This window comes from Pinus tabuliformis, chromosome 9, assembly GCF_031772625.1.
Source record: "Pinus tabuliformis cultivar Carrire ecotype Pingquan chromosome 9, CPIR1, whole genome shotgun sequence".
Taxonomy (NCBI): domain Eukaryota; kingdom Viridiplantae; phylum Streptophyta; class Pinopsida; order Pinales; family Pinaceae; genus Pinus; species Pinus tabuliformis.
In genome coordinates this window covers 1,525,964,272-1,526,108,450 of record NC_142307.1, presented here as the reverse complement: position 1 = coordinate 1,526,108,450, position 144,179 = coordinate 1,525,964,272, and the positions used below count along the sequence as shown (strand labels likewise).

Below are 144,179 nucleotides of genomic sequence, written 5' to 3'. Positions count from 1 at the left end.
TGGTGGTTCCTTTTGGTCTTACAAATGCCCCAACCACCTTCATGTGCATGATGAACAATGTGATGTGCCCTTACCTTGTTAAGTTTGTGATAGTCTTTGTTGATGATATATTGGTTTATTTAAATAATGAGGAAGATCATACAAATCACCTAGAAATAGTATCGAGATTGATGAGAGAGCATAAGTTATATTCCAAGCTCAACAAGTGCATCTTCTTTCAGTCTCAGATTCATTACTTGGGGCATGTTCTTTCCAAGGAGAGGATAATAGTGGATCCAGATAATATTAAGGCTATCATGGAGTGGCCAACTCCAAGAAATGTGGACGATGTCAGATCATTCATGGGACTAGCAGGTTATTACAGGAGGTTCATCAGGAACTTCTCTAAGATTGGCTACCATATCACATCTTTGCAAAGGAAAGGAAAGAAGTTTGAATGGAAGACTGAGTCTGCAACTAGTTTTGATCAGTTGAAATAATTGCGTACCAATAATCCAGTTTTGAGGATTGCAGATCCTGATAATGACTTCATGGTTTGTACATATGCTTACAAGGAAGGACTAGGTGGAGTCATGATACAGGAAGGGAAGATGGCTTGCTATGAATCAAGGAAGTTGAATAAGCATGAGAAGAATTATGTGACTCATGATCTTGAGTTGGCAGTGATCTTTCATGCATTGAATGGAGACATTATCTCCTTGACATGAGGTTTGTTTTGATGAGTGATCATAGTGGAATAAGGTACTTGTTTGACCAACCCAATTTGAACGCAATGCAAGCAATATGGTTGGCTACTCTTAGTGAGTTTGATTTTCAAATTAGGTGCATTAAAGACAAGGATAACAAGGTTGTGAATGCTCTTAGTAAGAGAGTGTAAGTGAATAATATTTCAGTTATGAGCTCATATGGGATCGATTTGGAGCATATCTTACATGCAGGGAAACATGATGAAAGGTACCAACAACTGAAGCAAATATTAAAACAACCAGTTGATAAGAATGAGGAGTATCATCTTGCGTTCGATGGCTTCGTTAGATTTAGGAGCAAGATCTATGTTTCCGATACTAGTGAATTGAAGAAGCTTATCTTTAGAGAATTTCATGTCAAGCCATATTCAGACCACCTAGGATATCAGAAGACATTGAAAACTATCAAGAAGTTCTACTATTGGACTAATTTGAATAAAGATGTGGTTGAGCTTGTTGCTAAGTGCTTAGACTATCAATAGGTGAAAGCTAAATGAAAACATCCAGATAGTTTTTTGTCGCCTATTCTAATTTTGAAATGGAAATGGGAGGTTATTTCCATGGATTTCATTACAGGATTTATAAGGACATCAAGGCAACATGACTCCATCATAGTTGTGGTTAACAGATTGAGTAAGATAGCTCACTTCATTGCAGGAAAATCTACTAATTCAGCTATTGAAGTGGCTCAAATTTTCATTAAGGAGATAGTGAGGTTGCATGGGGTTCCTAACAGGATTATATCTGATAGAGATGTAAAGTTCACTTCCATGTTTTGGAAGGGGTTGTTTACAAGTTTGGGGACAAAGCTAGCCTTCAATATAGCTTATCATCTGCAGACATATGGGAAAATAGAGAGGGGCGAGAGGATATGTTGAGGGTACATTTCATGCATTAGTAGAGAAAGTGGGAGGAGTATCTTGTAGAAAATATTGTAGATTCACAAGCTCATGCAATTTACTAAAGCAGGGGACAATACTCTACTTCTACTTTCAACTAGTGGAAGCCAATAGATTGATGAAAACAACATGAACAAGAAGAAGATAAATCAATGGCACATAATACAAGATGTATATGGGGAAAGTCACTACTTAAAACCCTTCTATTTGTATTGCACATATCATAAATATGAGTGAAGATACAAATCTTGTTCTCACTAGAACAATTCCGCACAAGTATGCTCAACCCTCTCATCTCACAAGCTAGCTCTTGGCCAACACTTAGCCAATTTTGCAGCTCTCCAATCCCCTAATCTCTTGCATAATTCCTAGGATGGATGGCCTGTATTTAAAGGGAATTCATGTTTCCAGAACTACACAATCAAAACATAGGATCAACCTCTGATGCATGCATGATATTTACACTCCAGCAAATAATACAATTGATAGTACATCATCCCCGCACTCTAGTCTCAACTGGGTCTTTCTAATAGTCGACATGCATGAGTTTTTGATGAGGGAATCTTCATTTAACTAGAGTGACACTTGTGGATGCACTAGTGCACCAGCTCACTGTTAACTCTCTATTAGTTCCTCATACGGTTTGGATCTAATTTAACTGAACTTAACTTAAGTCAACTAAGTGATCTAATTTCCAACTCAATTTAAACTCACGTTGGACCCCTAAAACTTAGGGAGAACATATACATGATTATAGTAAGACTTCCAACTCAAAATTCCTAAGCTAATTAATTAAACTTAATTAACTATTTACAAGTTGCTATGAGAATAGAATTCGATTTTAATTCTCAATTTAATTCAAGGACAAATTAAACTGGAATCTCTTGTTGCCATTTCTCAACACTCCCTCTCAACGAGAAAGGGATTATCAACTACCCCAATCCTGTCTATGTGAAACTCGAATTTACATTTTGATAATGCCTTTGTCAAAATTTCAGCATCTTGCTCCTTCATGGGAATGTACTCTAACAACATAATCTGCCTCAATACATAATCTCTGAGATGATGATATCGGGTATCAATATGCTTGGACTGATCATGAAAAACTAGATTTTCGGAGAGGTTGATACAACTCTGATTATCGCAGTAAATCATAGTTGGATCCATCTGTTGACCAAACAAACCAACCAAGATCTTCCTCATCCAAATGGCCTCACATGCTGCCTGACTTGCAGCCATGTACTCTGCCTTTGCCGAATTGAGAGCAACTAATCTTTGTTTCCTATTGTACCAAGAAATTGTCGCTGACCCAACACTAAAGATCCCTCTTGATGTGCTCTTCTGGTCGGATGGACTCCTTGCCCAATTTGCATTGGTGAAGCCTTGAAGCTTCACTCCCTCTATCCATTTGTAGCATAATCCATACTGAGAAGTGACCTTGAGGTATCTCAACACACGCTTTTCTGCCTTCCAAAACAACTTGGTAGGCCTAACCATTGCTTGACTAAGTTGGTTAATTGCATAGCACATATCTGGTTGTGTGTCCACTAAGTACATGAGTGAACCCACAAGCTTCCTGTAAACAATAGCTTCCACTACTTCCCCTGAAGTAGCATCCTCCTTCCTCTAGTTACCTACTAGAGGAGTCTCCATGGGTTTGCTGCTCTCCATGCAGAATATACTGAGTATCTCATTGGGATACTTGCCCTGAGACACAAACAACTCCCCATCTCCCTGCCATACCTTCGTGCTAAGAAAGTAATGCATGAGCCCCATGTCCTTCATCTCAAACTCTCTTACAAGGTCCTTCTTGCAATATTTAATCAACTAATCATCACCTGCCAGTATGAGATCATCAACATAAAGTACAATGATCAACAGTTTACCTTCCACCACTATGTGGTATCGGTTCGCATCTACTTCACTCTTCGTGAAGCCCAACCCGGTGAAGTAGCTATCTATCCTGGTATACCAAGCACAGGGTGCTTGCTTCAGCCCATACAACTCTCTCTTGAGCTGGCACACATGTGACTCACGGTCAAAGGTCTCAAAACCTTCAGGCTACTCTATGTACACCTATTCCTCAATCATGCCATTAAGGAAGGTTGTATTCACATCCATCTGATGTATCTTCCAACCCATTTGTGTTGATAGTGCAAATATAGATCTGATTGACGAGTACCTTTCAACAGGAGCAAATGTCTCATCATAGTCAATCCCCTCTACCTGTGAAAATCCACGGGCCACAAATCTAGCCTTATGATTCTCCACACTACCATCTACAGCTTGCTTTATCTTGTAAAGCCAACGAGATCTCACCATTGACTTGTCCTCTGGTCTTGGGACCACATCCCAAACACTGTTACGAACTATGGAGTCATACTTCTCCACCATGGCATCAACCCAAACTGGTTGTTGCACTGCTTCCTTAAAGGAAGATGGCTCTGTCAAAACACATTTGCCCATAAGAGCCATGTATCCAGTGTACCTCTTAGGTAACCTCCTCTACCTACGCTGAGAAGTGGGTGCTCCCACATTCTCCCGTGCATCATCCAACAATATGTCAGCCTCTCCGGTGTGCTTTCTTCCCTGTTTGGAAGACTTTGCCTGAGTGGATGTCTCCACTCCCAGATCCTCTGCATGTGGCTACTCCACATCAATCTGAGGCTCTTCAACCTTAGAAGCTAAAATCTCCTCATCCGCATGTAGCTCAAGCTCCCCCTCAAGGGAAATTCGCATGGCCTTCTCCTCATCGAATCTGACATCCCTGTGAACCACTGTCATCCTACTGGTCGGAAAGTACACCCAATAGTTGTGAGGTGTATCAGTGTACCCCACAAATATTGCCAACTATGTTGTAGGCTCAAGTTTCTTCCATGTATCTTTGGTCACATGGCAATATACTCATGACCCAGAAATCCTGAAGTGACCAACATCTGGCCTCTTACCGAAATAAGCCTCCTCAGGTGTCTTCATCTAAAGTATTCTACGTGGGTTGTGGTTTTGAACATAAACCATTGTGTTACATGCCTCAACCCACAAGTGTAGTGGCAGGCCCTGATCATGCAACATCGCCCTCGTTGCCCCCATTATGCTTTCATTGTTACTCTCGTCCACCCCATTCTACTGAGGGTTATGGAGTGTCATCAACTCCCATTTAATCCTTTCCACTGCACAAAAGTTCTTAAACTCATTTGAGACATACTCACCACCGTCATCACTCTATAGATCTTTAACCTTCTTACCTCACTCTTTCTCCACCAATTCTTTAAACTCACAAAACTTGTGAAAGTTTAATCCTTTTTTTATGCGTGCAAAATGTCCATCATTTATGAGAATAGTCATCAACAAATATAACATAATACATGTATTTGCCCATGGATTTTGTCGAGAATGGTCCACACACATCTGAATGGACTCGCTCTAGAATAACCTCCACTCGACTCTCTCTGTCGTGAAAGGAAGACTTGGTGTATTTTCCTAAAGTACACCCCTTTCATGTATCAACTTGCTAAAGCGTACCTTTGGGAAGACTGGTAGAGATTTGTTGCAATATCTTCAAAACCCCATGATGCAAGTGGCCCAATCGCCTGTGCCACAACTCGCCAACGTCTCAGCTCTGCACCCTTTCTGTTTTTGTTCTCAAAGCAACACACTCCTCTACCTCCAGCTTATAAAGATTCTTCACCCGAATCCATATCATCTTTACTTGACCCATGGCTATGTGTCGAAGGAACGCCTTTCCTTTCAAGAATATCACATCATAGCCTCTATCCTCAAGAATGGATTGGATACCAAGTTATTCTTCAACCCGGGCACATACATAACATTATTCAAGGTGAGTGGAGCCCCATGCTCCCTCTGAAAAGTAATCGTGAACAAATCCAGTAAAACTATACTTCCCGTCGTCACCCAGTAACATTATACTTCCCGCCATCACTCAGAAACATTATACTTCCTTCCATCACCCATCTCGACATGCATCTAGAGATCTTTCTCTCCGTGCCACTAAATAACTCTTTGTTGCCTATCATGTGGAATGAAGCTCCACTGTCTAAGTACCATACACTTTCCATCATTGATGACACCATGCATGCAATGAGGGAAAAGTCCAATTCGAATTGAGAGGCCAAAGCCTCACATTCTTGGAATTCTTGAGTGGACAATTTGTAGCAAAATGGCCCAACTCATGATAATGAAAGCACTTAAATTTAGTTATGTCTTTCTTCTTACCTCCATGATAAGAATCCGATTTGGAATGGAAAGCTTTCCTTTTCCCCTTCTTCGCCTTAATCGCTAAGGCACAATTCTCTTCATCATCAGTCTTTAATGAAGAGTCATCCTTGGTGTTCCTCCTGATCTCCTCCTCCATCAAATATGACCACAGTCGTTCCCAATCTGGCAACTTCTCCCAACCATTGACAGAGTCCTGATAACTATGCCAACTCTTTGGGAGTCCTAGAAGAGCAAGACTCACCATATCATCCCCGCAACCGTGATTCCAACACTTCCAAGTTCATCATGACATTGAGTGAACTTGGTCAAGTATTTTGGAATCATCTCACCTTTCTCCATTTTGATTTTTCAAAGTTTGTCCTTCAGTGCCAATTTCCTTTGGTCATTGTTGTTCTGATACAAGTTCGTCAATGTTTTCCACATAGCATATGGAGTTTCCTTGCCATGGAGACTTGAGAAAATGTGGTCTCGAACTCCCTCAAGGATTATCTGCCTCACCTTCGCCACACACTTCTTCCATTCGGCCAAATTTTGTGAATCCGATGCTACTGGCTTAGGAATTTCTTGATCAATGAATTCTTTCAAGCCATTATCCTCTAGCACAGCCTCCATTTTGTCCCTCCAGGCTATAAAATTCAAGTTTCCTTCCAAGGCATACTCGAGCCACAAACCATATAACATCATCTGCCAATCCTAAAGTAAGTATTGCAAATTCGAATTCCACTTGTAACCCAAAACTCAAAACTTTGAAATCTCCTCTAGTATATTGTTCTCAGCTCCGATGCCATGTAGAAAATTCTATAGATTCACAAGCTCATGCAATTTACTAAAGCAAAGGACAAGAATCTACTTCTACTTTTAACTAGTGGAAGCCAATAGATCGATGAAAACAACATGAACAAGAAGAAGATAAATCAATGGCACATAACACAGGATGTATTTGGGGAAAACCACTGATCAAAACCCTGTTATCTATATTGCATATATCAGAAATATGAGTGAAGATACAGAGCTTGTTCTCACTAGAACAATTCCACACAAGTATGCTCAACTCTCTCAGCTCACCAGCTAGCCCTTGGCAAACACTTAGCCAATTCTGCAGCTCTCCAAACAGCTAATCTCTTGCGTAATTCCCAGGATGAATAGCCTGTATTTAAAGGGAATTCATGCTTCCAAAACTACACAATCCAAACATATGATCAATCTCTGATGCATGCATGATATTTACACTCCAGTAAATAATACAACTGATAGTACATTGTCCCTGCACTCTAGTCCCAACTGGGTCTTTCTCAGAATCGACATGCATGAGTTTCTGATGAGGGAATCGTCAGTTAACTAGAGTGACACTTATGGATGCACTAGTGCACCAACTAACCGTTAACTCTCTATTAGTTCTTCAAAAAGTTTGGAACTAATTTAACTTAAGTTAGTAAATTGAGTGATCTAATTTCCAACTTAATTTAAACTCATAATGGACCCCTAAAACTTAGGGAGAACATACACATGACTACAAAAGACTTCCAACTCAAAATTCCTAAGATAATTAAACTTAATTAACTATTTACAAGTTGCTATGAGAATAGATTTCGATTTTAATTCTCAGTTTAATTCAAGGACAAATTAAACTGGAATTTCTTGTTTCCATTTCTCAACATATCTTCCACTCGTGGAGTTTGCCTGTAATAATGGGTATCAAGAATCCTTGAAGATGAGTACATTTGAGGCTCCATATGGGAGGAGTTGTAATACTCCTATCAGTTGGAGTGATCTAGTGAGCAGGGTGTTGATTGGACATAATATGTTAAGAGAGATGGAGCAAGAGATGTAGATTATAAAAAGAATTTGAAGGTAGCGTAGGATAGGCTTAAGAGTTATGCGGATCAACATAGGGTATTCAAGGAGTTTCAGGTTGGGGAGCATGTGTACTTGTGTATCAAGCACAAGAAGAGCTCCTTGAAGATTGGATCATGTTCCAAGTTGGCACCTTGGTATTGTGGGCCTTTTGAGATCCTTGAGAGGATTGGACCAGTGGCCTACAAACTTTATTTGCCTCCATCAGTGAAAATCCATGATGTTATTCATGTTTCTCTGCTTAAAAGATATGTACGGGATGTTGATCGTCTAATTGATTAGTCTGTATTGCAAGTGGAACCAGAAGGAGAGTTCCAGTTAGAGCCTCAATGCATACTAAAATGAAAGAAGCTCATGCTCCGAAACCAAGCAATAGAACAATTTAAAGTGCAATGGAAGCACTTTGGGCCTGATGAAGCTACATGGGAGATGGCTAATCATATGCAAGCATTATATCCTTCTTCATTTGCTAGTTGAAGCAAATGTGCTTTGGTATGTGTGTGTGTGTGTGTCATTGTAAATCATATATCACATCGAGTTATGTTTATAAATCTCCATAAGCAATATGTTTTCATGTTTGTAACATCCCTGGTGATAATTCCATGTAATAAAAGTTAAAATAATAACCACAGTTGATGGGACACTTATTCCAAGCTAGATGTTGGGCAAGACATCCTAGGGGGTGTTCATTTGGTTTTTTATGGCTAAGGAACTTAACAAAGGCAATGGATAAGGCTTTGGAAAGGCAAAATGGCATTTTTGGCACATTTATTTATGAAAATAACGGAAATTAGAAGAAAAGGAGGTGAAAGGTCACATGTTGCATGTGAGGAGGAAAATGAAGGAAAATAATGGAAAATTAAGAAAATAGAGGCCTCATTCATAAAAAGGCTTCTAAGGATCAGTTGGTAACCTTTTGTCAGTTGAGTTTTGGAGCTCTCTCATTATTCTCTCTTTCTCTCTCACTCTTGGACACTTAGAGTTTCTTGGAGCACTTTGGCATTGGAGAAAGAAAGACAAAGAAGGCAAGAAGAAGCAAAGATCAAGCAGGGAAAGGCAGGATCAAACAACTATAGCATGCTTCATTGTAGGTATCGACTTGCATGTGTATTTTTCTTGCTAGATTTGGCATGCATGGTATCGCATGTGGTTCTTTTTTATCATGGCATGGCTTTGGCCAAGTGTGATAGTGTTCTTCAGCCTAGCCTTGCCATTTCCTGATAGCTTTGATGAGATGGGTTCTTAGACTTCGATTAGTGTGGGATGGTCGGATGGATTTGAAGCTCAAAGGGGTGGATCTATGAAATGAAAAACACATGGCCTAGTGGTCCCTGAACCGGAATGTGGATCATGGTAAAGCCACTGGCCTAGTAACCCCTGAGCCAGACCGTGGGTTGCAGTAAAGCCAAGATTGTGTGCCTCGGTGGGCCTAGGAATCCTTGTTAGCGAATGGAAAGATGTACGGTAAAGCCAAGAGGTGGATTTATGGGATGTACAGTAAAGCCTAGAGATTATGTATCGTTCTAGGGCCTAGTGATCCTCGGATCAGACTATGGATTACGATAAATTCTAAGAGACTAGGAGGCACTCAAATTCCTCACGGTGTAGGTGGAGAACTCTGGTGGAATCCATGCTTGTTTGGTGTTTTCTATGAGTCCCACATTCATGCCTAGAATATGGCACGAGGGTGATTGGCTGAAGAGAGACTTGGCTCATCCAATCTATGGTCGGGTGGAACCTGGTAGTCTCATCTATGGTTGGTTTATTGCATTCATTAATGAGAAATTCATTCCCTTGATTTTCATCTGTAAATGTACTGATGTATATGTGGATTTTATGGTTGATATGCTTATGATATTTTTGTCCCTATTATGTTGGTTATATGTATGTTTCATGACAATAGCTATGTATGGCTCTCAACATGTTTTCACTTGTAAATGAATGGATAATGTATCTATGGCCAAATAGATGATAATGCAGCAAATGACATGAGGGAACAATGGTTCATAGTGATTCTCATATAAGTTTGAGATTCCTACACTTAATTCTGTTGTTTACACCTATAGGTTACATGTTGATGATATGTTTGACGAAACACCTATCATGGCTAGTAGGGGTCTGTTTAAGGTCTTATTTAACTTATTGATTTTGCGTCATTGTTTCCCTGTTCTTTTACTGATCTTAAGTTATCATTCCATTATGGGCAGTGGCCTAGGCTCCGTGCCTAAAAAAGTGGCTCAAATCCCAGGGATGCTAGCACAAAACTGGTAAAATGAGTCTTTGGACACTGGCAAGCAAGCCTGTGAGAGCGACTCTGGGTTTCTGGATGCTGTCATGCCTATAGCATGAGAGTGACTCAGGCCTAAGTTGTCCAAAAAACTCAATGGGACCCAAGGGCAAGCTATCTAAAGTGTTGGATTGGTTCTTGTGGGTCCTGAAGATGATGTTGAATGTTTGTGTGTTATGTTTTCGTTGATTCCACTTCCTTAAGGTCGCATAGGAGGTTGAATCCAAACATAGTAGCCCTCGTTGTGTGTTTACCCCAGTTGACTAGTTACTTGGGTAGATGTGGGACGGGGGTATTACAGAGTGTTATTAGAGCATGGTTGACCCCTCAGACTGGATGGGTGGTATGTTTTGGTCAAACATCCATGTCAGTTGCATATGGGTCTTTCACACTTGCATTCCATGTGCTCGTTGCATTGCATAATGTTTATCATGGTTATAGTAAGGTTGTCATGAGGAACTTGATGTTGATTTTGTGGAATGCATCGTCATGAGTATATGGCTGGTTACATATTGTTATATGTCCCTTACATGTTGTTGTATGTCGCTTGATTACATCCTTGTATGTTAGGTTGAAGTCTTATGTGTTTGATTACATGTATCAGTCTTGTAGGTTGGTTACAAGTATTGATCGCTTATGCTCAACTCCATGCATTCATGTGTATGTGTAGTTGATTATGCATTGCTTATGCATGTTGATGTTTGCATGTGGCAATGTGTATAGTGGAGCAATGGTTGTTGTCATGCATGAGGTCATGGCTTGTAAAGTTGATATGGTCATGCATGATGACTGGACTCTAGCTAGAAGGATCTGTATATGTTTTTTTACTCATGTGTTATATGTCTACATGCAGTTGTTATGCATGTATGGTCTTAGTTATAGTTATGCATGAATAGTACGTCAAACATGCCTTGTGAAGTCATGGTATGAAATTTAGGTCATCATGGTCCTATTGGTATGTTATGGTGCTAATGTATTGAATGAGGTAAAGTGGGAGATGCAGATCATCAAAGTGAAGTTGCAACATTGGACCTCGAGGCAAGAGCATGTCATCATACATGTTTGTATGTTGGGCATGCAGGTATGTAGGTTAAGGATTGTTATATGCATTAGGGTTATATACATTAGGTTTATGTACATGTCTTTTGATGTTATGGTTACGTACATGATAGATGATAGTTGATTAGCATAGTCATATGCACATGAGTCAGATAGTCAAGAATGATGGTAACCTGTGGTTGTATTCATTGCTATTGTTGTTTTTTTTTAGATAACTTGATGATTAGGTTATATGTTGTTGATGAGCATGATATATAGCTTATTGTTGTTATATGCTATTAACTTGATGATTAGGGTTATTTCATTGAGATCTTGATGTTGTAATTTGGATTGGTCATATGCGTGACAATTATGTTCATTGCATTGAAGATCTTGATGTTATATGTATCATACTAAGTTGAATTGGTCTATGCAAATGGTTAGGGTTATGACATTCAGGTATGAGTTAATATGTTGTGATATTATGTCATACTAATCTAGACTGACTGTGCAGGTGTGATTATTATATATGAATGATAATTGTTTATGAGTTTTAGTGACTAATATGAATATCATGACCTTATTTATGTTTAAGTTGATGTGTTATGAATTTATATCGTGCTAACTAGCTTGATTGTGCAAACAAGATAGCCTCCCCTGAGATACATTAAGGTATGAGCTCACTTGCATGTTATATTTGATGCTTGACGGTTTGATTATGTCGTCTAGTTGATTTATTTAACATAATATGTTTGCAAGTTAGTTGAATGTCCGATGAATTGCATAATATGAGTATGTGTTCAAATGATCTTGTTTTAAGATGATTGCACTAACATGTATGTGTTGAGACAATTGATATGTACTTAAGTGTAGTAGGTGACAATTGTAGTGTTATGTCTAATGACTATGAGTTGACTATGGATTATGACATGATTTTTAGTCTTGGTAAAGGCTTATTTCAAATTGACAGATATTATTGTCTTCATAGTTGGAACATGTGGTCAACATGTGTGAGCAGTTGCAGGGAACATGCTTGGTATTAGCGTGACAAGGTAATAGTTGATGTGTTTATATAACTAATGATTAGGTGATGTGACAGTACATAGTAAGCCTCGATTGCAACAAAGTAAAAACATAAAAGAAAGGAATTGGGTAAAAATTCCTTGGGCTATGTTTGGAAACCCTAATTCCAAACGAATGAGTGCTTTGCACATAATAAATCTTCTTAACCTTGATTTTGTCTTACATTATCTGGATATGTGCTATAGTCATGGACATGGAATTGACAAGTATATTAGCTAGTTTGTCAAGGGAATTGGAGTCCCTTGAGAGAGGGCATGGACGTGTTCAACTACAAGGAAACGTGCTTGGCACAACAAGATAAGGTATCTGGTGTATGGTTATATTTATTTATGCACTGACAGTTATGTGTCTATGGCAGTATGATGCAGGAGATTGCATGGCAAAGAGACTTCCATGAAATCTTGAAGAAGACTCGGATTGAGCTTTCCTTGGAAGCATTGGGAACCATGGGGATTGAGTCATGGTGTCTTTTGTTAGTATTGTGCTTTTGGTCTTTTGTGATTTGCTTGCGCTTGATTTGCAGTTTTGTTATGTCTAGTACATGATCATGCCACTTTGTTTGTGGTGTCGTATTGTTGTTGGTTTTCCATGGTTTTCTTCTCGGCCTTTCCTTTATTGTTTTGAGAGTCTTGGGAATTGGTTGGGAAAAGAAGAAAGTTGAAGGAGCTCAGGGAGATATAAATGAAGCCCAATAGGTAATATAAGACATAGATGAAGCTCAGTGCATGAGTAAGCGCAACGGAAGGTAAGACTGTGACAGTCGGTAGGACTGGTTGGGTCCATTGTGGTAAATGGACAGTGGCAGTAAAGTCATGAGAAAGGTAACCAAAAAGGTAAAGTAAATGGATCTGAGGCGTCAGATGCCTTGACTATGTTGGGAACGACTATTCTTAATGTTGCATGTGTTGCATGAACAAAGGAAGTTCTCTAAAACCTTAACCTTGATATCTGGTAATTATGTTATGATCATGATTATGCTGATGTTTATACATGTATACATGTAGGTGTGTATGTATGTCATGTTTGTCAGGGTCGTCATGGATAATGACTATTAACGCTAACATTTATGTGTATATATATGTATGTATGCATATCGTTGTCTAACATGATCATGATTGTTTATGCTAATGTTTACGTATATGTATGCATGTATCCATGTATCTATGTCACTGTCTGACACATCATCAAGAATCATTCTTGTGGCAGAATGATTTCTTATGCAGGCGAATGTCATGAAGAAGTTCATGGCTATGAGGAATCAAGTGGGAAGAGTAGTCATGACAAATATATGAGGTCAGTGTCATGTGAATATGAATCTATATTGTATGCTTGTATTATGTCTATGCTTATGTTGTGGACATGTTATACCGAGGGATACATCAGCAAAATGAAAGCAGTGTGGTCTGCGATGTGCTAGGATAAGCATGGATAAGACACTGGAAGCAAGGTTTCTTGTAAATGTGATTTGATTTAGAATATTAGTTTGTAGTGCTAAGATCTTCCTGAGATTATTAACAAAATGCTTTCATTGTGCTTAAGGATTCATCAATTTTTGCAAGTGAAATAAAGAGTTTTTTATGTTAATTTTATGAGAAATTTAACATAAACCAAAAGTTGAACAACAGCATAAACATGTATAGAATATAATTAAAAACACATTACCACAAGAACATGATAAAGGAGTTCACCCCTCCTGGGCTACATCTCCTTGGTCCAGCTTCCACTAGCTTGGGCCTCTCTATTATGCTCAAAAGTGTAAAATTATGTATTTACAATGCTCAAATGCTTCTAAAACCTGCTCCAATGAGTCCATAATGTCCGAAAATGGCTATCTAGCCTCTTTTTGCATCTAATTTGGTGAAAACTGAAGAAGTTATGACTTCCCCTTGTTTTCACATTATTCGCTCCACAAATTGCCCCATTTTCGGCATGATTTTACAAATTAGCCCCAAAAACGCGCTAACTGAGTGAAAATTTCACCGCGCAGCGGGCCATAATCTACCAACTGACTCTCTTATAGCAAATCACAATCGGTGAGGAAACCAGCGGTCTTATGGTCTGTGATCGCAGTGGGGCAATGTGCGATTGTGATATGGGGGACCCGACGGTATAATTAACCAGAACCTATAGTCGCCTCGCATCCGATAATCGGTGGAGAAACAACGGGTAATATAATGCGAGACTCTACTTTTTATGAAGTGCGATTGTGATCTGTGATCCATCGCATCGCAACTCAGGCTGATCCATTGCATCGCAACTCTAGGGTTGATCCTCTAACACCTTCCCACATGTCTTTTGCGAAGTGTGATTGCGATTTATCACATTGCAACCCTAGCTGTTCTAGGGCCGATTTTTAACACGATCCGCCTGCGACATGCGATTTACGATATGCGTGGGTCAATGGCAGGCTGCCACTTGGCGCCTGCCCATTCGCTAAAGGGCCTTGTCACATCATCTTTCCCTGCCATCTGTCCAAGTCAAACCTGAACTTTGACTTGTTCTAACTTCTGCATATGAGCTCGGATTTGAGTGTTGATCACACTGTTGGAATCAGAGTGATGATATCTTTAACCTGAAGCTAATTTATCAATATTCTGACACTTTGATTTTTGAGTCTAATTTTGAGCACCTGATCACTCCTCCCCACTGGAAGTCTTTTGGACCCCAAAAGATCACTTTCAATTGACCAGCAGGTGAGGGTACAGTTCCCTCACCTTTCCAATCTCGATCCATTGATCACTGAATTAGAACTTGTGATCTCCACGATTCTTGTTGTGGTTTTCTGTGTACTTGCCTTTAACCTTTTCAAGTTGTTCTTGCACTGTTTGATGTACCATTTGGAGTCGTTCAATCAACTCTTTGGCCTTGTCCATGTTCTTTTATGCCAGCCTAAGCTGCATATACCCCAATGATGCAGCCTAAGCCGCATATACCCATAGTATGCAAATAAATTGCATGTCACACTATGTGTGTACATGTCCCAGGAATTTCAAATATTCCTTGTCTTAGTAAAACCTTCACAAATGGAGGTTTAAGGCTCCTTAATTAAACTCTACGTGGAAACATTCATTTAACTATCCACAGGTTATAACTTTGGGTTACTTTTCACCTCTGGCGCTTATCAACCATACCCTAGTCTTTAGACTTTGGTTAAACTCAAACTTAACCCATAAAACATTAATCTGCTTATTTCTATTATAATTTCTGTATAATAGAAATATCTCATAAACCACACTTAAACCTTACCTTTCCGTCATTCCACAAACCTCTGCACATACATCGATGCTCTCCTTAGTGCGTTAAATCTCTGTCGTCAATCTTATTCCTCAATCCGACGGTTATTACGTCACCCGATCTCTAACTAGCTTAGCCGATCTTCACCGTTGATCTGTCTCATCCGATCCAACAGCTATTGCATCATCTGCTCGCCAACAAACTTGGCTGATCACCACCGTTGATCAATCCCGCTTGATCCAATCATTATCGCGGAATCTTGCGCAAATATTTGCATGACCCATATCAGATTGGAAGCATGCGAGAAAATTGGTTTACTCTCTCCATCGTTTGCTACGTGTCAGCCGCTAAAGGTAATCGCGTGAAATTTTGAAAGACCGCTTACCATCTTTAGGGCGTGCAAGAAACTACTTACCCCTTGCGAATACCATTCCGTCCTTCTACTAACACGTGGTGTTAATCTCTGCCATTCATCTTCTTGACTTTATTTTTCACGACTTAATCTTATCCGTCTATCGCAGACAATCTCGTCCATTGATCTGATGGATCCAACAGTTCTTGAACACTGTTACGTTCTTTTGGTTCTTAATGTGTAATCGCCCATTCGGCTTTTTGTTTATGTATTTGTCTTCGCCTCACAATCTTCACTTGTTATGATCTCGATCTCCGCTTGCGCCTTTATGCTTCCTTCACCTTCACTATAACATTAAAGGCTTTCTCCAATACTGTCAGTGTGTAAAACCATAACACTCCTCTCTACACTTCTACTCTGATTCTACACACCTGCAAGCTACATTACGCAGAATTATTCAAGTTCACACACAACTTATAATTCAAATACACATCACACAAACTCAGAATCGAGTTATTTGTAATAATGAACAACCATTACACAGGAATTTCTTCCTCGGCCTGATTTTCAATATCAGTGGCTTTTCCTTTCCTGCTCGTAGGCCTAAATGACTGACTCTCTGACTCCTGATTGACTGGATTACTCTCTACCTGACTACTATGCCTTTTAGGCTTACATTTATACAAAAGGTTCTATTTAACCAATTCTGGTTCAAATCCTTAATCTGCTGAACTAAATCCTGAATATCCTCTAAGTCCACTTTTAACTCCAGTAATCCCTAAGAAACCTCTCTAGTTCCATGAATCATGACACTACTTTCTAGCCTAAGATTTATAATTGATTTCCAACTCTCTCGTCATCACTCATCATCACTTATGTTCTCCTACATTCGATAGCATTTACAAATATCATCACAATATCTCATTAATTCCTATTCTAATCACTCAAAACATTAATAATTACATGCATAGGAATCCAACTTCCTTGAAAACACAAGACCCCCTAAGTTAACTAGAACATAATGAAATTGCTGAGCTGTATGCTCCTGCATCATTACTACCAGTAGCAATATCCTTCTTACCAAGATGATACAATACATTATGATGCAAATGGTAAACAAATTCCTCCACTTGATTCCTTTGACTCAAGCTTGAATATACATCTTGAAAGTATGTATTTTTCTGAACATAACTTTCATGTAAAAAAATGATGCTTGAGGAAATTAGCTATACAAACTATAGGCCTAGAAAGTACATCAACAAACTTGTTGCTTATACTTTTCTTATGCCTTTTGACCGAGTGGAATAGTAGAAGAAAACCCGTCTAATGGAAGTGCCTTTGTCACTGCAACTTAAACACTTTATCATCGAAAAATTCTGAATGAAAAGAAATGAGCTTACCACATTGCAAAAAGATTGCTCCCATGGCATAGTCACATACAACAACCTGAAACTTAAATGATTGTCTCAAGTCTGGAAAAGCCAGTACTGGAACCGTACTGATCTTTTGTTTTAAAGCATAAAATTCCTCTTGTTGTTTTCCTCCCCACTGGAATACCTTTTGCACAACTGCCAACGAATGCAAATGAACTACAATAGAAGAAAAATTAACAAAATTTATCCTCCAACATTGGGCTGCTCCCAAAAAACCTCTTATCCAAATGACTATCTTGAGCCTGCCTGCATAAATTGCGAGCACAACAAAGGCATCTACAACTTCATGGGGATGTATGATTCTTTCACTTGTGTCTGCAGGAATGGAGTCAATACCACCATAGGCTGTTACGACATCAATCTTGGAGAGGTCTAACTTCAGCTCACCTTCTCCACGTCCCACACAAACTGCCAAAAATCCTTTGGGAACCTAAACACGCTTGGAAGAACCAATTTCACAACTCAAGTACATCAAAGAAGTTTTATCCAACATATACTTTGACATCTTCATAAACAAATGTTCTTGACATACGACATAAAGTATTTTTTTCTCACACATGTCATGTTCATAATGAAATTTTATGAAAATGGAAATGTCATCCAAATAGACTATCTTGTCTAGAAATGGCTTCAACACATCTTTCTTCATATGCATAAAAGTAGTAGGAGTATGGCAAAGACCGAAAAGCATAACAAGCCATTCAAACAAACCTTGCATGGTTTTGAATGTCGTCTTCCATATATCTCCTTCAACAACTCTACTTTGATGAAAACCACTTCTTGAATCCCATTCAAGGAAATTCTTACAATTCTTCTCGAGCGCCAAAACAAGAGGTGCACCACACGGTAAAGGAGTAGGCCGAATGATCCTTTTATTCAAAAATCCCTGGATTTGCATCTTAATTTCTACGCTTTCCATCATTGACATATTGTACATGCCAATGTTAGGAAAAAGACACTTTTACTACAACTGTAACTCAGGTTGGATTCCCCTCTTGGGAAGTAATCCCTTTGATTCCTGAAACATTTCATCAGATTGGTTAACAACGTCAACCAAATCAATTTTCAAATTTGAATTACAACCATTAAACGCTTCATAATCAATATCATTCTTGGGTTTTCTCACGAGAAGCACAAAATTATTGCTTGAATTCACCAGTACTTTCATCTTCCCTGCATTAACAATCAAAAAATTTGTTTTCTTGCTGTGAGTGCTCACAATATATTCTACTCCATTTTTGAATAAATGATATTTATTTTCATGTTGATGGAAGATAGCTTTTTTGTCATAAAGGTTCAGGCTACCCAAAACGATGCCACAAATATGTAACGGCACAACGTCAATCTCCACTTCATTTATGAATTTTGCAGTGATAGTGAATTTCAGTTTACACTTTCATGTAACCTGCAATTGCGCATTGTCACATACCCATCCAAGTGGATACGGTTTATAATGTGGAATAGTTTCCAGATTTAAAATCTTGACAACGTTTTCTGAGATAAGATTGGCTTGAGAGCCGCTATCAAACATCATATCAATACTGTTATGTTTTGAGATCACCCTTATGTGAAATAGTTCTATTCTCCTCTTTTCATTTGGAGTTTCATATTGCGATCCTAAAGAACTAGTGTTGGCAATGGATTCCTTTCCTTGAAACCCCATGGCTGTGATTTTTATTTCATCACTTGATTCGGATCCCAAATCCTCTTCTTTAGTGATTGTAGTTGTCTTTTATTTTCCTGTGTTGTTGAATTTCTTTGGTTTCATTTCAGGATGAAGCTTCCAACAGTGAGCTTCATCTTGACCCTCTTTGGAACAATGTTTACAGATTGTTTTCTCTCCTTCCTTTTTAATGGATGTAATTTTCTTTCCCTTTAAACCATTTTCTTTCTCTTTACCCTTAAACGGATTTTTACTACCTTCTTTTGGGGTGTTTTTCCCTCTTGCCTCAAGATGAGTGGCTTGCACACACACATCATCTAGATTACCGGGATTAAACATTAAGATAGTATGCCTAAATTAACTGTGTAAACCCCCTATGTAATTCAACAATGTGCCCTATGATTACAAATCTACACCTAACATCAAAGATATTTTTCTGAATTCTTGGGTATAATCTTGCACATTTTGACCTTTTAGCTGTCTAGAGTTCTGCCAATTCATGATGCCTTTCTACATATAAGCTAGAGGGTAGAATTGTCTTTTGATTGCAGCAATGAAATCATTCCAATAAAGAGAGATCTTACCATGTTTTTTAATCTCCTCTTGAATATTTGATTCCACCCTACTAATGTTACACTCTCCATTCACAAGGAAGCTAATTGAATCTTTATGTCATCATCTTGAAGGTTTTGAATCCTGCAATAGACCTCCAACTGACGAATCCAATTAGAAAGCTTCTCTGCATTCACTTCACCATTATATATGGGCAGCTCAAATTTAACATCAATTTTTAAAAAAGGTGATTTACCGGTTCCTTTTGAAGAATGATGATGAGTATGAGTAAGGGTAGTGCTAGTGGAAGAAGGTGAAGATGCTTCTGAAGAAGAAGATGAAGAAGATGGTGAAGCAGGTGGAGGTTTATCTCCATTCCCATTACCTCCTTTTCCATTACCTCCTCCTGAAGATCCTTTGCCTTTGGGAGGTTTGGAACTTTCCCCTTGCAACCTGGTATTAGAGGACCTTCACCATCTCTGTCATATCAAAGAAAGCCTTTCTGAAGGTCTTCTCATCTTCTATCACGATTGTATGTTCTCCTTCATGAGACATGATCTCTGGAGTCTCAACTGCAACTTGAGGTTGAATTGGTGTTGGAGATTGTGGCAACCTTGCTCTTCTTCCCCTTGACCCAACTTCAGGGCTTCTAACCAGCTTTCTGTCACCTCTTTTGAGTTTTAACCTTGCAAGCATGACATAAACTTGCAAACAATTAAATCCTTCTTTCACAAAACAAAAACTAGTGATCTGATACCAAATTTGATTTGATTTAGAATATTAGTTTGTAATGCTAAGATCTTCCTCAGATTATTAACAAAATGCTTTCATTGTGCTTAAGGAGTCATGAATTTTTGCAAGTGAAATGAAGAGTTTTTTATGTTAATTTTATGAGAAATTTAACATAAATCAAAAATTGAACAACGACATAAACATATACAGAACATCATCAAAAACAAATTACAACAAGCACATGATAAAGGAGTTCACCCCTCCTGGGCTATGTCTCCTTGGTCCAGCTTCCAATGGCTTAGGCCTCTCTATTATGCTCAAAAGTGTAAAAATCTATGTTTACAATGCTCAAATGCTTCTGAAACATGCTCCAATCAGTTCAGAATGTCCAAAAATGGCTATCTAGCCTCTTTTTGCATCCAATTTGGTGAAAAACTAAAGACGTTATGACTTCCCCTTGTTTTCCCATTATTCGCTCCACAAATTGCCCCATTTCCGGCATGATCCTACAAATTAGCCCCAAAAACGTGCTAACTGGGTGAAAATTTCACCGTGCAACGGGCCATAATCTGTTGGTCAACTGCCTTATCTCAAACCGTAATTGGCAAGGAAACCAACGGTCTTATGGTATGTGATCGTAACGGGGCGATGTGCGATTGCGATCTGGCAGACCCGACGGAACAATTAACCGAAACCTATAGTCACATCGCATCCGGGAACCTATCGCATTTCATAATCAGCGAAGAACCGACAGGTAATATAATGCGGGACTCTGCGCTCAGTGAAGTACGATTGCAATCTGCGATCCATCACATTGCAACTCTAGGGTTGATCCTTTAACACCTTTCCACCTGTCTTTTGCGAAGTGCGATTGCGATTTATCGCATCACAACCCTGGCTGTTCTGGGGCCAATTTTTAACATGATCCGCCTGCAACATGAAATTTGCGATATGCGGGGGCTAATGGCAGCCTGCCACTTGGCGCCTGCCCATTCGCTGAAGGGCCTTGACACATCATCTTTTCCTGCCATATGTCCAATTCAAACCTGAACTTTGAGTTGCTTTAACTTCTGCATATGAGCTCGGATTTGAGTGTCATTCGCACCATTTGAATCAGAATGACGAGCTCTTCGATCTGAAGCTAATTTTATCAAGATTATGACACTTTGATTTTTGAGCCTAATTTTAAGCACCTAATCAAAAGGTCACAATTTTCATGTGAGAAGGAAAATGAAGAAAATAAAGACCTCATTTATGAAAAGGCTTCTAAGGATCAGTTGGTAACCTTTTTTCAGTTGAGTTTTCGAGCTCCCTCACCATTCTCTCTCTCACACACTCTTGGACACTTAGAGTTTCTTGGAGCACTTTGGCATTGGAGAAAGAAAAACAAAGAAGGCAAGAGGAATCAAAGATCAAGCAGGGAAAGGCAGGATCAAAAAGCTACAATAGGCTTCATTACAGGTATCGACTTGCATGTGTATTTTCCTTACTAGATTTGGCATGCATGGTATTGCATGCGGTTCTTTTTATCATGGCATGGGTTTTGCCAGGTGTGACAGTGTTCTTCAACCTAGCCTTTCCATTTCATGATAGCTTTGATGAGATGGGTTCTCAGACTTTGGTTAATGTGGGATGGCCGGATGAACTCGAAACTCAGTGGGGTGGATCTCCCAAATGACAAACACATGGCCTAATGGTCCCTGAACCAAACTGTGGATCACAATAAAGCCACTGGCCTAGTAACCCTTGAGCCAGACTATGGGTTGCGGTAAAGCCAATATTGTGTGCCTCGGTGGGCCTAGGAATTCTTGCAGGTGAATGGAAAGATATATGGTAAAGCCAAGAGTTGGATTTCTCTCCATTGGGCCTAGTGGTCCTGGGATGGGATGTATAGTAACGCCCGGAGATTGTGTCTCGATGTAGTACCTAGTGTTCCCTGGATCGGACTGTGGATTATGGCAAAGCCTAAGAGACTAGTAGGAGTTGAAAATAATTAATATTATTTTGTATTAATGGAGAAATGGTTACATAGTTGTAACGTATCTCCTTAGTTTAGGATTTGTTCCTAGAGTTTAGGAGTGTGGTTGCAACTTCCTGATTTCCAGAGTTGTATTTAATGATGTAATCTTTTCATTGATGATAATAGAGTGTACGAGAGTGATCTCTCTGTTTTGTGAGTGTAGTCTCCAGGTGCAGGCCACACCTATGAGCTACATCTCCTTCTTTTCAATTTTGTTCACATTTGATCTTCGTATCAGAGCTTAGATTGGGTGAGCCTGATCTTTTGTCACCTTTGTGGTTGAAGTGCCTTTTTTTTTGTTGAGTAGAAGGGAATTGGCGCGCTGACAGTAGCGCCAGGAGGAATTGGCGCGACTGTTTGGGGATTAATCGCGCTAGAGCGCTAGAACACCCGATTGGCGCGGAATTTCACGGATTAATCGCGCCAGCAAATTTTACTCTAAGCGATTTTTCCTTGGCGTGGTTTTTTAGCTCGGGAACGCGCCAATACGCACGGGGACGCGCCAATCTACCTTCAAGGGGATTTGCGGGAAGCCTCATCTTCGTTTGGCGATTTGCGAGGGGTGCAGATCGGCGAAGTTGCAGATCTATCCGGGAGAGGCAGATCAGATCAATTTTGATCAAATCAATTCTTTGGCTGTATTGAAAACACCGAATTTGCTCATTGGAGCGGGATTGCCAAACACTGTAGATCGGTGGCAGAGGTGACAGATCGATCTGACAGGTATCGTTTTTTGTTGTTGGGTAGATTCATTTTGTAGATCTGATCAGAATGAGTAATACGATGGAATCTTACCTTCACGAGTCTGGTAAACTTGATGGATCTAACTTCACGAATTGGAAGTTTAAGATCCAGACCTTGCTTGAGGGTGCGAATGCTTGGTCCATAGTTACAGGCGATGAGCAGAAGCCGAACGCAGGGCCACAGGAGCAAGATTGGGAAAAACGAGAGATCAAGGCCAAAGTCTTGTTGAAGATGTCCGTGAAGGACAGTGTTATCCCCCACATCAGAGACTGTAAAACGTCCGCGGAGATCTGGACGACCATCAAAAGCCTGTATCAGACCCAGAACACCAGTCGAATTATGGCGCTTAAAAGCAAGCTATTTTCAATGAGGATGGACGAAAGGGAGACTGCTACTGCATTTGTTGCGCGAATTAAAGATGTGAAAGACGGATTGGGGGCCATCGGAGAGACAGTGTCTGACTCTGATCTCGTCTCAATCACACTGAGCGGGATGCGTGATGAATTTCAAATGTTTGTTACTGGATTGGCGGCAAGGGAGAAAGCACCCACATTTGAAGATCTGACAGGGATCTTGCTGCAAGAGGAGGAGCGGCGGCAGAACCAGAACCCCCAGAATGATGATCTTGCGCTGATGGCGAAACGACGATCATTCAAAGGAAAGCAGTCACAGCAGCAATCAAAGCAGAAAGGAGGAACATCACATAAGAATTCACATTCACATAAAGGTATGCTTGCAAATCATTCTGAAAAGAAATGTTATTATTGTGGAAAGAAGGGTCATATACAGAGTGAATGTTATAAGAAGCAGGCTGATGATGCAAAGAGGAAGCAGGCAAATGCAAAGCACAGAGGATACTTTGTTGAAGAAGAAGATAAAGACTTCAGTCATGAATTTCGATTGTTCACAGTCGACTGTGCCCTTTCAGCATCTAATGAGGACGATATTTGGTATGTCGATTCCGGAGCATCCTCTCACATGACAGGTAAAAAGGAATTTTTTGATAGTCTTGAAGAAAGTATAAATGGATCAAAAATATACCTAGGAGATGATAGTGGATACGAGATTAAAGGTTATGGGGTGATTTCAGTCAAGTTACCAAATGGAAAAATTAGTCACCTTACAAATGTTTTATATGTACCTGGAATTAAGAAAAACCTGATATCTGTATCCATGATGGCTGATCAAGATATGCAAGTCGAGTTCTTTAAGACTCATTGTGTGATAAAGGATTGCAGGAATGAAATAGTTGCAACAGGCATGTGAGTTGGAAGCCTATACAGACTGGATGTAAAAAGTATACCAAAGCAAGCCATGGTTGCAGGAGGATCGACAGCCGAACAACTCTGGCATCAGAGGTTCGGTCACTTGAATTTGCAAGACCTCATGTTATTGCAGAAGAAAGGTATGGTTGAGGGGCTCCCTATCTTTCGTAATATTCAGTTAAATTGTGATGGTTGTGCCCTAGGAAAAATGCATAGAGAACAGTTCCCTGTGCATGATAGGAGGAAGGAAACAAATATTTTAGAACTAGTGCACACTGATGTATGCGGACCTATGCAGACAAGGTCGCTAGGAGGAGCATATTATTTTCTATTATTTACTGATGACTGCACTAGATATTCATGGGTTTATTTTTTGAATAAGAAAAGTCAGACTTTCCAGTGCTTTATAGAATTTAAAACCTTGGTGGAAAAACAGTTTGGTAAGAGTATAAAAATTCTCCGATCTGATCAAGGGGGAGAATACAAGCTAAGGGAATTCATGAAATTCTGCAAATCTCACAAGATTATTCAACAGTATACAGTGCCACACACACCACAGCAGAATGGAGTTGCAGAGCGCAAAAACAGAACCTTGGTGGAGTGCGCAAGGAGCATGTTACAAGGTAAGGGTCTGCCTAATAGTTTTCGGCAGAGGCTATTAACACTGCTGTATATTTGAAGAACAGAATTCCTACCAGGTATCTTGGCTTCAAAACCCCTTTTGAAGCTCTATATGGATTTAAACCAGCAGTAAACCATCTAAGAGTATTTCGGTCAAAAGCATTTGCCCATATACCCAAAGCTGATAGGAAGAAATTAGACCCTAAAGCAGTTAGATGCATCTTTGTTGGTTATGGCACATAATTTAAAGCATATAAATTATTCAATCCTGAGTCTCGTAAGACATTTGCAAGCAGGGATGTAGTGTTTCATGAACAGGTATAGGAAGGGAAAGATGATGTTGGTGATGATTGGCACATTCCATTGTTGTTGGAGGAAAGCAACGAGGATGAAAGAGAGCAGGAGCAGAAAGAAGAGCAAAAAGAAGAACAGCAAGAAGGTGATAATGCAAGCCCAGTTACAGCAGAAGAAAACAAATTTGGGGTAAGTCCCCTACCAAGGAGATCAGGTAGGAAGACTCAAAAGCCATTAAAATTGAGAGACTATGCTTTGATGTCAAATGTTTTGAACATTGTAGAGCCCTCTAATTACAAAGAAGCTAGTCAATTTAAGGAGTGGAGGGCTGCAATGAATGAAGAGATGGAATCAATTCTTAGAAATGATACTTGGGATTTAGTTGAGTTGCCTAAGAATAAAACACCCATAGGATGTAAATGGTTGTTTAAACCAAAAATGAATGTAGACAGAAGTATAGAGAAATTAAAAGCTAGGCTCGTTGCAAAAGGATATTCACAGGAGGAAGGTATAAATTTTGATGATACTTTTGCACCTGTAGCAAAGTTAAATACAATCAGAATGCTTATTGCTTTAGCTACTAAATGTAATTGGGAATTACACCAGCTTGATGTTAAATCTGCATTTTTAAATGGTGATTTAAAAGAGGAAATTTACTTAGTACAGCCAGAAGGATTTGTAAAGCAAGGGCAGGAACATCTTGTTTGCACATTGAAAAAGGCTTTATGTGGTTTAAAGCAAGCACCCAGGTCTTGGTACGAAAAGGTTGATTCTTTCTTTTTAGAGCATGGCTTTCATAGAAGTTTAAATGACCCAAATTTGTATACCAAGTACAATAATCAGGGGCAGATTATTTTGATTTCTTTGTATGTGGATGACATGATTATAACAGGAGATGCAGATGATTTAATCAGAGGAATCAAAAGGCTTATGGCACAAGTTTTTGAGATGAAAGATCTCAGAAGCCTTCATTACTGTCTGGGACTAGAAGTATGTAGAGATACTGGGCAAACTTTTCTTACCCAAGGGAAGTATGCCAGAAATCTGTTGGAAAAGTTTGGTATGGATCAGTGTAGATCAGCAGTGACACCTTTGCAGCAGAATCTAAAGTTGAGCAGTGAAGATGGCACTAAAGAGGTTGATGCTACAATATATAGACAACTGGTTGGAAGCTTGATATATCTTACAACAACCAGACCTGACTTAGCATACTCTGTTAGTGTGTTGAGCCAATTCATGTCGAAACCACTTGAAAGTCACTGGGTAGCAGCAAAAAGCGTGTTGAGGTATCTTGTGGTACTGTTAATTATGGCATTTTATACACTGACGCATCTGATGTTATTCTAGTAGGTTTTTCAGACTCAGACTGGGCAGGTAACTTGGATGATCGGAGGTCCATCACAGGTTACGCATTCAACATAGGATCCGGGGTCATAGCATGGAGCAGTAAGAAGCAAAGTACTGTAGCCTTGTCATCGTGTGAAGCTGAGTATCAAGCATTGTGTGCAGCGACGTGTGAAGCGATCTGGTTGAGAAGGCTTCTTAATGATGCAGGAAAAGAACAGAAGAATTCTACTTCCATCAAAAGCGACAACCAGAGCACCATTAAATTGGCACACAATCCAGTGTTCCATAAAAACACCAAACATATAGACACTCAGCTCCATTTTATCAGAGAGAAAGTACAGTCAAAAGAAATTGTTATTGAATATTGTAAAACTTGTGACAATATGGCTGATATTTTTACAAAGCCTCTTGCACGAGTGAAATTTGAATTGTTTAGAGGGATGTTAGGAGTTCAGGAGAACCCTTTCTCCATTAAGGGGGGGAGTTGAAAATAATTAATATTATTTTGTATTAATGGAGAAATGGTTACATAGTTGTAACGTATCTCCTTAGTTTAGGATTTGTTCCTAGAGTTTAGGAGTGTGGTTGCAACTTCCTGATTTCCAGAGTTGTATTTAATGATGTAATCTTTTCATTGATGATAATAGAGTGTACGAGAGTGATCTCTCTGTTTTGTGAGTGTAGTCTCCAGGTGCAGGCCACACCTGTGAGCTACATCTCCTTCTTTTCAATTCTGTTCACATTTTATCTGTAGGAACTCAAATTCCCCATGGTGTAGGTGGAGAACTCTGGTGGCATCCATGATTGTTTGGTGTTTTTTTGGTGTGTTCTATGAGTCCCACATTCATGCTTGGAATATGGCATGGGGGTGATTGGCTGAAGAGATACTTGGCTCAACCAATCTATGGTCGGGTGGAATGTGGTAGTCCCATCTCCGATTGGTTTATTGCATTCATTAATGAGAAATTCATTCCCTTAATTTTCATGTGTAAATGTACTGATGTATATGTGGATTTTATGGTTGATATGCTTATGATATTTTTGTCCCTATTATGTTGGTTATATGTATGTTTTATGACAACAAATATGTATGGCTCTCAGCATGTTTTTACTTGTAAATGAATGGATAATGTATCTATGGCCTAATAGATGATAATGCAACGAATGACATGAGGGAACAATGGTTCATAGCGATTCTTAGATAACTATGAGATCCCTAAATTTAATTTTATTGTTTATACTTGTACTTTACAAGTTGATGATATGTTTCACAAAAAGCCTGTCATGGCTAGTAGGGGTTTGGATAAGGTCTTGTTTAACTTATTGCTTTTGCATAATTGTTTCCCTGTTCTTTTACTAATCTTAATTTATCATTCCATTCTAGGCAGTGACCTGGTCTCTGGGCTTGCAAAAAGTGGCTCAAATCCCGGGGATGCTGGCACAGAACTAGCAAAATGAGTCTCTGGACGTTGGCAGGCAAGCGTGTGAGAGCGACTTTGTGTTTCTAGACGTTGTCATGCCTATAGCGTGAGAGCGACTGAGGCCTAAGTTGTCCAAAAAACTCAGTGGGACCCAAGGGCAAGCTGTCTAAAGTGTTGGATTGGTTCCTGTGAGTCCTAGAGTTGATGTTGAATATCTGTGTGTTATGTTTCCGTCGATTCCACTTCCTTAAGTTCACATAGGAGGTCAAATCCAAACATAGTAGCCCTCGATGCATGTTTACCCCGGTTGGCTAGTTACTTGGGTAGATGTGGGAGGAGGGTGTTACAATGTTTTCAACAATTTTGTTTACCATAAGTGCCATAGAACACCAAAGAGGGTGTTACCCCGTGGGGGAGGGGTTTTTAACAGCCACAGGTTAAGTTTCCATTTAAATAAATCAAACCAAGGTCATGGGACATGTATTCAAAGCTAAATGAGGGGAAAAACATTATATTGGGATCTATTTGTGGTTAATTATTTATTTATTGGCTATGAAAATTGGCAAGTAAAAGGCAATAAGCAACAAATTATTTATTACAAACTAGCAAGAACATATGGAAAAGTGCAAAATAAATAAAAGAAAATGAAAGAAATTCCCCTTCAACATGTGGGGAAGAGGAAGGGACAAGAAAAGGAGAAAATAGTAAAAGAATATGCATGCAAGGGAAAATGAAGAAAAAGGAAAAGGAAACGAAAATAAAATGGAGAGACATCATTCTAGCATGCTCTTAGAGGAAAAAGGAGAGAATAACACTACAACAAGGAGAGAGCACTTGGACAACATTTAAACATAAGGAGGAACATGCAAGGAAAACAAGGAGCGTAAGAGGAAGATTGGAACAACAACCAATAGGAGGATTTTTGTAGGTAACGGTGCACATGTGTGATTTATCATGCTGGGATTTGAATGCATGGTTCATGCATTGGATTACTGGTCATTTTGTATCATTGCCATGGAGATTCGCCTGGATTGATAGTGATGTACAACCTTGCCTATGTTATTTTCTGGATAGCCATGACGTAATGGGTTCCCTATTTAGTTACGCCTTGGATTGCCAATAGATTTTGGATCTTGGTTGAGGTGGTCTCCGGAAAATACCAAGGGTTGAGGGTGGAGATGGTTTTCTACAGGAAGCTCTTAACATGTGGGTGGAGACAAGAAAATTGCTCTGGATATGGTGAAGAAATTTTGAGGCATCCAAGCTTGTATTGGTTTTGGTGATTTCTAGACTTGGTATTGGGTGAAATCATTGTGGCATGAGAGTGGACGTGGTTTCCTCTAGACTCATTGTTTTGGTTATGTTTTGGTTTATCCCATGTGATCCCACATTCAGACTTGGAATATGCCACAGGGGTGATTGGCTAGAAGAAAGATTTGGTTCAGCCCAATCTATGATCGGGTGGTACATGGAAGTCCTTGACTTGGTTGGAACTGTGCATTTGTTTTTATGTGTTATTTCTTATGATATCAAGGAGCACATGTTTTGGTTTAACGTGTGATTTCATCATTGTTTTGTCATGGTAGTATTCTAGTTAAATGTTGGTTACATGCATGGTATATTTCTTATGATGTGATGTGCTCTTGTTATTGGTCTTTCTCATGGTTAGACAAGCTATTGAATAGTTATATGAATACATGAACTAATAAGTGTTTGTTGTAGCCAGGTTGAGAGGATAATAAGCCTTCTTGATGAACATCTGATGAAACTAATGAAACTTTGAACAATTATGCATTCATGACCCACAGGTACCATGTTCACCAAGTGTTAGTATAAATGGTTCATATGTGTTGGGTATGCTTGGGAAAGTGATAATCTTAAGAATAGAATATGCAGTCTTGTAGTTATCATTAACAGAGTTCTAGAAAGTTTTGGAAAAATCTGGGCAGTTGGCCTATAGGATAACCCTAAAATCTGGATATGAGTCAGTGGTTGAATACAAAAAACTGAGGAAATTTGGTTGCAACTACACGAATGATGGGTTGTGCGTGCGGTTGTAGGCCTCTGGATAAATGGATTGACCTTCATGCATGCGACTAGGCTATAAAGAAAGGTTGAAGAATGGTTACAGTTCAGAGGGAGTGATCACTTGAAAAGATAGGTTGATGCTAGTATGATCATGTGTCTCTGGGTGTTGCAAAAGGTCTTAGATGAGTGGACCCCATTTCCATAAATGGATCTTGGATTTTGGGTCATGTATAGTAACTCTCAGCTCATGTTTACCTTGGTAAGCACATAAATGTGGGGTGGGATGTTACAGGGTTACTAGATCAACCATAAACATTAATAATTATGGTAGGTCAACATTGGTGAATATGGTTAATCGTGGCCAGTGGTGGTCAACCGTGGCTAATGGGAGTGATGTGATCAATGAGAACAGAAGTTTGATAGGTTATTAGGTCAATGGGTTAGAAGGTTTGTGGATTACAAGATCATTAGGCTACATAGTTAGTAGATTAGTGGACAAGTGAGCATGACATCAATGGGAGAGGTGGGTAAGGGTCAATGGATTAATGTGGTTAATGTGGTGAATATGGTATATATAGTTAATATGGTTAACAAAGATGAACAATGGTCAACAATGGTTGATATGGATAATAATGGTTAGTTGTCAACAAGTTACTGATATTATGTGTTGGGGGATTATAATAGATTAGGTGGTTAATGGGCTAGTTGGTTGGTCAATGGTAAGTGGTTAGTTGTGATGGGTGACCAATCTTAACTAGTAATCGTCATTAGTTAACATAAATCAATATATCTGAGTGGGTTACTAGATCAATCATGGTGAACGATGTAGCTATTAGATTGGTGGATAAGTGGCCAAGTGAGCTAGCAGTTAATAAGTTAATGTGGTTGCTATGGTGAACCATGGAAAATTTGGTCTATATACTCCTTATGATCAACATGGATTAGCTTGATCAATAATTGTTGGTATGGTTAATGATGGGAGAGGGTTAGTGAGTCACTAAGACTAGCAAGTTGAGGGTTTATAATGGATTAAGCGAGTAATTGGCTAGTTGGTGGGTTGGGGGTAGGTAGCTAGTTGTGATAAGTGATTGATGTTGATTACTAGTCAACATTAAAAAAAAATATGGCAACATGAGTTAAGGGGTTATGGATGAGTGGGTTACTATATTAAACATCATCATAGATGGTCAACAATGATCAACTATTGTGCACCATGGTAAAAAAGGTCAACATTGGTAAACATTAGTCAATTTTGTGAGTGAGGGTGGAGGGTTGATGAGTCAATGGGGCTATTGTGTTAGGAGGTTTATGGGTTATGGGATTACAGCATGACTTGGGTAACCAATTAGTGGATAATTGGGCATAATGTCAATGAGCAAGTGCACTAGGTGTTAGTGGGTCAATGTGGTTAATATGGGGAAGATGATCTATATAGTCAATATGGTCAACATGAGTTAACTATGTTCGATGATGATTGATGTGGTTGGTGATGGCTAAGGATTAATGAGTCATTAAGACTAGTGGGTCGGGGAGTATAGTGGCTTAGATATTTAATGGGATAGTTGGTGGGTTAGGGGTAGGTATCTAATTTTCCCAGGTGACCAATATTGATCACATAAGTTAACATGGGTTAAGGGTTCATGGTTTAGTGGGGTTACTGAATAAACCATGGTTAACCATGATTCCCTACGGTAAACCATGATTGATTATGGTTAACCATGGTCAAATATATCATTGCTGGTTAATATTGGTCACAATAATTAGGGGTTATGATATAGTAAGGGTTAGTGTATTTGGGGTTATAAGGTGTCAGGGATGATTACATGAGGAGACAAAAGGGTCAAGGGTTAGATCATATTAGGGCGATATGGGAATTATGTGTTAGGGGTCATAGTGTATTAGGGCATTAGTATCTTCAAGTTCATTGTAACATTGTCACCTCACATTTACTCGCTTTTACAAGCCCTCCAGGTAAATGTGAAAAGGGGTGCCATTATGACATGATTTGATCTCCAACCTTCAGTTATGGAAGTGGGACCAACAACTGACAACTCAAAGGCATCCCTCAAGGCTTATAGGACACTCAGGGGCCAAAGAACCACCCCAAGTGACCAAACCCTTAGCTGAAGCTATTTTTCTTTGACTTAACACTCCAACCACATGCACAAGCCAACAAGGGTATAGGTATGACCCTCCAACCACATTCACAACACTACCTCTATGCAATTGTAGCCCAAATCCTTTAGTTCAAAGGGTGCAGTCCCGAGATCTAAGCCACTTTCCAAAGATAACCTATAAACTATTGCCTATAACTTCTCAGAGTGATAAATGACATAATGATGAAGCCATTCATATAAAACTTGAACAAGCGCTGACTAAGAACATTCCCAATCCATAGTAGACATTTCGTCAAACACATGGCTAACATAAGAGTTATAGGTCAATAATGCATATATGGTCATAAGGGCTTGTGGTCCATCTGATAATCACCCAAGCAGGTCTAATGCCCTCTCATATTAGCTACAATAACACTTGTTAGTCCATGCATTCATCAACCATTCATATACTTATCAAATCCTGCATAAGTCATAGCTAGAGAACATTACAAATCCTTGCTTATAACCAACATGTAACCAAATTATTAACCATGACAGAACAACCATCAAAGCATCATAATAACAAGTACAAGTGCTCATAGATTACAATAGGAAAATAACTCTTACTAACTTTATGCAAAAGCCAACCAATTTAGGGACTTCCACGTACCACTCGACCATAAATTGGGTTGGACCAAATCTTTCTTTTAGCCAATCACCCCCATGCCATATTCCAAGAATGAATGTGGGATCTCAAGACATAAACAACTGGGGCATACAAAAGATTAAATCGCCTCCACCCTCAAGCTACCACGATCTTGCCAAAACCAGTCAAGAGATCACAAAGCCAAAACAAGCTTGAATGCCTCAGAATTTCTTCACCATTACCTTGAGGAATTCACTTGTCTCCATGCACCTATCAAGATCTTCCTGGAGAACACCATCTCCACCCCCAACCCTTGGTAATTTTCCTAAGGCCACCTCTCCTGGTTCGAAAACCTTTCGGCAATCCAAAGCTCAACCAAGAAATGAATCCTGTCACACCTTGGCTATCCATGAAATGGAAAGGCAAAGATGAAACCACTGTCAAAATAGGCAAAACCCGTGCCAATGAAAACAAATAAACCAAGTGAACAAATGCATGTACCATGCATTCACACCTCAGTTAGGAAATCACACATGCAACCTGTTACCTGCAAAATCCTCTTGTTGAAGCTACTTGATCCAACCTTCCTTAATTTTCCTTTGCCTTCCTTGTCCTTCCTTTGCTTTCCTTGTCCCTCCTTTGCCTTCATTTCTCCAATGCTAGAGTGCTCCAAGAATTCTCTATGTGTGCAACAGTATGAGAGAATGAGAGAATAGAAGAGAGCTCCCATAACTGAGCTGAAAAAAGTTGTGAATTAATCCTCAAAAGCATTTTTATCATTGAGGCCTCTATTTTCTTCATTTTCCTCTATTTTTTCTTCAATTTTCCTTCTCTTGCAAATATGCGACCCTTCATCTCCCTTTTCTCCTATTTTCCTTTATTTTCATAAATAAATGCCAATTAATGCCTCTTTCCTTTTCCAATGTCTTTGACAGTGCCTTTGTAATTTCCTTAGCCATAATAAACAACACGTGATGTAGAGTTTTTTCCAACATTCAACTTGGAATATGTGCCCCATGACCTTCGTCTTATTTTTCCTTTATTATCCTTTATTACATGAACTTTTAACATGGGGATGTTTCAAACCCCTCCCCCTTGGGGGAACACCGTCCTCAGTGTTCTATGACACCGCTGAAAACCAAAAAATATTGCCTATAAATCTTTATAACTTAGCTCGATGCAATATTTACAATAACAACCTACTGAAAAGCCAAAACCAACATGACAAACATGACAATAATACCGCTTATTGGAGCTTTATCACATAACTCATCGTGGTGTCTACAATAACAACCATACATAGATATGTACATATACCAAAATTCCTTTGCCTCAACCGGCAAATAATGAAGGATACAAAGCCCGCATCGGATCAACCATCTCCCAAGTAGCTTCATCGAGCCCAAAGTGCTTCCTTTGCACTTTAACTTGCTTGATTGCTCTGTTCTGTAGCATGAGTTGTTTTCACTGCAATATGCACTAAGGTTCCGGCTAGGATTCTCTTTCTGGTTCCACTTGTAATACAAACAAGTCAATCACATGATCAACATCCTTCACGAGTCTTTTAAATAATGAAACATGGAAAATATCGTGTACTTTCACTATTGGCGATAATGCAATTTTCTAGGCCACAGGTCCAATCCTCTCAAGGATCTCAAAAGGCCCACAATACTGAGGTGTTAGCTTGGCACATGACCCAATCCTCAATGAGCTCCTCTTGGGCTTTATGCACACATACACATGCTCCCCAACACGAAACTCCTTAAATGCCCTATGTTGATCTGCGTAGCTCTTCTGCCTATCCTGTGTTGCCTTTAGATTCCTCTTGATAACTTGCATTTATTGTTCCATCTCAAACAACATGTCTAGTCCAATACCCACCTTGTTCACTGGATCACTCCAGCTGATGGGAGTATTACAATTCCACCCATAAAGTGCCTCAAGTGGACTCATCCTCAATGACTCCTGATACCCATTATTGTATGCAAACTCTACTAGTGGAGGATACTCCTCCCACCTCCTCTGTTGGTTCATGACATACATCTTCAACATGTACTCGAGAATCCTATTAACCCTATATGTCTGTCCATTTGTCTGAGGATGGTAGGGTGTACTAAAAGTCAAATATGTCCCCAAACCCGCAAACAACTCCTTCCAAAAACTGGAAGTGAACTTGGCATCTTTGTCTGATATGATCTTCTTAGGAACACCATGCAGTCTCACTATCCCCCTTATGAAGATTTGAACTACCTCACTAGTTGAATTAGTGGACTTCCCTAAAATGAAGTGAGCTACCTTGTTCAACTTGTCAACCACAACCATAATGGAATCATGATGTCTGTATGTCCTCGACAAACTTGTAATGAAATCTATGGTAATGACCTCCCATTTCCATTTTGGAATCGGAATTGGTTGCAATAAACCACCTGGATGCTTGCACTCTACTTTTACCTGTTGACAATCCAAACATCTAGCCATAAACTTAGCCACTTTCCTTCTCAAGTTCGACCAGTAGTAAAACTTCTTCACAGTTTTCAAAGTATTTTGATATCCTGGGTGACCTGAATATGGCTTAACATGAAATTCCCTCAAGATAAGATTATTGAGTTCATTGTTGTCCGACACATTGATCCTGTCCCTAAATCTCACCAAACCATCTTCCATGAGATGATACTCCACATCCTGATCACCTGTACTCTGCAGTTGTAACCTGTGCTTAAGCTGCTGGTACCTATCTTCCTATTGCCCTGCTTGCAAGATCCACTCCTTTAAATTTGCCCCATATGAACTCATAGTTTCAATGTGATTTACCTGCACTATCTTACTAAGAACATCTGTAACCTTGTTCTCTTTACCCTTAATGTACTTGATCACGAAGTCAGATTCACTGAGCATGGCCAACCATTTATCTTGCCTGGCATTTAGATTATGTTAGTCAAACAAGTATCTCAACCCACTGTGATCACTCATAAAAAAAAAACCTCCTGTCAAGAAGATAGTGCCTCCACATCTTCAATGCATGAATGATCGCTGCTAACTCAAGATCATGAGTCACATAATTATGCTCGTCCTCATTCAGTTTCCTTGACTCGTAGCATAACACCTGTCCCTCCTGCATCAGGACTCCACCAAGTCCTCTCTTGCAAGCATCTGCACACACCATGAACTCTTTATCCAAATCTGCAATCTTTAGAACTAGAGTGTTTGTAAGCAACTGCTTCAACTACTCAAAACTAGTTGAACATTCCTTTGTCAATTCAAATTTATTTCCTTTCCTTTGCAAAGATGTAATAGGATAAGAAATCCATGAGAAGTTCCTGATGAACCACCTGTAATAACTTTCTAATCCCATAAATGATCTGACCTCATCAACATTCCTAGGAGTTTCTCACTCCATGATAGCTCTGATATTTTTTGGGTCCATTGTTATACCTTCCTTGGAAACAACATGTCCCAAGTAATGAACTTTTGTCTGAAAGAAATTGCACTTACTAAGCTTGGCATACAATTGATGCTCTCTCGACAATCTCAATACTGTTGCGAGGTGTTCTCTATGATGTTCTTCATTCTTAGTATATGTTGGCTTAGTGGGTCCTGACCTAGGTTCAGAGTTAAGTTTGCCAAACAAATCCCAACACTACTACCCTTTCGGCATCAATCCACGAGCGCGGACTGAAGTCTCACCCGAAGTGGTATGGGGGGATGCTAGAACCAAGTTTCCGCACCTAGAGATGGTTATGATGTCGTTTTATGCCCTAAACCTGCCTTCGGGCAGATCGATAAACCCTTGAGGCTTATTGATATAACTCCTTCTTACCAGCCTCTAGGCCTTCGCGAAGGTCTATGACTGTCTTTTGCGGACCCTAAACAGGTGAATCAACTACTTATACACCTCTGTAATCACTCCTACGTTTGTTATTACCCAGATCGACTTAAGTGTCTGATATCTTTAGCATGCATTAAGATATTCTTCACATAAACGAATGTTATTACTTACATTCATATAACAATGTAAACCATGCAGAATCATGCATCAATACAATATTAAATCATAAACCCAATATTCATCATAACATAAACGCATTCATTCATAACAGAAGTAAATGGATAAAACACAGATATTTCCAGAATTATTGATACTTCAGATTTGCTTACAGACTCAAGAATACCCTGCGCACTCAGCTACAGGGATCCACGCACACAACGGCGGACTCTACTCTAGGTCTCTGTGCACACAGCTGGAGGGATCCACACACACAGTGGTGGACTTTACTCTAGGCCTCTGCGCACACAGCTGCAGAGCCTCTCTTCTACTCTAAGACTCCTCATTCTTCAACTCTAATGACCCATTACATTCGTCTCTCACTTATGACTTAACTTAGACTCTCTAAGACTCTCCTTTTTATACAACCCCATGGTCCACGGACCATGGGTAGATCTAATAAAGTTAACACAACTTACACAAAATAAGGGAAAATCCCTTTATGACACTTACTATCTACGCACTCTGCGACCACAACTTGCGGAGACTTTACACTTTACATCACAAAACTTGGGCTTTTTCCCCAAAATTGACCACAAGGGACCCTGTCCCAATAGGACCCCAACACAAATATCATGACTCGCCCCCAAGTGACTCTGTTGGTGTGGAGATCTTGCTGTGAAGACCTCCCATCTCGACTTGCGCTACTGCTACCTCGGCCGCACTCTGCATGGCTGCCTACTTGAGCTGCTCAACCAGTTGCTCAGTCATTGGTCCTGCACTGTCTTCTTTGACCTTCTGTTGTGTCCTCTATAGGCCTGCCAGCTTCTCTTCAATGGCGACAGAGATAACATATGCCTCATCCAACCAAGGCCCCAATCTAGTCTTGAGGATTACCTCTTTGTGTTGCGCTGCCTCCACCTGTTCGAGCAACTACTTTGCCTCATGCAGCTTAGCCAGTCGTTGTGATATAGTGACGGTGTGCGCTGTTGCTCTTGCTTCGTCATATTGTTGCTGCAATTCCCGGGCCTCTGTGTTCAACCTCTATAGGTTAGGATCCTCCTGCAGAGTCGTAACGACCTCCATTGACTGTTCAAAGAGCACAGTGCAATCTGCCACTGCGGCATCCACTGTCGCTACTGCATCCTTTACAGCTGCCTCGCGCTATTCTCTGACCTCTGGTGGAGTTGAAGGTTGTGACTTCAACTCAAGCTCTGTGATTTTAAGGTTCAGTTCAAACTGAACCTTGGCCATCTCTGTCCTTGCATCGCGCACACCTGCAACCAACTTCCTAATCTTGGCCTCCACCGATGCTTCTTCTGGGATATGCAGCTCCGGAACGATTTTGCATGCCTCGGCTACCACTGCTGTGGTGCACTCATTCTTCTCCTGAACCTTCTTCCAGGGTTCCAGCACAACTGTCTTCTCAAAGAATATCCGTTTGTTGTTAACTTTCTGCTCGTTGATCATGCTCAGCGCGCACTGTTCTCAGGCCTTAAGTTCTTCAATCACACCTGCTTGTAGTGTGTGAAGGAATTCACTAGGGAGCGCGACCAAGTTGAGGCCAACATTCTTCAACACGCTGACAGTAGCCTTGTCAGCTTCCGCCTCGGCACTCAAAGCTCCATCCGGCAGTGCGACTGCCCAGAGATTGAAAGATCGAACCAACTCTGCTGCTTGAGTGGTACCTAACACCAAACTAGTTGAGGTCGCACTGCTTTGCACTGCACCTGCCTGCAGTCGAGTTGTTGGATCTGTAGTTCGCAAAGACCCTTCTGTATGGCACTTAATGCCTGCTTTTGCTACTGTTCAAACTATTACAGTAGTTCCGCGGTCGTATCCCTTACCTTATCTCCAATATCGTCCAAGTCACCCTCCGTTAAGGTGATTGGATTGAGCGACGATTTGGAGGCCTTGGTCTTCTTTTGCTACCCCTCCTTTTCCTGTTTCCTATCTCGCTTTACGCAAAAAGGAGTGCTCTCCATATTTCCGCCTCCATGTTCCGACTGTTCATCATCCTCTGTTTGGCGCAAGGGACATTTCTGAATCCTATCATAGCCACGCTCTTCCTGCTTTGTGGCGCGCTATGCTTCTACACGTGCCTTGTCCTCGGTCTCCTTCTTCCTCTTGTCTTCCAACTACTGCACCTTTAGTGGGGCCGCTTCCTTTTTCTGATTTTCCGCAGACTTTCTAGTCCCAGCAGCCAAATTTGATGTTGTCTGCCAGTCTGCTAGTCGTTGCTTGAGGACCTCTGTGATGGCATCATCTATAGCCAGGTATGGTAAATTATATCATTTCCAGTATGGATCATTTCGTGCCCGGATGTAGATACGGTGGAACTCCGCTTTGAACTTCACATATTCAGACAGCTGATCAAAGACGGTTGGTGACAATCGCGGCTTTTTGTTGATGGCCATATGAAGGCTCATACCCATCAATACCTAAAAAACTTTACTTTCCCGGACGCGCTCAGCGTCCTTGGTAGCCCATAAAGACGCAATTTTGGCCGCTTCTGGCAAATCTGTCTCAATTGGGGGAAATTGGCTATCCTCCGGCAATTCCCACACTACCAGCACAATTGGAAGTAAGAGCCACGAGTAGTGAAATGTCTTGTTGTGGTCCTGTGCCTCCCTGTAGTTCGCGAGGAACTCGCTACATAGGTAGCGCGCCTAGTTGAACCATACGCCCTTCGTGCACTATGCTGCTAGTGAAACCACTAGTGTCGGCACCTCGTCCGCACGACACTTTCACATTACCTTGCCAACCAAAATTTGGGTGGCCACATTCACCGCAGGGTCCGTAATGCTAGAAATTGAATATCCGCACGGCTTTTTGATAAGTTTGAACTTGTCCTTCATCTTCTCGATGAGGTCGCGCTCGCCTGTCTTTCCGCCAAATGCCTTGGCCAGATTCATTCCAAAATGTGGTAACAATGTGATCCGATGGATCAGCATGTCGGTTATAGGAATTGGCTCACCTAGCCACAGGCACCTGTCGTGCACTAGGCACAACAATTGCTTGATGACAATCAAATTTATCAGGGTGCGGTGGTAATGTGGCACCCATAGCAGATTCAACAATCCTACCTTGTTCACCCCGCGAATCCACTCCACCGGCTCCAGCGCGGTGACACTGGATTCCTTGTAGAACACCCTTTTCATAAAAGTATCGGTAGCCAGGTGGGGAAACCGCTCAATGTCCCCCAAGTCCCAATCCTCAAGCTTCAGATGTGGGACACGCGCCAAGCACAGACCTTCAAAAGTTATAGCTTCTGGCAGCAGGGGTGTGTGAAGAAGGAACTGTCCCTCATCTGGGTCCTTTGGGACTTTTACCTTGCCCCGGCGTGGAGGGATGTACTATGGCAGTTTCGAGATAGGGTCTACCCCCTCAATATCGATGTCTTCCACGCCCTCATCAACCTCTAGGTCCACCACTTTTCCCTTTTCTTGCGCGGTTGACTTTTCTTTTCTCTGGGCCTGTGTCATTGGATGTTTCCTTGGTGACTCACGCACCGACAACGACTTCTTCTGTTTATCTTTCTTTGGCTTGGGGACCTCCCTTGTTGGCGTAGGATTTAGCCTAAGCAACCTTGGCGACTTAGACACTAGTGTGGGAACCTCCATACTCACAACCTTAAGGGTAGCTCCCTTAGAGGCAATAGACCCTCCAGTACTAGCAATCTCAGCCGGTGCAGACATGAAGCTGTTAATGAGTTGTTGGGTTTCCTCAGGTAACCCCTCACATACAGAACGAGCGACTAAGTCCACAAAGAACACACGATTCATGCACACCAAACATCACGACACATAAACTCTCGGAATGCAAAGTGTCTCTCGTTGGATGACCATCTGTAATTTATAGGCAAATTCAGATTAAAATTCGACCGTTCCCCACAAATCCTCTCATAAATGCTAGATTGGTGGCAGATTTTCAAATATCTTGCTCTTAAATTCAGCCTTAAATGTCGCACACCCCCCCCCCCTCCCCCCCGCTCCTCTTAACCGTTTTCTCACTATCAAATCATGAACTGTGACAGTAACAGTCACTTTTTGGCTACCCTGCGCAGTCTTTCGTCCTGTAGCATAACTCCCTTCACGCATCTGTTGATACTGTGACACCCTTCTATTCCACGCAGACCCCTCATCACGCAGCTCTACAACCCGGGCAGTGTAGTTTATAGTCCCGCGCCTCCTTGCAGCTGCCTAGAGCGCTAAGACTGTGCTACCATCATATAGTCATCTGGACAGATCCCCGGTGTATGGCTTCAATCGACTGCCATTTACCTTTCTAGGAAATGGATCTCCATTCAATTTCACAAGCTGAACTGCTCCACCATCAGTAATCTCCTTGATCACATATGGCCCCAGCCAATGCATCTGAAATTTTCCTGGAAATTTATCAAACTTGCTGTCATATAATAAAACTAAATCGTTTACCTTGAAGGTGCGCAATTTGATGTGTCGATCGTGCCATGCTTTTTCGCGCTCCTTCTAAACTTGTTGATGGAATCCAACCAAGAATCTATCTTCTTCCATCTCTGTCAGCTGCGTGAGCCTCTCTTCTAAGGCTCCACGATCTGCCATACTTGTGAACACCGCTATGCATAGACTAGGCACAATATATTCCATTGGTATCACTGCTTCTACGCGATAGACCAACCTAAACTGTGTTTGTCCAGTCAGCTTTTTACAAGTAGTTCTATAAGCCCATAACATCGCTAGTACACGCACATCCCAATCATTCCTCTGCGCATTGCAAACTTTTGTCAACACATTCTCTAATATCTTATTAAACGCTTCCACTGTCCCATTAGCCTGAGGATGATACGACATGCTCTTCTGATGATAAACTTGGAACTCTTCCATCAACGCGTTGATCTTTTCATTAAGGAAGTGCGTACCACGATCGCTCATCAAAATCTTCGGGCAACCGAACCTGGTCAGCACATATTCAAATAGGAACTTTGTTGTTGTTGCCCCTGTACAATCCTTTACAGGCTGCGCTCCACCCATGTGGTCAAATACTCAGTCACAGTGATGATATACCGCACACCCATCTTCTTTCCTGGAGGCTGAATCAGTCCTACAAAATCGACTGCCCACTTTTCAAATAGCTGCAACGACACTTGCAGATTCGGAGGCATCTCATCCCTCCGCGATGGCTTGACCGTCCTTTGACATGCATCGCACGCCATACAATATGCTTTTGAATCCTTATGCAATGTTGGCCACCACAACCCAGTGTGTAAAATCTTCTGCAATGTTGCTTTTCCTGCATAATGGCCTCCCGCAGCCCCTCCACAAGTTTCAACTAGGATACTACTTCGTTCAAAATCAAGCACATAGTGTCGCAGTATCTCATCCAATCCCATTTCATACAAATGACTTGCAATCACAAAGAACTCTGTCACGCACACCACTAATTCCTTCTTTTATTGACTAGTGTATCCCTTTGGTGCCATTCCCGTAGTCAGGAAGTGGATGATGTCTGCAAAATGATTGTATGCCACGCGCACCGCAAAGAGCTTTGTGTAAGGTAGTCCTTCCAACAAATTAGTGGGCTCTTCAACTGTTTCAATGTGCGATAGATGATCTGGTTCTGCATTCAATTGCCCTGGCTTCACAATGACTTCAAAATCATACTCCTAAAACAACAACAACCATCTACATATTCCCCCCCCCCCCCCCCAACACAAGCTTGTTGACCAGGTACTTTAATGCATAATGGTCTGTGTACATCTTAAAGTGTCTGCCTAACAAGTAATGCTTGAACTTTTGGAGCGCGTACACCATAGCCAACCCTTCGTGCTCCGTCGTCGAATAGTTCTTTTCAACCTTCAACAACTTCTTGCTTGTAAATGATATCAGGTGATCCAGTTCTCCTTCGCCGGCTTGTGTTAGTACTGCTCCCAGCGCAATACATGATGCATCGACATGCACATGAAATTACTTCTTCCAATCTGGGAAGACTAGGATCGGCGCGGTGACCATCTTTTCTTTTAACACATCCAGGCTTCGCTGAGATTCCTCATTCCAACAGAATGTAGCGTCCTTTTTCAACAATTTCTCCATCGGCGCAGTAATCCGAGCATAAATCTTGATGAACTTTCGGTAATAACAAGTATGACCTAGTGTTGCACGCAACTGTTTAACACTTCTTGGTGCCTCCAAATTGATTATAACCGTGATCTTAGATGGGTCCACCATTAATCCACATCTGCACACTACATGACCCAGCAAGATTTCGAAGGGGACGCAAAATAAACACTTTTTCAAGTTTAGCAAGATCTGATACCTCCGACATGTATCCAACATCAAGCGCAAACTAGCTACATGGCGTTTGACCAGTCCAAACACCATCCAAAAAGGCATTACTGTATACTGGAAGCATCCCCACTCGGTCGCGAAGATCGTCTTACTCCTATCTTCCGGCGCGATCTTGATCTGATGGTACCCCGAGAACCCATCAGTGATTGAATATGCTTTTTTTCCTCCTACATTATCCAACACTTCATTGGTGAACAAAGTTGGAAAGGGATCATGTGCGCAAGCATCATTTAGCTTCCAGAGATCTACGCATATCCTTATTTCATCCTTCTACTTCTTTTCCTGAACCACCATAGGACTTACCCAATCGGATTCCTCCACTGGTTCAATTATTCATGCTTCCAAAATTTTGTCCAATTCTAAGTAGACCTTTTCTTTGTACTTATGATTGAGGCGATATGGCCTCTGTTTCACAGGCTTCGTGTTCGGTTTCAACGTTATCTTCATCACTCCTAAATCGCCTATTATCCCTTTCAGGTATGAAAACTTTGTAGGGAACAAATCCTGGTATTCGCGGAGCAACTCAACGACCTTATCCACCATAGCATCATTTCAGTAGTCCCATATCTTCACAAACTTCGGCTCCGCCTTTGTCCCAATGTTTAGTTGTCGAGTTTTCAACGGTGCGATGATATCTAGATTTTGTATCTGCAGCCCCTCAACTTCGCAGTGACCTTCTGTCTCTGGGATATTAATTTTCCTTGGATCCACCTCTTCTTCTTCAGTAGTCACATTGTAGCACTCCAGCGCATGGCCCAATTGGGTGGTCCAATCTGGTTGAATCAAATCCAAGAGATCCTGCAGGATTCTGAAGATCGCTGCTTTGACCTCCTGTAGCGCTTCATCAATGCGCTTGAATCCATCTTCAAACCTTAATATCATCAAGAATCCCGGTCTCAAAATATCTCATTTGTTTGTGCCATGGTGGAGCTCTATTTCCAAGTACCAATTCATTGGTATTACGTCTAAAGTGTGACAAAACAAATGCACCCACTCTGGTTGCGGTTTTGCTCCATAAGCATCAGTCCATTTTGCCAAGTGGTCACGTGGATCACTCCTTCCATCGTATTTCTCTGTCAATCACACCTTTGGGCAACTAAACTGCACCCTCATCAGTCTTTTGTAGTCGTGCCATCCATCAAAATTGTCTTTATGCGTACCCCACCATCTTGCAGGCGTAGCGTGCAGTGCCAAGTCTAAGGCTTGGAAGTGATGCTTCTCTAGCACTTCCCTTTGAAATGCATCAAAAAATTTATCAACGTCAGTTAAACCATCATAATAAGGCAAACTTCTTACCTCCGACGATATGCAGCGCAACGATTTGGTCATCATGTTACATCATAGCGTAGACACTTCGTGCAACCGGTTTTGCCAGTGTTCCAATTCCTCATTTGAATTTGATGTGCAGGAGCTTTCGTGGTCCCATGCAATAGATCCATCTGTTATCAGATTCACCCAATCTTGATCTCACATCGTTATCTTCTAAATCTGGTCCAAATCATCATCACTTTCATAATCGCGGACCAGTTTAGTATAGCGCGGTCCTTCTGTAGGGTCCAAAGGTACTACTATGCAGAGCGATTTTCTTTCAAATGACATCGTCCGCTTCTTCAAATTGATCACCCCATTCATGTCAATAGCCTAGCCGATCCCAAGGAGTGCGGTAGGGATTGTTGTCATCGACACTCTCTATTACCTCGAAATCAGCCAATTCGCTCGTGCCTTCAATGTCTACTGTTACTCCCTGCAATCTTCCCATGGGGATAATCTTTTGTTGATTCGTCATCCTCAATTGAATAGGAGACCATTACAACGCAGGTCTCCCCATTCTCTCCCATGTTTGTTTTGGCAAAACATTCGCATCTAACCCAAGATCCAAAATAACTTGGTCCATTTCATATTCTCCTATTTGTGTGGTGAGCCTCATCTCACACCCTGTTCTTGCCTTATGCTTACCAATTTTCCTAACCGCGCGTAGTCCCTTAGGAACATTACCAACATATTTATTGATCAACTCCTGTAATTTACGGCCTTGCTATTACATAACAACTTCATATAGGTCACCAAAAAGGTAGTAAGCAGGATGGGTCCATCTCTTCAGATTGCTTATCCTGACTTCTTGAGGTAGAAGCCTCAACGAAGCTTTTCTTCGCTTCCATGAAGGTCTCTTTCGCGCGCTCTAGATCAAAATTGAACTCCTTCTCTAGAGCTTTGCGGACCCATTCACTTTCTTCAAGTTGCTTTCCCTTATCTTCGCCAATCGTCATTCCACTTCGCAGCACAATATTCACATTAGGATCTTCTTCACAGGGTTCAACCCTCATCATCTACAGGTTCTAGGTGGGCTGCTGAGGCTGCGTCCCCTTTTCGCGCATTTTAGCTATTAATACACTGCAGTCTTTTGTCGTGTGGTCAAACTAAGTACAGTATCGGCACGACAGGCGCGTTGGGTTCATGAATTCTCGCGCATAGTGTCCTGCCCCCCGACAATTGTAGCAAATAACTTGCCCCCGACCTCTAGCAGGCCCTCCTCAGCCTCTGCCTCATCCGTGCCCCTGATATCCTCCTCGTGCTCCCCCAATGCCTTGATCCAAAGGCAGAGTTTCTGTCTGCATTCGATACGCGAGAGTTCTCTCCGTCATTAACTCATAACTATGACAATTGCGCTCCTCATGGCCTACTGATTTGTAGAAGTTGCAGAAGAGTTGTTGTGGTGTCTATACAAATTTCTGCAGCAAGTAGTAATTATATGTCGCATGTTTTCCAACTACCTGACAGATAGCACACCACACCGTGGGCCCTGCACTTGGCCCTGCTTGAGTTTCTAGCCTCAAAGGCATCGACCCTCCTCCTGCAACATAATTCGCGAAGACAAGGCAATGATATTTATCATTTCCTTAACTCTTACATTTCACACACCAAACTTCTTCGGGTACCTCTGGCCGCGCCACTCTATCCTTCTTCAGACTTTGGAATTCTAAGCAAAGGTTCTGCAACTCCGCGTGAATCTACTGAACTCCCAAAGCAGCATCTTAAATTAGTGTCTCATGCAATCTCCAGGGCTTTCGCCTGGGTCCCGATATTTTGTTGTGATAAAGCAACCCTTAGATGAGGCAAGAGCGAAGCCAAAAACCGTTCACGGCACTACCCATCTGTAAGATTCATGTTAGCTTCACGAATCTTGCACTTCAATCTCTAATCCAGCTCCCAGGGCATCTTGCCAGGGTTCATCATGATCTCCTTTTCATATTTGGGCATACTGAATTCCTTATTCAGCGTAGTCTAAATGTCTGCCAATGCAGCTGTCGGGTTATCAGTGCAGTACTTAATCTACCACGTTAGTGCGCACTCTTGTAAAGTAGTAACTAGAGTTGATTTCTTCATCTGATCATCTATAATGCCCTGGTCTTCCCACACAGCCTTCGCGATGAACCTAAACTGGTCCAGGTCCTCATTTCCCAAGCCCTTGAAAACGGGCAACTTCACTGTATTCGCCATATTGAACGGTGGTGGAGGTGGTGGCGGTGTGGGCGAAGGTGTATGCAGTGGAAGTGAAGATGGAGGTGGTGTGGGCGGGTGGGGTATTTGTGGGAACCCTCCCCTTATTAACTAGACAACGCTGTGTGGAGAAGTCTGTGCTGCTTCTTCGTCATCACTCAGAGGAGGCTCAATCAACGGGCTATATTCAGACCTGTTTCCCTTCTTTCCCAGAATAACTTTCCACTTCGAGTAGCTCCAAACATCAAGGTAATTGCATAACTCGCTTTTCACACAAGGGCATTTTAATCCAAGTATTCAAATATCTCAAATACTTACCTCGCGGACCTTTGAAGAAGTGTCGTTCTGCTTCACTATAGCTGACCGAGATATCGACTGTGAATTCTGTCACAAATCCTCCAAGGACACAATCAAGCCAATGATAGACAACGCGCACAATCTTATCTTCAGAGGCTTCCAATCTCTGCAATAACTCCGAGGTCCAAACTATTGGACCGTTAAGCCTCCACCTTCCCTGACCGTCTGCCAATTTAACGATCTACTCGTATAATTCGACCGGGAAGGAACATAAGAAAATTTCATGTATCTCTGTGTACATATACTTGTCCAACCACTATTCTTTCGTCAATCGCGGGTTCCTATTCTTTTACGTCGTGAATTTGTGGATCTTCCTATCTAACCAATCTTCAATTTCTTTCTTCATTGGATTCTAGTGATGCGACATTACACATATCTTTATGCAGATCCCGGTCCTGACAATGAAACCATTTGTTTGCTTAGTGGGTCCTGACCCATGTTCAGAGTTAAGTTTGCCAAACAAATCCCTACACCACTGGCCATTTCGGCATCAATCTGCGGAGCGTGGACTGAAGTCTCACCCGAAGCAATATGGGGGATGTTGGAACCAAGTTTTCGCACCTAGAGATGGCTATGATGTTGTTTTATGCCCTAAACATGCCTTCATGTAGATTGATAAGCCCTTGAGGCTTATCGATATAACTCCTTCTTACCAGCCTCCAGGCCTTCACGAAGGTCTACGACTGTCTTTCGCAAACCCTAAATAGGCGAATCAATTACATACGTGCCTCTGTAATCACTCCTAAGTCTATTACTACCTAGATCGGCTTAAGCGTCTGATATCTTTAGCATGCATTAAGATATTCTTTGCATAAACAGATGTTATTACTTGCGTTCATATAACAATGTAAACCATGCAGAATCGCACATCAATACAGTATTAAATCATAAACCCAATATTAATCATAACATAAACGCATTCATTCATAACATAAGTAAATGGATAAAACACAGATATTTCCAGAATAATCTCTTTATTGATACTTCAGACTTGCTTATAGACTCAAGACTACCCTACGCACTCAGTTGTAGGGGTCCACGCACACAGTTGTGGACTCTACTCTAGGCCTCTGCGCACACAGATGTAGACCCTATATTCTACTATAAGACTCCTCGTTCTTCAACTCTAATGACCCATTACAATTGTCTCTCGCTTATGACTTAATTTAGACTCTCTAAGAATCTCCTTTTTATACAATCCCATGGTCCGCGGACCATGGGTAGATCTAATAAAGCCTTACATAAAAGAAGGGAAAATCCCTTTATGACACTTACTATCTACGTGCTCCGCGACCACAACTTGTGGAGACTTTACACTTTACATCACAAAAACTTGAGCTTTTGCCCCAAAATTGGCTGCAGGGGACCTTGTCCCAATAGTATATGTCAATATATCATCAATGAACACTATCACAAACTTGTCCAAATAAGGACACAACACATTATTCATTAAACACATGAAAGTAGCTAGAGCATTAGTCAAACCAAAAGGAACCACAAAAAAACTCATAATGCCCATAATTGGTCTGGAATGCAGTTTTGTAGATATCCTCTTCTTTGATGTATACTTGATGATATCCTGATCTCAAGTCAATCTTCGAGAACAATACTGCTTCTTTTAACTAATTGAACAAGTCATCAATCTATGGCAAAGGATACTCGTTCTTGATAGTCACCATGTTCAATTGCCTGCAATCAATGCATAATCTAATAGTACCACCCTTATTCTTCACAAAAAACATTGGTGCACCCCAAGGCGACACCTTGGTCTAATTTATCCCTTGTCAAACATTTCCTTAAGTTGCAACTTCAATTCCACCAACTCTGGACTACTCATCCTGTGAGGTGCCTTCAATGCTAGTGCTACTTCTGGTACCAACTCAAAAGAGAAATCCACTTCCCTATGAGGAGGCAACTCTGAAATATCTACAGGAAATACATCCTGAAACTACTGCAAAACTAGATACCTCTTCAAGACTTCCGCATCCTCAACACCCTTACCTTTGTCATTGGAAACATGCACTGCGAACAATACACACCCTCTTCTGCAACTGCGCTTTTCTTGCATAGATGTAACCATTCTTATTGTTGTAGGCTTCTTTTTAACTTGAAAGATTCTACTCTCTCCATCGTCATCCAAGCACTCAATAGCCTTCTTTTAAGAATCTACCTTGGTCTTATGAAGGTACAACCAATCCATACCCAAAAAGCATACTGTATGATCCCAACAGAAGCACATTTAGATGTGCTGATGTATACATATTGTTAAGCTCAAATGCACAAGCTCTCACCCAATGATGAACTCTTTTCTTAGTACATGTAGCCAACTGCACCAACCTTTGCATGCACTTCTTTTCTCAAACCACACTTATCCACCAAGTCAAGATTAACATAACTATAATTGGATCCAGGGTCAATTAAAATGGAAACAAATCGATCACAAAGCCTACCTTCCATATCAATAATGGATGCTTGGTGATCTGCTTGCTTGTTATCAAATGTTGCGTAGATACGACGAATGCTCTGGCCCACATCCCCAACTATCTGCGCTTCCTTAGCACTTTAGATATAAGGTCTGCCACCCTGATAAAACGAATAATCGTTCTTGCGATGATCTTTACCACAAATCTAACACTGCAATGGAACTCTACCACTACCCTTATTCTGTTGCTCTCTGGGATGAGGTCCATGTCCCTTCTTTACCACATTAAACTTCTTGTAAGGAGTAACATTTTCCTTCTTACATGCATCCTAATGTCTTGCTCGCTTTGGTGGCCACTTTCCTTTAGTCTTGTCATTCCATTTCAATCTTGCTTAGCCTTGGACTTACACTTCAATTGCTCATAACAGTGCTTCAACTTCCCAATGACTTCCTCCAACGACTGAGGCTCATCATTCTCAATCTGATATTGAATGTTAATGACAATCCACTGATAAATCTCCGAACCTTCATCTTCTCATCCTTGAGGTAAGGCACATACCTCAACAACTCCAAAAACTTAGTCGTGGACTCCTTGTCTATCATAGATTCCATATTCAACTCATATAACTCCTTGGCCTTACCGTAATAATATCTCTTTGACAAGTACTTCTTTTAGAAGAGTCTTTAAACTCATGCCAACTCAACTCATCTATCCTAATGCCCTTGACATGCTTCACATCTTCCCACCAAATGTTTGTCTTTCCCTTGAGACTGAAAATAGCTATACTGGATTTCATGTTCTTTGTATAATCACACAACTCAAAGAATTTCTTCATCTGAAGCAACCATGCCTCTACATCCTTCAGTTTCTTCAACTCTCCATCAAATGTAGGAAGCTTGGCCTTTTTGAACTCATCTAGTAAGTATCTCCTCTCACTCCTCCTGTAAGGATGATAGCAATGATGACCATGATACCTATATGAACCAAAACTAGAATAGAACCCATAACCACTGCCTCTCCTGTTAGGTGTATCCGAGAACCTACCATCTCTAACTGTGTCATCCTTGTCCAACTTGTGCCCTCCATGAGACTTGTTACCTTATGCCCCATTAGTCCTATTCTCTTGTCCATAACTAATCTTTGGTTGTCCCTGTCTCTGCAAACCTGATAAACTCTGAAGAATCACTGCATTGACCTCTGTTTGCTTTTCTTGTGCCCTAGCAAGTCTTTCTTGTGATTGTTGAATGATTATGTCATTATTCGCCTTACAACTTATGATTTCTACCTTTAAACTTCTCGAGGTATCTGCTATGTCAGGAAAGTACTCATCTCTGTGTTGCTTATCTGATCTATAAGAAGAGTCACGTGAACTGTAATCCACCATTTTGTTTGTAATCTTTGATCTTCTACTTCCTACAAACATACCATGTCAAATAAACTAAATATAAACATAATCAACATACCTCAGTGAAGTTTAGGGGAGGCTATCTCATCTGCAAAATCAATCAAGATTAGATGATACATATATATACATGATCATATCAATATGTCGACATCATGCACGATAATACTAACTGCATACAATGACCTCATGCATGATAACCATAACCATGGAAATGCATGCATAAAAACATACTTTTAGCCCATCCAACCCCAGTGTTTGAACCATGCTCTAAGACCAATATGTAACACTCCACCCCACATTCACTGGGTTTTACAAGCCCTTTGGGTAAATGTGAATCAAAGTGCCACTATGACATGACCCAACCTCTGACCTTCAATTATGGAAGTGGGGTCGACAACTGAAAAATCACATACATTCCTCAAGGCTTACAAGATACTCAGGGATCAAAGAACCACCCGAGGTGACCAAACCTTGAGCTGAAGCTATTTTTCTCTTACTTAACATTCCAACCGCATGTATAAGCCTACAAGGGTGCAATTATGACCCTCCAACCACATGCACAACACTGCCTCCATGTGGTTGCAGCCTAAATCCTCCAGTTCAGAGGGTGTGGTCCTGAGATCTGAGCCAAATTTCCAGGCTAGCCTTTAGATCATTGCCCAACACTATTTGTAACTTCTTAGAATGATAAATGACATAATGACAAAGCCATTCATACAAAACTTGAACAAGAACTGACTCAGAACATGCCTAATCCATAACAAACATTTCATCAAACACATGGCTAACATAAGAGTTACAGGTCATGAATGCATATATGGTTGTAAGGGTTTGTGGTCCATCTGATAATCATTAAGAAGGTCTAATGCCCTCTCATATTAGTTGAAATAACACTTGTTAATCCATGCATTCATTAACCATTCATATACTTATCAAATCCTAAACAAGTCATAGCTAGAGCACATTATAAATCCATGCTTATAACCAACATATAAGCAAATTATTAACCATGATAGAACAACCATAAAATCATCATAATAATAAGTAAAAGTTCTCATAGATTACAATAGGAAAACAACTCTTACTAACTTGTGCAAAAGCTGACTAAGTTCCAAGTACCACCCGACCATAGATTGGGTTGAACCAAACCTTTCTTTGAGCCAATCACCCCCGTGCCATATTCCAAGCATGAACATGGGACCTCAAGACATAAAAAACCAGGGCTTCTCAGAGATTAAACCACCTCAACCCTCAAGGTACCACAATCTCGCCAAAACCGGTCAAGAGATCACAAAGCCAAAACAAGCTTGGATGCCTTATAATTTCTTCACCATTACCTTGAGGATTTTTCTTGTCTCCACCTACCTGTCGAGGGCTTCTCGAAGAACACCATCTCCAGCCCCAACCCTTGGGAATTTTCTTGAGACCACCTCGCCCGGTTCCAAAACCTTCCAACAATCCAAAGCTCAACCAAGAAATGAATCCCATCACACCATGGCTATCCAGGAAATGGCAAGGAAAGGCTGAAACCACTATTAAACCAGGCAAAACCCATGCCAATGACAACAAATGAACCAAATGAACAAATGCATGTACCATGCATTCACACCTTAGTTAGGAAATCACACATGCAACTTGTTCCCTGCAAAATCCTCTTGATGAAGCTGCTTGATCCAACCTTCCTTGCTTGTCCTTTGCTTTCCTTGTCCTTTACCTTCATTTATCCAATGCTAGAGTGCTCCAAGATTTTTCTATATGTGCAAGAGTATGATAGAATGAGAGAATAGAAGAGAGCTCCCACAATTGAACTAACAAAAACTGTGAATTGATCCTCAAAAGCTTTTTTTATCATTGATGCCTCTATTTTCTTCATTTTCCTCTATTTTCTCTTAAATTTTCCTTCTCATACAAATGTGTGACCCCTCATCTCCCTATTCTCTCATTTTCCTTTATTTTCATAAATAAATGCCAATTAATGCACCTTGCCTTTGCTAATTTCCTTAGCCATAATAAACAAGTGATGCCCATTGTAGAGTTTTGCCCAACACTCAGCTTGGAACACATGTCACATGACCTTGGTCTTATTTTGCCTTTATTACCCTTTATTACATGAACTTTTAACCCAAGGCTATTACATTCACAACATGTTAGGGGGTAATTTTGGTAAGAGGTTAGTGCATCGTGACATAGTGTGTTAAATGATGATTATGTCAAAAGTCACAAGATAGGTGTTATTATTTTCATCCATAAATATGTCTATTTAAATGCCATGACAAATATTTATTTCGACATTATTTAAGGGGTTACAGTCGTAGAAGTCATTTTAAATAGGCTTTGTAATATGTAATGTCGAGACCATTGTTTGTAAAGTTCGCAGATTTAGTGGAGTGTTCAAGTAGAGAGATCTATTAAATGTTCTCTAAGTGGCAAAGCACCAAAAAAACCATTGTATGTAAAATTGACCGATTTAATGAAGTGTTCAAGTGGAAAGGTCTATTAAATGTTCTCTAAGTGGCAAAACACCCAAAAAAACTAGTGTAATGATTTTAGTTAATGCTAATTAGACCTAAAATTACGTGTCCCATAAACAACAAAGAGATAAAAGCTTTTGTTATGGAAAAGTTCCACAAGTATACTTGGGACAAGGAGTTAGGAAGAAAAAAAATTACTATATTGAAGTGTTTAATCGCACTCATAGTCATCAACCAAAAGCATACATAAAGGCCAATATCTCTTGGAGAGCCAAAACTCTTATTGCATAGTTAAGGACTAATTCTCATAAACTCCATTGTGAAATAGGGCGCTGGAAAAGGCCAAAGGAAGTGTGGGAGGAAAGAGTATGCATTTTTTGTTCTTCCGGAAAAGTGGAAACAAAAAAAATTTCATTTTAGAATTTGAGGCCTTCAAAGACAACATGGAAAATTATGCAGATATGCTGGCAGCTAGCTCTTGGGATAATCTATTTAGTGAGGGGTTTGTCGAGAAGCTGGGAGCATTTATTGCTTCATTTCGAGAAGCTGGGAGCATTTATTTTAAAGCTTCACAGAAAAAATACCGAATACATCAAGCAAATGAAGAAACACTCTGTCCTATAGGCTATGGCTATCTTTAGCCTGTGGACGTTAAAATAATTTCTTTCTTTCTTTCTTCTTAACATTAATAGTAAGCTATAAATCGCTTTTGTTACAAGATATTTAAAATAATTTTTTTCTTTCTTTCTTCTTAACATTAATAATAAGCTATAAATCGCCTTTGTTACCAGATATTTAAACGAGTAAGAAGCATTCTACGATTTCTCCTACATATATAGAAAGGAAAAATAAAAATAAAATAGATTATAGGTATACAATGAAAAATAAAAATAAAATAGATTATAGGTATACAATATCCGTGAGAAAATATGTGTTTGACAAACCACCTAACTTGGACGAAGTATAACCACCATGCCGCCGCATCACTGTGGACGCAATGATTAAATGGGAATGGCCGATCGCTAGGCATACAAGAAAGCAAACTTACCCCACTAGTAATATAGACGTTACCCCCCATGAACAAAAGAAAAGTAGGAATGAATGAAGCATATCAACGGACAGAAATTTGGAAAATTAACAAACAAGCAAGCATTCATTAAACGGTCCCTCGGCCGAATATTTGAATTATTTTTCGTCAATTTATTTATTTTAGTCCTGGCAGCGTAAATTGCACGGGGTTTATCAACGCAGTGGCAGGAAAAAGCACGAAGCCAGGGTTTGAGATACGATGAAGAAAATTCCGATCCGGCCGATGGATTGAAGGTTTGAGTCCATGGGACTCTCAAATTTCTCATCTCACCGCAGCAGCCATCGCAGCTGCAATTGGACACAGAGCAATTCTCTTGGTTTAGGGTTTCCAGCTTTGTCTAGGTCTTCAATTCGGGACAGTTTGGTACCAAATCTAGGCGGAACCGGCATTTTTATATCCCGGATCGAGCTTCAGTGCCTTACCAGGCAGGCATGATCGAATTTCGGAGGGCATTTGCAGTAATTTGAGCTCACTTTCGATCAGTTTTATCCAAAGATTGTAGTGTTTAAGCTATGCAGACTCCAGGCGGTTCCGTTCCTCAGCCGGAGGCTATATTGGAATGGTTACAGCAGGAAATGGGGTACAGACCGCACGGCCGATATTTATCTTCCAACAAACCCCTGCCATCGCCGGAAGATCTGAAGAAAATATGCAGGGGAAATATGTTACCCGTCTGGAATTTCCTACTGCAGAGAGTAAGGTCCGAGAAAACAGTGGAGAAAATTAAGAGAAACATTCTCGTGCACGGCAGCCCTAGCATCGCAGTCGGTCTGCAAGAAGGAGCCGAGGCAGCAGCAAAAAACTTAAATGTGAAGGAGGAGGAAGTTAAAGGCAAAAGCAGGAAGAGATATGACGGCAGAAGCAAAGGAAAGGTGGCCGAGGTTGCCAAATCTAAAGAGCCTCTGGAAAAAGGACACGCTTCTGAAGCCTATGAGACCCGAGAGAGGGCTCTGAGAGAACGAGATGCAGCTGAGAAAGAGGTAGAAAGACTACGCCACGTCCTTCAGCGGCAGAGGAAGGAATTGAAGGGACGGATGCTTGAAGCTTCCAGGGAAGAAGCTGAACGCAAAAGAATGCTTGATGAGAAATCAAATTACAGGTACAGATTTAAAATTTATTGTGTTGTTGATTCATTTTCTAAAATCAGACTAGGTTTCGTTACCTGGTTCTATGAGAACGTTACATTATTCAAGTTAGTTTCTTGGTTAAATTCTGTCGCTTCTGAAAAGCCTGTGTATCAAATTAGTTTTGTGGATCTTGCAGCTTGTTTACATTAAGCTATTCTGTTAAATATTAGGAATATCGTGGTTTCAAATATGCTAATTAATGCGATAGGTTCAGAAGGGGCTTGACACTGTGCTCTTTTTAAGCTCCTTAATGATAAATACGGAATAAACGAACTGATTATACCCGATCCCAGAGTTACTCATTATGCTCCAAAATTCCTGATGTAATATATCACAGGGAATGATCTATTACTCGTAAGGCAGTGTGTGGCTGAATTTCATTTTGTCAAACAGGAATAATTTCGTGCAATAACATTGAAATCAAGTTTAACTGGATAATATATACTGTGAAGAACATTAAGGAACTTCGCTCAAATTTTAAAATTATTTCTAAAGTTTTCATTGAAGTATCGCCTTTTGACTGTTATTTTTTCTTCTTCTTTTGTATCTTCTTTTGTATTAGGCATAAGCAGGTAATGCTTGAAGCTTATGACCAGCGGTGTGAAGAAACATGCAAGATTTTTGCAGAATATCAGCGACGACTTCATCGTTATGTTGATCAAGCAAGGGATGCACAGCGAGTGAGGGTTGGCGGTGGGCAAGATGCAACTCCTGACATTCTGCGTGCCCGTAACGAGCAGGATACAGTTTATGCCACAATTAAGGGCAACAAGCCGGCGGATGGTCTCATTCTTATTGAAACAGCACAGGAAAGGAGCATTAGAAAGGCATGTGAATCACTTGCAGCTCATCTCATTGAAAGAATACGGAACAGTTTCCCGGCTTATGATGGGGGTGGTGTTCAGGGACATGCACATCTAGATGCTGAGAAGCTAGTTATTGATTTGGATGGGGAAATACCAAATGATGTGAAGGATCTTGCTCTAAATTTGCTCAGGAGTCCTCCACAATTGCTACGTGCAATTACTACATATACAGCTCGAATTGTCAATCTGATAAACCGAGAGACGGAGAAAATTGATGTCAGGGCTGATGCTGAACGTCTGAGGTATTTGATTATTTCTTTGCCTTCTCCATTAGCTTTAATTTTGATTTACCAGCAATGCTATGAAGGCAGATATCTGTATTTCCATTATTTTATTATCACAATCTTGTTTTTGAAATAATAGCTGATCAATTGTCTGTTATTATATTTATAAAATGCCTTCCTTAAATTCAATAGAAGTATTGGAAGTGCCTCAAAAAGGCTGGCAACCATTAAACACAAGCACTTATGTTTGACTAAGCTGCCACAAGAGGTGAGGGGGGTACTGTTATGTCAAAGTCACCCAGGCCCTGTACCTGCCAACCGCTTATTTGTGTTTCCAGGGGAATTGAATCTTGGTGGGTGCTGACATGCTACTGTCTTCACTGCTGAACCACGGTCCAATGGACACCAATTGTTGATTATTACTTATATTAATATACTTTTTATTTTTTGGAAATATATTCTTGGTGTATTGGGGGTTTCTATGTGGTCACAATCACCCATGATCTGTACCTGGTCCCCACCACTTATTTTTTTCTCCAGGTGAATTAAACCTTGGCGGTTGTTGACATGCCACCGTCCTTACCAACGCACCATGTCCCTATTGACACCAATTGTATGCAGGGTATAATTTGGTTGCAGTAACACAGGACCTGTACCCTGCCCCCCACAAGTTATTTTTTCTCTAAGGGAATTGAATCTTTATGGATTTTGACATGCCACCGTCTTCACCACTGAACCATGACCCTTATGACACCAATTGTCTGTTGCTACTTATATACTGTTTTTTTGGTTTGAAATATATACATTGCCCTCACAATAAGAACAATAATATGAATATTCAACATTTAGCTGTTCAAATTTATCTTGTAAATTCTTAATTGCTCATTCCTATCAGATTTACTTTGGCTAAATATCGTAAGTTAACACCCCATCTTTTGTGTCATATGAAGTTGAAGTTGAATCTTTAGAGTAACAATATTCTCCAAGCTTGTTTCTTTTGTTCAGCAAAATAGATTTTTAAGTTTATTGTTCTTTGTGTCACTGGCCCATAGTAAGGTTGCTTATTTAAATAATTTATTCAAATTATCATTTCTGTTACTAAACAAAAAATATCTTATAGCCCAGAATTGGGCCCACTGGAGTTCATTCCCCTGTTAGGTCAACATAAAAACTTTGTTGCATAGATCAATGGGCCATGCAACATTGTAACTTGGAAAGTAAACAACTGGGCTCCCAATGCCATTTAGCGGCCAGCCAGGCATGAAACAAACAACGCAACCTTGCAGGTAGTACATTCCCACAGTGCAAGTTGTTTATGAATAGCAAAAGGAAGCACTGCAAAACTGGTTTATGTAGACCTTCTGTGTTCAGTCCTCCTGTCTATCTGTTTTATACAATTTGACAGCAGTATTAACTGATACTCACATGGGGACCAACATGAGAAGCCATAAAAATTCAAAATGATTAAGCACTGAGAGAACTCTTTCTGCTCATACAGACCTGTAAAATGTCATCAAGATTAGAAAAGGAATGGCATATATCAGGAAGATCATAGATCACAAATTTCACCCTAATCTACACTGTTTGTTGTTTCTGAAGTGAGGTTGTTTTGCTTTCCAGTGAGAAGATATACTTGAATTCTGAAAGGATATGTTATAATGCTGATACTACTTGTGACTGCACAGAGAGGCCCTGAGTCACTGAACAGCCACCATTCTTCTGTGGAAAACTGGCTTCTGTATGAAGGGGTGTTACCTGCAACAATGCCTATGGACAATCCTGCAGAAAAATGGGCTCTGCTTGAAAGGTGTGTGATCCCTTCAACATGCCGATAGCTGATGGTTATAATTTTGAAACATAACCCAGAGGAGAAAGAAAGGAAACTTCTTCCTAATCGCGCACAGGGCAGCCCTTTCATATTGATTAAGCCAGATGCAACTACAGTTCCGTGGGAACAAGACCAAAGCCATCATCAAAACACAGTGTTCCATGACACTAGGAAATAGACCTTGAGTCAATCTGGTAAATGCATTATCTGTAACAGTAAGAATAGATGAACCGTATTCCTCAGTAACTGTTATTCCTCACATCTAGAATTTTGCACCCCTTGGTATCCTTAGTGAGTCTTTTCCTTCTTTCCAGAATGGAATTTTGAGTGTAGGTGCTTTTGTGATTGTTTCATTGCCTTCTTGTATATTATTGGTCTCTCACGTGCATTCATGGACAGGCATAGCCCACTAGATATCTGAGAGTCTGAAACAGGCTTGACAATTCTCAAAATTTTGTAAACTTTTCTTGTCATTTTAGTATCTAGAGTCTTGTCTGCTATGGTTTGGAACTTCTTGAAAAAAATGTTGGCATTGGGGGTACACATGCTAGTTTTACATTTTTACCCAATATGGTGGTGTGTAGGGTATCACAAGATAATGTTTTGTTGGAAACACATCAGGATGGTTTTCCTGCTATTGATGTGAATGACTACTTCTGTTAAGCATATTTTGCTCTATGCCATGTTGTAGGAGGATGCATACCTGGGATTGAGGAACACATCCTATGGTCTGAGGGATTTGTCCAAATTTTGGGGACATGTCTTCTGGCAACATATCATAGTTAAAATTAGGCTTAACAGCAATAGCCATTTGTATCAACAGCAGGAAAACCATCCTGTTCTATTGTCAACAAATTTTACCTCAAGATACACTTGGATTTGCCGAGTATTCATTGCAAGCAGGTTAAAGTTAAAACTAGCATTAGTACCCATTGCTAACATTTTTTTTCAAGAAGCTCCATACTTTATTTGTGGGGGGGGGGTGGAGGTACAGAAATGTCCTGAACAGCTCGAGATGCTCCTTGGCTTGCTACCTGATGTCTGCATGATGCAAAATTTAAAGTTGGGGGACATCCCATGTTATGGTCATATGCCCTATAAAAACTCAATACAGGAATGGCTAACAGGAGCAGATAATTGACATTTAGCAGCAGCAGCAGCAGCAGCCTGTGTTCTGATTTTTTGTTTGTTTGTTTCCGAATTTCTATTCCATTTTCAACATCATGTCAACCTGTCCTTTCACTCTCGAGTCTTAAAAGATCACTAGTTAATGAAACATAGTATGTTCTGCTTTAAGTTTTATTGTTTTAGATAAATTTGGTTGGTGTTGTGGGCCTGGCAGTGGCACCTATCCTTACCCCCGTCTCCGCATCCTTCGTATCTTGATAACTCAGGACCTATGTGTTCCACACATTCCAATATTTCCAGTATTGGCAATTTTATTGCCGACAGTCATCTTCACATTTATATCATGGGTTTTCACTCACAAAATACAAAGCAGTTATACAGCTACATTGATGTGTTTGTTATCAGTGACTTATATTGATCTTGTAGTGTTGCAACTGCTGTTCTTGCATTCGCATTGTTTTTCATGTACTTAATTATTTCATATATCTTGACTTTTTTGTGTAGATACTTCAGGTGGTTCTTGGATCATTTAAGTTGTTTTAAATTGTTTCTATGTAGTTAAAGTCGCTGTGCCTTTTTGTGTGGTCCAGTCATGAGCTGAGTTTTACGACCTTCTGAAAACTTTTATCTTTGATTTAGTAGAAATGCAAAATAGTCTGCGCTCTCTTGTGGCCCTACGTTGAGCTGAGTCAGGACCTCAAAACATTCAGGGTTAGTAGATTTTGTTCTTATTTAATCTCCCTTGTTGGGCCAGCATCCTTGAAATTTGTTTTGACTCTTAGCCATCATTGTTGGAGCTGAATATTTTGTTCCTTTTCTGTTAACCTTGAAATGTGATTCTTAGATGGGAATGGATTCATTGATGTGCATCAGAACAGGCTCTTTGCCATAAGCAGAGCATGTTACTATTTGAATTTAAAATATATAGTTCAGGCTCAACGAAAAACAAGCTAAAAATCGCTAAATGTCAGCAGTCACAACAACTAAAGTCTAGCGGATAGGGCCTGCAGGTCATCTTCAGTCGACTGATTGTTGGAATCAATTTCTTCTTGCATTGTCATTCTTGTGGTCTTTTGACCAGCTTTTCCTTTGCTGGCGACTTTATAGTTGACCCCACTTGGAGCACAGAGGGTATGGCATATGCTGCTGCTCCCCACTCTTCTTCAGGTTTTCCCTTCTGAGAGGCATAACTATCTTGGAGGTAGTATGCCTAGACATTTTTGGGAATAGCAGTTAAAGTATTCGTTTGTCTCAAAAATTCCTCAAAAATATCCTTGATTGAAGTACTAAGTATATAGTAGTCGAGCTCTTTGGGCTCTCCACCTACTTGGGCATGCCAAACTCTGGTGAAATCCAGCCCTGGCTGAATATGCATCATTGGAGGCAAGGCTCTTTTTATACTTTGTGGTACTCTCTAATAATTATTTATTTGAAGGTATACAAATAATTTAATAATTTGTCTTTGGGACTATAACATCCGACATTACTATAATGCACCACAAAGAAAGCTAATATGTTATCATGTGATGTGAAAATATTTAGAACAAGATTTCATTAAACAAGTTGAAAACTACTGTTGAGAACTTGAGATCACAAACAAAATGGGAGATTGAATAGAACCAAAATTGCCAACCCAAAAGTCTTCAATAAAGAGAAAAGCCAGCACTAAATGTGTTCTGAAGCTGTCCATTAGTGCACTCGAGAGAGAAAGATCAAGTGCACAAGTGAGAAAAGCCATATAAGGAACAAAACACAAGAGGTCTGAATGCTTGTAGGTTTAAGCACTTCATATCAGAAAAATATTGCCGCAAAGAATGAGTAAGAAGATAGTGCTGGGATTTGAAGAGAGGAAAAAAAACATACCAAAGGAAGTGTTGGTCATGTAAATAAAGGTCCAAGGAACTCTAGAAGAGAAACACAACCCTTGTATATGGATAAATCCTATAAGAATAGATAGGAACTTGCAGTGCTTTTGGTGATGGGGAAATTTTTTTGGACCATATGCTGAAATGGCCCAATGGGCCTTGAAAATAGATGTTCCAAGCAGACTTCTGGAGTAGCTGATGTAGTGAACCCTTGAAGGTGGGTTAAAACCCTAGGAAATGCTAAACAAGAGATGTTCCAAGAAATCCTAGATCTACAGCACTTAGGCCAAAAATCTCAAGATCACTATAGAAGAAGAATCAGATCTGGAAACCCTAGTTCCATAACACTCGGGGCATTATCACCAGCCAAAATATCCAACTACTGTAGGAAGAAAATGAGATATGGAAACCCTAGTTTCACAATTACAAAAAAGTGATGCCATCAGCTGAAAGTCCAAATGGTTGCTGAAAAAGCAGGGCCGAAATCCTGGTTCTGCAGTAAAAAAAAATAAACCAGCCCATAGTTGCTGAACAATGGCTGAAAAGATCTTGAAATAAACTAATAATGTGAACCCTAATGCTGCGAGAACTGATCTTAGTCGACAAGAACTCTATAATAGTGCAAACAGCCCTAATAAATATCTTTCTAGCTAGGAAAAACAAATGAAAAAACCTTGATATTCCTCTGGTTACCTTTTTTTCTGCATGCCAAGTCTGATCACTGAAATATCAGCATGAATGGGCCGAGGAACTTAAAAAACAGCAGTGAGTGAGTAGGGAAGGGCAGTCTACAGATCGAAGTTGGTTAGGTCAGCCTTGGCCCTTAGCCACACCTAGTGACACAATTAAAGAATAAAGCATGGCTTTAGCCATGATTACAGTAGTACACTAGTGATACATATGAATTGGCTGTGGTCACGTGTATAGATTACACCAATGATTCCAATAACTACTAATTATCAACTGTCACAGCAACAAAAGTTTTAGTATTGATCACCCATAATAGTTAACATAATCCCAGGGGTGTGTAACTAACAGTCTGATTTGGAACTGTAATAACTATTAATATTAGACCATAGTTTGTAAGGATATTAATAAATAATATGACATGTTCTCATCAGAAGCAGTTCTTCCAGTTCAGAGGAAGGTTTTTTCTACTAAACAATTCATCTACTGCATTACCTACACTTGTTATTTTCTTCTCACTGATGGATGAGTTCATTTTGACTTTGTTTTCGGGCTTAACACAGGTCTTTTTGTGACCTATGGATTTCTGTTTTGTTGTTTATCTTGTTCTCTTTTCTTATATGTTTCTAAATTTTTTTCATAAGTTTTAACCTGCTTTGGATGCTCTTTTGGGTAGTGCCTTTGGCAGGAAGACCAATTGAGTTCTTCACAAATTTGTACAATTTTCAGTCAAAATGCCATAAGACAGATATCAAGAGCATTTGTGATGTGACTTAGTGGGGACAAGTTCTTGAGCACAATTAATTCTCAGTGGTCACTGTTGATCTAAATGAACAGTGTGATACCACAAGAGTTAGTGCATGTAGGAGATCAAAGTGCAAATCCTTGTTGAGGATACTGATTTAGTGTAGATGTGCTGATTGTATATATGAATTCAGATTCAGCATTATGTGGATAGACGTGTTAAATTATTGTCATGTCAACTTATTTACTGTGAGTTAGGAAGGAGGCTTTGTGACAGTTGCGCTGCAATAATATCTGCTGATGTATGACAGTGTGCGTGGTTTAAGTGATCAATTAAATTATTCCAAGTACATTGTCCATGTTCAAAATACAGAAAACTAAATACAGAGATAGAAACTGTAACATAAAAAATATGTATATTAATTTCACTGACTGAAATGGCTTCAATTTCAGAGTCACATTGGCAAATTCTCGCTTTTGGGACAAGAAATAAATTAGGATAATTAGTCATTTTGGCTTTGGTGTAGTAAGTTGGAGTGCTCATCACAATGATGACCTAGGTTTGAAACTTGTGTTTCCACACCCAGTACCAAATATGAAGTTACTTATGTACCCTCTCTCTGTACTGGGTATGGAGTTATATGCAACTCCAGCCTCACCCAAAACAACAAAATATAGACAATTAGAATGTATTAACAACTGTCTTTGATCAGTTTGAAAGCCTGACTTTTAAAGTTCATAGCTTGCTTTTCTGACGTGATTGATGCTTGTATTACAATCTAGGCCTCAAGATAATGAAGTTCACTGTGACTACAAATCCATTAACTGTGAAACTTCCACGACTGTGACAAGTAAGGATGTCACTTGAAAGGCTGACATTTAAGGTTTACTTTTATGGTGATCTTTATAATGTCTTTGGTTCAGATTCTGTGTACAGAGGTCATTTTTCTTGATATCTGCAGAATTCAAGAAAGATTGAATCATTGAAACTTTAAGAGAGAGTCTTAAAGGATAATTCCTCTTTACATATTGAACGCAAAAGATAGATAACTACAGGGAAGAGGATTCTAAAGTGCTTCAATGAAAAGAAAATCAGGTTCCTGTTTCGAGTTCTGGAGATTTTAGGCAAGGCAGAATGTGGATAGCTTTCAAGATTTTAGGAGAGATAAAATGCTGTAAATATGTATTGGTCAATGCCCATTTTAGGTGTGATATTGACATGAGAAAATACATAGGTGCAACAAGTTGAGCATAGATGTTATGTAGTTTTCTTCATGGTGCGCCTAATTCTTCTTTGGGTTATATCAGAGTATAGTGTCAAGTATAGCACTGTAATACTTGTAATAGTTAGTCATTGGGAGTAAATGTAGCCATTATTTTCTTGGGGGTTCTTTAATGGAAGAAAACTATTCCCTTAGAAGGTTTTCAATTCTCCTCTGTTTGGAAAAATGATAGTTGAGAATTAACTCAAGGAACATTTCATTCGATATCCATTTTTCATCACCATTGATATTTTAGGCTGCCTTTTTTATTTATCGTTTTTTGATGAGTTGGGATTTACTATGTCGCATCCATTGTTTATTTTATTATTTATTAGATTGTGTTGATTATTTACTCTGTTTAACAAGATTCCCTTATGCAGATATAAATATGAAAACAACAGAATTATGGATGCTTCCTCTCCAGATGGTAGTTCATATGCTCAAGGCAGAAGCAATGGCAACAATAAATTAGGGACAGATCCATCGAACAAAGGAACATATAAACAGCTTCGGGAGAGACAGGTATTTTCAATTTTATCAAGATTCCACTTTCTGACACATATACTATTATATTCAGCAATTGCCTATGATTTTTGTTTGTTAATTCCTCACTTTGTACTTGTCCTACTCCTGGCCACTTCTTACATTTTTTAAAAGGGTCCCTATTTATTCTTCCTGTTATCTTGGGTGCTGATAAACTATTTTCCTATTTATTTTCTTCATTTTCTGATTTCCAAATCTTCTGATTTTCCCCACTGCTTGCTGATTTTTTGCAGAGTCATTGTGATTTTTTCTTATTTGCTGATCCCTGCCAAGTTATTCTTGAGGCTATATGTTATCCTTCGGTTTGCTCGCTTGCACTAGTTGCTTCAAGTTATCTCTGAATAAATTTCCTTTTCTTTTCAAAATCTAGTTAGTAAACTTGCGTATGCTCTGTTTGCATGACCCTACTTTTTCTCCTGTTCACCTATACACCTGGATTTCATGTATGACGACTTCTGCAGCAAAACATCTCTTACTTTGCTGCTTCTTTGTCTGCATGGCACATGAACATAGCAGCTAGTTCTGAGTGTCAATATTGTTGAGTCTACTACTGCATTTTAGTCATTGAGCCTATTACTAAAATTAAGTCTATTTTTACAGTTCTGTATTAAAAGCTACAACCGATTCATTGCAGAACAAAGAAAAGATATGATAATTATAAAATTGAAGAGTAAAAGCTAGAACTAGAGGCCTTTACACCCTTAATAACATTATAATTACTTTCCCTAGCATAACCTTCGAAGTCTTTTTGTCTTATTAGAGGAAGTCAAACAGTAGGTTTTAATTTTAGTTTCCAAGGTGATGGAGGTAATGCTTAATACAAGGAATGCATTGGGGATTCACTTGATAACCTGTGTTAGTTCATAGCCCACAGCTTAGATTTGATCTAAGACACCATGTGGGCAAAATCGAAGAAACATGCCCCTTTACAACCCTAGCAACATTCTTGCTACATCGCTTAGCATGGCCTTCGAATTTTTTTGTCTTAGACAAAGTCAAACATTAGAATTAAATTTTGGTTCTAAAGTGTTGGATGCTATATCCTATGTCACAAGGTTCTCCGAAGTTCCACCTTGAGGCTCGAAATTTGGCAAACCTTTTTTTTTTTTGACCAAGTTTATGTTTTGAAACTCATAAACTCATGTCACAACTCAAGTTTATGATTAATCCTTGCAGTTTTGAAGGCTATGATAGCATTTTTTATGTTTATTGATGTTTTTTCTTACTAACAGATGCTATATATATTTGAGAGAGAGAGAGAGAGAGAGAGAGTGAACCTTATGGTGAACCTCGTCCGAACTTCATCAAAAAATTTGAATTCGAACCGAACCTAATCATTGCTGAAACCAAACTTAAACCCAAACCATGTGACTTAGGATGGAGGTAATGCTTAATACAAGGGATGCATTAGGGATTTACCAGATAAACTCTAGGAGTTCCTAGCCCCCACCATAGACTTGATCTAAGAGACAATGTGAGCAAAAACCCTGAATCATGTCACTGGCTAAAGTATATCTGGCGTGGATAGTGGAGAAAAATCATACTTGGTAGTACTACCCATTAGTCACCTTTTCTGGAAAAATAATGATAATGAAGCATAAAAGTATTTGAGTTCAAATGAGTTTGATTCTCCTTTACTGAACCTGGATTCTCCTTGGTTGTGATCTCCTGTGCCTATGGCTTCAGATGTGCAAGGTAGGGGGTATTTTCTTTTCATTTGAACTTTTTTGGAACTTTGGAAAATTGGTTACTCATACACACTTTAATGAACATAATTAATATATGTCTATATAATAGATAATAGATATAATAGGCCCCAACGGTTAGCTCAATATTAATTATATCAGCCTCCAGTATTAGCTCAATCGGTTGAAGCATCTGCCCAAGGAATTTCATTGGGGAGGCCATAGGTCCCAGGTTCAAATTTGGTTGAATCCGTTTAGGGTTACCAGCTGCTATTGTATCATTCATCATTTATTAATGTATTTTCTATCCTAAATGAATATCTTTATTCTATCCTATTTATATTGGGTATTTTTAATTATCAGACATTATTGTTGTACCACACTTTCTTCATAAGTATTATCTCCCTGCTGATATGGTAGCGAAACTGGGCAATCATAACACTTGCTTCAGAAGTATATATTTCTTTTTTAATGTTTGATATAATATTTGTAGCTCATATTTCCTCTTATTTTATGACTCAAATTCAAACTCTCAAAATATAAGAGTGGATTCCTAGTCATAGCATTTACTGTTGTCAAAGTTGACTGGTTTTTAAATCAATTCAAGTGCTCACAGAATCTGGAGGACTTATGAGCAAAGTATAAAACATTAGGAATATTCTTTGATATTCTCTATTTAAATTATGTGTGCTTTTGTGACAATGTTTTATATATCGCATTGAGAATGAAGATACACATACATCAAGCTTATTACATCCAGGGGTGGAGTAGGCAGATAAGAGACTATAGCTGATGTGCTTTTGGTCTGTCTACATCTTTCAATGAGAATGGAGCATTTCTTCCAAGCTCATGAAATCATATTCAGACAGATTAGAATTTAGATCCCTATAGCCTGATAACTTTATAATATGGTAGACAATTTATGTTCTGTTACATTATTACAAGACTTCTTTTTATGCGCTTCTTTGCTGATTTCAGTGGTGCTGTTCTATCCTAGATAATGTTGAGTAGAATTGTTAATACTCATGGCTCCACTTCTAAAACAGAATCTGCCCAATAGTAAATTTGGTCTATGTTTTATATATGTAGTGAATCAATGTTATGAGATTGAGATTGTATGCAATCTCATAAGACTTTTCGTCTGAGGCCATTCAAGTGTGTCTTTCTGTTGTCATCTTTTACTGAACAATTTGATTACCATTTTGGTACAGATGTTGAAATTTATTGTTGATAGTGACTGTTGGAACAATGCTGAAACATTTTGTCCCTATTCTTTTTTTTGGCAGAAAGCTCATGTGCAACAGTTTATGGCAACTGAAGATGCTTTGAATAAAGCTGCAGAGGCAAGAAAGGCCAGTGAGAAACTGATAAAACGAATGCACGGTAGTGATGATGGCGATGCGGGCTATGCACTTACTGCAGGGGACAATGTTCAGAGTGCAGGAGGCCTGAGACAGTTTGAGGTGCACAATTGATACTCGTAGTTTTAAGCAGTGGAACTTTCAAGGCTCTGTTATGCATGCTTGATTAAAAGTTTCATTTGATACATATTCCTCCATATAAATCAGTCTCATAAATAAATAGGTTCTTAACTCCTTGTTCTCCATATGATGTGAAACCTGATGCTACTTAAATTAAATTTGATTCTTTGGATTGTATCTTGTGTTGTATTGGGACATTTGGATGATTTAATTCTCAAATAGGATACATTTCAAGTCTGTGTTGTGCATGCTTGATTAATATTTCATTCGATACATATTTCTCCACATAAATCATATTCTAATAAATGAATAGGTTCGGACTGTCTACTTATTAATTCGTACTCTTGTTCTCCATATGATATGAAACCTGCTGTTGCTTGAATTAAATGTGATTCTTTAGATTGTATCTTGTGTTGGAATGGGACATTTGGATGATTTAATTCTGATCTGAGAAGGCTTGGGACATTTGGAGTCAATGAAGAAAACATGAGTTTACACAAACTTCTTTGGAACTAATGAAGCAAATATGAGTTTAAAAGAGCATATGCATTGATTCCCACATTGTTGTCAAATAATTGTCTTGAAGTAATGACAAAGTTGATGGCCAAAACATATTGAAGTTGGAAGTGATATGACAATGATGATACTAGTGCAAGAGTGTTGAAGATCAGTGAGAATTTCTTCAAGCAGACAATCCAAAATGCCCGACTCTACACTAACTAGACCACATACTAATGGGGTGAAATGCGAAAAAAGTGCTTACCACAATGTGACAATATGGTTTTCCCACTATAAATCATCTCCCTCCACACGAATCTATAAAAGAGATCAACAAAAAGTGGTTGTCATTGAAAGCTTATCAAGAAGCGATTGCTATAATAGATAATCAATTATTAGGGCGTGTGGTGAGAACTAAATGATTGTACAATTGATGAAACTTGTTGATACAATGTTCTCAAAAAGAGCTTAGATGTCTCAATGAGCAAACAAGATGCTTAAGTATTGATAGTGGTGCTTTGAGCAAACAAGTCAAAATACTCAACCACACTCTAATGGGGTCAAATGCAAGAAAATGCTTCAAATACCACATGTGACAAGATGGTTTCCCCATCAGAAAAGAATCCTTTGACACCTACATGCAAGAGAGGGCAAATAGAAAGGCTGTCATCCAAAACTTGTCAAGAAGAGATTGCTACAATGGTTAATCAATATCAAAAAGTGCAATGGGTAGTGTATGATTGTATAATTGATGTGACCTATCAATCCACTGTTCTTAAGAAAGAGGGAAAATAAAAGGGCTGTCATCCAAAATTTGTCAAGAAGAGATTGCTACAATGGTTAATCAATATCAAAAAGTGAAATGGGTAGTGTATGATTGTATAATTGATATGACCTATCAATCCATTGTTCTTAAGAATGAGCTCAAATTTTGCCATTACCAATTATATATGTGTGGCCTAGATGTAAGTGATGAAGTATCAGATTATGGTTGATTAGATGGTGCTGAATGTAGATGATGGAGTATTTGGTTATGATTGATATGCTAATAGGCAAGATATTTAACTATGTTCCACTGGTTTTGGGGATGGGGAATCGCGGGGACAGGGGGATGCATTCCTGGAACAGCTAGAGCACACCTCGAAATTTTTCAGGGGATGGCGTGACACACACACATATATTTAGAATTCACTATTAACATTTGTAGTTGTTTCAAGCTTGTAAGCATAACAAGTTATACTTTATAGTATCATGGACAACACTTACACTTGCTAATTATAAAAAAATATCGAGCAATTTAAAAAAGGTTGAGTGACATTCCATTATTGGCCACTAGACATGAGCTTTAGCTTTAGAAAACTTAACGCCCTTCAATTTGTAGTAAAGTCCTTGAAGGATCTATCAGAAAGAGAACTGTCTTTATAGCAATTTTTTTGTCCTCATATTCCTTGTTAATGATGGCTATATGTTTAACATAAAAGACATTCCATTTTCAATAGGTTTTAGAAACATTTAGAGTTGTGTTGAAAGCCACTACAAAATACTTTGGTTTTGTAAAGAGATTAAATTCGTATTTCAAGTTAAGAAGGGGATTGAATAGGAATTTATTTAAACATTAGCACCCAATCCAAGTCACTGTTATCTGGTTATTTTCACAATTTTTGATGTTGGGATTGGGATGGTGGAAGCACCGAACTTGAATGACTCCTCGAAACTCATGTGCAATATGTAAAAGCTAAGATGATCCCAAAAATGAGAAAGAACAAGAGCAATAACCACAAGGATTAGCATTTTAAAATGTTTCTTTTTTTTGTTTTCTTGACATGGAAGCTGCTTCTTGTAAGTTTACCATTGTTAATGATGACTATGTTTAACATAAAAGGCATTCCCTTCTCAATAGGTTTCAAAAACATTTAGAGTTGTGTTGAAAGCCACTACAAAATACTTTGGTTTTGTAAAGAGATTAAATTCCTATTTCAAGTTAAGAAGGGGATTGAATAGGAATTTATTTAAACATTAGTACCCAATCCGAGTCACTGCTATCTGATTATTTTCACAACGCTTGATGTTGGGATTGGGATGGTGGAAGCATCGAACTTGAATGACTCGAAACTCATGTGCAATATGTAAAAGCTAAGATGATCTCGAAAATGAGAAAGAACAAGAGCAATAACCACAAGGATTAGTCTTTTAAAATGTTGCTTTTTTTATTTTCTTGACATGGAAGCTGCTTCTTGTAATTGTACAATTGAAAATACAATATCTAAATCACTAGAAGTCCAAATTGAAACCCATCATACAAAACCCATGTTTTGAGCTATAACTTGTACACAAAATTTAGATTCAATGCATTGCAAAGATAATGGATAGGAAAAAGATCATATTATTCAATCATCAATGTCCATGATTGTCAAAATTGAAGTTATATACTTGGGTTATCACTGAAATCTGCCCAGAAAATATTTGAAATCTGCCAAAAACATCCTTGAGAATATATCCGGAATGTCCTTGAAATCTATTTGAAACGTCTTGGGAGCGACCGACAAGTCCCAGAGTCCCTGATGAAGTCCCCAACAATTTGAGGACATTTCCTAAGGGTTCAGATGTCCCTGGAACGTGGGGTTGCAAGGTACGTGTAATTTTTTTGAGGGGGAGGGTCCCTGTGCAACGTAGATATTTAATAAGCTTAGTGTTTTGTGATACAATACAATATGTGATATAATAACCGTTGTATAAATTGTGAAGTATAAAGGTTGTGACCTTTTGTCACAACTAAATCTATATTTTTAATGTATCATGTCTTGATTTTGTGACAGATATCTGCCGAAAATCAACCTACACGCTTTGATTTTGGGCTGATTTTCCTCACTTGTGTTTTCTGTTTTAGAGCTGTAAGAGTGTGTGGATGACCAATAAAGGAGGAAGACTAGTTTTAGAGGAGATTCAAGATGTAAGCAAGTGGATTTCCCTTCCAAAATTTTAGGTTTGCTATATTAGTTTGCCAGTCCATTTTGTTTACATACACAACCTTACAATAATCCATTTTTCTTTATATTCACAACAATCATTGCTCAATCAAGGGCAATAGGAAAGGCGCAAAAGAAGGGGAGGAATGCCCCCCCTTTCAATTTCATCAGGGTTTGCTAGTATTCCAACTGTTGGAAGTGGGGCTGCAACAAAAACTTCAAATATTGAAAGAAACATCCTTTTAGCAAGACAACAGGCTAAAGCACATTTTGATATTGATGACCTAATGAGAAAACTGCACTTTATGGTTAATTTCGTGTGTTTGTCAATTTATCGTCATTAATGTAGTAGCAAGTACTAGACTACTAGTTGTATCATTGATGAATTGTAATTGTATGTATAATGTATGATTGAATTTGTATCATCATCATGTGGATGTTTTAGTTTCTAGATAGAATGAGTATATATATATATATATATATATATATATATATCATTTTCTAGGGGGTTGCCGTGTCACGTGTCAGATACTCATCTCATGTCATGTGACTTAGATTCCACTCCATGTCTTAACACATCTTTACACTATATTACTGTACATCATCATTGGATACACTATCACTCTGTGTCCTCATGTCATGTGACTTAGATTCCACTCCATGTCTTAACACATCTTTACACTATATTATTGTACATCATCATTGGATACACTATCACTGAGTGGTGGGACAAGGAAAAGACCACACATGGATCTAGGGGTTTAAAACGAATATAAGATGGTATTAGCCAAATTGTTCATTAGTGCGGCCACGTATGATCTTATATGACAACGATTGAGCATGTGAATTAAAGATTGAGATATGATGTTTCATGCATTTTTTCTTCATAGTTATAATGTTTGGCAGTGCAGGTTTTTCACAGTTTGTGAACGCTTCCGTTATAGAGAGGATGTTTGGGCACCTATGAGAGAAAAAGTGCACATGGTACAATAAAGTGACTTTTATGTTTTAAAAGTGCCTTTATGAGAGAAAAAGTGCACATGGTACAAAATATTAAAAAGTTACTAGAATGCTCATTAATTGAGGGGGACCCACATGAGGGAGATCTTCATCCTTGATCTAATGAACGAAGATTTAATCTCAACCATTAGATCTAAGGGTTAGGGTTCTTTTTTATTGAGACGACAACAAGGAAAAAAGAGGAGGAGGAGGCTCATTATTCTCATGAGACTTGAGGAGAGGAGAGCAAGGAGTAGAGATGAGGTTGAAATTGCTGAGATAAGGGAGTTTGAACAACTAGAGAGGAAAACTGAACCAAGTTCAGCTCAAACATTTGGCACACATCCCGAGATTTTCCCACGAGGTTTCATGTCGAGTTTCTAGGGGTTTCTGGTTGAGTTTTAAGCTAGAAGTATGTGTTGATTGGTTGAGTAGCTGAGTGTGAGACTCGATGTTTTTCTGTTGTGAAAAAGGAGTAGCTCGAAGCTCTGTTTCCTTTGCCACAGTATAGTCAACATGGCCGAGAATCTCTGAGATTGTCAGCACAAATTTCGGGTCTCTAGCAGCGTGTTTTTCGAGGTAGCTCAGGTTAGATTAGAGGTGTGAAATTCTAGGCAAAATTTCTCCTCAGTCTGGCACTATATTCAAGGCATTGTTAGTGATTGTATGCATATAAATCAAAGCAAATCACAATTATGTTTATGACTGTGTTGGGGCTCGAATTTCTATGTAAATTTGGCAGTGACTTTAGCAAGCAAAAATGGATATAAGTTGTCTTTATCTCAGCTATGTAAAAATTTCCTTAAGAGCAATTAAAATCCTCCTTTAGAAGTGGTTTTCCGCTTGTGGGTCATTAGACCAAATCACCGTGTATATTTCTGAGTGTGTTTGCTTGCATTTAATCTCTTGTATCAATTGTGAATTGTCAAAAGAGGAGAGTAGTCTTATGTTTCAAGTTGAATGCATGTCTAACATTTATATCAACTATATGTCATGAAGGGGTTTGGGCATTAAACCTTATGAAAAAACTTGAAAATAGGTTGGGGCTACAATAAACAAATTTTATACACAGAATGCATTGATGATTTCTCTCTCTCTCTCTCTACACACACTTGTATGAAGATTTCTCTCTCTATACACACTTGTATGCAGATCTCTTTCTCTCTCTCTACACACACTTGTTGAAGATCTCTCTCGTGCTATACACACGTATGAAGATCAACTGTGGGACTTGAAATCAGATCACAAGCCAATTTATTTATGTTTCTCTTGGATTGGAAAGAAACAATTAGAGTAAAAAATTCAGCATGCCCAACAAAATCTCCCACAGGGCAGAATTCTTTTGACCCCAGAAAATTGTAATACCTTCAAAATGACGCTAGAGAGGCTCTTCGAGAAGGAGAAAATTACAATTCACAACCTTCATAGTCACGAATTAACACATTTATTTCAATGCGCACTTGCAAAGTGTAAAAGAGCAAAAATTAAAAAGTCTGAAACAAATTGCTTTTTGGTTAATGCTTGGTTTGATGAGGAATGCAAAAAAGCAAGGAGAATGTGGAAAGAGTCAAACAAGGATAACATAAAGCTCAAAGCTTACAAGCAGTTATTAAGTAAGAAAAAGGCTGTTTTCATGGTTTTCAAGGAGGGAAGAACTAATCTTCCTTGTGAAAAATAATCCCAAATTATTTTGGAAGGAGCTCCAACCGAAAAAGATACAAATTGGAAATAATATTACAACTTCTAAATGGTTTGTCTATGCAAGACAACTCTATGAGTAGGTTCCCAAGGTTGACCCTCCCCCCTTGGTCAACACTGATACTAAACTCTTCACGATACAAGAGGTAGAGATGGGTATCAAGAAGTTGGGTGTTGGAAAAGCAAAAGACTTGGCTGAACTCCAAGCAGAATATCTAAAGTGGGGCTCAAAGATTCTTGCACCTCACATTACAAAAATCTTCAACAACATCATACACTAAGGGCTCCCCACAGATTGGACAACTAGTTTGGCAATACCTCTTTTCAAGAGCGATGATGTAATTAATCCCTCCAATTATAGGACCATCATGATAAACCCTTTATTTGCAAAGCTATTTGGAAGCATGCTAGAAAACAAAATTAGCAAGTGGGAAAAAGAAAGAGATAAGCGTGCTAAAGGGCAAGCAGGTTTTAGACCTAAACTTTCCACAATTGATCATTGTATAACTTTAAGGCACATCATTGAAAAAGTTTGGGAGAAAAAGGAAAAAGTCTTTTGTTGCTTTGTTGATTTCAGAAAGCGTTTGACTCGGTTCCTAGGGATAAGCTTTGGCACAGAATGGAGGAACTTGGGGTTCCTAAACATTTGAGAGCCGCTGTGCATACGCTGTATGAAGAGTGAAAGTCAAAATTAGAACTTTAGTAGGAATTTCTGAAAGTTTTAGAAGTGATATCAGGGTCAAGCAAGGTTGCCCATTGTCTCCTACCCTTTTTGGTTTATATATCGACAAGCTTGAGGAGTGGTTAAATTTGCAAGGGGGTGATGGTATCTATTTGGGCAAGTTTGTTATAAGGCTTCTTTTGTATGCAGATGACCTTATTCTGATTGCTAAATTAGCGCTTGGTTTGCAAGAGCACTTACTATCCCTTGAGCATTTTTGTAGAAGTGTGGGGATGCAAGTCAATATCAGCAAAATGAAAGTAGTGGTTTTCTCTAAGAAAAGAAAACATAACCAACATAAGTTCTACTTTGAAGGCAACATTCTGGAAGAGTTGCGGATTACAAATACCTCGAAATTGACTTCAACAAAAATCTAAGCTGAAATGGTTGTAGAAAGAAAAGAACTTTGGGGGGTTGGAAAGCATTTTATGCTTTTCAAAATAGGTGTAGAGAGGCAGAGTTATGGGTCTGGAAAACCACTCAAACTGTTTTTGGGCTGTTAGTGATTTTGGTGATTCTCTATGGTTGTGAACTATGGGCCAGTAGTACATCCAACATGCAGTGGAGACAAATTGAGAAAATTTAGAAGCGTTTGATTACAAACAAATTTAAGATAAAAAATGCTGTTCCTTATGCTATCTTGTTAAGTGAAACAGGGACTGCTCATATTGAAGCATCTGCTATGGTGCAATTCATAAGTTATTTAAAAAAAATTGAGCAAATGGAAGAGGGTAGATGGCCTAAGGTTGTCTTTAATGATAGATTGTGCAAGAGCAAAAAAACTTGGATGCAACAAAATAACAAATGGTTTAGTAAATGGGGTATTTGCTTGAACGCGTGTCCCATAAACAACAAAGAGATAAAATCTTTTGTTATGGAAAAGTTCCACAAGCGTACTTGGGATAAGGAGCTAGGAAGAAAGAAAAAATACTATATTGAAGTGTTTAATCCCACTCATAGTCATCAACCAAAAGCATACATAGAGGCCAATGTCTCTTGGAGAGCCAAAATTCTTATTGCCTAGTTAGGGACTAATTCTCATAAACTTCGTTGTGAAATAGGGCGCTGGAAAAGGCCAAAGGAAGTGTGGGAGGAAAGAGTATGCATTTTTTGTTCTTCCGGAAAAGTGGAAACAGAAAAACATTTCATTTTAGAATGTGAGGCCTTCAAAGACAAGAAGGAAAATTATGCAGATACGTTGGTAGCTAACTCTTGGGATAATCTATTTAGCGAGGGGTTTGTCGAGAAGTTGAGAGCATTTATTTTGAAGCTTCACAGAAAAAGGGCCGAATACATCAAACAGATGAAGAAGTAATTTGTCCCATAGGCTATCTTTAGCCTCGTGGACGTTAAAATAATTTCTTTCTTCTTTCTCCCTCTCTCTCTCTCTATACATACACACACATTTGTATGAAATGCATTGATAATTGATTTTGGTCCTAAGATTTCTTTGGTAAGGGCCACTTGTTGGTCCCTCTCAGGCCATTAAGAGATTGTTCTCCCTCCTTAGCAGAATATATCTATATGAGGATATTACTAAATCCCAAGTCACAAAGATAAAATACTTTAGGTAGCTGGTTGTAGTGACAAGACATGTAAAGAAGTGAGTGGTGTTTAGAGACTTAAAGGCCATCATTCGAGAATCTCCTCCTTTGAGGTACTCTTAGTATGGGTTTGCTAAATGATTGGCTTGTTGGACAAGCCAACAAGTCTCGAGTATCTCAATAGGTTACTAGAATGATAATGGATTGCTTGGCAATTGTCAGGCATGATTTATAATGCTCTCAGCTCATCATATATCCTCTTTATTATTGAGACCCATGTGAGCCCTATTTGGTCACTCACATACTTCGTATCTTATTAGTGGTTCTTAGCTTGTAGACAAGAGACTACATCTTCAGGTGGTGTTAGAGGGTTAGGTTGAGTTGCTTGCCTAGCTAAAGACTCCCTTTGGGGTAGGATATCTTAGATGTCCTTAGATGAGTTTATTAGGTTCATAGGGATTCAGTTTAACGATGTAGCCCCTCTTCCTTATCTCAGTTTGCTATTCATAGTGGTTGGGGATCGATAATGTATTTATATGTTGGTAGCATTTAATGCTAAACAATTGGGGAGATCCTCCTCTTGTGTGATTTTAATGCTTGCATTAGATCTCCCTAGATTCCTCTCTCACATGATTAGAGTATGTGTATTACATTTATGAGATAGATCCAAAGTCATTGGGGCTTCATGGGATGTTCAAGGATGCTTAGGGGTCTATTACCAATCCACATGCGTGGGTAACCACATGAGAAATTTTCTCCTATTATGCAGATTTTTAGCAAGCAACTGTATATATTCTTTACATTCCATAGTGCATATGATTGATGATGCTTTTGATGCCTTGCTCAGCTTTCATTCAGGTCAGATTTTTATGGTGTCAAATATTTACAAGGGACACTATTTCCATTCTTCATAGTGGGTGCTATTTTCATATATGGGGGTGATCGAATGATCATTGGGAGACTTGTTTGATGGATCAAGACACTCTTTATGTGTGCTTTTTACCTTTTATTAGTTCATTTGGGGGTCATCACTCTCTTCTAGTAAAGTGTGGCACTTCTTAGGGTTGGTTGTAATATTGGGCAATGCTTGAAAAAGGGTATTGTGTCCATATCCCTACCATACATAACGTTTCTTATCTCTCCCTTGTCCTCTTGGGAATGATTGAATTGTATATGTCACTATTAAAGGTCCACCTTTTATTAGTCTCATGAGAAGAAGGGGCCAGTAAGCCCAAGGCTGATGCTAATGAAGAAGAAAGGTAAGAGCATTTATGAGAGGTCAAAATGTAAAATAATAATAAAATGGATCATAATGCCATAAATCCTCCCTCACATGAGGCCATCGCCCCTAGGCTTATGCATTGAATGCATCTACCAAAAAAGGTCTAATTAATTATCTCAGTGTCTCATGTGATAAATTGCATATGAACCATCAACTTGGTAAACATGACTATAAATGTGTATTTATATACAATCAATGAAATGAAAAGCAAAATTCGTGAATCAAATATTGAGGAAGGGCAAAGAAATTTAAAAGGCAGAATAAAGGAGTGGAAAACCTAATTTAAAACATTAGGGAAATCCTCTGCAAAGGTGCCTGTGGGATGAATATTCATCGACCTTACATGACTGTGCAAGACAACCAATGGGCACCCCCTTTTTCCCCTTTACCATACTCATCTTACACTTCACATATCTGTTGATGGTCTTTCTGGTACCTATTTCCTTCCTTGGATTTTGCTGTATGTGATAGGGGTAGGTAATAGCTATACTGTATCTAGAATTGGTATATTGTATTGAATATTGAGTTATTGTGAAGTTTGATAATGATTCTTGGTATGGTTTAACCTAATGATCCTTGTATATGATATGCCACACTTATTATGTTGCTTTGGAAGTATGTGCCATGGATCTTTGATGATAGAAAAACACACAGAATATGACACATCATGAAGGAGAGGACTTTCTTACCTTGATGATGATGACTATGCTCTCCCTCCATGATGATTCTTGAGGACATTCTCCTATTTTGATGATGATTTGGACCATTCTTGAGGACTTTAGGCCTTCTTGGTGACCTTGTGCCTCTTGGAGAGGGCATGACAACCTCATGATGGCATTGTACCTTCTTGATGGATGTTGTGCCTTCTCTTGATGATGATGGATGTGATGATGATAGCACACCCCTTTGGAGGGTCATGACATCTTCTTTCTTGATGATGTCATCCCTAGCTTGAGAGCATTACACTTATGATGGGATGTTTACTTTATGATGATGCATGACTAAATTGGAGCCAACCTAGTATGTTGAGGACACACTTGACACATTTTGATGATAAGGTGTGAGTTCTGGATGAGGATACATGACCTTTGTTGAGATATTGCACCCTTTCATGGACAAACATGACTTTTGGAGCATTATTAGCCTTCTTTGGAGATGGCGCCTGAGTTATCTCACTCTCTCACACGTGAGACTCTTATAAAGTGTTTATGATGGATGTCTTGCATTTACGACATCTTTTACTCATTGATGAGGCATTTTTTGGGGGTCTTTCTTGACTTATCCATCTTGTGTCATGGATATTATGCATTTAGTAGCTTTTAGATGATATTAGCCTATTGTTTTGATATCTATCCTTCATTTTGTTGACAATGTGGTCCTCTCGACCTCATCTCTAGAGGGGCTGTAGAGATAGTTAGATACCTTAGCCCTTTTTTGTTACCTCTTTCATTTGAGAGTTAGCCTAGGTAGAAGGTTATGATCTTTAATGGGACAAAGAAGACCTTCTTGGATCTTCATTTCTTCTTTAGAGGAGAGAAGATTGAGATCACCAATTCCTATACATGCTTGGGGGTGTAATTATCAAGAACCAATTTTAGTGTGAGATTCCTTTCAACCACATGTTAGCAAGGGTTGCAAATCTTTAGCCTTTATTGGGAGACAATTCTTTTGGCCCCTTTTTCAAGACATTTTGTCCAAGATGTACCTCATGGACAACCTTATTCGGTCCATAGTTCTCAATTGTTTAGAGGTTGGGGGCCTTGTTGGCTAGGTTTTGATATGGCTTTAGTTGAGAGAGCTCATACCCCCTTCTCCTTTTGGCCCCATTTTTTGTGCATCATTAGACGAAAATAGGTGGTCCCTCTACACATCATTGTGGCAATGTTTGGTGCCAAATCCTTAACTTGAGACGATGTTCAATCTAGTCTCTATTCTACATCACATCAAGAATTTTGCCAAACTTGACGAAGGGGGAAGGTCTTTATTTGTACTTGGGTTTTTGTTCTTTGAAGACAATTGCCCTTGCTAGACCTCTAAGCTATGTTCGAGGTCGGTTTACAGAATCTTGGATATTTTGGAGTTCGTGAGCATTTAGATGGAAAGATTTCCTTTAATAAGATATTCCTTGGATGCACTTGGCAACCTCCTACTATTAGAAAGGAATTGAACAAGATCACCTAAGATGACATATACAAGTAATTTATCCAACTCACTTGGATTAACAAATAAGGTGGTTTACGTTTGAACATGCCCTTGAATATTGAGCACTTGTTGTAGTTGAGGGATGGATTCATTGCTCAACCTTTGTATATGCTTCCTTGTTGGATGCATGCTCTTTGCATTCCACTAGGCCAATTTTGAGTGGGTTCAACAAATTGATTGATATGAGAGGATTTGCTAGTTGCACCATCTTATGAGGTTAAGACTAAGGATCACTTCATCTTCCATTGCCCCATCTATTACAATATTAGAGGGTGGTTCCATTCTCTATTCATATATCTCTAGACTCCCCAATTTGTTATGTTTCCCCGATTAGAGATATTTGATCTTATACATGAAAGAGGGTCTCAGGCTTCGCTCTCACTTGCGAGGGTCACTAAGAGACAGATTCCACATCAGTGTAGACTTGAAGGATGACTCACACTTCATAGAGACGTCAAGGACATTGCCAATTTAGATACCATGCTAGTAGTCAAAGGAGATCATCTAGATGCCAACGGTTGACTACCTCCTAGGTAGCAACACAACATGTATAGTCCGACTCTCCTTTAACTCCTATATACATGCCTCATCTTGAGCTTCCTCCATTTAGCCTCGAATGTTAGGACTTAGGAGAGATAGATCTACTCGACCATGTCATGCTTATTTTATTACTTGTATTTTAGATATTGGATTTGTCCATATTGTATATCTTTCTTCCCAATTGAGTTTTTGTTTGTGGAGCTAGCAAATTGATTTCTCATGGTTTAGATTAGGTCCACACTTTACATTTTGCATTTTTCCATTTATAGGAGCTACTTTAGCTTTGTGTTGACATCATTGTACCTAGTAGTCCCTTTGACCTACTCGTACCTAGTCGTCATTTTTTGGATATTATCCACATTTTATGCATTTTTCCTTTTATATGAGCTGCTTTAGCTTTGTATTGACATCATTGTACCTAGTAGTCCTTTTGACCTACTTTAGTGGTCATTAGATTGACGTTAATAAAATTATCTTATCTTATGTTATAGCTTTGAATTTCTTCCTATTCATTTCCTTTCATAAGTTCTTGCATATAAATTTCCTTTGACATCATTTGTTTGACATCAATAAAATTATCTTATTTTATAGCTTTGAATCTCTTCTATTCCTTTCCTTTCATAAGCTCTACCCCATATCATTGTATTTTTGATTCATAGATGGATTTCTTATAGTATGGGTCAGATATTAATCAATATTTTAAGGTTCCTTGATATGTTTGTACCTACTTGAATATTGTCCATTCCTACTTGAATATAGTGGGTAAAATATAATTGATCACGATTCTTCTAATCTTGTAGGCAATTGACTCATCTAGATTGACTTTTCTAATAGCAATTCTATGTTTTCTTTTTGTAAGCTTGACAAGACTACATCTTCATTATGTCCAAGGAATTGAACCAATGACTTCACATCAAGGATTGCCTTAACAGAGCACCCAATCACCATCTATCCAAGACCCCTTGGACAATAGCAATTTAATGTTTGGTTAATATATGTTAAATCTAGTAATGATCCATTAAATGTCATTATCAACCACTAAGGGTTGACTAAGTCAAAACTAACCACAATAACATTAATATCCCCCCCGTGTTGAGATCACAAACATAAAGAGGGGATCAAAATTGAAGCAAACAAGTAACCCAAAAAATTGCCAATAAAAGAGAAAAACACTAAACTTAGTTCAGTGTAGTGCTTTGTTAGTGCGCTAGAAGGAAAAGGTCAAGTGCACAAGTGAGAGAAAAACTAATAAAGAATAAGAGTGCATGAACACTAGATATCGATGTTATAGTCTTAAACATTTTATATTTATAGCACTCAAGTACGCAGGACATCATCCCAAGAGGTCTATTGCTTCACATAAGTAGGGGCACATTCTCCAATAGGGTTGTAGAGCCTACCTATCAAAGATGATTAGGTTGGTCTATTTTTTAAAACAATAATAGGAAATTATATTAGCAACTTGTGTGCGAGTGCACAACAGAAGTACGTCCAATGCGAGAAGTATCAATATTAAGCAAAATTATCCGAGACAAATCTAAATTTGAGAGCTTTGTACCACTGTTTGATTATAGGAATGCAAAATAGTCTATATGGATATTATGTGTAAAAAATGCCTAATATTTGACAACATTTTGTTAGCATATACATAGAACAAAAGAAACAGCTATTTAATCATCTAAAATTATGATAATCTCCATTCAAGTTGGGAAATCTTGTTGGTGTTACATGTGCTGAGTTGGTGTAGGAGAGATTAGTGTCACATTGTCATGATGCCTTTCTCGTTGCATTGTTTGGGCAATAATGGGTTGATGTTGAAGTCCTTGTATCTCCACTCCGATTTCCTAATTCTGTTGGTAATGCGAGGAAAGGATTTCTGTTAGAGACTTGATATGAGCTGTTAACCTGTCCACCTTCCTACTATGAAGAGCGACTTACATTTTTTTTTCTGACCTCGACTTGTCAACTGCTTTCCTTAACTTCCTCTTGTCCCTGTGCTTGCTTGCCATGTCCACGATTGGGAATGCCTTTCATGTTTCATTCCAGTACCTTATTTGATTTCTAATTGACATGTGTTCACAAACTGGTTTTGTTGTCTTTCTTGTTTTGGTTGGGAATGCCTTCCATGTTTCTTTCCAGTTCCTTATTTGATTTCTAATTGACCTATGCTCCTAAACTAGTCTTGTTGCCTTTCTTGCTTTACATGATCTTGAGGAGTTGCAATTTGTTATTCGATTCTAGGGACGGAAAGTCATTAAGACCAATTCCCAATTTACAATGTCCAATTGAATCGAATTTGCCTTGGTACCTTCACCTCTTGATTGACATGGTGGTGAAATGATTGTATAATTAATGGACCTGTCCATCCACACCCAAAGCGCCGCATACCCAGGTTGATTCAATGTTTTCCCATCATTCTTTCGCACGAAGGGTCGTATGCTAATTGTTTTCCATCTAAATCCTCCCCCATGTCCTTTTCACAGGCTCCTTATACGCTTCACTTGGTTTGTCATCAATATTTCCTTTGTATTGTCCTCCATTGATTTGTTTCTGAATACATGGGGAGATTAACACTATGCCACACACCTTCATTTTTCCATAGTTTCTCGTGTGCCTCTTTGAAATTCCCATATGCTAAGTTAATGCCAAGTTTCGAACATGTAGGTTTTGCCTTTATTTTAATATGGTTGTCAATGTTCATTGCTATGATTAAGGAATCAAAGCTTCTCTCGCAGCTCCATTGGCTCTCATAGTGCCAAAAGCAAAGGATATAGCTGGGTTGTCTAGATTATTTGTCATGGTATTTAATTCCTTGAACACATGTTTGGCTTGGTTTCTTGTAAAGGAGGATATGCTTGCCATTATTCTCTTCTGAAGGAAGTTTAATTTGGAGTTCATGGGAGTAGTTCCTAAAGCAAGGTGTCAAAGTGTAGTGTTAGGGTCTCCTATGGTAATAAGAGAGTTGATTGGAAAAAATGAGGTTAGATTGATTCATTGAAGAAGGGCATACATTTTAGCCTGGTTGTTGGAAGCTTTTGCTAGGCGGCAAGAATAATATAATTTTACTTGACCTTCGTTTTCATAGAGCACTGTAGAAAATCCATGAAATTCTGATCTGCTAATATGAACAATCTGAAATATAATTTCTTTTCATATAGACACAAAATTTCTCTACCAAATTTGTAGGGGAATAGAACATAAATAACAACAATCACACAATACAACCATAATGTTTTTTTTTTTTCTAGATAACCCAACTGGGAAATCCCTCTGCTTGATTATTGATAGACATTGAGCATTAGATCTCTTACAAATATAATTTATTTGGATTTGAAAACAAACTTGTTTTCCTGCCTTGAACTAGGCTTGAAACCCTTGTAAGATTGTTGATCACTTGTAATGCCAAGTTTCGAACATGTAGGTTTTGCCTTTATTTTAATATGGTTGTCAATGTTCATTGCTATGATTAAGGAATCAAAGTTTCTCTCACAGCTCCATTGGCTCTCATAGTGCCAAAAGCTAAGGATATAGTTGGGTTGGCTAGATTATTTGTCATGGTGTTTAATTCCTTGAACACATGTTTGACTTGGTTTCTTGTAAAGGAGGATATGCTTGCCATTATTCTCTTTTGAAGGAAGTTTAATTTGGAGTTCATGGGAATAGTTCCTAAAGCAAGGTATCAAAGTGTAGTGTTAGGGTCTCTTATGGTAGTAAGAGAGTTGATTGGAAAAAATGAGGTCAGATTGATTTATTGAAGAAGAAGGGCATACATTTTAGCCTGGTTGTTGGAAGCTTTTCCTAGGCTGCAAGAATAATATATTTTTACTTGACCTTTGTGGCCATAGAGGACTGTAGAAAAACCATGAAATTCTGATCTGCTAATATGAACAATGTGAAATATAATTTCTTTTCATATAGACACAAAATTTCTCTACCAAATTTGTAGGGGAATAGAACATAAATAACAAAAATCACACAATACAACCATAATGTTTTTTTTTCTAGATAACCCAATTGGGAAATTCCTCTGCTTGATTATTGATAGAAACTGAGCATTAGATCTCTTACAAATATAACTTATTTGAATTTGAAAACAAACTTGTTTCCTTGCCTTGAACTAGGCTTGAAATCCTTGTAAGATTGTTGATCCCTATCCAATCTCTATCAAACTCACACAAGCACCAACCTGTGCTCACAAGACAATGATCAAATTGTGCCTTCGTTCCTCCTTATAAGCACTTCGATTAGGCTATTACTGGCAAGTTATATTTGAGGAAAGTCGCACTGTTGATTGATTAGTTAACAAAAGCTCACTGGTTGTGTTAACTCGTCCTTCCTATAATTTAGGAGTCTGACTCAATCAAATCGTCCTTCCTATAATTTAGGAGTATGACTCAATCAAATCATCCTTTATCTAAAATAAATCGCACTAGAAGCCAATAAAATTTGCCTTCCACTAATTAGCACTAGCCAACTACTTCTTGCACTCCTAACTTTTAGGAATTTGCCCTAAATTTTAGGAATTCATCCTACTTTTTAGGAATTAGCTCCTAACTCATAGGAACTTGTGCATGCTCAAGGAAAAACTCGTTGTGGTTCCTTTGATTAAGGCACAAATCAAGGAACTCTTTCTCGCTAACATTTTCAACACTCCCCCTTAGTGAGGAAGGTGTTTCTAGAAGAACCTCGTCCACCTGGATCTGTCTCTAGCACTACCAAGTTCTCCGCTGCTGCATTTGCTCCCTCTACACTAGAAGACTTCCCTGATTTCTTCTACGGAACTTGCTTTGAAGCCCCGTTCTTTCCTACCATGATCTGTGAGTCCACCTCTTTAGTCATAAGTGCCATGTACCTTGTGTATCTCTGTGGCTGCTTCCTCTGGTTGGAAGTGATATTGGAAGATTCAACTCTCTTCTGCTCTCCCTTAACCAAATCCCCTACCCACTTGGCTCGAACTCTTCCTATATTGGAAGTCATTGACTTAGTGGATGTCTCCACTCGCCCTAGGAAATGCTTCCCATTTTTATGCCGGTCAGCCCAATTGCCAAGAATCTTAGAATGAATCTGAGATACTCGTTGAGGCTCCATCTTGAGAGCTCTATCCTGCTCTCACCTAGCCATCACTTCTCTAATTTGAGAACTTGCTACTTTGCTGCTCAAGATTGTGCCTGTCTCAAACAAATCTGCCCACTAGCTGCTCTCCTGCTCCTCTAAGATTGTTAGCTCTTAGCTTAGGGTCTTCAACAAACTGCCCACTAGCCCTGATATGTCTGCTCCATCATCACTGCTCTTAGGGATTTCTGGAATTGTCCACTTATCATCCATATGGCTCCTTTCATTAGCTAAAGGACGACTCCCATTCGAATTTGCCTCCTAACACATCCCATGACTCTTTCCATGAACACAATACTGGAGGTCTTCAACAAGGCTGGCTTCTCACAATGGATAAGTCCATCTACTCACTGCATACTCGCCCATAGGAAACACCGTTCACAACTTCATTTGTGAACAGAACTTGCCCCTAAAAGAGAAATTGAGCATACAACTGAAGTCAAATGAGGATAAAATCCCATCAACATCAAGCCGTATCGATATCCACATCATCAAAAAACCGAAATTGAAAGATTAGTCTATGATCTTTTAAAATGTGGCATTATCACAAAAAGTAGAAGTCCGTACGCTGCTCCAGTTGTATTAGTTCGAAAGAAAGATGGATCGTTCAAATTATGTGTCGATTATCGAGGACTAAACAAAATAACAATTAAAAACAAGTTTCCAATCCCTTTTATCGATGAAATGTTGGATGAACTACATGGAGCTAAATACTTCTCAAAATTGGACTTAAGGTCAGGGTATTACCAAATCAGAATAAGGTTGGAAGACATAGCAAAAACTGCATTTCGAACACATGAAGGTCATTATGAGTTTAAAGTAATGCCTTTTGTTTGACCAATTCACCGACAACATTCCAAGCTACTATGGACGAGCTATTCCGTCCATATCTAAGGAAGTTTGTGTTAGTGTTCTTTGATGACATTCTAATTTATAGTAAAACATGGAAGGAACACCTACAACATTTGGAGCAAGTCCTTGCTGTATTAGAAGAGCATCAGTTCTTTGCCAAGAAGTCCAATTGCACTTTTGGGAAAGAAGAAGTAGAGTATCTTGGACATATAACATCTAAAGGAGTTAAAGTAGATCCTAATAAGATCGAGGCTATAAGGGAATGGCCCAAACCAGTTAATAACTCCAAGCTAAGAGGATTCTTAGGATTGATCGGGTATTATCGAAGATTTATAAAAAACTATGCTCATATAACCACACCCCTAACGAACCTTCTAAAGAAGAACTCATTTCGATGGAATGATGAAGCAGAAAAGTGTTTTGAAGACTTGAAGGAAGTTATGTCTAATGCCTCTATATTGGCAACTCCAAACTTCTCAAAACTATTTGTAATTGAGTGTGATGCATCAAGTTTTGGCATAGGATCAGTACTAATGCAGGATGGCCACCCAATCGTGTTTGAAAGCATGATGCTCAATACGCAAGAACATCTCATGTCTACATACAACAAGAAAATGCTTTCTATTATGCACACATTAGCTAAATGGAGACAATATCTCTTGGGAAGTATGTTCTTAATATGAACAAATCATAATAGTCTTCAGCATCTCCTCCAACAGAAAACGCTATCTACAGAACAACAAAAATGGATTGAAAAAATTGTTGCGTTTGACATGGATATATTACATAAGAAAGGGAAAGATAATGTAGTAGTTGATGCTCTGTCTAGGAAAGACGAAGAACCATCATTACTTGTAGTTTCAGTTGTTGTTCCCAAATGGCTTAATGAGATTCGAAGTGAATATGCAAAAGATTCAGAAACAAGTGCTATAATCAATAACCTTCCTCAGAATTCAAAATTTGAATGGAAAAATGATATTCTATGGTACAAGGGAAGAATTTATCTAAGTTTAAATTCTAACTTTAAAGCTAATATTCTCAAAGAGCTGCATGATTCACTATTAACCGGACACATAGGATTCTTTAAAATCTACTATAATGCACGTTAATCATTCTTCTGGAAGGGTATGAATAATGATATTCAAAAATATGTAGCAGAATGTGATCAATGTCAGTGAAATAAAAGTGAGAACATTATGACCCCAGGGTTGCTCCACCCCTTAAATATCCCAAACCAAAAATGGGAAGAAATGTCTATGGATTTTATTGAAGGATTACCCCTGTCAGACGGGAAAGATAAAATTCTTGTAGTAGTAGACAGACTCTCAAAGTAAGCACACTTCATAGGAATGAAGAAATCAGATTCAACAAAAGAGATCGTCGAGATATTTTGCAAGAATGTCTACAAATTACATGGATTTACTAAAGCCATTGTTAGTGATAGAGATCCCAATTTAAGGGGATTTTTTGGAGGGAGCTTTTCAAACATATTGGAACATACCTCAACATGAGTTCTGCATATCATCCTCAAACAGATGGTCAAACTGAAACTGTCAATAATTGATTAGAAGCTTACCTTCATTGTTATGCAACAAACAAACAAAACAAGTGGGTTCAGTGGTTACACCTTGCTGAATGGTGGTACAATTCAACTTATCACACTTCTGCAAAGATGACCCCATTTCAAGCTCCGTACGGATATGAACCTTCCAAATGGAAGGGTTTGGCCATTTTCGAGACAAAAGTTCTAGCAGTTAAGGAGAAATTAGAAGAAACCCAAAATGTTTTTCAAACATTAAAAGAAAATTTAAGTATTGCAAGAAATCACATGAAGCAACAGGGCGACTGACATAGAACAGAGAGAGAATTTGAAGTCGGAGCATGGGCATTTGTTAAAATTCAACATTACAAGCAATTATATTTAAAACAAAAAGGAAAAAACAAATTGGCGCCAAAGTTTTATGGACCATATTAGATTAACAAAAACTTAAGCCTTTTGGACAACAGTCGAGTTCACAACGTTTTCCATATATCTTGTCTTAAAAAGGCATTGGGCAGACACGAATCTACACAAACAATGCTTCCGATATTAGATGATGAAGGTAAGTTCAACTTAGAACTAGAAGGAATTGTTAACACCAGGGAAAGGAAGTTGCGATCTTGAGTAAGTAAAGAATACCTTATCAAGTGGAAGAATATATAAGAAGAAGAAGCCTCTTGGGTGACAAAAGATTTTTGCCCAAAATACCCGTCATTACGTATGCTTTGAGGACAAAGCATCTTTTCAAGAGGGAGGCAATGTTATGTAATTAATTAAATGTGTAATTGGGGCATGATCAAAGATCATGCCCCTTCTCGAAAAGGTGCCCAATGGCTTATTTAAGCCAGGGCCCTTATCTGCTCTCTATCAAATTCACACAAGCCTCAACACATAAGCACCAACCCATGCTCTCTATTGCCTTGTCACACCAACTCATGCTCACAAGACAATGATCAAATTGTGCCTTTCTTCCTCCTTACAAGCACTTCGATTAGGCTATACTGGCAAGTTCTATTTGAGGAAAGTAGAACTGTTGATTAACTAGTTAAAAATGCTCACTGGTTGTGTTAACTCGTCCTTCCTATAATTTAGGAGCTTGACTCAATCAACTCGTCTTTTACCCAAAATAACTCGCACTAGAAGCCAATAAACTTGGCCTTCCACTAATTAGCACTAGTCAACCGCTTCTTGCGCTCCTAACTTTTAGGAATTGGCCCTAAATTTTAGGAAATTGTCCTACTTTTTAGGAATTAGCTCCTAACTCGTAGGAACTCGTGCATGCTCAAGGAAAAAATTGTTGTGGTTCCTTTGGTTAAGGCACAAATCAAGGAACTCTTTCTCGCTAACATTTTCGACAAGGACCCCCCTTATGCTTGCCACCCAAGACTAGGTCAGTCTTAGACACAACCTAGTAATATAATAAATAAATAAAATATGACTTATTCATGATTAAAAGTGCATCATTGATGCATATTAGTAGGCTTTGACCACATATACAAATTACACCAATATATCCAACACTTCTCCGTGAGCTAAATAGGTGGCCATGTAGGGAATTACTACACAAGATTTACGATACCCATTAATGTCAAGGAAGTGGGCCACACCAAGATGGTTCCACAACTTAGTGCAAGTGGCCTTCGGTAGAAGTATAATGATGTTGAGGTGGGTGAGTTAGATTATTCAAAGTGTGCATGTTTAAAGCATCCAAAGTCAACATCAAAGAGAAAGATCCACTGCAAGATGCTAATTGACTGAAGATATAAATAATTGCTAGATTGTAGATCATCTAGATTAAGCTAACACCATAAAGAAAGATCCATTGTAACATGTCCATTTGTTGAAGGTCTAAAGAGTAGCTCCAATTGTCTTTGACATTTAAGATAAATGTAGTAAATCTAATAAAGATCAATGCTAGTGTGGTAGAACAAGATTCACCAATAGAAGTTGAGAATCATCCATTGAGTCATCAGTAAGGGATAGTGGGACAGATCTCGTGGACATGTGTGTGGACAGATCACAAAAGTAAATACATACTCCCTTCGCAAGCAAGTGGTTGTGTGGTGGTAAGTGTTATTATGAACAAATTGCAGTGAATGAGAAGTATGCCTCACATTGCAAGGCATCCATTGCCATATGTGCATGTAAAACTTGTGTTAGCAAAATCATCTAGAAAATCTTTGTTGCAAATTGTTACCCTTAAATCATGTTTGCCCATGATTTAGAATCTCCTTTGATTAGGGAGAAGAACCAATTTTGGGATCATTAAGGTTAAGAGATACCTTTTATAGATCGATGATGGAGCACATGAAAGGAGGGTTTGAAATTCTAAAATTAATATGATCCATAAGCAACTATAGTCTCACCAAAAACCAACCCCTAAACTTGTATTACAGGCAATATCTTTCATTGCAAATTCTGGAAGCACTGAAGGAACAGACAAGTGGAAACCCTAAAACCTCAAATAAATGGAGAAGATAACAGCCCTAGGGTAGTGCACTCCTTAGAGAGAGAAAAAGCTCTCACAGGTGTTCTAGAGAGAGAGAGAGAGAGAGAGAGATAGAGATCTTCTGAAGATTAATAGAAATTGCCCAGCTTGAAGACAGATTGGCTGGCCGCTGAACAAGCAACATGAGGTTAACTCCTGCTCTGATACCATGTTGAGATCACAAAATTACAAACAGAAAGAAGGGGTTGAATGAAACCAAACAGCTAACCCAAAAAAGCATGACAATAAAAGAGAAAACAACAATAAACAATGGTTGTATCTCTACATTTATTTACTAGAAGGAGAAAGGTCAAGTAGGTAGGGTGTCCTTCCAAGAGGGTTATGGGCCCACATAAATAGGAGCACACTCCATAGTGGAGGGTTATTGAGCCTATGTATCAAAGTTGAATATGTTGCCCTTGGCTACAACCTAGTAACATAATAAATGAACACAATATCACCTTGATTATGTAATGCTTGAGAGCATGTTTTTCTTCGTTGGAGGTCACAACATTGAATCTAGATGGAATTAATGTATATATACCTCTGTAGACTAAGCAGTCAAATTGCTGCTCACAGGGGGTCCCTTGTCTCTAAAATACAGGGGTCTTATATGTCAATTTGGCACCTGGCAAGGTTGTGACCTTGAATGAAATTATTATTATTATGAATGAGTCATGGCCACATGTACAGATTACATTAATATATCCAACATCTTAAGCTTGACTTGGAGACGAAGAAGGAAAGCTGGAAAAAGTAAGACAACTGTTTGACACATGTTGGTCAGTAAAGGCATCTATAAATCACTCATGTATTTGGCCAAGTAAATATGCATCCTAACTTCTGTAGCTTCCATCCACAACTTTAAAAAACAAAAGATTCAATTTTGGCCTAGTTTACCCTAGGGTTTTACCGAGTTTCTTATAGAATGTGTAATCAAAGATATTAAGCAATACTGCAATTTTTATTCAAGATGTAAATTCTGTAAATTCAAATGCAACTGTAAAAAGCGATACTGGGATACTGTAAATTCTTTAGCTCGACTTGGAGACGAAGAAGGAAAGCTGGAAAAAGTAAGACAACTGTTTGACACATGTTGGTCAGTAAAGGCATCTATAAATCACTCATGTATTTGGCCAAGTAAATATGCATCCTAACTTCTGTAGCTTCCATCCACAACTTTAAAAAACAAAAGATTCAATTTTGGCCTAGTTTACCCTAGGGTTTTACCGAGTTTCTTATAGAATGTGTAATCAAAGATATTAAGCAATACTGCAATTTTTATTCAAGATGTAAATTCTGTAAATTCAAATGCAACTGTAAATAGCGATACTGTGATAACAGTGCCAAACAACGTCCACTGAATGCTTCAATACTTCAGAAACCAGTACACAATTTACAATATTCCAATCATTCGCAACCTATTATGCAGCAACGTAACTAGTGACAATGTTTAGCAGCGGCTCATAACAATCACAAGTTCCACAATTCCTTTCAAAGTTTGCTTCTACACAGATTTGGAGATCTAAGTATTCCCATTTTCTTACTGTTCCAAAACTCTTAGGATGAAACCCTTTTTGGCTCTGCATCAAACCCTGTTCAAGATGCGGCTGGGCTTAAAGATGAAATCGTGGATGTCCTAACCTCCGATTTGCTTATCAGCCAGAAATCCCACAAACCCATTCTCAGTACTTCAGTGAAGGTGTCCAAGCACTTTGGTTAAACTACTTCTGTAAATATGCATCCTAACCTCTGTAGCTTCCATCCACAACTTGTAAAAACAAAAGATTCAATTTTGGTTTCCAATTAAGCTCCCAAAACTATTATGGGGTAATAGTACTACTAGTGTAGCTGTAGTGTGACAGTAAAAAGCAATACTATGATAACAGTGCTAAACTATGTTCACTGAATACTTCAATACTTCAGAAACCTAATTATAATATGACCAGAAATCTCACAAACCCTGTCTCAGTACTTCAGTGAAGGTGTCCAAGCACTTCGGTTAAACTACTTCTGTAAATATGCATCCACAACTTGTAAAAACAAAAGATTCAATTTTGGCTTCCAATTAAGCTCCCAAAACTATTACGGGATAATAGTATTGCCAAGGTCAGTGTAGCTGTAGTGTGAATGTGAAATTTTGCTCTAGTTTACCCTAGGGTTTTAACCGAGTTTCGTATAGAATGTGTAATCAAAGATATTAAGCAATACTGCAATTTTTATTCAAGATGTAAATTCTGTAAATTCAAATGCAACTGTAAAAAGCAATACTGTGATTACAGAGCTAAACAACATCCACTGAATACTTCAATACCTCAGAAACCAGTACACAATTTACATTATTCCAATCATTCACAACCTAATTATGCAGCAACGTAACTACTGACAATGTTTAGCAGTGGCTCATAACAATCACAAGTTCCACAATTCCTTTCAAAGTTTGCTTCTACACAGATTTGGAGATCCAAGTATTCCCATTTTCTTACTGTTCCAAAACTCTTAGGATGAAACCCTTTTTGGCTCTGTGTCAAACCCTGTTCAAAATGCGGCTGAACTTAATGATGAAATCGTGGATGTCCTAACCCCCAATTTGCTTATCAACTGACCAGAAATCCCACGAACCCTGTCTCAGTACTTCAGCAAAGGTGTCCAAGCACTTCGGTTAAACTAACTGTCCTTAGGTCGACCTTGAGGGCTCATTCATACATCGGCTCCTGCATATAATCATCAGCTAGGGCTGCCATCTGACTTTGAGTCTTCATGATAGTTGCAGCCTTCCAGATGGCTTTATTTCTGCTACAGGACGTCCTGCACAAGAGCTTAGTTTTATGTCCTGCGGTCTGTCCGGGATTTCTGCTCAGTGGATGATATCAATAATTTATCTTGCGATAGTACTACGACCTTGCCACAAGATTAACCAAAGAACTAATTTGCTGCTCCTTAGATGTATGATGCCCTGGATCAGAACAAGAATTCGCTGCCCATATGGTATGCCTGGGCCGGAAAAGAATTCACTACCTTCTCAGAGATATCACTCTGCCAAACATAATTTAGTGTCCAAGAATTCACTGCCTCCTCAGAGATATCACTGTGCCAAAACAGAATTTTCTCCAAGAATTCGTTGCCTCCTCATAGATATTACTGTGCCAAAACGGAATTTAGTCTCCAAGAATTTGCTGGCTCAGATAGAACCTTTGCCCAGAACAGAGATGAATAATAAGAGGATGTAAACTAGGGTGGAATCTTTGACAAAAGAGAGAAGGGGTCTAAAACCCTCAGCGCTAATGCTCCAGAACAAACGAATTGATCCACACTTGATCCAAAATGAATTGATCCCTCTCATATTTATAGATTTCCTAGAGAGGTCTCTTCTAAAATGATTGAATAAACTTTACTCCAAGCCCCAATTTTGGTTTTCTGCACCCAGCTGCCCCAAAGCTTGCCCAACAGTGGGATTTTTGGGGTTTTCCCCCTTATAGAGGACTATAGTCTAGAGGGATGGACAGGCTATTTCATCCCATTCGTCCTCAATTCATAGAGGGTGTTACAGTAGCATTCAGAACTTGAATTCCATTAAAGCTAGATAAAAACTGTCCTCAAACAATACTATTTGTTGGACACTATGCACAGTGTTCCGTTCCTGTGGGTCCTTAGTCTTTAAAATAACGTGGTCTCATATGTCAATTTGGCATCTGGAAAAGTTGCGACCTTAGATTCAATATTAACCTCCCAAAACTATTTATGATGTAATTGTACCACAGCTCCTCAAAGTCAGTGTAGCATTCAGAACTTGAATTTTATTAATGCTAGATAAAAACTGTCTTCAAACAATATCATTTGATGTAGGCTGCACAGTGTTCTGTTCCTGCGAACAAGAAATAAAATGTTTTTAAATTTAGGTATGTTCTATGCTTAGAGCAATTTATTTCAATTTTCACAGTTAGCTCCATATCTTTTCCAGATTAGCAATCACATCAGCATTAAAGTAAACTGCAGATAGAACATAAACATAAATCGCAGAAGACAAGTTAAGACAAGAGGACACAAGATGTCGTGCTAGCCAAGGACAAACCCCACTGTGGGGAAAAACTTGATCAATTCTTCTTATATGTTCTTCAATAGTTCAGCAGAGAGAGAGAGAGAGAGAGAGAGAGAGATAGTACGTTTACAACAGAAGTCAACACTTTGACTTATCTAGATAAGAGCATAAATCATCTCTAAGAAGATGATACATGAGATCAGTTGAAGACATGCTGGTTCAACTAATTCTCCAAGATGACTCCTTCACCTATCGTTGTGTTGCATTTCGTCATCATGCTGCACCTCACTGTGCTGCACCATGCTGCACCCATCATCACTATGTTGCATCTCATCACGCTTCATCAATCATGACTGTACCCATCACTGTACTGCATTATGTGCTATTGCTGCACCATGTTGCCATCCTGACCTATGTGTTGGCTGCACCTTGCTTGCTTGTTGTCCTTAGCATGCTTGTTGTTCCATGCTAGTTGTCCCTTGCATGCTAGCTGTAACATTGCATGCTTGGTGTATTCGCTGCTAAGTACCATACAACTCTTCCAATGTTAGTTAGCTGTCCCTTGCACGCTGCTCTCCTTCAGAGACAGATGCTCTGGCTGTTTCGGTAGTTCTCGGCAGTTCCAGTAGTTCTCGGCAATTCCTGTTGTTCCCGGCTGTTCTGGCTTATCTAGCAGTTTTGCCTTTTCTAGCAGTTTCGACAGTTCCAGCCTTTTTGGAAATTCCAGCTTTTTCGGCAGTTCCGACATTTTCTGGCTTTTTTGGCAGTTTCGTCTTTTTCGGCAATTTTGGCTTTTCCGACAGTTCTGGCAGTTCCAGCTTTTCCGGCTTTTTTGGCTTTTCCGGTAGTTCCGGCGTTTCCGGCTTTTTTGGTAGTTCCAGCTTTCTGCCCCCTAGATCAGGGCAACGTTATTCCTTAGGATCTCTCCTTCTACTAAGACCCAAAGACAAGTAGAGAGAGGAAGAGATCCCAAGTGTGTTGAAATGACTTGAAGACCACCTCTATTTATACTAAAACGTTGAGCACATGTGGGGTTTATTTGGTTGCTGGCCGACCTTGACGAATTGTCTTATAATGCAAATAAATTCATAACTCCATGAATACTTATTGGAATCAGATGATCTTTAGATCAATCCTACACTTTTCGATGAGAGGGATCCAAGAAAAATATCAGCTGCCATAAATAAGATGACCCACATGGATTTTGGCCCTAGTTGCCAATTTTAACACTCCATCTCAACTAGGGAGAACTCCATCCGTTGATCCATATGTCTGACTGTACTATCTCTGCCATCAGTGCCCTGTACTGCTCTGCTCTGATTTGTTGATCTCTCTCTTCTCTGATTTGATCTGCTAAGCTCTGCTCTGCTGAACCATGAAGAAGAAAAATTGATCGAGAATGTCTCATACCATTATTTACTGACCCGAAGTCAGTTTCATCTGAAGAGAGTGTGTCACATTACTCTTCCTGACCTGAAGTCAGTTTTATTGATCCAGATCAATATCACAAGAGAGTGTCTCAAACCACTCATACTAATCCCAGATCAGTTTCATTGATTCCAAAGCAATGTCACAAGAGAGTGTCTCAAACCACTCATACTGATACTAGATTAGTTTCATTGATTCCACATCAATGGAGGTCATCCTAGCATAGGGAGTACGGTAGATACAATGATGTGTCCTTCGATAGTACTACTATGGTCCCTATCCTCATTTCCCTACTCATTGATCAGATGAGAGGTACTTCCCATGAGTCCCAGACTGTTATCATCATCAAGTGATGTGTCCTTGCCATTCGGACACTCCTTCGCATAATGGCCGAACTAGTTATTTGCCTTTCCTTCCACCCTTAGATCCAGTCTTCCAATGAAGTGATCTTTAGGTAGGCCATATTCCGCCGCGGCATTCTGATAATATTCTCTACTTCGACTTCACCCTTGGTGAATTTGAAGAGGGATGAGGAATCCACTGATCCTTTTGTCCTTTCCCAACTGTCTTCGGTGATTGCTCTTTCACTCTTGCTTGGGCATTGTCTTCACCTCAGCTTCGATACCATGTTAAATTTAGGTATGTTCTATGCTTAGAGCAATTTATTTCAATTTTCACAGTTAGCTCCATATCTTTTCTAGATTAGCAATCACATCAGCATTAAAGTAAACTGCAGATAGAACATAAGCATAAACGCATAAGACAAGTCGAGACAAGAGGACACAAGATGTGGCGCTAGCCAGGGACAAACTCCAATGTGGGGAAACCGTTGATCAATTCTTCTTATATGTTTTTCAATAGTTCAGCAGAGAGAGAGAGAGAGATATTATGTTTACAACAGAAGTCAACACTTTGACTTATCTAGATAAGAGCATAGATCATCTCTAAGAAGATGATACATGAGAGCAGTTGAAGACATGCTGCTTCAACTAATTCTCCAAGGTGACTCCTTCACCTATCGTTGTGTTCAGTGTTTTAAAAACCGTTTTCAAAAACCGGTTACTGGTCAAACCGGCCGGTTAGCAAGCTGGCCGGTCCGAACTGGCCAAAAAACCCGGTTTGGAAGGCAGTTTCTCCAATTTTTGGCCCTAACCGGTGAAAACCGGCCGGTTTAGGACGGAATCGGCCAGTTTGTATCAAACCGGCCGGTTCCGTCCTAAACCGGCCGGTTTTAGGCATGCCCACCATAACTTGCAAAAAGCGGATTTCTAACTGTGGTTTTGGGGTTTTGGGGGGGAACTAAGGGTGTTTTCCGTCCAAAAACACCCTCTCCAAGCTATAAGAGGCCCCTCTCACTCTCGTTTGTCTCACACAACTGATTTGGAGTGTTTGTGAGTGTTTGTGAGTTTGTTTGTGAGCTTGGAGAGTGTTGAGTTTTTGCTGAAGTAGTCATCTTGGAGTTGGAGTTGGAGCTATTTTGGAGATAGTGTGTAGCTATCAGTGGAGTTGCCATCTTCAAGAGGAGGCTAAGGAAGCTTGTTTGCATTTCCAGGTAAGGATTTGCACTTGAAAATTCCTTATTTGACTGTTGTCCATGAATTAATTTTTTTTTATGTGTTATAAACTTCTCACTTCTATGATCTACCATCCAGGGAGTCATCATGCCTCCAAAAGCCAGAGATACTGCATGGGCTCATTGTGATATGATTGATGGCAAAATGATCTGCAAATATTGCCAAAAATCCATTCAAGGAGGGGGTATTAACAGGTTCAAGCAACACTTGGCTGGGATAGGAGGCCATGTAAAGCCATGTGGAGCACCAAATGAAATAATAGGGCATATTAGGGCAGAATACCTTCAGAAGTTGGAGACTCAAGTCACTGAACCAATAGAGAAGTTTGTGACTGCAAATTTTGGGAGTCGAGACTCAACCAACTGAGTTTGATCATGATGACTGAGACTCATGAGAAGTTTCAACTTCAAGTGATAATGTTGATCACTATTATAGTATTTACTATTATCATATATGTAGAGTCTAGACTGAAGTCTTGTAGTAGGCCACTGGCCCCATAGTTTGTAGGCTTTGTTTTTGCACTCTAGAGGCCATTTAGAGCCTCATTGCTTATGTATTTTGTCGATGATATGTATTGCACTCGGTGCCATTTTGATATATTGACCTTTACATGGTATATAAATGAGCAATCTTTGCATATTTTGTCTCTATTGGCTTGGAATCATGGTTTTAAATCTTAAAAATAGTTTTTTTCATTAAAAAATAATTATTTAATGTATTTTTCTAAAACCGGTTTGTTTAGACCAAACCAGTCCCGGTTAGACCGGTTCCGGTCGGTAAACCGGTTCATTAGGTGGACCGGTCCGGTCACCGGTTCCGGTTTTAAAAACATTAGTTGTGTTGCATTTCGTCATCATGCTGCACCTCACCGCGATGCACCATGCTGCACCCATCATCCCATATTTTGACTACGCTGCATCTCATCACGCTTCATTAATCATGACTGTACCCATCACTGTACTGCATTATGTGCCATTGCTGCACCATGTTTCCATTCTGACCTATGTGTTGGCTGCACCTTGCTTGCTTGTTGTCCTTAGCATGCTTGTTGTCCCTTGCATGCTAGCTATAACATTGCATGCTTGGTGTATTTGCTGCTAAGTACCATACAACTGTTCCAATGTTAGTTAGCTGTCCCTTAATGTTGCTCTCCTTCAGAGACAGATGTTCTGGCTGTTTCGGCAGTTTCTTTCCGGCAATTCTGGTTGTTCCAGGCAATCCCGGCAGTTCCAGTAGTTCCGGTTTTTCCGGCAGTTTTGGATTTTCTGGCAGTTCTGGCATTTCCGGATTTTTTGGGTTTTTCGATTTTTTTCGCAGTTCCAGCTTTTTCGACATTTCCAGCTTTTCTGGCATTTCTGGATCTTCCAGCAGTTTCGTCTTTTCCAGCACTTCCGGCTTTTCTGGCAGTTTTGGAAAATCCTTCTTTTCCGGCAGTTTCGGAAAATCCTTCTTTTCCGGCATTTCCGGCAGTTTTGGCTTTTCCAGTAGTTCTGGCATTTCCGGCTTTTCTGGCAGTTCCTGCTTTTCCGGCAGTCCCAAGTGTGTTGAAATGACTTGAAGGCCACCTCTATTTGTACTAAAACGTTGAGCACATGTGGGGTTTATTTGGTTGCTGGCCGACCTTGACGAATTGTCTTATAACACAAATAAATTCATAACTCCATGAATACTTATCGGAATCGGATGATCTTTAGATCAATCCTACACCTCTCGATGAGAGGGATCCAAGAAAAATATCAGCTGCCATAAATAAGATGACCCACATGGACACATGGAGTGTGGCCCTAGTTGCCAATTTTAACAAATGTCAATAGAGAAATTGTTTTCCTTAAAGCAGCCTTATCCAGCTAAAAAGTCTGACGGTACCACCAATAGATGTAAGAATTCCATATTTTGAATTTTTGATCATCCAAAGGCTAGCCACAATGCACAATTTGTGGAAGCTAAAAATAACATATAACAAAAGGTTGGGCACACTGCACACACAAATGGATTGGAAAGGCAGATCTGAATGGTATTGATGAAGGGCACAGCCTGTTTACTGTATTGTTCGTTGAAGTGATGAGAAACAAATGAGAGCATTCAGAACTTGAATTCAATTAAAGCTTAGATAAAAGACTGTCTTCAAACAATATTATATGATGTATGCTATGCAGTCCTTTGTTCCTGCAAACAAGAACCAAATTTATACAAAACCATCAATAGATAAACAATTTTCCTATATTCATTTTTATCCAGCAAAAGAGTCTTTAACACTACAATTACTATATACAACTATTCCATATTTTGAATTTTTGATCATCCAAAGTGCTACCCACACTGCACAATTTAAGAAAGCTTGAAAGAGCATCTAGCAAAAGGTTGGGCACACTGCACATGAAACAAATGGTATATTAATTGTATAATTTGCTGTTAAGCAATAAGAGAAACAAATGAAAGAGGGGGAGACCCCTATTTATACAAAAATGGAGAGAGACCCTAACTGATAAAAGTGATCATGTCCTTGTTACATGAAAGTGGCTTTTTACAAATATTGAAATATGAGACCATAAATACCTTTAAGACTAGAACATTATTACAAAATCATGAGACTACGTGCATAGTCTAATGCAGAGAGTCTAATTCTTCAAAATTTGCACTCCTGGAAAGAAGCACTATTGCTTGCAAGGCCAAGAGTTAAGTGTTTTGCACTGTTATCAATAATCTGTTGTTTGCAAAAGTATTTCTACTTTTTCTTTTGTTACTATTGCAGATATTTACTTTTGGGTAAAAGTGACAAGATCAATATTGTGAACAGCTTATTATTTATAATACTTAGGGCAGAAAAATTAAGGAACCTATTGAAAATAAGACAGGTTGTCTTTGATTCTGTGCCAAAACTATTAGTGTAAAATACCAATAGTTTAAACGACTAGAACATTATTACAAAATCATGATACTACACACATAGTCTAATGCAGAGGGTCTAATACATAATAAAGACGAGGTAGGTGTTACACAACACATTCTTCAAAATTTGCACTCCTGGAAAGAAGAACTATTGCTTGCAAGGCCAAGAGGTTAAGTTTTTTGCACTGTTATCCATAATCTGTTGTTTGCAAAAGTATTTTTACTTTTTTCTTTTGTTACTATTGCAGACATTTACTTTTGGGTAAAAGTTACAAGATCAATATGGTGAACAGCTTATTATTTATAATACTTGGGGCCGAAAAATTAAGGAACGTATTGAAAATAAGAAATGGGTTGTTATAATGCATCTATTTGCTTTGATTCTCTGCCAAAACTGTTAGTGTAAAATACCAACACATTCTTCAAAAGTTGCTTTGATTCTCTGCCAACACATTCTTCAAAATTTGCACTCCTGGAAAGAAGCACTATTGCTTGCAAGGCCAAGAAATGGGTTGTTATGATGCATTTATTTGCTATGCTTCTCTGCCATAACTGTTAGTGTAAAATACCAACATATTCTTCAAAAATTGCTTTTGATTCTCTGCCAACACATTCTTCTTGAGAATAAGAAATGGGTTGTTATGATGCATCTATTTGCTTTGATTCTCTGCCAAAACTGTTGGTGTAAAATACGAACACATTCTTCAAAATTTGCTTTGATTCTCTGCCAACACATTCTTCAAAATTTACATTCCTGGAAAGAAGCACTATTGCTTGCAAGGCCAAGAGGTTAAGTGTTTTGCACTGTCATCAATAATCTGTTTGCAAAAGTACTTTTACTTTTTCTTTTGTTACTATTGCAGACATTTACTTTTGGGTAAAAGTTACAAGATCAATATGGTGAACAGCTTATTATTTATAATACTTAGGTCAGAAAAATTAAGGAACCTATTGAAAATAAGAAATGGGTTGTTATGATGCATCTATTTGCTTTGATTCTCTGCCAAAACTGTTAGTGTAAAATACCAGTAGTTTAAACGACATCGTCTCTCATTTGTTTGTGGTGATAACATATCTTTAGCAGAAACATTGACGGTCCCTGTTCTTTATTTTTTTGCTTATAGCTAGATGTATTATCAAAGGAAAGGGAGCTGGCAGGGTTGAGAGCAAGTGTGAACACATTGACATCAGAATTGCAGCGGCTGAAGAAAATGTGTGCGGAGTGGAAAGAAGCAGAGGATGCCTTGCGAAAGAAATGGAAAAAAATTGAAGAGTTTGATGCTCGCAGGACAGAATTAGAATCAGTGTATACTGCTCTTGTTCGTGCCAATCTGGTATGGTCTTCTTATATATATGTATGTAAATGTATGTTGCATTTTTTCAATAGATAATCTTGGTTGAGCAATTTATGAACTTTTTCCTTAGATTTTATTGCATTCTCAATTAAAAAGATAAATTTTTATTGTTTAAAAAATATATTTTAGCATCTATAATTGTTCTGAATTTTGCTTATTTGTTTCACTGTTTTCCCAATTTTATAGTGTCGGAGCTTCCGAATTAATATATAATTCAGAATTTATATTTACATTGTAGACATGCTCCTGATTTGCACTCGGTTCATGTATTCTGTGATTTGGATTTTTGTAACGTACCCTCTTCTAAAATATGTTATTATAATGTTAAATTTTCATTAAAACTCTGCAACTACTTAGATGAATAACTGATAACTGAAACTAGTTAAATTTCACCAAGATACAAAGTTTCTTAACAACTTATAAGCAGCAGAATAAAAACACAGATAAAAACACATCACACAATTGACACACTTTTCTCAGGAAACCCAACAGGGAAAACCTGCCTGCGTGATTTGGCTATTTTTTTGATTGTCTTGGAGCAATTGAATCTATTACAAAGCAATCTGTCTCTCTTGAGAAAGTGTTTTGCTTTTCACACAAATCTAAGCTAATACAATTTAACTTGGCCTGCCTTGATCTCGGATCCTGCACAAAATTGATCCTCTGCTGCCTCCTTGACTTGCTCTGCAAACCCTACTGTCTTGCTTCAATTCTGCTCCTCCTTGTGCACTTGGCCTTTTTAATCCTGGCGCAAATCTCCTATTCTCTACCACATTTTTTGTTGATTTTCTAGGGCACCTGCTAGAATTAAGTTTTTTTTCTTCCCCTGATAACTACTTCAATGATCAATATAAACATTACTTTCACATGGCATTAAATTCAATATCATTTAGGCACAAAGAGACAAAAAGAGAGACAAAAAATTAGGCACACCGCCAAGGCAAAACCCAGTCTAAGTTTTTCCCTATGAGTTTACAGATTTATCAATACGTCATAAATAACAAATAGCAGAATAATAGCCAAACCAGTTAACCAAAATCATGATCAAGTGACATCTCAAAATCAAAGTCACTGAAATTTTGGCCCTCCCTAGAATTTCGGACTCCTGAAATTTCGGCCTGATCCTCAAATTTCGGCCCACATGTAATTTCGCTAATCTGAGATGCATGAGACCAAGTTGATATGTGCAAATAAGGAGAAATGATATCCTTTATATAGCCTTCAAGTGGGGGTCGAATGGGTGTTTCTTAGGATAAATTTGGAGGCAAATTTAAAAATTGAAATTTCCATTTCTTTTTCAAGATGAAAATACCGACCATGGCTATTATATTTTCCAACACTACCTCTTAGCCAAGGAGGTACTTTTTATTTTCTCTCTCAAGATCAATCTTCCTGGCCAATCATAGGTCTCATAGCCCACAACCTAAGGAAGAGATCACAAATACAAATCTCTCACTCTGTCAAGATCAATCTCCCTGACCAATCATCGGTCTCACAACGCACAACTTAAGGGAAAGATCATCAGTCTCATCATAAGGCAAGACACATAACATCCATCTCAAATTATCTCCTCGATCATGTGGTCTCACAACACATAGCCTATGGGAGGAACCAACAATACATCTCTCGGACCATAAGGTCTCATGACACACAAACTACAGGAGGAATCAACAATACATCTCCTGGACCGCAAGGTCTCACGATACAACCTATAGAAGGAATCAATAATACATCTCCCAGACCACAAGGTCTCACGACACACAACCTATAGGAGATGGTTCGTCATATTCAAGGGGATTCTCAGTCATCCTAGTTTCTTCACATAAACATCAACAACGAGGGCATCATCAGAAATGTAGCCATGGTGGATCTCAAATATTTCAAGAAACAACATTCAGTTGTTCATCTAGCTTCAGTCGGGGCTTCTCTCAGAAGTAAACATCAATAGCTATCAATAGACAATAATAGACTTCAACAATGGTTTCTCTCCAGAGCAACCATTGGCAATCACAAAAGTGAATAACAATATCCATAGTTGAATCCAAGCTCTAGAAATTTTGGCCCTCCTGTAATTTCGCTGGATCAAAGATGCATGAGACCAAGTTGATATGTGCAAATGAGGAGAAATGATCTCCTTTATATAACCTTCAGGTGGGGGTTGAATGGGTGCCTCTTACGGGCCCAACTGACCTAATAAATTTGGAGGCAAATCTAAAAATTCTAATTTCCATTTCTTTTTCAAGATGAAAATACTGACCATGGCTACCGTGTTTTCCAACACTTTTGGTCCCATTTCTTAAATCTTAACACATTTGAGCTCCTAATTTTTAGGACACCCTAACTCCACACTTGCGTACAATCAATGCCCCTAAATTATAGCGCACTTGTGCTCCTATTCTTTAGGATACAATTCATGCGCTCCATAATTAAGGCTCTCTCTCTCGGTCTCTCTAACTTGTGAGCACTGTCTTGTCACAATCCTTCGTGCACAAAACAATTGAATTTACTTGTGTCTTTGTCCTTCCTTTATAGATTCGATCCTGCGCTCCACAATTAATGCTCTCTCTCTCTCTCTCACTAACTTGTGAGCTTTGTCTTGTCATAATCCTTCGTGCACAAAACAATTAAATTTACTTGTGCGTTCGTCCTTCCTTTATAGATTCAATCCTGCGCTCCATAATTAAGGCTCTTGCACTCTCTCTCTCTCTAACTCGTGAGCTCTGTGTTGTCTTCGTGCACAAAACAATTGAATTTACTTGTGCCTTCATCCTTCCTTTATAGATTCGATCCATGCTAAATTAGGCTAGTTCAAATTTAGAACTTGAATTGTGATAGTGAGTTAACTAAGAGTGTTACTCGCTCTCCTTCCAATTATCATTGGAGTTGTTAACTCGTGTTTTGTCCAATCAACACTGGATATCTAACTCGCTCTTCCTTCAATCAAGACTGAACACTAACTCGCTTTAAATGAATTGCTAATTGCTAACCAATCTTGTAGCCAAACTAATGAAGACTTCCACTTAACTGGACCTCCAACACTACGCATGAACTCTTGATGATTATTTCCATAAACTGGAAATAGAAGTCCAACTCATGAGGACAATTTGAGGCCTTCACTGGCTATGGCACAAGAGAGAAGACCTTGCTCTTTACATTTTCAACAACTCCCTCTTAGCGAGGAAGGTACTTCTGGAAGAACCTCATCCTCATGGATCTGTCTTCAACGCTACCACATTCTCCATTGCTGTGGTTGCTCCCTCTGAACTAGATGACTTTCCTGCTTTCTCTTGTGGAATCAGATTTGAAGCCTTGTTCTTTCTAACCATGCTCTGCGAATCTATCACCTTAGTCATAAGTGCCATGTACCCTGTGTATCTCGATGGTTGTTTACTCTGCTTGAAGGTGGTACTAGTAAACAACTCCTCTACCCACTTGGATCAAACTCTTTCTATACTGGGAGTCACTGACTGAGTGGCGGCTGCCTCCACTCGCCCTGGGCTTTGCTCCTCATCACCCTGCTCGTCGGCCCAATTGCCAACTAGCAGAGATTCAAACTGAGATACTGGCTAAGGCTCCATCTTGAGTAGCTTCTTCTCAGGTATTCTAACCTGCTCTTGCTCTAAGGACTCCCTCAGAGCTTCGCTCTCCTAAACCATCACTTCTCTACTTTGCACACTTCGTGCATTGCTGCTCAAGGCCGTGCCTGTCTCTACTTGGAACTTGTAGAGATTCTTCATCTTCACACCTATCTGCTTTTTACATCTAGAAGCTAAGTGTTGGAGGTAAGGCTTACCTCTGCTGAAGATGACATCATAACCCTTGTTCTCAAGGGTAGCTACTGGAGCAAGATTTTGCTTCAGGCCTAGAACATAGAGGGCATTTATGAGATGGAGATGACTACCCGACTCCCTCTGAAAACTAATAGTACCAACTCCTCTAGTTGTATACATTCCATTTCCTAGCTCAATCTGAAACTGTAGGTCCTTCTCTTTCATGTGGCTGAAATACATCTTGTTCTCAGTCACGTGGAAGGATGCTCCTGAATCAATATACCATACACTGTTGTCTGCTGAGTTTTCCATACAAGCTATCAATGGGAAATATTTCTTGAACTGGGCAAAAAACACATCTACCTCTGTTGATGCAGCTACATAATCCTTACTGGACTCCTCCCGATTAGGACACTTAGTGGCATAGCGTTTGAACTCATAACAATGGAAGCACTTGATCTTGCTCAGATCCTTCTTGTTCTTATCGTCCTTCTGATTGGACTCGACCTCTCCTTGGCCCTTCTTGCCTTTGGCTCTGCTACCTTTGCTTGCTAGGGCAAAGTTCTCTTCCTCCTTTGCTGGAGCTTCTCTACCAGCTCTGGTTCCTCTCTAGATTTCTTCTTGAACACAATCACTCCACAACCTTTCCAACTGGGAATATTCTCTCTACCATTTACTGCATCTTGGAAACTATACCAAGACTTATGGAGTTCTAGAAGCTCCAGACTCACTAGGTCTTTTTCTGCGATTGTCTCGCCCACAACACCTTCCTCATCACGAACCTAAGTGAACTTTGACAGCTATGTGATTATGGGCTCTCCTTTGCTCATCTAGATACTTCATAGTTTCTCTTTGAGAGCCAGCTTTCTAGCATCACTGGAACTGTGATACAAATCTAGGATGGATTTAAACATCTCATATGTTGTCTTCTTCTCATGGAGACGAGGGATAATATGGTCTTTGATTCCCTCAAGAATGATCTTCCTTGCCTTGATGTCATTCTTGTTATGCTGGGCCAACTGTTGGGCATCTATAGGTGTCACTTTTTGCTGCTTCACAAACTCTAGCACCCCATTATCTTCCAACACCACTGATATCTGCTCCTTCCATGCATAGAAATTCGAGGCTCCCTCTAAACTGTGATCTGACCTTAGTCCTAGGAACGCCATACTGTTATCCAAAGAACTACTTTGCTCTGCTCTTCAAACTCTAGCACAACGGAAGTGTGGTGGGCCCATAACCCACAGGTCACAGGATTGAACCTATCTTTGATACCATGTTAAATTTCCATGAAAACTCTACAACTGCTTAGATGAATAACTAATAACTGAAACTAGTTAACTTTCACCATGATACAAAGCCTCTTAACAACTTATAAGCAACAAAATAAAAGCAAGCACCCCATTATCTTCCAACACCACTGATATCTGCTCCTTCCATGCATAGAAATTGGAGGCTCCCTCTAAACTGTGATCTGACTTTAGTCCTAGGAATGCCATACTGTTATCCAAAGAACTACTTTGCTCTGCTCTTCAAACTCTAGCGCAACGGAAGTGTGGTGGGCCCATAACCCACAGGTCATAGGATCGAACCTATGTTTGATACCATGTTAAATTTCCATGAAAACTCTACCACTGCTTAGATGAATAACTAATAACTGAAACTAGTTAACTTTCACCATGATACAAAGCCTCTTAACAACTTATAAGCAACAAAATAAAAGCACAACACACAATTGACACACTTTTCTTAGGAAACCCAACAGGGAAAACCCGCGTGCTTGATGTCGCTATTTTATTGATTGTCTTGGAGCAATTGAATATATTACAAAGCAATCTGTCTCTCTTGAGAAAGCATTCTACTTCTCACACAAGTCTCAGCTAATGCAATTGATCTTGGCTTGCACTGGACTGTTGCCATTCTCTCTGGATCATAGCCATTCTTCAGTCCCTTCATTTGATCTCTACATTTTGCCATTGCCCTTCATATGCGTTCCATTCCCTTCTGATTAAAGGAAGGGACTGAAGAATGGTTGCCAGCCAGAGAGAATGGCCACAGCCCAGGAATCAAACTTTCTCTGGTACCTTTTGGGATGTACCTTGAGGTAGTCAAGGTATGCCAAATCAAAAGGATTATTTTAGCTAAAGGTGATACAGCTTCATTAAAAAAATTCAATAAAGTTAAAAGAGAAATATTAAAATACAAGGTGGAAACTATTGTGTATCAAAGAAAGAAGAAACTATTGTATACCAAGGACTTCAATTGAAATTTGCTGAAATAAAGAACGAAGTGGCTCCCAACGACAACAAAGGGAGGAGTATTTAGTTATAATGGTTTAAAAAGGGTCCAGTATAAAGTCTCTTGATTCCTCTATATGAGATGTTGATGTAATTTTTTGTTCGATATGGATGAAAACATCGGTTATCTTTTCTTTAAACTTGACAAAGAACTGTTTGTTGTTTTGGAATAATAAAAATATGATAATATTGTATGGTCTTATAATGAAATTGTGCTCAAAATCTACAGAATCAGGATTTATAGATGATGTATTAGTTCAGGAAGTTGTCGTAATTGATAATGATGAACTGTAACAAGAAAAGGAGCATGGGACAAGGAAAAGGTGCTTAAGGTCGATCAAAGATATGATAAAATTGAGATAAAGAAAGACACTTTACAATGAAATCTTATCTTAATCCAAATTAGCAGTGCTGTTGCTCCGATGAATCATCATACCAACATCTGCATTACTCTGGAAAAAGTGGCGCTGTTTACATTCGAAATTTCAATATGAATTCTTGTCAAAGACATACTTGGAGTCATAATAAGAAAAGTCTGATTTGAGAATCTTATTGACAGGTATTTCGATAAAAGTTGACCTAGGATGGATTGATGCTTAACAATGCATCTTTTTTGCTCCGAGCTTTGAGGATCTTTTTGCTTTGTTTGCTATTGTGCTTCAAGGCCAAAGCCTTCCCAGATGGGAGGGCATGTAATATATCTAATCACTATTGTATACTCTTATCCTTCAAGGTCAATGCCCTCCCAGATGGGAGGGTGTGTAATATACCTAATCACTATTATCATATTTAGTAGCTAGTACGTAGGCTTGTGTCCATCAGAATGGTCCTGTCTCTTAAGTCATATCCTTATATGAATAGACAGATGAATCATTATGTTCTCTTCCTCTTCTCATATTGTCTCTCCGTCTGTTCCAATTGAACCCTGATACTCTACCTATAAAAAAGTAGGATCGAGGGATTGTACCTTTTCTTATAAATATTATGATCTAAGACATAGTGTGACTATCACAAGGTACTCACGGTTCTTTACATTACGTTCCAATTTTACTTAGTAGGTGATAATATGGCCACTGCAAGACCTCTTTTAAGTCAACCTGTAGCCAATTATTCCTCAGTTATCTAGTCATAATTTGAGGTGACCTACTGTCATGTCTGCAGTGATGGACTTCTGCTGTGTCAGGCTAACCGTTAAGTTTTTGTTTAATGGTGAAGTAACCATACTGTTATACCAGGCAATATAGGAATGGGTTTATTTGTTTTTAGACATAACACGGACAGCTTAATTGGGTGAATTAAATATTCTGTGCATCTTTCTATTCAAGATGGATGAGTATATTACTCTTGGTCTATTTGTTCAGTAGCGCAGCCTATTTATTATTGATACTCTAATACATTATGTCAAAAAGTACGTTGTTTAGCTGACTGCATAGGTTCATTTTGGACGTTGGTACCTCTTGAGGCAACCGACCATCTTATTCCAATTGTTTATTGGAGTGGATTTATACTTTACAGGCCAATGAATCTAGCTATGTCAGTACAAATTTGACTTTTATGCTGATAGGCGTGTCTATTTTGTATTAGGGTTTCCAGAATTTTAATTTAATGATCAATAATTATTAGGTGAATTGCAGGGATTTAAGCTTCATATAATATTCTTAGTAGTAGTCACATATTAAAGGTTGAGATTTATCTCAAAATTAGTTATGCCCTTTCTGCCCTTATTAAATTAATTAATTAAAGAAAATATCTTATGAACATGTGTCATATTAACATGAGTTATGGTTTTTTGAGTATATTGTATTAGAAAGCCATGATATTTTTAACAAAGTCTATATTCAGTTTAGGAATCTCCATGGTAAAGTGGGGGTGAATCTCCATGGTTAAGAATCTTGTTATTTTTATTTTTAATTTTTGTAAATTTATATATGTTTAACTCATATGTTAATTCTTTTTATAATAATAATAGTAATAATATTTTAGAATAAAGTTATAATTTAGTTAATTTTTATGAGTTTTATTTTAAATTTTGGCAGAGTGAGATATATCATAAATATATCATAAGGTAAGCGTTTTGATGCCTATTGGCATTTATCAGTCATTTAATTTATATGACTGCACTAGTTTATCTTTATTTTGGGAAACATACTCCAAACTTTAAATGTTAACAGGGCTGTATCTGTTTTGCACATGCAGGCTGCTGCTGCGTCATGGGAACAGCATCCACTGGCTGCTCGTGAGTACTCATCAAATACCATCATACCTGCTTGTATAGCAGTTCAGAGCAAAGGCTCAGAGGCTCATGATATCATAGAGAAAGAAGTAGCTGCTTTTCATAGAAGTCCAGATAACAGGCTTTATATGTTACCAGCCACTCCACAGGTTGGCTTATAGCTAGAATATTACCTCTAGCTTATTGTTAAAATACATCATATATTTTGAGAAAACTTTACGGATATTTGAAAATGAAGTTTAGATTATCTACCACTAGGACAGTCTGTTTGATTATCTAGTGTATTAATCATACCTTGATGTTTCCTTTCAATCAAGCTAGGCTCTTTTGGATTCTATGGGTGTAAGTGGGTCAACGGGACCTGAAGCAGTTGCAGCTGCAGAGAAGAATGCAGAGTTGTTGACTGCAAGAGCTGGTGCAAGGGATCCTTCAGCAATTCCATCCATTTGCCGCATTTCTGCAGCATTACAGTATCATGCCGGTAATGTGTCTTTATAGTTGGATATTTTAGTGGATTTTTGAAAATAAAGAAAATCAAATGAAATCATTTTTAAGAGAACTCCAGAAAGAAGACTAGGAATGGTGATATGGGACACAAAGGACACATAAATTCGAGTATCCAACATGAGACATGCTGACCCTGGGAACCGGACAGGGAGGAAACTTTAGTGAATTACACATAAAAATGAAATATAGATGGCGATTCAATTTAGAAACTAAAATTGGAAATACACAGTGACACTGAGAAGGGGGACAAACTCAGTGGTGGCATTCATCCCTTTCTGTTGCCCTTGATGATAGAACCATGATTTCTGTGCAATGAAGAAGAAAATGGACTGTTGTAGGAAAAATCTTGAAAAATGGTGGACAAATTCACTTAGCACTTGAAATTCCTTATAACACTGCTTAATAGCCCTTAATCTTGGAGTCCAAAACCACTGAGCTCCAGAGCTGTGACTGAAATGCATTTGAATGAGGAGAAAGTTCTGTGCCTTAGGTTTGAATTGAAGGCCAATTTTTATATATGTCATAGCTTCCATATTCTTGAGATCGGTTGGTCCTTCATCTCTTCATCTAGAAGATTCACAAAAAAAGCAAGGGTTTCCTGCACCTCTTCCTCACGAGGAGGGATAAATGGGTATTTGTTGTGCAGGGTTGGGGTTTGCCTGGATTCTATGTTGTGTGGCAATCCCCTGAAATTTGTTTGCTATTATAAGGAAATAGAATCATATCTTTTTATTCACCCTAGTATAGAATTTGCATGTTTTAATTATTTAAATCTTCACTACTTTTGAATATCTGTGCATCTCAGTCATTTTATGTTTTAAATTATGATTTTATCGAAATTCCCAATTTGAGGTTGTTTCTGAATATATTCAGCATGCACTGTATTTTATTGCGTTGAACTTAAAATCCGTACAGCAAGTAAAATATAGTAGGCTATTTTTGATTCCCTACATGTTTGTGGTTGAAGGTTCTTGCTTTTGTATTGCCTATTGTTGGTACTGTGAGCGAACTCCTTGTACTACTACAAATACGAGAAAGTGAACTCCTTGTATTTGTCTTTTTAGCATAAACTAGCTTCTGAATGTGTTTTTAACTTTTTGTGGAAAAGTTGGTGAAAAATCTGTTGGTTTTCTCCAATGGAGATTTTGTTAATGAAAAATCTGTTGGTTTTCTCCAATGGAGACTTTGTGAATCTTATTTTTTTCGAAGAAAAAGACGTAATTTCATTAATACTCGTAGCAAAATTACATTCAGTGTATTTCTCATATTTTACTACTCTCTTGTCACAGATTGAGCTTTACAAGCCCATCCCAGCGAGAAAACATGACAGAAAAGAACCGTTTGTCAAGACCATACATCAAAATATACCACAAAAAACTATTCATAAGAGCAGATTTCTGATCCTTATACTGCCGCACGATAGAAAAAAACATCTGTATATGCCTGTAAAAAAACCTGACCCTCTGACTGAGAGTCACCCTAAAAAAACAGTGTCACAAGTTCCAGTGCTGTTATGAGTGCTTGCTACAGTCTGATGATATCCGGTTCAGCATAACTATCAATAAGCAAAAATGAAAACCTGTCATTACTCAGATCATATCCCAAGCCTCAAAACTTAAAAGAACTGTGCCATATCATTGTACGGTCTGTGATAGAACTCACAGTGTTCCTGTCCTTGGATCTCTGTCACCTGCCAAGTCCCTGAGTCCAGAAGAGGCACCTCCTTAGAAAGCCTGTGTGCTTCTCTGTTATGTTCTCTGTATATGTGCCTGCAAGAGAAGTGTGTAAAGTCAAGACATAATCATCTAATATCCTCCACAATGATGACCAAATATATATTTCTGCATTGCTGTACTATCACCAGCATAGAAATCACCAAATATTTGTAATTTGTCACATCCCTTCTCAAGAGCATAGGCAATCAATGACCTGCAAGCAATGGACTCTGCCCAATTATTTGTGCTGTTTCCAAGGCCAATTTTTACACAATAGAAATGTCTTTCAGATAGGTAAAGCACAAAGCCCCCTCCTGCTTGGTTTCCATCCTCTTGGGCTGCACCATCAAAGTATCCCCATGGCATTGACTTGTCTATAACCTTCTCTTTGATGATTCTGATAGGTTGATGGGATTTAGTCTGCGCGAAGTGATTAAGGATAGCTATACTCTCTGCTGCTATTATTCCCAGAAAGGAGGAAATACCCTGGAATATCTCCCTGTTTCTCACTATCCATATCCCCCAGTTGATTATAAGAGGGAGCCCATTAATGGGTTTGTTTCCTTGATCCTGCACCCAGGATTGCCAGGATTCTCCAAAGAGTGGCCTATTCTATATACACTGTGCACCCAGAATCTGCCTGCATTCCTTCCATACTTGTTGGGTGAAAGGGCATGTTACAAATAGGTGCTCTAAGGTCTCATTTGATCCCTTATATAAAACACACCACCATGGTCCCCAATCACATACTTTCGTTGCATGACCTCCCAAGTAGGGGCCCTTTTTGCCATTATGCACCATGTTAATGGTGGGCATTTTGCTTTCCACACAACACTCCACCACCATGTTGTAGCCTCCAATTGGTTCTGAGTCATTAAGTAGATGTAACCCATTTTGGGGGTATAGATACCCTGAGGCGTAGAAGCCCAAATTAGTTCTTCGTCTTGGTTGTTTAGCTTGATGTGCGCCTTGGATAAAGCTTCCAAATATTGTCTCCATTCCTCTTGGTATTCCCCTAGTATATACATTTCCTCTGTTGAGTGCCACCCCTAAGTCCATAATGTTGAGAAATCTAGGGCAACAAGTGTAGGTGATTTCTCTTACTTTGATAACTGCTTGTGATGCATTTTTACTTTACTTGATTAAATTCTTCTTTCCTTTATTATTATTAGTGTTCTCTATCATCAACCAACTACCAAATTATAAAGAACAATGAGACAATAGGACACAAGATATAGGCGATCAGCTAGGGCCAAAACCTCTCCATCTAAAAGGAAAACCCACCAGAATCCTTCTCTTTCTATATAACTTCAATTAACAAATTCCAAGACCTATGACCCTTGACTTAGGACCCTACAAGACCAAGTCATCCTTCTTTCTTGATGAGCTTTTCCTTAGACAACTTCCAGTAACAAAATTCGACCTTCCAACAACTTCTCGAGCAACTTTGACCCTAGCAACAATTTCTGCAACTTCAACCTAGCAGCTTTAGCAACTTTGACCTGGCAGCTTCACAACTTCGACCTTATGCAGCTTCAACAACTTCGACCCTGAAGCTTCACAACTTCGATCCAAAGGCAACTTCACAGCTTCGACCTTGCAGCTTCAGAACGTCAACCTTGCAGCTTCACAACTTCGACCTTGCAGCTTCATAACTTCAACCTTGCAACTTCACAACTTCTATACAGCTTCAAAATTTTGTCTAGCCTAGAAAACTGTAGAAACCCTAGAGAGAGAGAGAGAGAGAGAGAGAGAGAGAGAGAGGCCCAAAAACTTCAATCTTGATCTTCTTCTTCTTCTTTGTCTTTGTCCAGCTTCTATCTTGAGGAGAGCAAACTTGCTTGAGTGAGTGTGCAAATGAGGTTGAATTCCTTCTTATTTATAGGATTGTGAGGGGTACGAATTACTATCTTGAGGCCGATTTGTCCCTCCATGGAGGTTGACTTGATCTTTGTGCCATGATGACGTCTTGGAGGTTCTTTTGACTCTATTTTGACTTAATAGATTTTTCTTTACAAAATGTAACATGCCAAAATGGGTCTTCAATACATGACAATGACTCAATTAACTTTATGACAAACCTAGATGTTGAAGAATCTAGGGAAATTCAATATTAGTGATTCTTCATTGTCTATTGATCACTGCTTGTGATGTCTTCTCCTTAGTTTAACTTCTTTATGTTAGTGTGTTCTTCAATCATCAAATGGTTATCAAAACTAGAAGATCAATAAAAATGCAAGTACACAAGATGTAGGCTCTAAGCCAGGGCAAAACCTCTCCTCTTGAGAGGAAAACGCTTCAATCTCTTCTTATAGATGTTTAATTGACGAATACCAAGAACCTTGACAAAATTACTTGACTCAGGATGACCTCCAAGATACTTGTCACTATCCCCGACACTCTTCAGCGTTCAGATCACAGTCTTCTATCTTCATACTGTCTTCATGTCACTGTACTATTTCAGATTTCAGTCTCTTTATACCTTCGCTGTCTAGTTACAATCCTTGGCTTCTATAGTTCTTCTCTTCCTCGACTTCCATAGTTCTTCGCTTAACAATGAATGTATTACTTGACTGTTGTGACACTGCATTGTGACAGTTCTTCAATCCTTCACTGAGATGACAATGATGGGACAGACTTCACCCGAGAGCTTTAAGATATATATATGATGAGACTTACTTCACCGAGAGCTCCCTAAGATTGAGATATATGTCACTCTTTACGTTCACTGTATTGCGTCCTTACTTCTTTGTTGAATGCTCAGAGTAATCTGAAGTCTTGTTTCTTATTAGGTGAAGTCACTCCATATATATAGTGACCAACGTTTGCTTTGTAGGCCGACATGAGAACCTGCAACTATGCTGATGTTTCATTGAGGAGATCATTGTTTTCTTTTAGCTGACTGCAAGAGTGATAGTGACATTTGATTGGAGCATAGATCTTTGCCATTATGACTTCTCTATAATACTTATGTTAAGACAATAAATCCTAAAGACATCAAGAAGAAGTCTTTGACCTATGGTAAACACATCTTGCTCATGAAACCCATGATTCAAGGAATAATAATCATTTGTTTCTTGTTTACATAATATTATAATTACAAATCATAATGAAAACCGAACCTAGTTACATTTTATTCAACACTAGAAGCACTCAATGGGTGCTTGACCTAAAAAAAATTTCCCTTGAGCATTAAACCCATTCTTCAAGAACACAAATAATAAATTTATTTTTTTCTTTTCATTAAATACATAAAATCACGATTACATATGTCGTTATGAAGACCAAACCTAGTTACATATTTCAACACTCCCTCTTAACTATGGAGGTATTCATAATCCATACAAGGTACTTGGACATTCTCAATCTGAAGAATCCTCATAAGAGGAGTTGGATTGGTAACCCATCCATTTAGCATAATATCATCCAACATTGTGACATAGCAAAGCCTTGACTAATCGCTCCATCTCTCAACAACATCAGAGCACAATGTTGGCAAGATCAATGATTTATAGACATCTTCATTATTGTCTCTCTCAGAACATACCCCACCCAGGTCCTCTCAGAGTATGTTCCACTATGACTATTCTTATCTTGGATTCCCAGTCCTCAAAGAATATCGGTCCTCTACGACTACTTTTATCTTGGATGCCCTACCACATCCTCAAAGAGTATCAGATGCCAGATGCTTACCCAATCCTCCATTCTGTCTTCCCAAGTGAAGACAAGGACATGTGTCTATCTCTCCCTCTCAATTAGGGAGGATATTCCCATTCCAATGAAGGCATGTACCCATTCCTATAAAGGGAATGTACCCAAGCTCCCTCTTAACTAGGGATTTGACCAAGCTCCCTCTTGACCAGGGACTTGCTTCTAACATCTCTCTAGGTGGATATCATGGGACAACCAGCTACTTGTAGAACTTCCTCTTTCGATGTCATGAATTTCTTCTTTGATATGAAGCTTACATCTTCTGAGACTTCTTCGTAGGGCATAGACCATCCATCACTTTCATTCATGAATCATGTCAGTGATGTCATCCTTCTTTCATCGGAAGGTGATCCATTAGTCCATATCTGGCCTTCCTTCATGCCTTGCTACCTTCTTCATGTTATGTTTCCTTTAGGATCTTTCATCTTATAACATGAATATCAATTGTAGATGACATCTAGAGCCTCTTCCCTTGGCAGGCCTGCGTTTAGCCCATCCAGATATTGTTCGAAAATGGAAAATGAACATTAAATCAAAATTACCTTTGTGATGGTCTTTTCATCATGACATCTCCTTGTTTGCATCAACATCCTACATATATATGACACATCTCCAAAAATATATACAATGTCAAGGGTTTGTTTCGACTTTATCAGTATCTTCATATCTTTCCCATGAAGATATCATAGCCAAATCTTTTAGTCCTTGGATGTTGATTGCCTTCTCCGTAGACACAATTATTTTTGCATGATCTCTTCTTTTCTTTATTCACACAGTTCTTCCTAGGAACTTCAATCATAGTTCCTTCAACTTTGTCAACCACCTCATACTTTAGATGAGGACATATTATGTTGATCTCATCTAGTCAATGTGTGAACCATGCCTTCATGTATCCTTCCAAAGGAGGAGATCCTTTCTTTTGATCATGCTTTTGAGGTAGAGCATTCATCCATGTTATCTGCAACTATGTGGCGTGACTTAATTTTAGGAAATACAAGCATGCATACATACCTCATTTTCTTCCTTCAACAACTTCCTTGATTTATAGAACTTCAAACACCTTGACTTGCGTCACTTATTATGACATCATACCATCATTCCATGAATCCAAACAAGGTGGAATTCTTGGCGAGACACTTGCTTCTTCCAATAGGCGAACCTTTCACTGAAGATTCCAACGGAGTATCTTGATCATCCTTATCCAAAAAATGCTCCTCTTGAATGATGTATGATGAGATTTATACTAGATGACTTTTCTTCTTCTCATAAGTACTACTTATGCTTCAAATGGGGTTACCAAGAGCTACATCCTTTTATGGGTGACTGCCATGAGCTCTTGCTTTCAATTGTATGCTTCAATGATGCAATGATGCATCCTATCATGCTTCTAATTCCTACAATGTAGCTATATTTTACAACAGAAAAACTTGAGACAAAAACTTGGAAAGAACTAGGTGAGGAAGACTATCTCAATCATAATATAAATCTTTTACTTCCTCTTTCTTTGATTTCTTCTTTTCAACTTCCTCCACTTCTTCAATGATATGGGCTTTTTCCCTTCCTCTTTTATTGTTGTTATTCTTGAGCTTAGGACAATCTCTCTTGTAGTGCCCATATTCTTGACATCCATAGCATTGAACCTTTGCCATATTTTTCTTTCTTTTCTGAGGACCAAATTTCCCAAACATCTCTTTTCTTTTTGCCTTCAATATGGCTTCTTCAATTTTTCATAGTGACCATAGATCATTGAATGGAGTAGCTTCCTTCTTCCCATAGATACTTGATGTGAAGTTGCCCCATTCTTCTGGTAGTGCATTGAGCACTATGGTAGTCATCTCTTTGTCAGACATTATCTCTTCCAATTCTTGTAGTTCATCTCTTGTTTAAGTTACCCTCATAAGAAAGTATGAGACTATTCCTTCTTCTTTTGATATCTTCATCTTATAGAGTTCTTCTCTTAATGAGATTAATTCTCCTTGCAAGTGCTTGAGCATCTTCTTTTGGAGGTTTAATGATTGAGCCCTTAACATGATCCATCACTTCATTTTCTTTGAGGATCAAATCAATGCTCATCTTCAATCTGCTAGCTTCTTGGATTTAATGATGATATGGTTTTAAGAAGATTTCTTCTTGGAGAATATTTTTTCCTTCAAAAGTGATTCTTGACTCCTAAGAGAGGGAGATCACTTTGTATCCTTTGATGATGCCAACAATTCCTTTATTCTTTCTTTCCTTGGATGAGTAGACTTCAAGATGCATTGATTTGTAGATCTCTTCAATTTGAGTAGAGGTAGGCTCTTTTGTGGTCTCCTTCCTTGTGATGATGATTTGAGCGAGATTCCCAAGAATGCTTCAAGTATAGACTCTTTCCTTGAACAAACTAGGGTATTGATTCTTTCTTCAAGTTGATGATGTAGTCCTTGTCTTTGAAAAGCCTTGGAGATGATAGGATCTTCTTGATGTTTTGATGCCCTTGATACCTTACTAGAACTTCAATCCTTGAATGATTGAGTGTCCCTTATTGAGCTGCCCTTCCTTGATTTGTCACCTAAGCTCTGATACCATGTTGAGAAATCTAGGGCAACAAGTGTAGGTGATTTCTCTTACTTTGGCAACTGCTTGTCATGCATTTTTACTTTAGTGTTCTCTATCATTAAACAACTACCAAATCATAAAGAACAATGAGACAATAGGACACAAGATATAGGCGATCAACTAGGGCCAAAACCTCTCCAACAGAGAGGAAAACCCACCATAATCCTTCTCTTCTTATAGAACTTCAATTGACGAATTCCAAGACCTAAGACCCTTGACTAGGACCCTCCAAGACCAAGTCATCCTTCCTTCTTGATGGGCTTTTCCTTAGACAACTTCCAGCAACAAACTTCGATGTTCCAACAACTTCTCGAGCAACTTCGACCCCAACAACAATTTTTGCAACTTCAACTTAGCAACTTCAACAACTTCACCTTGGCAGCTTCACAACTTCGACCTTGATGCAGCTTCAGCAACTTCGACCCCAACAACAATTTCTGCAACTTCAACTTAGTAGCTTCAACAACTTCACCTTGGCAGCTTCACAGCTTTGACCTTGATGCAGCTTCAACAACTTCGACCTAGCAGCTTTAGCTCTAGATGCAACTTCATAGCTTTGACCTTGCAACTTCGCAACTTCGACCTTGCAGGTTCACAACTTCGATGCAACTTCATAATTTCGTCTAGCCCAAAAAACTGTAGAAACCCTAATGAAAGAGAGAGAGAGAGAGGCCCAATAACTTCGATCTTGATCTTCTTCTTCTTCTTTGTCTTTTTCCAGCTTCTATCTTGAGGAGATCGAATTTGCTTGAGTGAGTGTGCAAATGAGGTCGAATTTCTTCTTATTATTAGGCTTGTGAGGGGTACAAATTTCTATCTTGAGGCTGACTTGATCATTGTGCCATGATGAGGTCTTTGTTACGAATAAAATATATATAATAATACAAATAAAAATAAATGAGGATAATTGTAATAATGATTAGTTAATTAGTAATTAGGTTGAAGAGACATGTCTAAATGGGACATGACTCTCCATGAAGAGGCACCTGCCTAATATACAAGCAGACCCCTCACTCTCATTGTAACATCATTCTCATTCATACATTTAATATATAATATTTGTATCCTCATGGATATCTTTATATTCCAAGGCTTCTGGAGTATTTAACGGGAAGTACGAACTTTGTTCACTTCATTTAGTATCACAGTAGTTTGATCCTTTGGTGGCTTCACCGCTGCACAGATATTGTTCTCCGATCCAAGTATTTGGCCATCGAAATCTGTCAACTTCATTGTCATTGAAGCGTTTCGCGACAAGCTTTTGGGGGTTCTCCAATTTGCTAGTTGGCCTTTGGCCCAAAAAACTCAATATATATTGGAAATAAATAAAAAGTCAAATATATTTAAAAAAAAAACTTATAATTTTTTTTCTTCTATAAAAAGGGTTGTATCAAAATAAATTAAAAAAGAAAAAATGCAATATTAAAAAAATAAATACATAAAGAAATAAAGTAAAAAGTGACCCGAGAACTTACCTGGCAGCTCGAGCCGTCGTCTGCATCGAAGTTGTTATCAAGTTTTTTTGTGGCACGCACCTACTAAAACATGACTCCACGCAGTCGGTATTACACTTCTGACCAATGCGTAGCTGCTAGCAATGACACCGAACTCTTGTTTCCGCGAAAAACTGTCCTACAGTGCCAACCACAACACGCCAATATATAATAAAACACAAATTCTTTGTTTGTTTTCCAGGACTACACATTACACCACAACCAACACTACTCGAGCGACAGTCGTATCTAGCAACCTGACCTGTCATTACTAGCATTCGAGCTATTGCTAATTGCTATCAACTATCTTTTCTGTTGTTGATTACCATTGTTTTTGTTGCGGTTGCTTCGACCTTGCAACTTCACAACTTCAACCTTGCAGGGTCACAACTTCGAACTTGTAGCTTCACAACTTCAATCTTGCAGCTTCACATCTTCGACCTTGCAGCTTCACAACTTTGATGCAGCTTGATAATTTCGTCTAGCCCAAAAAACTGTAGAAACCCTAATGAAAGAGAGAGAGAGAGGCCCAAAAACTTCGATCTTGATCTTCTTCTTTTTCTTTGTCTTTTTCTAGCTTCTATCTTGAGGAGATCGAACTTGCTTGAGTGAGTGTGCAAATGAGGTCGAATTTCTTCTTATTTTTAGGCTTGTGAGGGGTACAAATTGCTATCTTGAGGCTGACTTGATCTTTGTGCCATGACGAGGTCTTTGTTACGAATAAAATATATATAATAATACAAATATAAATAAATGAGGATAATTGTAATAATGATTAGTTAATTAGTAATTAGGTTGAAGAGACATGTCTAAATGGGACATGACTCTCCATGAAGAGGCATTTGCCTAATATATAAGCATGCCCCTCACTCTCATTGTAACATCATTCTCATTCATACATTTAATATATAATATTTGTATCCTCATGGATATCTTTATATTCCAAGGCTTTTGGATTATTTAATGGGAAGTACGAACTTTGTTCGCTTCCTTTGGTATCAGAATAGTTCGATCCTTTGGCGGCTTCACCGTTGCACAGAGCTCGTTCTCCAATCCAGGTCATTGGCCATCGAAATCCGTCAATTGCGTTGTCGTTGAAGTGTTTCGCTACAAGCTTTTGGGGGGTCTCCAATTCGCTAGTTGGCCTTTGGCCAAAAAAAACTCAATATATATTGGAAATAAATAAAAAGTCAAATATATATATATAAAGTATTTAAAAAATACTTATAATTTTTTTTTTCTTCTATTTGTTTATAAAAAGGGTTGTATCAAAATAAATTAAAAAAGAAAAAAATACAATATTAAAAAAATAAATACATAAAGAAATAAAGTAAAAAGTGACTCGAGAACTTACCTGGCAGCTCGAGCTGCCGTCTACATCGAAGTCGTCATCAAGTTTTCTGTGGCATGCACCTACTAAAACATGACTCCACTCAGTCGGCATTACACTTTCGACCAACGTGTAGCTGCTACCAACGACACCGAACCCTTGTTTCCGCGAAAAACTGTCCTACAGTGCCAACCACAACAAGCCAATATATAATAAAACACAAGTCCTTTGTTTGTTTTCCAGGACTACACATTACACCACAACCAACACTACTCGAGCGGTAGTGGTATCTAGCAACCTGACCTGTCATTACTAGCATTCGAGCAGTTGCTAATTGCTATCAACTATCTTGTCTGTTGTTGATTACCATTGTTTTTGTTGTGGTCAGTGTATCTGCGTTTGCAACGCCGTCCAATAATTCTTCCACTGCACACCTCACACAACCACCATTGCCGCCAACCCTATCGACGTCACCACAACCAGATAGCCGCATCTAGTCCACATTATTTTTCCAGCCACAATAATAACCTACCATTCATTCCCATTCCTCTGCGTATAAACTAATTGGGTGCCCTTTGCAGGAATTTTTCTGATGTCCGCAGAAATTATATGTACCATACACAGACATCATTGAAAATTTTTTCAGTGTTTGTTGTCGCTTATCAGACATTTGTTGCCGTCATCGGGCATTTATCTTGGTGGATATGTTGCCAACATTCCTACAAATAGGCATGACGCCTCATAACGGATGCCCAAAAATATTTAATTGATTCATTAATTAACCCAAAAATTATTTAAGTCTAGATAAAGGTGCGAAGGAGCTAATTCAAGTTAATTAAAAGAGGGTATTATATCATTAAAAAAATATTATATTTTGAAAGTGACTTTAATAAGAATAAAAAGATTAAGGCTCATGAAGAAGATAGAAGGGCCAAGATATCAAAAATAATATCACATATAAGGTGAAACTCTTTTTAAAAGGGGAGCTAAGTGAGTTCAATTCAATAATTCCGTCTATAATAGTATAGAGAGGGATATTAATTTTTTTTGAAAGATATAAAAAAAAATTGACAATTAAAAGTTCCCACTGTTAGTTATAGATTTTTAGAGGGGTTGAAGAATTAATAGAAGTTAAAGAGGTTACACTTATACCCTAGGGCTTGTCCTAAGAAAGTAAAATGGAGACTAGTAATGAAAGGTTTCCTAAAAACCTTTAGTAAATGTGTTGATACATTATTTAAAATCAAAGGATCACTCGTAGGAAGAGATATCATAATCTCTATTAGGCCTATTAAAAGAAGTAATTATGTTAGTCCTAAATGTGCTAACTAATTAGTGATTTCTGAATCAAATATAGTTGAAACGAATTTTGTTGACACAGGTGACAAATAATATGACATAAGCAATCTACACCTAAGTATTGAAGATTATACTTTTACCTCACAATTCAGTATGAAAACCTTATTTTTTGACGATAGTGACATTGTATTGGGCTCACCATGGATGGAAACTCTAGGGTCCTTTATTCTAAATACAAAAAGTAAGTTTTTGACATTTTCCTACAAAAAGAAAAAAATAATGCTACAAGATGTTACTTTGAAGCCAGATTCAGTGATGCCATAAGACATACAAGAAATCTCAAAAGTAATTCTGCAAGAAAGTAAAAAAGCGATACAAAATATGCAAAAGGAAGTTGACAAAATCATTGTTGACAAGAATGAGGAAGTATCACGACTCAGAGACCATAGTGAAAAATTACTAACGCAAATTAAGAAGCCTAAGAGGGATAAGAATTTGGGAAACAAGGGGCAACAACTTGTTGAAAAGGAGGCATCGAAATCTTCAAATGTAGAAATTCAAGTTGAAGAAAAAATGAACATCGATTCAGTGAATATGGCAACTCAAGAAGAAGACAAGTTAGTAGAAGAAAAGACACACTTAGATGTTGCAGTTCAGATGATAAACATCCCAAGTGAAGGCTGTGTAACCAACTCAACAACATCGTCACCTGAAGTAAATCAAAAAATTTTCCACACACCTAAAAAGGAAAAGTCAGACTAAAAAAGTTCCCTATCGACATCTGAATCATGAGAGTAGACAACTCAACCATGCTACGTGCCGGGACCATTTAGAACAGAAACAACAAACTAATGTTACAAAGAATATTGATGTAACCTCAATCCAGTCCTATGATGACAATTCGTTACAAAATTCTAGTGATCAGAATATTCCACAGAAGATTGATCTAGGATGGTCTGATCCCTTCTCAATGCGACAATTTTGTTTGTCACTTAGACGATCATATCAACATGTATCGACAAAGATGACAACTCTGAGATAGAAAGATATTCGAAACCGAAAAAAAAGATCAAGCCTTTTTCATTAACAAGCTTTGAGGACAAAGCTTTTTGAGGAGGAAGGCAATGTTACGAATAAAATATATATAAATAATATAAATATAAATAAATGAGGATAATTGTAATAATGATTAGTTAATTAGTGATTAGGTTGAATAGACATGTCTAAATGGGACATGACTCTCCATGAAGAGACACTTGCCTTGGAGGGTCTTTTGACTCTATTTTGACTCAATAAATTTTTCTTTACAATATGTACCATGCCCAATGGGTCTTCAACACATCACATTAACTCAATTAACTTTATGACAAACCTAGAAGTACTCAATGGGTGCTTGACCTAAAAATAAATTTCCCTTGAGCATGAAACCCATGCCTCAAGAACACAAATAATAAATTTATTTTTCTCTTTTCATTAAATACATAAAATCACAACATTATGAAGACCGAAGTTAGTTACATATTTCAACACATAATGTAGTGGCATTTGGATTTGCTATTTGGTGCAGCCTGGTGTATCTTTCATCACGTAAATGGAGAATCAGATTGTCTGGGAGAATGTGATCCACATCACTCTTGGGCCATGGATCACACCCTAGACGAATTCGCTGGCCATTCCCAATTTTCCAGGCTAATACAGATGCAATCAAATCAAAAGAGTTCAAAACTGACCTCCATACAATAGAAATATTCCCTCTTGCTTTGTTTGGGAGTCTGATCCAATTTTCCAAAGAGAGGGGCCTAGTGTATTTCTGGAAGACCACATCTGTCCAAAGGCTTTTAGTGGAGAGAAGCCTCCATCTCGAATTTGCTGCAAGAGCCTTTGAAAACAGGAATATATTTTTTAAACCTCATCCCCCAAAAGTTTAGGGTTTGCTATTCTGGACCATTTGACCCATGGCAGCACAAATTTTCCTGTGTTCCTTCCCAGTGGAATTTGAAGCATATTCTTCTCTCCTTTTCTAGGATTCCCCCGGGGATTCCGATAAACAGGAATTGCTTCCAAGACAGATTTTGCTGGAACCAACCGCCCAACTCTTGAGAGCCATCTATGACTCCAGTATGAGAGTCTTTTTTCTAATTTTGCCAGCAGCCAAAACCAGTCTTCAATTCTGTAACTATTTGGTTTCAAATGAAGGCCCAAGTACTTTAGGCCTGAGTCAAAGGTCAAAATGTCACAAGGAAAAAACCACCTCATATTGTTTATGTCCTGGGCCTCCAAATTGTGAATCGTGATAGTAGATTTTGAGACATTTATAATCATTCCTGTAGCTCTGCTGAATAATTCCAGAATTTCATGTAAACATTGAAGATCTTTTAAAGCACCATTACAGAAAATTAAAATGTCATCTACAAAGAGTAGATGAGTAATGGAAAGATTGTGAGCCACACTTACACCTTGAAAGTCACCTATCCCCTTGGCCGCATCCACCGTTCTGCTTAAACCTTCTGCAACAATTAGGAAAAGAAAGGGGGACAAGGGGCACCCCTGTCTGAGCCCCCTTTCCACTCTGAAAAAAGGAGAGGCAGCTCCGTTAATGAGAACAGCCAAAGAGACGCTCATCATGCAGCTCATTTCCAATTAATGAAAGGTATCTCAAACCCCACATGGGTAAGTAGGAGACGGATATACAGCCAGTTGACTCGATCATACACCTTTGATAGGTCAAGTTTGATGATAGCGCCCTTCAATTTTTTTGCCTTTATACTATGAAGACCTTCTTGGGCTACTCCTATCGCCTCATGTATCTGCCTCCCATCCAAAATCCAAAATTGTTCATGGAAATGGATTTAGAAAGAATGGGCTTGATCCTTTGGGTTATCACCTTAGAAATAATTTTATATACACAGTTACATAGAGAGATGGGTCGAAAATCATCAAAATAGGAGGGTTCAGAGGGTTCATCCACTTTAGGGATTAATGCTATGAAGGTTGAATTAAAGCCCGGAAGAATATGACCCTCCTCTCTTGATTCATTGACCACTTCCAGTAGATCTCTCCCAAAATCTGTCCCAAAATCTGTCCCAAGTTTCATATATATTATTAATTATAAATTTATAATTTATAAAATATAATTATTAAAATTTAATATTATTATATTACCCGACGAACCCACGCACCTTGTTTCCAAAAATGTCGTCCCCGTCCCCGTCCCCGTCCCCGTCCCCGCACCCACGTTTCCTGGCAACATAGCTATGAGGTCATAGAGCTCGATGAAAAATTCAATGGTCCACCCGTCCGGACCTGGCCAGGACATATTTGAGCTCTTCTTTTGAAACTTTCTCCATTAGAGCATGACTTTGTTCCACATCCACAAACTGAGGAAAGAAGTTTGCAACCCTTATAATTTCCGCAATTGTAGTCCTTTCAGGTGCTTTGAAAAGGCTTTCGAAATGGTGTCTGCCCATTGCAGCCAAGCCTTCAAATTCTGTGATCTCCCTGTCGTGATGATCTTTCATTTTTAATATTGTGTTTGCCAGCATATGGCTCTTAGCATAGGCCTTTCATTTTCCATATTGTGTTTGACAGCTTATGGCTCATAGCATAGGCCTGAAAAAACTGTGTTTTAATCTCCTTTTTCTAGCCAGATTGCCCTACTTTTCAGCCTCCACTTAGCCTCCCTGTCTGCCAGGATTTTCTTTCTTCTTGAGATTAGACTTCCCAGATCCTCCCTAGACGAATGATCCCAGAACCCTTCATCATTTGAATTTGCTTAACTCTTCCAGCTGTCTTTCTATGTTTGGCAATTCCTCCTCCTCCCTGGATTGTCTTTGTGCTGCCCATTCTTTTGTCAAATTTTTAATATTTTTTAAGTTATCTTCAAACTGCTGGGCTGCTGATCTACCAGAGCTTCCATCGAAGTGTCTCCAGTTTGTAATGACAAGTTTCCTGAAGCTTTCATCCAATAACTATCCGGCATTCATTTTGAATGGGCTTGCTTGCTTCCGCGTCTGTCCCTTACTTTCTAACAGAATTGGGTAATGATCTGAATTGCCTCCTACCCCAATCCATTGACGAAGTAGGCCGTGTCTTTGAACCAGTGCCTCTGCCAGCAAAATCCTATCAAGGCATTTTGCTACTCTGTCTTCTCCTACACTTGCACTTGCAATTCTCTTGGAAGCAATCTATACAGCTGGAATGGTAAACTGAATAAATTATCCCTAATTTGCTATTAAACATTTAGCTTGTGCATGGAAAGTTGTAGCCATTTTTGGCTGTCAACTTTTTTTCTTGATAACCAAGCATGGAAAACCCCGAGAGGGTTCACTAACATTGATGGGCATTGGGTGGTAACCAGGGTAAACTGTTGGTTCCCAAGTTCCAAGCACCTTGCCCCAAGTGGATCAAGATAATCGAACTCGTCTCTTCAACTTGGGGGAGAGATCATCACTGCTTGAGCTAACATTTAACTTGTGCGAAAAGTTAGTGACCATTTTTTGCCCTCATTTTTTTCCCAAACCAAGCATGGGAAACCCTGAGACGCTACATGACTGTTGAAAGGTGGTAACCAGGGTAAACTGCTGGTGCCCAATTTCCAAGCAGTGCACGCTAACGGGATCAAGAGAATTGAACCCGTGACTTTGCCAACTTGGGGGAGAGATCTCACGTCTGTTGGTTTCCTCCAATGAAGGCTTTGTTAATCTTCTTAATTTCTTATCCTTCACACTTGCAATTCTCTTGGAAGCAATCTACACAGCTGGAATGGTCAACTGGGTAAATTATTGAATTTTATTATCGCTAGTTGATTATTGAACAGTTAACTTGTGCATGAAATGTTGTGGCCATTTTTTTACATCAATATTTTTCCTGATAAGTGATAACCATGCATGGGAGACCTGGGAGGCTCCACTGCTGAGGGGTGGTAACCAGGGTAAACTTCTGGTGCCCAAGTTCCAATCTCCTCGCGCCTAGGGGATGAAGAGAAATGAACCCGTGACTTACCTAACTTGGTGGAGAGAACTATGTGTGGCTCTTGACCACTTGAGCTAACCCTTGGGGCTTTTTTGCCATCATGGTAATCTTCCTGAATTTTCTGTCATTATTTCTATATATGCTTCAGCATTGCTATACTCCTGTTTCTATTATAATAATGGTTTCAAATATCTTCATGGCTATAAGGACAATCTCTTATTTCTTTTATTTTGCATCAAATGTATGTCTGATCAAGATCTTTATAAATAATGCTGTTTCTCTTAAAAGCATTCAGTTGGATGACAATACATCAACTAGAAAACAGTTTCATAAAGATCTTCTTTAGTTATTATGACAAGATTAGTTGATTAGGTTGACAGAAAGATAATGAGAGGGAGGATCGGTTGAAATAGGGTTTTGGTTTTGACATGTTAAGCTATGGGGAACAATATATGAAGATACTTTGGAACATGTACTCTATAATTTAGTGAGCTTGCATTTGCTATGCTGATATTTAATTACTGCTAGCAGGATTGGAAGGATCAGATGCTGGCTTAGCGTCAGTGCTGGAATCATTGGAATTTTGCTTGAAGCTTCGTGGATCAGAGGCTAGTATTCTGGAGGATTTGTCAAAGGCGATCAATCAAGTTCATATGCTTCAGGATTTAGTTGGCAGTGGTCGTGCCTTATTGAGCAATGCGTACAGTTCACAACCAGAATATGAAAGGTGAGCAGATAATACCCACTAAGTATTTGATCAAATATGAAAATGAATCTTTGCATTTGATATGTTATAAGATCTGTATAAGAATATTTACAAAAGATAATTTGTTTACTAGACCGAGTATTAAGGTTATCTGATAGTTTATTTTTTAATGAATTTACTAATGGGCTAATTATTTGGAAGTGACCCAATGTATAACATTTATGTCTTCTTCAGGACTGCATCATTTTGTCTTTCTGTAGCTGCTGAACAGGAGAGAGTAGCTATGGAGAAGTGGTTGCCTGAACTCAAAGCAGCAGTTCATGAGGCTCAAAAATGCTTGGAAGATTGCAAAAGGGTTAGAGGATTGGTAAGTCATATAAATGACTGTTGATATGTCAATGTGATGTGCCTTACTGTTGGTATCATTCATGTTACACCCAACACACCCTGCTTTTTGGTTATGGTGATGGGTTATGTTCTACCCTATGTGATGATGATGTTATCTTTGGTAACGAAAAATGAAACTATAATATTTACAAATCACCAAAATATATTCATTGTGACTAGCAAATATACTATCTACAAACTTAACGGTAAGTTACCAGGATTTGGATACGGATCCAGATGCACTTCCGGATATGGATCCGTCAATTTTTTGTAAAGACAGGATATGCTTACGGCAGGAAAACAACATGTACAAATCCCCCATCTTCCACGCACATACATATCATACATACCACACAAGTCATTTCGTATGGCTAGTTTTTTTATATATTAATAGAGGTTATGTCAATAGTCAGACAAAACCTGACCACATGAAATGACCCGATGGTGGTAAGGGGGCAGAGATGCCACTTGGGCCATTAACCTGTTTCCTTACTTTTGATGAAGATAAGCTTTCAATAAATCAAAATTTTTATAATTTGTAAAAATAATTTTTTTAATATATAATTTATGTTATATTTATATATACATTTAAATATATGGTAGTTATAAAAAAATTAAAAAACTGAAATGTGTAGATATATATAATTTATAAAGTATAATATAAAAGTTTAAATTTATTTAAAAATCATAAGGTTATAAAATCTAATACACACACACTCTCTATCTCTTCAATATCTATATGCATAACCTCAAAAAAAATTAGCGTACCTGACATAAACTAAAGCAAAGCTTTAACAATCATTAGAGTTTAGGAATGCTGGGTAGACTTGGGAACGGCTGACTCATTATGGCTTCACACAACATTGTGACGTTGGGTGGGGGGAATCTCAGCTCTTCAATAGTGACAGCTCGCTGTCTATTCTCTGTTCACTAGGTCATGACCCTACACGAATAAATAACAGTTGTGCTGTGAATGAGCACAGGGACTGAAATTTGGTGAAGGAGTATGTCAGCAAGGGTTAAATTCGGTGGGCATTTCCCAGAATTTTCCTTATTTTTTTTTGGTTGATAAGTGGGTAAATCCTGAAAATCACTCTTACCCTGTGGCTGAGAGGCCATGACTCAGGGGTGTCTAAGCCGTCAAAGTCACCCGGGGAATGCACCCGGCCTGAGCTGCACCAACATAAACCATGCTGGATTTTTTGGTATCGGCGAGACTAGAACTTGTGACCTTTGCTTACGGAGTGCCTTAACAGCGCGCTCCTTCACTGACTATTCTAAATCTCTTTGATCTGAATTTTCCTTATTTAACCATCAAACAGTGGCATTTTAAAATCTGCACGTCACTTCATTTTTAAAATCGCCAATTTGATGGGTGAGTTAAAAATTTAAGCAATTCGAAATAAGATTGTATAAAATAAAATAAAATAAAATAAAATAAAATAAGCCAAGCACTGAATGCTTCGATAGTGCTGAGACTCTAGTATAAAGCATAAACTCACCCATAGTGGGTCTTTGGATATATTAGGGCAAGCCCATCTCCATCTCCACCCACTTCGTGCAATTCTGCATTGTGCAGACATAAGCCTAAAGCCGAAAAATTGAACCTTGAAGCTTAAAGGTTGAGACTCATGTATGCTATATAAAACATCCACTTACAGGGTTGTTAGAAATAATAAAAGTGACTTTTCTTATTTGTATGGTTGAAATTGCTATTTTCTATTTGATATTGTTTCTATGTAGTTCTTTTAGTGTTGTCATGTTGGTGATACTATGATAGATCTCAGTTTCTTATAAAATGGATCTAGTTATAGGTTGATTAGAAAATGGATCTATTTATTGTCTGATTAAAATATGGATATATTTCATATTTCGATACGTTCATAGTACATACATGAATTTGAAGGGAACTCGTATTGAGTCTTTCAGGTGTTGGGGTGCCTATGGCATACCATACCTTTTATCTGTCGAACTTTTATGAATTTCTTCAAAATACATGCCTTGTATATTATTATCTTGAAATGCTAGAATCCTCCCAAATTCCTATTTGAAAGTAGGTTCAAAGTTGAAACTTATTTTATTATTTATAAGGTCCTCATTTAGTGCAACTCATCGTGTGGAAAGTTGAGATCGATTATTACTCTTCATGATTTGTAAGATCTTTGAAATTACATAAACGAGAATTGTATATAATTGCACTAAATCATTGGCTAGTTTTGTAGTAGGAATGAGTACCATGGAACATGTTCATCCATGAGTTTACTTGGTTAAATCGTATTTTATGGTCAAGCTATGACTATTTTTTTTCCTTATTAGATAGAACAAAAAACTTATATCAAGAAAAATTGTTTTTATATTCACCACAAAAAACTAGCAAAACACATATAATACATGGAATTTAAATGATTGGTAAAAATAAATTTTAAATGTCATTGGAAGAACAATTTTAAAAAGAAACCATAAAAAAATTGCTTGACGGGTAATAGTTCTTGTCAAATTTATATCCTACTAGGGAGTATCAAATTTTCCAGAACTGGCATAACAGGTATTTTAGTCTTTTTCCATTTGACAGTTGTGTTAGTGTCAGTCTTTGCATCCTGTCACCAGTGATCAAATGGGCTCTTATCATGTCTTGTTAGGGTCCCACAATCAAATTTTTGTCATTCCATTAGGTCATCATGCAAAAATTTGGTCACTGGATGTAGTCTCAGGTTTGTCTCCAATCCTTTTAAAGAATTTTTATTCCTTGCTGGCTCATATCACCTTTGTGTTGAGTGTACTTTAGTCATGAGTTGTCTTCATCATCATATTCATTTTTATCATGATTTCATTCAGCCAAGGTTCCCATTAGGTTTTAGGGTTTCCAAGGTCTCCATTAGGTTTTAGGGTTCCCAAATCATCATTTCATAAGCTTTCATCATCAACTTCAGGTTGCATTACATCAAATCCAAGTAGGTGGCCTTGTGTTTACCATATTTGTCTCTCAGTTTTGCTTGGAAAGCTCATTGCCCTCTCCCAAGGTTTTCAGGGCATTTTTCTTGGTTTCATGACCTCCATGGTAAAAATATCAACAAAAATTGTATCCTGATTCTCATACACCTTCCCCTATCCTTCCGACCACTCCTAGCCCTAAAATTCACCATTTTTCCACAAACCCTAGCCTATTGCTACAATTTTACACTTTTTTAGGCTAGGCCTGTGTTTCACCCTTTTGGACCCCTTCCCCTCACTCAACCATTGAAATCCCACTTTCACCTACTTCCTAACATCTTCCTGCCTACCTCCCAAAATTTTCCTAAGAATTTAGAAGCCCTATCCCTTTTATTTCTCTTCATTCTTATAAATTGCCCAAATCCCTTGTTTTCCCTACAGTAAACCCTAATTTTCTCCCCCATTGAGCTAGGGTTTGCTATGGAATTAAAGACATATGAGCAGAGGAGGCATAAGGAGGTCATATCAAAAAGTATGAGGCCATTTCAGCTCATAAACATCATTTCTCCATCATTTTTCAAGAAATCATTCCAAGGGACAAATCATTTGCCACACATAGGGCTAGTTTTTCTTCAAATGATGGTTCTGAGCAAATGGAGATGAATTTCACAAAAGTGAAAGAGGTTTTTGTTAATAATACACCAAGGAAGAAAAACCTCCTTCAGGTTTTACACAGGTATCATAGATTGGGAGATATGCAACTTTCATGGAGACCTATGTTAGAAAATAACAATTTTTCAAGTTAAAGTTTCTGTTTTAGTCATTATTTTGTGGCATGGATTACGAGCAAATGAAAATTAATTTCTAGAAAATGAGAGAGGTTTTTTTTCACAACATCCTTATATACAAAAACCTCTCTCAGTTTTCCAAAAAGCCTTATGGTTAGAGAGATATCGCTTCATCTTGGAGCCCTATTTTCGCAGAAAAACCCAGAATTTTGACCCTGCTATAAGCTCCAAATGCCAAAAACCAAAATGCCAAAAACTTTATACCCCTGGATAGATATTGCCCTAAGGATCTCATATATCCACTTTTTGAAGCATGTCAACAAACTGGTTAGGAGAAAAAGCCAAAAAAGAGGTGAAAAAGTCACTTTCTACCACTATTTTGAAGCAGGCGCTGTGCTTATAGAGTCACCTCGGGAGAATCAATTTTTGAAGGCCTTCCCATGGGTCATTTCAAAAAATTCAAGTTTTTTTGGAAACTAGACAGAAAATGCTAGTTGACCGTTCTCTCACTTTTCAAATTTGACTTCTGGAAGGCTTCCAAAATCTGCTTGCAAGATGGCACTATGCTTATAGCTGAATGCGCTACGCTTATAGCCAAATGCGCTACGCTTATACCTGTAGTTGTCTTTTTCACTTCATTTTCGCCAAATCTTGGTTTTATGATGTAATTTTGATATTTTAAAGACTTGATGATGTAATTATTGAATTAATTAGCATGATAGGTTGTTTTTGTGCTTAATTAGGCCTCATAAATGAAGCAAAACTCAAATCAAAATCTAAGAGAAGAGTTTGTGTTTGACCTTCTTACTCTCTCTTGTTGGTTGAGAGATTCTTGGGAACTGTTCCACCACTTAGGGATTCGACTCTTGAAGGTGGGGAAATGGTTGGTTTGAGTCTATATGTATCATTTTCTCATTCAGAGAGAAGGGTTGGACTTCAGAGGAGAGGACTTATATCTTATGCTTTCATACAGTTAATCAAGGAGCAGTTGCAGCTATTTTTCAGGAATACTTGTGCAGTGAGTTTGTGGTGTTGTTTTCCTTTTATATCAGTTTCTTATTGATGAATTCATCTCTCTTTGCATGCTTTGATTTCTTCTTATGGTTTTCCTTACAATCATATAGGCAGAATTCTTAGATTCAAAGCTCTGTTTATGTGGAAAATCATGTTTGTGTTTCTCTTCTTCTAAGATTAATGAATTCATGCTAATACATGCTCATTATGATTTCTTAAACTCTTAGACCTATACTACATTGACTAAATCTTAAGTTCACCAAAACACGTTATTATCTAGCTCTTTTTTATGCCTATTACTGCACACTTGATACCTTGACCTAATTACTTGCTTTCATTCCCTAGTCCAGCAAACCTAAAAACCCTAAATTTCCAAACATTCAAACAAAACTTATACATCTAGCCTAAAATCCATGTCTTTTTCAGTTATTCATTGAGAAATCCTCAGAGAGATCCCACTCTGGTTCAGTAAGGCTAGCTACTGAACTAAAAGTGGTTCGAGGTTACCTCTTTCGATCTCCTCTTCAACTTGGGACATTGTAGGGGCTAACAAGTTGAATCCACACGATAATGCAAAATGAAGCAAGGTAAATAGTGCTGAGAGTTTGCCTTTGAATTGGATCCATATCTAGGGGTATATCTTATGTGATAATAATGTTTTTCATTGACACAATACAACTCCAACCCCACATTTCGCAGGATGGCTCCATCAAGAAAGCCCTAGGGTGTATCAAAGTCCAGAACTGGCATAATAAGTACTCTAGTCCTTTTTCTTTTAGGAACACATCTTAATTCCTGGGTAATCTTCTCAATCAAGCTGGGATGAATTTAACTTGGAAAACAACCATATTGTGAACCATCAGCCACACTTGGACACACTTGTCTAGACTGTTAAGTTCCAAACAACTTTGGCCTTAATTTTTCTATCAACGGGCCCCAGTCCTGGCCTGCAAAAGAACAGGTGACAAAAAGATCGGCTATAGATTTGACGTCCTGTCTACACAAAGCACACCTATTGGGACCTGTCCAACCTCTCTTTATCCTGTTGTCCCAAGTTAATAGCTTGTTGTGGGAGGCAAGCCATGGGACAATTTTAGATTTATTGGGCCATGCAATTTCTAGATGGGATGCCACCATTATATTTGTTGAGCTTGCACGTCTTGTTGTGTGAGTGCCATGTAACCCAACCTTGTAGGTTTATTTCTTGATACATAATTTTTTGACCAGACTAAAACGTCATGGTCCTCTTCATTCAGCTTGATACGTCTGGAGCACAATAGGCCAATATAGTTGTACCACTCTTCTGCTAGAGCGCCTTCCTAGTGTAACTCTGATTTGCAGTACCTAATGATTGTGTTGACACCCTGAGACTGAGCATCCCACATTGAGAAAACCACTTGTTCACGGAGACAGTCCACTAATTGTTCGACTGTTCAAGTTCCAAACCACTTTGGCCTAATTTTTTTTGCCAATGGGCCCTATTCCTGGCCTGCAAAAGAATAGGTGACAAAAAGGTGGCCTATAAATTTGACCTCCTGTCTACACAGAACACATCTCTTGAGCTTGCACGTCTTGTTGTGTGAGTGCCATGTAACCCAACCTTGTAGGTTTATTTCTTGATACATAATTTTTTGACCAGACTAAAATGTCATGGTCCTCTTCATTCAGTTTAATATGTCTGGAGCACGATAGGCCAATATAGTTGTACCACGCTTCTGCTAGAGCGCCTTCCAAGTGTAACTCCTCTGATTTCCAACTGTACTTACCGATTGTGTTGACACCCTGAGACTGAGCATCCCACATTGAGAAAACCACTTGTTCATGGAGACGGTCCACTAACTGTTCGACTGTTCAAGTTCCAAACCACTTTGGCCTAATTTTTTTTGCCAGTAGGCCCTATTCCTGGCCTGCAAAAGAACAAGTGACAAAAAGATGGCCTATAAATTTGACCTCCTGTCTACACAAAACACACCTCTTCAACCTGTGCAACCTCTCTTTATCCTGTTGTCCAAAGTTAATAGCTTGTTGTTGGAGGCAAGCCATAGGACATTTTTAGATTTATTGTCCCATGCACTTTCTAGATGGGATCCAACCACCATATTTGTTGAGCTTGTATGTCTTGCTGTGTGAGCGTCATGTAACCTTACCTTGCTGTTTTATCTTTTGATACATAATTTTTTGACCAGATTAAAACATCGTGGTCCTCTTCATTCAGCTTAATACGGCTGGAGCACAATAGACCAATATAGTTGTGCCACTCTTCTGCTACAGTGCCTTCCAAGTGTAACTCCTTTTGATTTCCAGCTGCCCCTACCAATTGTGTTGACACTGTGAGACTGACCACCCCGCAGTGAGAAAACTCCCTGTTCACGGAGATGATCCACTAACTCAAGGGAAAGTTTGAACTAGTTATTTGAGCCTGCCCAAAGATCCTCCCTATTCCTTTCTTCCCATCACCTATGTTCCATATAACTCATGGTCCTACCACAAGAAAAACCTCCACCAAGGCTTTCTAGACAACCAAGCCATTCTTGTCTGATTTATGTGGACAACAAAACAATTCTTTTATGAATAAACCTCCTTCCATGTATTTGGTCCTCATTATAAGCCCCCAAGGAGTAGAATTCTTGAGTAGGCCTCTAGAGACTTTGATGCCTCATCCTCCCAACCACTTGGGATGAGTCAAAACTGACCATTCAACTAGAGGGACTCCTTGATCTTGTCCTCTTGACCATAAGATTTGAAAGCACTTTTTCCCAATTTGGAACCTTGGTAATGGATGTCCAGTAAACGTGAATGCTTTGTAGGTCCAACGTGAGAAGGACAAGTCTTCCTCCTCTAGAAAGCCACATGTCGACCCATAAAGAGATTTGGATATCTATCTACTTTCTTATATAGCCACAACCAATCCTCAAAATTATAATTATTTGGCTTGAGATGAAATCCAAGATACTTGAACCCTTCCTCGATATTATGCTTGGGAAAAGTAGGGTTGCCTCTAGGTATAAAGACAGCTTTTGCTAGGGAAAATATAAATGTACACACGACTTGGTCCAATTTATCTCCATTTTCGTAGCTTTACAGACAAGTCCAATATACTTCCAATGCTCTGAATTTCTTGAGTTGACCTTGCACCAAAGACCAACACGTCATCAACAAACAAGAAGTTCGAAACAAATTCAGTGGGGCAGATATTTAATCCTTTTAGATCAACTCTATTTCTAGCATTGATCATAAGCTTTGTTAGTCCTTTGGCAACCAGGAGGAAAAAGGAAGGGGAAGAGGGGCCATTCTTGCCCAAAGTCCTCGAGAGTCGAGACACATTGAAGGAGTTGGAAAGGGACCAGCTTATAACAACAACAAAATTCGCTGATTAGAAACACTCCAATATCCAGTTGACAAATGCAAGGCTCATGCCCGTTTGGATTAGAACCTGTCTGAGATTTGACGTCTAAACAAAAAGCCAAATTGTTACTTCGAGATGACATCATTTAGAATAGGCTTCAATCTATTTGTTGTGATTTTGGAAATCACTTTATACACCGCATTGCAACAAGAAATAAACTTGAAATCGTCAAAAGAATCTTGATGTTGTTTCTTAGGAATAAGGGCTAGAAAATAGCTATCAAAATTTTCTCGCTCCTCTTGGATTCCTGAACCACTTGAAGAAGGTTGTTTTTAGGATCCATAGAAATTGAGACAAATTTCTATTGTAAAACCATTAGGGCCTGGGATTTTGCTTCTCTTCTTGGCCAAGAGAGTGTACTGAAGCTTGTTCTCCTAGCCATCTACATCCAAAGCGTCTCGATGTTGTTTCTTAGGAATAAGGGCTAGAAAATAGCTCTCAAAATTTTATCGCTCCTCTTGGATTCCTGAACCACTTGAAGAAGGTCATTTTTTAGGATCTCATAGAAATTGAGACAAATTTCTATTGTAAAACTATTAGGGCCTGGGATTTTGCTTCTCTTCTTGGCCAAGAGAGTGTACTGAAGCTTGTTCTCCTAGCCATCTACATCCAAAGCGTCATTCATTTCATCATTGATCACCTTAGGAAACAACTTAAGCACTACTGATATCTCATTATTTTGTCAATGGGGCATTAGCCGGCTTTGAGAACGAGTTGAAATGTTCATACTTCTGTTTTTTCCTCAAAAGTTTTAGCCAACTCTTCTTCACAAGAAATCTCCCAAATGGTATTTCAAATTTTGTGGAAGAAGGCGTGTAATTATGGAAAATCATGTTATTATCCCCCTCAGCTAGCCAAAAAGCTCTGCTCTTCAATGTCCACATAACCTCCTCTTTGGCGAGTAGCTCTTGTCTTTTCCTTTTACCCATTAAATTCTTTAGCGCCTCCACCCACTCCTTCGAGAGGAAGCATGTCTCATTTGAAACATAAATAGAGGATATTTTGACCTTGGTCTCCCTAAGCAGAGCTTGGCCTTTCTAGTTGTAAGGAATTACCCACCTCTTTGTAGGTTCGTTGAACTTGTGAATTTTTTTCTAGAATTGATGCATAAATGAACTACTTGTGTCATCTGAGAGATGCAACCAAATTGAGGTGATAGGATCCCTATAATCTTCTTCTGCCAACTTTGTATGGTTGGATTTCATGGGTGCAAGAGGTTTCTTCTCATTAAGTTCTAGTTTAAATATAATTGGCAAGTGGTTTGACAAATCCCTAGAACCTACCTGAGACTTCAAGATCCATGGATCATTGAGCAAAGCCTTGGAAGCCAAAAAGTTAAAACCTATCTAGTTGTTTCGCTATACTTGCCTCTACCTTCCTTTTATTCCTCCAAGTAGGGGTACGCTTAGATGGCTTTAAGTCCACCAAATGGTGTGCTTCTAGGATATGAGTGAAGAAACCTTCAAGAAAATCTTGATAGATCCTCCCTTGCCCCCTATAAATTAAGGAAAAGAAAAAGAAATGATATTGTCCCTAACTAGAATCTTGGGTGATGCTAGACTTTTCCAAAAAGGCTTCTTGTCAACATATGAGTCTATGACCCATACATATTGACAATTTTGTAAGGCAAGCATAATTCAAAGCTCTCAACAAGAATTCTTGAGTTCAATGTCGCTGAATACAACCTTTAAATTTGGACCAAAGGCCATGATAAGCCCACTTGAAAAATCGTTAGAATCCAAAGAATGAAAGGATACATTTCTTAGCCAATAAGAGAGATTCCATTGCCTTTGACCTAGAGCACATTGTTTCTTGTAGGAGAGTAACAGAGAATAGACCTTGACAAGTCTCTTGACGACTAAGAGCTTGAAGGTGGCCCTGAACTTGTGTATTTTAATGGACAAGCAAATCATGGATAACCCATAGAGCAGGCCCGACTGTAAGGCAATGAATAATAGTGGATTGTTTGCTAGTGCTCACCTTTTTTGCTTGAAGTTAGGCTAGAAATATATGGGATGTCCAACCAACTTGAGAATTTAGGGAAGACGCTAGAGCTAAACCTTTATTTATAACCTCAAGATCTTCGGGCTTCTCTCATGAAAGGATAAGGTACCTCGAAAAGCTGGGGGAGCTCACCTGGTTGTTTCCTCTTTGATTTTGCAAGGCTTTTATGGAAGCCCTCATTGATCATATCCTTCCCAAGGGAACCTCTTGGAGAATGGCTTGAGGGGAGCGGATAGGGGTGCTTAGATAGGGGCATTGATGAAGAGACAAAAGGAGGGGGGCTACAAGTTGCAGGGACACTGACACGTGCATGCAATGCCTAACTGGTATTGGAATGAATAAACACTTCATTGGGAAGGGAACAAGAAAAAGTGTCATGTATAATCCCATCATCCCAACATAAAGGAATAGGAAGGACAACCTTCTTACTAGGAGGGATAGTCCTCATCGAGGCTTGAGGCTGGTACTTCACCTCCTTTGATTGGTTAGCACTTGGCAAGTTTTTTTCTGCTTTGGGGTCGTCTCAGCTCCTTGGTTCTCTCTTTTTTTTTTTTTTTTTTTTTTGCTTCGAATTCTTGTCCATCTTAGCCTTCAATATCTTCCAAAGTGGTAGCTTCATTCTCGAGGGTGCATGGCACTATGCATGCGTGTGGTCAACCATATGGAAACCAAAGTAGTGGAATAGAATTCTCCAATAATCTATGTGCTAAGTCAACAAGGAATCCCCTTAAACCAATTCAACCTTCTCTAGGAAACCTTCTCTTGTATCAATCTCCACCTGCATGAAGGCCCACCCCCAACCCGTTTTGCGACTCTGATCTTCTTCCAAGCAGGTGAACCTACCAACATAAAGGAATAGGAAGGACAACCTTCTTACTAGGAGGGTAGTCCTCATCGAGGCTTGAGGCTGGTACTTCACCTCCTTTGATTGGTTAGCACTTGGCAAGTTTTTTTCTGCTTTGGGGTCGTCTCAGCTCCTTGGTCTCTCTTTTATTTTTATTTTTTTTGCTTCGAATTCTTCTCCATCTTAGCCTTCAATATCTTCCAAAGTGGTAGCTTCATTCTCGAGGGTGCATGGCACTATGCGTGCGTGTGGTCAACCATAGTAGTGGAACAGAATTCTCCAATAATCTATGTGCTAAGTCAACAAGAAATCCCCAAAAACCAATTCAACCTTCTCTAGGAAACCTTCTCTTGTATCAATCTCCACCTGCATGAAGGCCCATCCCCAACCCGTTTTGCGACTCTGATCTTCTTCCAAGCGGGTGAACCTACCAATTTTGTTTCCTATGGATTCAAGAACTTTTTCTTGCTAGAAGACAATTGAAAGCCTCAGAAGGATAGCCCAAACCACCATGGATACGACCGATTCTCTCCTGGGGTCAAAATTAACTATCAACTCCATTAGGGGGAGACCCGAAGGACCCCAGCTCCAATCCCACTTTAAAATGACCTGCGTGACTTCTGTTGATCTGAATAGTAAAATGATGCAGCCCTGAATTAGAAGATGAAATGTCCGGCAATAGCCTAAAAGTGGCTATTGTGGAAGGACTTCTCGTAAAAATGCCCAATATTGCTGTTCCTACCAAGTTTGGAACGCTATCAACAGACACATCCTCAACAATTGACAATTTTTACTGTCCCTTTCTTGGCTTGAATACACTTAGCCTTTTTTACATGTGTCGAACTAGAGGGAGCAGACATGATGTTAGGCTATGTAGAGATGGAGTAAAGGTTACCCTGAGGAACTGCTTTCGATACATTTTATCTTTGGCTACAAGCCGGTCGGGGATCTGGATCCTTCCTGTGTTCGCATGCAGGGGAACTAAATCCTGCATTTACCTTTTTTCCCAGTTCACTTGCCCTGCCACCTCGCATGTCGTCAGCTGGACCTCCGTCTAACCCTGACACAGGCCCGAATCACCTCTCATCTAGAGTCCTGTCTGCTGCTGTCCGATGAATTCCAGATCCGAACATAAAATCTCTGTTGTACATATGATGTCTTTGCTGAAATAATAAATCCTCCTGCAGATGTCAGACCTAGGGTCTAATCATTTTACCTAGGTTGCAGAGCTTCATTTCATCTCCGAGTTTATTTTCTTTAGGGGCATCTGGGACATTTAAGATTACATGAGTCTCATCTTCAATCACTTGTTCATCACATAGAAGAGTAAGTTATGCGAGTGCTTAAAAATACAAAGTATTTGCTCCTGATCTCGTATTAGAGTGGACACCAAAACATTAATTGGTGCTTTATCTCAATTATTATAGAGCGAATAACCAAATTTCTATTTTAGTAACTGATACTAGCATATTGAAAGAATGAGCAAAGTGCAAAAATGAAGCACACTGAAAAAAATTTCATGTAATACATATGCTGCATGAATTTGTTTTGCATACAGTTTAGAATAGGAGCAACCTTCCTAGTTATCTAGTTTCACTGGGCTAATCTTTGTCTGGTTTGGTCATGTAGTGGTTATGGTCTTTGTTGTTTCGGGCCCTGTGAAACTAGATAACTCATTTTCTTTGGTTTGACAGGGCTCATGTTACATGGGCTCACTATGGTTATGCATGTTATTTGAAGTAGTGGTGAGGCCATGGACAGATTCATCCTATTATATTTTACGTGAAGAGAAATTAAACAAATAATTTATCTTGTAGGATCTGAATACAATGATCCTGAAACATTTTTTTAATGAATCATCGAGTGAATGAAAATTAAATTCTATCATCGTATATTCTTTAGCCTGGGACATGGGAATTGTTTATGGTTTGGCATGTGTACATACATGCACAATCTTCTGTGCATCTGAAATTTCTCGTGATGCATACACTTTTAAATCAGGCGTATTTGTTCCCAACCAGAGAAGCTACCACCCTTTCATAGTCTGTAGTTTAGGAATAAATATATCTCTTGTTGATAACACTAAATATCTTCAGTTACCAGAATATTTGTCAGTCTTAATTGTGTTTAAAAAAAGTCGAAAAATGACATCAAATTGCTAAAACTTCTTGCTTTTCACCATTGGATCCAATCCCTTTGGGCTCCCCTTCAAGGTTGTTGTGTGAACCTGTACAACAGTAATAACGTATTTCTAGTGTTTATATGTATTGAGTGCTTTCTTAGCAATAACTGTGAAGCTGATGCCTTGGCAACGCAACATAGCTAGACCAGTTTCTTAGGCTGGGAGTTGAAGGAGCTGGAAGTCGATTGAATTGCTTAGAATGACAATTTCTTTGTTTCCCTTGTCAGCAAAGAGAGAAATTGTGGAACATTTGTAGATAAGTGGTTACACAAGTTGTGTTGGGGTTAAGTGTAACACATCTGGGAATCGATGAAGTGGACTAACTGCCGCCCTGGGAACATGGGACCAACTGCCCACTCAAGGTATTAGATCCTTTTGGTGTAATAGCAAACCTAACATGGTATCAGAGCCTTTGCCTAGGTTCGATTCCCCTGAGATATGTCGGAGGGCCACTGCACTCTGGGAACCAATTAAGTGGACTAACTGCTGCACTCTGGGAATCAATTAAGTGAACTAACCGCCATACTGGGAACATTGGACTAACCGCTTTCTCAAAGTAATGGTAAGGGTTTGAAAGTTTGCCAATGCTGCGGGTTTTGGTGTAATGGCAAACCTCAACAAGTTGCTCAGGCAAGGAGCTGGTGGGGCTAATTGCATGTCAAAATGACTACCCAACTAAAACAGGTGGTTAAATGCTTCTGCTTATAAACTTGCATGAAATGCCTTTGAAAAGCTCTTGTGAAACTCTGGAAGTGGAAATTGGCCTTCATTGTCAAGCTTCATGCAATTTACCTGCATTATATTTTGTTAGTTCCAGAATCTTCATTTTTCATGTATCTGTTCCCTCTTTTGAAAGGGATTGGATAAAATACATTAGGGAGTAGATAATTTCACAAGTACGTTTGGCAACAAAAACTAGGATTTGATTGCTTAGAGCTTGTTTTATTGATAGTTATACAACAAATTACAATTGAAAAGGTTTAGCTGTTTTTCTCACAAACTTGTTAGATTCATAATTGGATTTTGTTCTAAACTTATTTGACACTTGTTTCAGGTTGATGAATGGTGGGAACAACCAGCGGCAACGGCAGTTGATTGGATTACTGTTGATGGTCAGAATGTCGCAACTTGGCTTGCTCACGTAAAGCAACTTCAGATGGCATTTTATGACAAACAGCTCTTGTGATTAGTTACAGATACGTCTATGAAATCACGATATTTGGGATTGCTACCTTGGGAAAATGATGAGTGGTTGCTCAACCAGCCTTGGCCTATGAAGTCTCCTTGTGATTTGAACTGCAACACTCCACGAATATTTCATTAAGGTCCAATACACGGGGTTTTGCATCTTTGATGCTGTAACCGAGAAGTGGGTTTCAACTTTCCATACAGTTTTTGGCAGAGCATGGTTGAAAAGAGGATCAATTTTGTAGCTCATGATGACCCATTTAGTAAATGCTGTTAATGGAGAAATGGCTCTACAATTCTTTGCTTCCATTTTCAGTTTTATCAATGTAAATTGAGAGCCAGGCCAAGCTCACATGCCAGACTAGTAGGTTCTCCATTTATAGTATCTGCTGTTAATGGAGAAATGGCTCTACAATTCTTTGCTTCCTTTTTCAGTTGATTTATCAGTGTAAATTGAGAGCCAGGCCAAGCTCACATGCCAGCCTAGTCGATTCTCCATTGCACAGGTGTATTGTGCATTCTCAGAGTAATGCATTCTCCTGTATGTACTTTAATGTTGGAATTAGTTGGTAACAACAATCATTGTATATTGGAACCCTGCACAGGGCTCCATTGAAACTGGAAGTCAATGGGATGTCATCCACATAACATAATCTTAGTACCTGCAAGTTGCAAGGCACCCTGAATTCAACTATCCCGGGGCATTGCTTTACAAGAAATGGCCCCGATTACAGGGTGTATTGTTGTAATATATGATCTATGTTGTATTCTACTGGACTGGCATGTAAAATTTCTCGAAACAAGAAAGCAGAGTCTCAACAGGTAATGGGTTTCTTATATATGTTACAGAAATGATGGTTTGACTAGCTGAAGAATGTGCCTGAGGCATGACAATGAGTTTAGACGGGAATGCAGGTATCACAGTAGCAAAACATTTAATATTAATGTGTGGTTTCGGTGACAGTTTCAGATGACATTCTTCGGTCGAGTGGCAAAATAGTTTGTGGTCACATTTCATTCTTTTGACTCCCATATGGGCAGATGCTGGCATATAAGATGTAGCTCGCAGGGTTTGGTGATATGATTTCCCTGAGATGCTGAATGCGGTGTGTTGGAGTGTTGCAATGCATGAGGCAATCTAACATTCGGAAGGTTGGCCGTGTTAGCCATGAATCTTCAATGTATTGATTGTGCAGGCAAATAAATATGCACAGGGTGATATTCATTCTTGTTTGAAGAGTCTTAATATTGGAAATAATTTTTTATTAAATGAACTGGGCCTTTTGCTCCACATGTATTCCCAGACAATAAAACTGTACTCAGGACGTTAGATGAGAATGTAATACAATAAGTTACCGATATTATAAGCTGGTATGGCCATATAAAATATTAAGACACCTACTCGAGGGATACGTACATAATATCAATATATAAATAACTTGTATATGTACATACTATAAATTTTTAAGCCTATTCGAGGGATTCAATTTTATTGCGT

The 144,179-nt window shown here is 38.8% G+C and overlaps 1 protein-coding gene across 1 annotated transcript; it reads left to right on the top strand.

Moving 5' to 3' along the window:
• The first annotated feature begins 54,181 nt into the window (after positions 1–54,181).
• AUG5 (HAUS augmin-like complex subunit) lies at positions 54,182–143,927 on the top strand. Its single transcript, XM_089438317.1, has 10 exons — positions 54,182–55,242; positions 55,833–56,378; positions 64,255–64,396; positions 67,389–67,565; positions 101,080–101,289; positions 109,574–109,759; positions 109,932–110,091; positions 127,763–127,958; positions 128,172–128,304; positions 142,548–143,927. The coding sequence occupies exons 1-10, from the start codon at positions 54,656–54,658 to the stop codon at positions 142,677–142,679; spliced, it is 2,469 nt and encodes an 822-aa protein (XP_089294443.1). The 5' UTR covers positions 54,182–54,655; the 3' UTR covers positions 142,680–143,927.
• The last annotated feature ends 252 nt before the right edge of the window (positions 143,928–144,179 follow it).

What these genes read in the sequence shown, in the direction of transcription:
- AUG5 (XM_089438317.1), top strand. Translation starts at nt 54,656, where the DNA reads ATGCAGACTCCAGGCGGTTCCGTTCCTCAGCCGGAGGCTATATTGGAA. An exon ending in AGCATTACAGTATCATGCCG is followed by an intron (nt 110,092 to 127,762) that starts GTAATGTGTCTT and finishes TACTGCTAGCAG; the next exon opens with GATTGGAAGGATCAGATGCT. An exon ending in TCACAACCAGAATATGAAAG is followed by an intron (nt 127,959 to 128,171) that starts GTGAGCAGATAA and finishes TGTCTTCTTCAG; the next exon opens with GACTGCATCATTTTGTCTTT.